The sequence below is a fragment of the Ruditapes philippinarum genome, unplaced genomic scaffold, assembly GCF_026571515.1.
Source record: "Ruditapes philippinarum isolate M1 unplaced genomic scaffold, ASM2657151v2 ctg1392_1_1_1_1, whole genome shotgun sequence".
NCBI lineage: Eukaryota > Metazoa > Mollusca > Bivalvia > Venerida > Veneridae > Ruditapes > Ruditapes philippinarum.
This window is the reverse complement of record NW_026856508.1, coordinates 124,200-240,395: the sequence shown is the minus strand read 5'-3', so window position 1 is coordinate 240,395 and position 116,196 is coordinate 124,200. Positions and strand designations below refer to the sequence as shown.

Sequence of the window (116,196 nt, the reverse complement as noted above, 5' to 3'; positions counted from 1 at the left end):
GTTTATTCTTTGAAGCAAAATGTTTGTCAACAAATGTAGCAATAAAATAAAAAATCCCATGAAATTTACTACTGGTTCTATTTAGGTTTTCCACCTGATTAAGAAATGACGTGTTTCAAAATGACCGGGTCACGACCTTTTGGCTCGATTTTCAAAAAAAAAATTGTTTATTAGTATGTCGATATTGACATAAAATATACCTATGTGAAATGACACATTCTTAAATGCCATCATTATAATGCTTGTTTGATGTTTTTATTCGTTCGATCTCAAATTGTTTACATATATTGTATTACAAGGTATTTATTTATTTTTAAACAGTTTTAAAGCCTATAAACAATTACGTTGTTTAAATGTGGGGGATTTTTTTTATAAACAAAATACAAATACACTAAACAATGCACGAGATTATATTAAATAAACAGAATAAAATGTTTACAAACAATATTTACATTGTTAAGCTGTTTCATGTATAATGCATCGCTAAATGCACCGTTTACACATTAGACAGGAATGTGAAAATAACTCCGGTGCAAAAACAACGCCGAAATATGCCCAAAATGAGTAACAATGCAAGAAAACCGACCAAATTGAAACTATTTACATTGTAAATATATTTAAAGACTTTTAAGACTGTTTCTTTTTTTCATCGATTTCTGCAAACAAAGTGACTCTAAGAAAACGGCAATTTTTGACACAAGGGGCATTATTAATATAACAGTCGTCTATTGGGGAATGCTAGTTGCCAAATATCTGAGCTGAAGTAAATATTGTGGTTTACAATTTTTGTATATGGTTTTTTATATACAAAAATCTAGAAAAGGGGTGATCCCCCAGAAGCAATGTAAAAAAAACAGTGTTATATGAAAATTTCAGACTCAGTTGAATGAATCTGTTTCTAAGAGATAATGTAAAAGAGCGACATCTCCCACGCCCCATAGCAACGGTTTAAGCGGTATATTATCTTCAATACTAATATGATGGACTCAATGATCTCAAAGAACTAGAAATATATAACAACACTGTAGTTTAGTACGGGGCAACATTATACAGCTCCCGCACGCAGTTTTCACCTGCTGTTGTGGAGTATACCAATATGGGGAAGGCGTGATTTTTCGAAAAGCAATGCCAACAAAAAGTTTATATATGAACATTTGCAAACACAGTAATAAGTCTGTTAATGAGAGCCATTGTAAAAACATCTAGTAAGTTATAGATAAAGTCTGTGTTAAGCAGTTCAGTACATGAGCTATCCCTTGCGACGTTGTGCCAAATTAATATAATTTTTGTAGAATACCACTACTAAATGCTTTATATCATATATCTACGATTCATACAGTTTAGTCTCCGGGGAAAGATTTTTATTTCTTTTTATAGTAACAGAAAGGAACCCGGCTACACTAAAGTGTCATTCTGTCAAATAAAGATAGGTAATAGGCATAAATATCTCATCAGTACATAATATGTAACTTCAAATTGAAAACAAACGTGATGAAAGTGTCGGCATGCCAGTTAGCGCTGTAGGAATTGTGCATTTTTTACCCACATAGTTATCTTCAAGGCAACGTTATCATAACAAATATTGCGTGCGCATTATTTTAGAAGTGTTAATGAAAGGCACAACAAGCCTTGGAAATGCTTATTTTTCTTTCCGTAAAATAGGCAATCATTTTGTTTCATAGGATTGTGGTAAATTAAAAACAGATATGTCTAATAAAATGTGTATCGCAAAAAGAAATGGCAGCAAAATGTAAACAATGAGGTATTTTGACTTACATACAAAATACATAATCTCTGTAAATTAACATGTAAATGACCTATGAGCCAAAACGCACAATTCAAAGATCAAAATGTGGTTCAGTTGTATTAAGATAATAGCATTTTGGCTCAATGAGCCTTTAAACATTCAATGGAATTCAATGACTTTTTTGTAAACATTGGCGGGCTATATAACGTGAGAAATCTGAATAAACAACAATTACTTTGATAAAATTCCAAATCAATCATTGGGTGACATTTAAAATACACGTCAAGTTTGCTATTTAAGCTTCGCGCCACATCATCTATAAAATAAATAATACAACAATCAATTAATTAAGCTTTTTGTGATGTGAACAACGCAATAAAGAACTGCGTTTTAAATGTAGAGCTGTGGTAAACCAGTTTCCCCATATACCGTTTATACCGTTGGATGCTTTGCAGACGTGTAGATCTGAAAAGTATAATTGTAGTTTTTCTGACCTGATAAATCATATATCGACCTAAAAACTATACATAATGTATATAGACCTCAACACAGGTCTATAATTGTATAGCAATATTGGCCAGTAGGTTGACTGTATTATGTCAGAACTTTTCTTGTCATATTAATTGTAATGTTTTCTTGTCATATTAATTGTAATGTTTTTTAAGGTTAAGTATGAATAAATCAAATGGGATTACAAGCTTTTTCCTTGATGCGTAAAATAATATTTGATCTACTTTTAATACACACGTATAATGGTTATGAAATGTATTGGCAATCGGCATTTCGGGTATTTATCATTATTATTCCCATGCCATGGTCATTTGCAAGCTTTGTCTTAGATAATATATAAACAGTTGTACATTTATGATGTGCAGGGAAACAATGCGTTAATATAAGAATTTGTAAAGCAAACTGGGTATATATTCTTCGAGTTTGAATAATGAAGAAAAAAATAAAGAATCTTAAGAATAAGTGGGAAACAGTATTTTGATTTGTTTTCTGTTTTTAAAAAGAATTTTCGTTAATAATCTATTTGTGTTTGCTTTCGCTTTTCTTTATAAAATGTGTGCGTAATTGTCTACATTAAAGGTTTTACATTAGTACATTAGCTATATACAACTTTCTTTTCTGGTTACGGGCATTTCATTCTCCACTTTGTGTTTCAATAGAGAGGATACACTTTTTGGGTGTTTCTCTTATGGTAAGTAATGATAATGTACTTTATTATGATTATGAAAGGATCAGGCAGTCTTAGATTTATACGAATGACCTAGTTACTGTAATATCCGATTTCTCAAAAGCATGAGTGTTCTGTCAAAAGTTTTACAGAAGAATATTCATCGATGTTGATTGTCTAACAAATTGAATGAAAGGCTTGCATTAACTATTTTCCCTACTATTTTGTTTACCATGATAGGCAAAGGTCACTTTCCTGAACTTAGAAATCAAATTAAAGGTATAGCTTGAACGACAATGTATCTGAAAAATATACACTGAAAAAATTGAAGCTACTCTGACAAATTAAAACTGTCTTTACTTGTATGGTGTCTTCCGGTATGTACATATTTTATTCGCGATCATGAACGTTATTGGTTGTATCGTCGTTTTAAAATGCCATTTATAACTTGGTAAATTCTTATGTTGAAGATTTTCAGTGGAAAATTAGAGAACACTTTTTTAAGCAATGAAAATTTAATATTTATATTGGGAGGAAATTCACAGATCTCAAATATCCGAGAAATTAAAAAAAGTGTGTTTCCCGATACTGCTTAAGATTATTTTATAATTTGGAGGTGTATACGTTTCAGAAAGATCCTTTAGATTATTATACTAATTTTAGAATTGCCAATGAGATGCCCGGAATTCAATTTACAATTCTAAAATGACCAACGAAAATCCTACTAATATTCAGTTCTTCCCCGTAATTTTTACAGGAATTAAAACCGATCTCTGACGCATTGTGTACACAGGTCTTACTGACCTTTGAGACCGGTGCGTATACAATGATCTCTGACGAACTTTGTCCGGAAAAAAAATATATCTTAAGAGGATAGACTGAAAGCGTCACTTGTTTTTCTTTAAGTCAATTAAGGGGACATACTCTATTTGCTTACTCGTTTTTATGTTACAGTTGTTGCCCTTGCTTATTTGGACTAAAAAGATATAGGTATAAAAGCTTAGGTAGCACTCCACAGTTAATTTCAAGTTCCTGCCGTCAATGTCCTACAAGCAATACGTCTAATAATTCTGATACCAAACTACACAACCTGGAAAAAGAAAACACATTTTGTTGAGAACATATATGACATAAGATTGCAAATCTACAAAGAAATTATCCCATCTGCAATAGGCAGGCAGTCAAAAAATTTGCAATTCATTCCGTTGAAGCCCAAAATCTACAGTGGCCCGAGACCCAAAACAACACATTTCGACCCTCTGGCAAAAAATATCTGCAAATATACAGGCTAAAGGAACACCGTCTCTGCTTTAGCAACTCCCTATACATGCAAAATATCACAAAGAAACTAGTCCTCAATCTTATAGATTTTTTGCTACTGCTAAAAGTTTGTACCCCCCTGTAAAATGACTTCTTTTTACCGTGCATGCTGTATAAAAGCAATGTTTACAAAAAATGGCGGCCTTGACATTCATAATCAACAGCATGTGATTTCTGGCCATGTTTTCGAATTTGCCAGTGATCATATTAGATGTCACAAAAACAAATTTTATGCTGAAAATGCATTTTAAAGACAACCAGTCATTTAAATCCAGAATATTCACTATATCCAAGAAATCCTCCCTGGCCATTCGAAGCTGTGGCTTACATTACTGTGGTGTGCTACCTTAACATGAAAATAACGGAACAATCGTTTTAGCTTTAGGACTGTGTCTTCGTTTTGTCATTGTTATAGTTGTCGTGCAAATCTTTTAATGTCGCCCAAATTTAAAGTTATCAACATGAAATTTGGAATATTTGCTCATTATAACAAGATGCAATTCTAAGGGAAGGGGCATAATTCTCAAAGTTATATTTTTGGAGTTATGTTCCCTTTTAACGAGGAATTATTGTCAAATTGATCATTTACCTTAACAGACGTGCGTGAACACTGCATGCAATGCTCTTTCTTTTAAGTTAAATTGCTCCCTTTTAACTTTATTCATTATGCACAATGATCAGTGGCCCGATGTAAAAAACCTTTGCCGTCAAAAAAATACCGGTTTTTAAAGGTTTTTTTTGATCCCAAAATTTGCAGAAATATAGCCCCCAAAAAGTAGGGTTGTTTTTGTTTTTTGAAATTTAAAAACCCGGTAATTTTGTTACATTTAAACATTTTTCCTCAGTAACAATTTGACTTCACGTGAACTTGATTTAAAATTTTAGGGGGTTTTTCATCGAAAACGAAAGCTACGACCTTTTGGCCTAAAATTAACCATCTGATGTATTTACTTAAATAGGTACAGCGTATACCTGTAGGTATGCGAGTATTGATGTTACGTTAAAGGCCCATTATGCACTACATTTTTATTTCTAAAAAAACATTTTATGTTCGGTGCATTTTTGTAGTTTCCAAAAAGATTATTCATTGGCCAATTACCTGAACCATCATTTTCTTCTTGTGCTGATTGGTAATAAGTACAGTTATAGTTATTTATTATTTTGTATGGAAGTCGAGTACTACTTTATGTGCATTTTGCTTTTTTCATGACACGTTATTTCATATTGAGCCCTACTTTCTTTAGGCAACAATAATCTGTCATGCTCTAAAACCATTATTTTCACGATATGAAATTCATGTTTGCCCTTTCTAAAGAATTAAAAAAATATTTCTGAGGCATATTGTGCTTTTAATTTTCATTGCAAAGATGTTTTGTTATTATTTTGTTTGATCTCATCATTGTGCACATAAAATGAAAAGGTGTAAAGCTGTAAACGTTGGAATTTCTTTAACATTTTCAAAACGATACAATTACGTTACTGTAATATTGTGAAAATCATATAAGGAAAGAGTTTTAAGAACAAAAAAGTGTATATTATTCAACACACAATGAACTTTAGCAAAATTAATAAATAAATTAATTAATTAAATAAAAATAAACAGAATAAAGTGTCTCCATAACTTTCGATAGCTATTTAATTATGTTATGTTTAGCACTGATTTAGCACGTTCACCCAGTTAATCAACAATCATTCGTTTATTTTAGATACTTTGGTATGATTTTATCATATAAGAAATAAACACATGTTTGACAGACTGATGGTTAAAACATGGCTCATCTCCTACCACTATCCCTGCCCTAACTAGGCGGTAATGCCCGGGGGTTGGAATCAGGGGTTTCAGTTGGCATTCGTAACACATTTTGATCAGTACCCCCGGTTTCATTTGTGTTATCTGCTATGTAAAGAAAGGAGCGGCACTTGTTATTGAAGAGCAATGCACCATGATGAAAATCCCGTAGAGATACATTGTTACATAATGAAGACATCGGCCCGGGGTAAAATTTAAATCATAATCTGACACGTGCTGTTTATAAAGTCACGACAACATTGACAAGCATTCAAGAACAAGTTCGCTGTAAACAGTGTGATTTTTTCTCTGTAGCCGTATAACTTTCTGTTGTTTCTGTTGTTGTGTTTTTCTTCTGTTGTTGTTATCTGATTACAATTAACATTGATATAAGAAAATTGCTATATTTTATGGAGTGTACTTAGTCGATAACAATTTTTGAAAGATGACAAGTGATGGAATTATTGGTCCTCCTATTGACGATAGTTGAGAAGGAAAAATGAAAGTAGAAGTACGAAAATGACCAAACAAAATTTGGTTTTCCATCTTCAATGTTAGCATTGTTGTAAGCAAACATCGTTATTTGATGTTTAATTGTTTTATTACGAAAAACTGAAAAACACTAGCACTTTCATTAAGATAGAAGTAACTAACATGATTTTTTGGGGGGATTTCTGAAAATCGTCTTATATATAGATATGACGCAATACCCATCGTAAAAAGTACGTTACCGTGTCGTGAAAATGTTCCAATTCAAACATTGAAGGATTTTTTTCTGTTTTAAGGTATGTAAATAAATGTAGAATTTAGTTTTTGTCACGATTCTCAATAGCTTGTAAATAAGATCTAAACAAAAAGAATGAATTATTTTTTTTATGCTTTTTTTCTCGAGTTGTAAATGAGTTAAACTTATTCTTTAAGTTTTCGGGAAAGGCCAATTTAAAAATTTGTATTATTATTTTCAGTATTGTATTTTACTGTGTTATTTTTGTTTGAAGTGATTTAATAATAAATTATCTATAATCAAAACAGTTAGTTCCACTGTCATGTCACATGTATTCATACATTGTATGTTGTCTTCTTGGGTTAATGAACATTATTTAAATAAGCTATTCAAAGTTTAGAATCTCTTAAAGATTTTGTACACTTTCCTTTTAACTTGCTTGAACCGAAAGTGATCATCCTTTGCTACCACGTGACCAGTAAACCCATGTCAGCCTGCAATTCCGTGCAGTATCACTTTACTCAATACTGAATGGTATATGTTTTTTTGTTTTGTTTTTTTTTACTCTAAAACCCTTACACTTAGAATTGACTGCTCCATATTCAAGCAGGGTGAATTCATTACAGCAATTAAGTAGGTTAATTATTGAGTAAAAGATGCAAGTCATAATAATATACACCTCGCTATCCAACTTTAATATATGCTCATAGTTTGCATTGATTTTAGAAAGTTAGAAGTAAAATTTGAAAATATATTATTGATAAGCCATCTCTGGTCAAATGGCGTTGATCCATTTGATGTTCTAGAAAGATTACAAAGATATCAAAATTAATGTAGGACTTTCTATTAATGCGCAGATATCACTCCAGAAAGTTAGAGAATATATGTAATGGTATGTGTTCAAGGACACACCATATTCATAATTGATCTGCTATGAAATTCAAAATGAAAGGGCACCAGTGTGTGGCCAGACCAGTTAGAACTTCCGTGCAGTCGGATCAGGCTTAATGTTGCTTTCTGACTAACTTCAAATTTTTATATCTCAGAAAAGGAAGCAGGATAATATTCTAGTTACAGCTGCTTAGTAGCGCTTAGAAGTAAAATAATGTGTGAATCACACCACGGTTAAAACATGCGTGAGAAAGGTGTACGACATAAAAGTCAAGCGTCCTGCATTCGCGCAGGTCACTTCCGTATGATGAAATACCTAACTTGACTAAAATGACTTCCTACTGAACGCCTGTTATTTAAATATACTATGCTATGTAGCACGTCTTTTCATAAGACGCACGCGTGTATAGGTCGTGAATTCTAACACGCTTCTCATCATTACTCTATTACTCAGACATGGCAGAAAAGATGCCTTATTATTCAAAATATGCACGGAAACTTACTTCTTCACTCAAGGTTATCGTTCAGCATATTTTTATTAACTCTCTTTCTGTCAGCATGTTAGAATTGAAATGAATATACATTTTTATTTGTTTGGGTCGTCAGACCAAACAAATAATGGTAGCGAAATTTCAGAGTCTAATGTTGTTAATTGCAAATGCCGAAAGTAGTCCACTTTTTTGAAGCGGTGACTTCCCTTTATATGTACACTAACGCCGAAAAATTCAGGGGAGATCACTGCGTAAAGATGGTCAAAGACAGGCACATTAATTTTCAAGCAAAATAATTCCCGAATGGTCGAAGATTTCTAATATTGTTTTATTGTATTTTCTGATCGAAAATAAGTAAATACAAAGCGGACATTCAATCTCTGACACAGAAGTTTACGACGAACCTAACAACAAGTAGTTCTCAGAACAGCTTAATACTAGCGATTTAAAAGAAAGAAATATTTTTATTTTGTTACAAGTATTCAACAAATTACAACGCACTCAAAGTTTGAAAATAGCGTTGGCTTATAGAATTGTCAATAAATGCACAATCACAAATTACGCGGATGAATATGGTTTTATCAATGAAAATACTATTTTTTCGATTACCGAATACTACCCAAACCGAGTAGTGGAATATATAGATTCTACATGTCGGGCTGTTTGGGCGAGAAGATTTTCGCTAAATTATTTACTTCAATTTTAAACAACAGGTTTATCCTGAACAAAATACCTCGAAATTAATAAGGATTACAAACCCGAAATGCAATGTAAGTTCTAAATTTAGAATAACTTGATGTTATTCAGCCATGTTTGTAGAACTTCTCCGTGGTGCAGGGGTAACGCGCTCGCTTAGTGAGTGAGTGAGAGGTCTGGAGTTCAAATCCCAGTCGAGGAAACTTTTTTTTAAAATTCTTTTTTAAGTGTCTTTGTTAAGGAAGTAGCCATGATATGCAAGGATAAAGTAATATTTTGATGCAACTATAGTTATGCAGAATTCAGTATGTATCAAACTTTGGTGCCTTGCAAAATTAATTATAATACATAAAAATAAATTTATACAGGAAAATACATACAGATATACAGTACGATTTAGATTGCAAAGATCAGAAAATACCACAGAACTTGCAGCCCTTTGTTTCTTTATAAATATACATGCTTATAGTAAGCTCCAGGATTATTTATAAAGTCGTTACAAGCCCTAATTTAGAATAATATGGTTTTCTTCGGGCCGTTCACATATAAATTCATCGTGGCTGAAGGGTTTTCGCGCTCGCTTAGGAAGCGAGAGGTCTGGAGTTCAAATCCCAGTAAAGGCAATTCATTTTTTTTTTCAAATTGTTTAAGTCAAATAAACATTGGATTGAATATCAGTGTTGCAATTAGTCTTATAGCCAATTTACTACAATTAAAACGCTGGAAAGCATTGGTGGCACTATACATATAATCTCACAACCTGTACCTTTATTACATTCTGAGGCCCAAACAAATTCAGCGCCTTCTGTGCTTTGATTTAATGTGTTGTGGTACAGAAATGCATGGTTTATAGTCCAAATGCTTTGTTATACTACATTTTGTAATCACTCAGGTCGAAAAACCTACACCTCTGAACTCGAACCGTACATTATTCTATTACAGTGATGTAGTTAAATATGAAAGTTTTACTTTGAAAAAATGAACAAGGAGACTCTGCTATTACCTCGCCCCTATCACACTACTGATCCCTATGTTCACGAAGTGGGTCAATGAATTTTTTTTATCAGAATAGGGGGACTTGCCCAAGCTCCTATAAAGTCCTACTTTTCTGTCTGACTCAGCCATTTGTTTGTCTCAAGAAAGACAACCACTTTTGTCAAAATAAAGATTTTTACAACAGGAGTTGTGCATCCTGTTGTAAAGTTAACTCTGTTTTAACAAACATACCAGTTTCCTACGCTTCCTGTGCCAATTTAATTTTTTTTAAGTGTTATTTTTTATTTGGCCGGAAACAAGTTGGGGGGGGGGGTTACGTCGAACCAACATTGTGAAAGTTAAGAAGATTTTATTAAGATTCGTTTTATCTGTCGGACACTTTCAATTAAGTATAGCGCTTTATCAACTATGATTTAAAGATGCGCCTATTTAACGCTACATCTGTATACATCATATGATATAAACGATTATAATCAATGGCATACTTAGGTATGCACGTGCCAGTCTCTTGATCTCACGCGATATAACTCTCGCGATGTACATGTACATGTATATATTCTATACGTGACACGCCTGGCTGTCATGTGCATTTAAAGGACCATTAATCCTTAGAAGTGCAATAAATTTATAATAGCTTCTCAACGACCGTTAATGTTCGTGTGTTATATTGATGTCCTGTTAAAGTTTAAAAAACAATAAGGCCTTTTTAATAGTTATTAACCTGAAACATTTTTTGCTTCTGGTGTTTTCTTTTTCATACTGATTAAGTATTTTGTGTGGAAGACAAACAACTACATATATAATGTTCGTGAAGTTGGCAGCCTAGCAGTCTAGCAGCCTGAAGTTGGCCTAGCAGCCTGAAGTTGGCAGCCTGGCAGCATAGCAGCCTAGCAGCCTGGCAGCCTAGCAGCCTGGCAGCCTAGCAGACTAAAGAAAACTAAGAATAGTACAAACATGAAATCGTCGGAAATACATTAGTAGCACTTCTTTAGATCATTCCACGCCTTTTTCAATATCGTGATCTTTATTTTTTTAAGATGTTGAACTTCATCTTAACATAATTTTTTCATTCTGACGCTTCGAAATTTGTGAAGTGAGCAGCCTAGCAGGAAAGTACAAACATGAAAACCGTCGGAAATGAATCGGTAGCAAATACTTTGACCATTCCACGTCTTATTTCAGTATCGCGTACTTCATTTTTTTAGTTAAATTTAAATATTGAACTTTTTTTGTTGTTTTTTTGTTGATGACACTTCGAAATTTGTAAAGTTAGCAGCCTAGCAGCCTGGCAGTCTAGCAGCCTAAAGAAAATTAAGGATAATACAAACTTGAAAACCGTTGGAAATTAGTCGGTAGCACATACTTAGACCATTCCACGTCTTTTTTTCAATATCACGATCTTTATTTTTTTTAATATTGAACTTTGTTTTTTTTTTTTTTTTTTTTTTTTTTTTTTTACACTTCGAAATTTGTGAAGTTAGCAGCTTAGCAGCCTAGCAGCCTGGCAGCCTAGCAGCCTAAAGAAAACTAAGGATAATACAAACATGAAAACCGTCGGAAATGAAGCGGAAGCACATATTTAGTCCATTCCACGTCTTATTTCAGTATCGCGATCTTTATTTTTTTTAGATATTGAACTTTGTTTTTTGTTGTTGTTGTTTTTTTTGAAACTTCGAAATTTGTGAAGTTAGCAGCCTAGCAGCCTGGCAGCCTAGCAGCCTAAAGAAAACTCAGGATAATACAAACATGTCGGATATGAATTGGTAGCACCATACTTAGACCATTCCACGTTTTATTTCAGTATCGCGATCTTTATTTTTTTTAATATTGAACTTTGTTTGTTTGTTTGTTTTTGTTTTTGTTTTTTTTGACACTTCGAAATTTGTGAAGTTAGCAGCCTAGCAGCCGGGCAGCCTAGCAGCCTGGCAGCCTAACAGCCTAAGAGCCTAGCAGCAACTATTATCCTTAGTTTTCTTTAGGCTGCTATGTAAGAGCACATTTGTCTCGGAGCACATTTGTCTCACGAAGTGTGACCGATGTGTTCGTAAACATTCATTCATATTTGCGACAAATTGGAAATAAGACAGATGTGTCCGACACACAATAGAAAGGACACTCGAAGCACATGTGTCTCACATTTTTCCATAAAATTCTTAAAAGGTAATAATTATGCCCATCTGTATACCGGCTACCAGCCATTGTTCTGTGTTTTCTGTATTTATAATACCGTTTTTACGTGAATTCCAGTTAGTAAAGAATATCCCTGTTCTGCATGTCACAATGAAAATTTCTACAAGTGCAGCATCCAATACCTAAATATTCAGCAAGTCTATTCTTATCGTTATTAATTGTGATACGTTTGTATTAAATGCTTAAAGTTTTATAAATGATTTATGGCACTAGACATATTTTTAGCAAAACAAGGTAGTATCTACGGTGGCATAAACGGGACATAGAATTTTCTTATTAATTACGTGCGCATACGATAGCTATTACGTGGCTACGCGATACTATTACGTGCGCACGAGATAGCTATTGCATGCGCACGCTGATATGTATTCCGCATTTGGAACCTGACCGGGATCCTCGCATGAATAGTTCGACGCCCCGTGTATGTGTCGAACCTACAGCGGTTAGGGGCTTGTGTTTTTTTTTTGAATCACTCGGCCACGGAGGCCCTTAAATGATCTGTGGAAGAAAATAAGAAGACCATTACACACGTATTTTGTTTTCATCAGAAATATATGTAGAAAAAATAGTCATTTTCCAAGAATTACGGCTTTCAGATCCGGCATTGAAAAAAACACTTACAACATGCTTTCTAAAATAATCCGGGCGATGCCATAATTAAGGAATATCGGGCCACTCAGAATCGGGCGAGACGCGACTTTTCAATGAGACACGAAGGGAGGCGCGATATTGCAACACGAGATCTCGCAATGTCGAAGTATCCCGTACCACGAGATTTTCGGAAATGAATAAATTTTTACTTCTTTAGATAGGGCAAGTATCAATTTATTATTATTCAAATAATGATTTCTGAGGTAGTTAGATTCTTGAAACCCAAAGAAATTCGCGATAAATGTGAAATGATGTGATATAAAAGTAGCAAATTGTAAACATAGTAATTGACTTCAATACAAAATTCTAAATCACTTCAACTGTACAAACTGCAAAAAAGCAGCAGATGAAAAAATGCTTCAGGTAATTAGCCAATGAGAAACTATTTGGAGCTATAAAAGTATACCAAAAATAAAAAGGTTTTGAGGAATACAACTAAAAGCATTTCTCAGGCATAATGGGCCTTTAAGTGATTCTATGTAGACTATAAAGGGAATACTACTTAGCGGTATATGACCTGGAATCAATTTCTTGTCTCACGTCGACGAACGAGATGCGAAGCGAGACGCGAGATTTCGGCGAGATGCGAAACGAGTTACGATATTGTATCATTCAATATCAACCGATTACGGTGTTCTGTTTGGGACATAAGTAACATTTTTGTCTCCCTGAACAGCTATGCACAATGGTACAAAGGTGAAATTGAGATGGTACGATGGTACGATGATTAAAACACGATGACACGATGGTGAAGTCACGAAGATGCCGATGTCACGATAGAGAAAAAAAAATTGCGTTTTCATCATCATGCAATCGCAGTTTCATCATATCGTATCATCGTATTTTTCACCATCGTAACATCATTCGTCTTTCACCATAGTACCATCACGTTTTCCATCACCGAGCCTTCGTTGTTTCACAATCGTACAATCGCTTTTCACCATCGTACCGTTGTGTTTTTCACCATCGCACCATCGCGTTTTTCATCAACGTACCATCGTGCCATCGCGCTGTCACCATTTGTACCATCGTGAACGGGATTTAGCATGTTTTCAGTGTTACGTCTTTAGGTTAAGCCAATCAATTTTTTGAATAAGAGATATTATAATTAATATTTACTTTAGGTTTTCATAAAGAAAGCATAAGCAAAACCTATTTGATGATTACACTTGACATGAGGGTAATACGGCGAACCTCGATTCTAAAAAAGAATTTCTGCCGTGGGGAAATATGTGACAAATAATTCATAAAAATGACATGAGACAAATGTGCTTTCTTATCCCTTTTAAAAACACATGAGACAAATGTGCTTTCTTGTTCCCTTAAAAAACTTGATCGGAGCACATTTTGTCACCACAAAATGAGTTTTTAGGGGTAGATATTTGAGGTCCCATTTGTCTCATGTGGACAAATGCGACCGCATCGGTCTTACGTAAGACAAATGTGCTTCGAGACAAATGTGCTCCTTACACTGCTAGGCTGCCAGGCTGTTAACTTCATAAAGTTCGAAGTTTAAAAAAAAAAAAAAAAAAAAAAAAACAAAGTTCAATATTTAAAAAAATAAAAATCGTGATACTGAAATAAGACGTGCTACCAATTCATATCCGACGGTTCTCATGTTTGTATTATCCTTAGTTTTCTTTAGGCTGCTAGGCTGCTAGGCTGCTAACTTCACAAATTTCGAAGTGTCAAAAAGAAAAAGTTCAATATTAAAAAAAAAATAAAGATCGCTGATATATGAAAAAAAGACGTGGGAATGGTCTAAGTATGTGCTACTGATTCATTTCCGACGGTTTTCATGTTTGTATTATCCTTAGTTTTCTTTAGGCTGCTAGGCTGCCAGGCTGCTAGGCTGCTAACTTCAACAAATTTCGAATTCTCAAAAAAAAAACAAAAAAAAAAAAACAAACAAACAACAAAGTTCAATATTTAACTTTAATTATTTAAAAAAAATGAAGTACGCGATACTGAAATAGGACGTGGAATGGTCTTAGTATTTGATACCGGTTCATTTCCGACGGTATTCATGTTTGTACTATCCTGCTAAGCTGCTCACTTCACAAATTTCGAAGCGTCAGAATGAAAAAATTATCTTAAAATAAAGTTCAACATCTTAAAAAAATAAAGATCACGATATTGAATATGGCGTGGAATGATCTAAAGAAGTGCTACTAATGTATTTCCGACGATTTCATGTTTGTACTATTCTTAGTTTTCTTTAGGCTGCTAGGCTGCCAGGCTGCTAGGCTGCCAACTTCACGAACATGTACTTTGTTAACATTTTGCTTTTTTCACATTCAACGTTACTTTCTTCATGAGATCTACAACATCATACTGCTTTAAAATCGTTTACATTTAAATATGCATCAAACATGCTCTAAAACCATTAATTTAACTTTATAAAAGAAACAAACAATTCATCCGTTTCTTAGTCATATTGGGCCATTAAGGTGTATATGAGCTGGAAAAAGTATATAAAAAATACAAGTTTAAAGAAGCTCGCACCACTACCAGAATGTAATAAAATTATACCGCAGTACTAATATTTCAAAATCTCTCGTAAAAAACATAAAATAGTTGAAAGTAATCGCTTATTAACGTCTCTTATGTCTCTTAGAAAGTTACATTTTTCATTTAATAGTTTGACGTTTTTACTTCGAAATATAACTATTTTATTGTCGCCAATTAAAACGGAGCATTTAATACCACATGATAACAAAATGGACGACAAAATACCTTAAAAAGGAGTGCCTACGGGGCACGCCATACGCCATATTTTTGTCGGTTTACCTTTATATATATAGAATTGAAATACTTTCTTCTTGTAAGAAGCTCGAAACTAGTGTGACGGCTCCTACGGGATAAACAATATATGAGCCGCGTCACGACAAAACCAACATAATGGGTTTGCGACCAGCATGGATCCAGACCAGCCTGTGCATCCGCGCAGACTGATCAGGATCCATGCTGTTCGCTTACAAACCCTATAGCAAGTAGAGAAACTTATAGCGAACAGCATGGATCCTGATCAGACTGCGCGGATGTGCAGGCTGGTCTGGATCCATGCTGGTCGCAAACCTATTATGTTGGTTTTGTCGTGACACGGCTCATATGTAATATATCTCTAAAACGTAAACATTCTCTCTTTTGTTCAGGAATGAATATATAGTACAAAAATGTTTTTCAAATACCGACTGAACAGCGATTTCAAGCATATTTTGGAAATGCTCCTGCTTGTGATACATCCGAATCTTCACATCCAAGTTATTTCATTTTCTAGTACCACATGAAGGTATAGGACACAATCAGGACCCTTAATCCTGAACATACTGGATCCGGAGTCGTATAAGACAAAGAGGTACCAAATAAACTGCTTTCAAATTGATAGTTTTCGTAATTTATGGTATTCGGCCAGTATATCTATTTAGACTTGAAAAGTAATTAGAGCACATCAACTTTCTTCAAAAATCGATTATGGATCCCGGATGCCGTAATTTTTACTAACCACTGTAATAACAATTGAATCAATCCGTCTGTCCGTTCGTTCGTTAATTCATTTATCCTTCCTTCCTTCCTTCCTTCATTCATTCATTCCTTCATTCATTCATTTGATAATATCATTAGTCAATTGAATTTCATGATTGCGCATCAATGCATGGATTGCACGACGTAAATGTTGCTGTAGTTCTTTGATTCAATTCTATTTTGTACATGTATATACTGTATAGGATCTCACACGAGTTGCCATAATTATATGATATAAAATTTAAACTCGATTTCAAAAAAAAAAAATGAGACTTCGGCGACTCGGGTTCTGATATACTTTGGTTGGGGCATACGTCTTATAAATAGCGTGTACACTGTGATTATGTGACAACAGAAACGGGCTTCGATTCTATTGCATCATGTTACTGTTCAAAAGTACACCTAGATAACGTGACTCAACACTAAGCTTCTCTTTAAGAGTATGATTCATAGCACGAGATATCGCGCAAAATTTATTTCTTTAAAACTGTCTCATGCGTGATGCTCTTAGAAAATCGAAACATAATAATGAGGCAGGCAAATTAATTCATTGTTTCCCATGCAACAATTGAACAAGGGCTGAAAAATTGTTATTTCTGTTAGACCTAATACTACCTTGCTGGAGACCGAAAGATTTTGTAGCTTTTGCAACCAGTATAGAACCGGGACAGTCTGCTATTGCATACAGTATCACTCTTACCAGGCCCTATAATGTTGGTAGCTCTTTTTTCATATTGTTACTTATTCAAGTCATCCAAACTTGTGAGTTACTCCCTAAATCCAAAACAGGCCAATTTTTTTTTACACGCAAAGGTCCATTATAAGTGAACAAATGCATATAGCAAAACTGCTTTGGTTCCTATTTAAAAGGTAACAAGTCTTCCAAATTCAGATAAACAATATATTTGTTTTATTTTGGCCTTTTCGGCAATATATATGCATGTTTGTTATGTTACTTAATTCATTCATGGTAAAATGGATATTATTGATGGAGTGTTAATCAAGTAAGTAAGAAAAGTTGTGCATTTTTTTATCGTTATCGCCTTTTCGTCTTGTCGCTAGCGACTACACGACAAAGCGCCAAATGGCGCGTTGTCGCGCTGTCGTCTTGTCTCTAGCAAAACACGCCAAATGGGGCGTTGTGTCGCCCTGTCGCTTGGCTTATAAGCCAAGTCTGACAACGCGCCATTTGGCTCTTTGTCCTGTTGTTGCTAACGCCTCCACGGCGCGTTCCAAATTAGCCTCCATATTTATACCTTCTGCGCTATAAAGTGAAACGAAGCAATTATCTCTTAAATTAAATGGATATAAGTTTAATATTAATGGAAATAATTTATTAATCACTTGCAGTTTACCTATGTTAATCTTTTAATGAATGTGCGTATGATGGTCACGTGGTATTGTATATATAATCTTCCATTAAAAACAACATAAACAATTCAATTACATAATTTACAAAATACAAGTTTTTTTTGTGTACTGTGTACAAGTAACATAATGTAAGGGGGGCAACTCTACAAGAATTTCCAACATAACTTACAGAGTTACCTCTCTTCTCATTCCATATGCATATTACAACTAATGTATGGAACTTCCAAAAGAATTTCTGGTACAATTGCTTTATAGTGAATACCCTAGTAATGTGCTCTTACTTAAAACCATAAAGAAAATTAGACTTATAAGCAACAGATTCTTAACCTATAAAATCATTTTCTGGATAGAATTATTTCGCATCATCGAAAATATAAGACTTATTTAAATCAAAATAAAACATAGTTAAAATTTAAGTAACTGCATATATAATTTCTCTGCCAAAAAAAATAAAAATGAAATAAAAATTGAGGAATCAGTTACTAATCGCGAACAGTAAGTTAGTTTACCCTTTCAAGAGACACGGATGACGTGGTTTAGAACGGTCTCCTAAAATGTAGATTAAAAAAAATACAAACATGTAAAGACAGTTACAATACAATGGTTTAACATATTGTAATTTTAAAACATTTTTTCAAGAGTTTTAATTAACAATTTGTTGACTTAAGATGATTCCGCCAGTTTGATTTTCACTAAGTGGGTCCAAAGTGAAAGTAGGCCAAAATGTATGCAAAGACATAGCTCAAAATGTAAAATGATGAACAATTTGCAATTACACTTCCAAGTCTGTAAATAAAACTAAAAATGATAACAAAAAGAATATTTGATAATAATAATAACGATGATAATAAGTAATTCCATTGCAGTTGTTTTAATAAAATCAGTACACGATCATATTATGACACATATTTTAACCTCCGATGTTTCCATTTTTATCGAATTTATAATAAAAATTTAATAGGAATAAGTTAAAGTTGATGTACATACTATTTAACCTCTTATTAAAAATGTGTATATCACTTTAAAAAGCATGATTCTAACCCGAACCACTTTAGTTAAGATCATCGCCTGATCAACAGTTCCTAAAATTTAAAACTTTCAAGCTTTTAAAAAAAAATAGAACAATATTAATTAAATTTATTTTATTCTATTAAGGCTGCATGCCTCCAGAGCCAAAATAGAAAAAATGAAAAAAAAAAAAAAAAAAAAAGGCAATGATTTCAAAAAAAAAAAAAAGTAAAATAATTCAAGATTAAAGTTATTACTGTAATGATTTACATGTTATGTGCAATTAATGACTGATTTTGCAGTATTTCATGTATTTATCACAATATTTTTTTCTGCAAGACTAACGCATCAAGGGATAGTTTGATTATTTTGTCTCATTTTTGTGCCGCCTCTATGGAGAAGTGGCGACATAGGGATCCTTTCTCCGTCGTCTGTCTGTCTGTCCGTCTGTCACAAACTTTGTCCGGACTACTTTTTAGAAACTACTTGTGCAATTTCTTCCAAACTTTACAGGATTGATAAGTACCAAGTCTAGATGTGAATATCATCGGCGTGATCCTGTTCAATGATTTTGTCAGAGAAATGACCATTTAATGATTTGTATTTTTAACGTTTGTCTTGACTACTCCTTTCATACCACTAATGAAATTTCAATCAAACAGGATTAATTGGTATTTTTGTCTGGACTATTCCTCAGAAACTACTGATGCAATTTCATCAAAACTTATTTGGAATGATCAATACCGTGTCTAGTTGTGCATCTCATCAACATTTTTCTGTTCATTGTTTTTTGTCAGAGGTTTGGTCCTTTCATGATTTTAATTTTGATTTTTGTCCAGACTGTTATACCACTAATGCAATTTCAATAAAACTTTACAGGATTGATCGATTGCTCATGTGCATATTACACAGGTTTTTTTAGGTTTGATTTTTTGTCGAGGTATGGCTATCATGAGGCGATACACGTCATCACAGATGGCCCATGTTCTTAAACATGTTCATCCTTACTTAATTAACTGGGTCTTAAATAACTTAAGCTTTATTACAATTATTTTTTTTTATATAATTTATTTGATTGATTTCTTGTTTATGATTGTACTGAAAAATACACGTTACTTGAATATTAGTATGTATATGATGTTGTACTAAGTGCAAATCAGAGAAATAAAACTAAACTTCTGCTCTGTTCTGTTCCTGAATATCGTGGAAATTTTGAAATCTATGAGTAATATGTCACTGACAAGTCAAGTGAGTTAGTACATACTAATCATGACTAATGCAATATCTTCCTTGTTTGAGTAAAATAATACAAGTTACGTTATGTAACTATTTTTAAATTAAAAATAAAATATTTATTTTAAACGGTTGGATAAACTTTTTATTGAATGTTTCTGGTGAGTTTATCTTTTTTTTTGTCATTGTGATTTTCTTTTTTAGTGATTTGAATTGTATCCATAGCATGACATAACCCTTGTATAAGAGGTATACCTGAGATAATGGTTGCTGATAAGGGAGCTTTATATGACAACAACATGCGTTTATATAGATTCCATAACCCACAGGAGCTATTTTTGTTAAGTGTAATCGAAATGAGCTCCGTCAAAGGAGATGTATACGCTTACAACGTAGCTACCCGGAGAGCTAGATTCGTTAAGTATCAAGTTAAAGAGCTTCCGGGAGCTTGCTTAGATGTTGATTATATAGCTAATGGAGAGCGATATTCTTAAAGTGTTAACAACTTTATATTGCCGAAATGCTCGCTTGAGAGCGATATTCAGTCAATGTCATTGTATGGAGCTCCCGGGAGTTTTATACATCTTTATATGGCAACACGTTTTAATTTTTATTATGCTTATTGATATTGTTTGATTAATTTCTTTCTTTAAAAAAGTTTTTTCTTCTATGCCACTGTATACATATAGATAGAGTCTACGGAGCTATTATTGTAAAGTGTCAATAAAATAAAGCTTCGACGGAAAGTTTTTGTCGACAACGTGCATATAACTTTGCCCTATATTTACCCCGCCCCTCCCCCGAGAGCTAAATGCGTTAGGAATAAACTAATAATGCTCATTGAAACTGAAAATTCATGTGTTACATTATTAATATTAATATATATTTTTATCACTCCTCTTGGGTATAGATTTAGCCATACGTGTAGCTATGTTCGATATATTGTAAGAAACAGAATTCCAAGGAACTCATTGTAGGATACTTTCTTATTATTCTAGAATATCAAATGACTCAAGTTATTTTGTTCACTCATAATTCAAAGTTATTTTTTAACAATTAACACCTTAAAACGCTATCATAATGTTTAATATTTCAACTCTTAAACTCTATTCTTACTCACATCATCTATTCACCTTATAACATTTGATTTTATATCATTATTTTATATTATGATTCTTCTGTCAAATTAATTGATAGCATTTTTATACGAACGTTTGAAAAACGGGTGGTATTATTGCTTTCCCTCTGACAGGCGGGCGCGAGGCGTCCAATTTTGTCCGGAGCATATCTTCTCGCACATAAAACAGGTCTCTAGGTCAAAAGTCAAGGTCACACTTAGAGGTCATTGAAAAACGCTTGTCCGCAAAAAAACTTCTTCATGCATAGAGGGATTTCAATATAACTTGGCACAAATGATCACCGTTGTAAGGCAGTGTCGCGTGCAAAATTTAGGTCCCTGTGGTCAAGGTCAAGGTAACACATAGGGGTCAAAGTTCATATAAATATATGAAAATGTGCATTCGGACCAACAATTTTGCCCTTTTCCATTATAACAATTAAATTTACATGTAATTCATCGTTCGAAATTTAGCCATACAATTTTATGAACTCATCACACGAAACTGAAAAATTAATTAATAAAACAATGGTATTTGTTACAAAGCTTTCTGCTGTTTGATTTACTTCCTGCTGAGTATAAAGTGCAATCATGCTGAATAATCGGATCCGTTGGGTTTTTTATACTTTGTTACTTTTTGTATACCTTTTTTTCAATAGTTAAGGCTGCCTATCTGACGATGTAATGATTATGTGTTTAGCTAATGAATAAGCAAGTGGTTTATTTGAGTCACTATATATTTTTTTCTGTTACAATGGCCTTCTATTTTTTATTTGAACATCTAGAAATTGAAGCTACTTTGTTACACTTTGTAACTGTGGTGAAATGTGTAATATTTCTATTACGTATCGATGTTTCGGAAAAAGTCATCAGATGACTACCTCCCCTGCCATCCCCTTTTTGAATAATTTTCTATTATAGCATTATATTGTTCTCCTACTTACATTTTTAAACCTGCAACCTTACAATGTGGCGTCTTTACCTTGTTAAGCGTTCAATTCTGTAGGGGCGCATTTAACCTCGTTGAAAAGCAGCGCTAACTGTTCTGGGAGGAATATTTGTTGGATTTAAATTTGAATTTATCTCAACTCTATCCGAAATAATCTCGATGCTTAATTAGTCCCCTACCGGTTTAACCGGAGGGGACTTTAGGTTTACCCTCCGTCCGTCTGTCCGTCTGTCTGTCTGTCCGTCTGTCTGTCCGTCTGTCTGTCTGTCTGTCTGTCAGTCTGTCAGTCCGTCAGTCCGTCCGTCCACAAAACTGGATCCCGCGATAACGCAAAAAGTACTGAAAATATTTTTATGAAACTTGATATATGGATCGATGGCAGTATGGAGATTATGCACGTCTTTTTTTTTTCTTCCTATGTTGAAAATTCTGGTTGCTATGGCAACAAATAGTCTGAAAATATGGCAAATTTAACACATAAACTGGATCCAGTGATAACTCAAAAAGTACTGAAAATATTTTTATGAAACTTGAAATATGGGTAGATGGCAGTCTGGAGATTATGCACATCTTTTTCTTTTCTTCCTATGTTGAAAATTCTGGTTGCTATGGCAACAAATAGCCTGAATTTCAAGATTTCTGATTTAAATTTTTCAGCTTTTTCACTATATGTTCTTTATTTCTTAAGGTGTTTACTTCAAACTTTAAATATAAGTTCCTGGTCATCAACCACATCATATGTGACAAGGTTTATAACTCTAGCACAAAAAATATCAATATTACCTCCCTTGAACTTAGATTTTTTATGAAAAAAAATGTTGTCTTTTTTAAATAACTTCTTTATTTCCTAATGTATCTACTTCAAACTTCATATATATGTTTCTTATTATCACTCGACATTTTTGAGAAGGTTAAATACTCTAGCAAGACTATTTCCAGAATTATGTCCCCCTTGAACTTAGATTTTTTTCGAGAAACTGGTATTTTCACTCCAACTTCTTCATTCCTTATAGGATTTACTTTAAAATCCCACATCGTAATAATATGACAAGGTTGTATAAACATAATTTCCTTACTAAGCATGGAAACTTAACACATTACTGTGATATAGACAAACTTATTTTATTATGTTTTGTGGTCGATATTTTCAAATACAGACTTCATCCTCAAATTCATTATAAATGGCAATACACAGGAGTGTATGACAATTAAAGAACTTTTTGAGGGACCGGTAGGGGACTACTGTATTGCCCGCAATACTATCAAATGCTTGTTTTCATATCATTTTCAACAGCTTGTTGTATGTCTTATTGAAACTTTCATTCTGTACCGTATCCGTCACATTTGCCGTTACGCATTTGATGCCCATTCAACGAAGGTCTGCAAATATCGCGGTAGCGTTTGTCGATTACGGTATAAAAATTGGTCTGTCTGCATCTAAACTAGATCTAAAATCTGATTTCCGTTCGTAGTTCGCCATTAACATATCAACATGTTTTAGGTTATTAGATTTTTCTATGCATCAAATAATATTAAATTTCAATATTTGGTCTTGCTTTTAAGATATATTTATAATTATTGACTGTATGATTCAGTGAAATTAATTGTCGAAAGTTTCACTGCGTGTATTGTACAATTTAAAATAACATTTCCTTAAAACTATACGGAAAGTAACTACAAACTATCAGATAATGAAGTTTTCGGTTGGCTATATACATGGTGAAAATTCAATGAAAATAGATTTCATGTCCGTTTGTTTAATTAGATAGTCATTAATAGTTATATGGGGGAGTCGAGGTGTTCCGATTTAAAATGGAAACGCAGACTTGTCCCATGCGTACTTTCAAAAAGTGGGATTGGCACCACAAGATTTCTTCTTTAAAAAGAGGCATGTTCAAATGGCGGGAAAGTTAGGTTTTCGGTCCAACAAATCGGGAATTTCCGTCAGTCTCCGGATATGCTCTGATTCGGAATACTCGACAGTGTTCCGTGGTTAAAGGAGCAGCTAAATTTCTGCGCACGATTCACTCGGTCATTTGTACATGTAGCCATAGTGTTTACTGTTATTATTTTCCGAAACATGAAAAAACTTTACTTTCCCCTTCATTCAGAAAGTAAATATCACTTCATACAATTTAAATGGGCCACTGTTCGTAGTGGTAATATGTTTCATTTTACATAATGACAAAATGATGTCTTTCATATTTGGAAGGAATATAACTTGCATGGCCTTCTTCCTTTAGATTGAGTTAGGGGTCAATTTGTCAAGTTTTCGAAAAATAGATTTCTACACATTTGCTAATACAGCCATTATTTATTAACTAATGTGTTGTTTTTTATTTGGAAGGAACATATCTTGAATGGTCCAATGTTGGGAGTCACAATGTCAAGGTCACCTGTGCTTACAATAGATTTTGTACACTTTTTCTTATAAAGCCTTTATTTATTATCATTATTTAGTTACAAATGTGTCATAATAATTATTTGGAGTGTCCTTTAAGTTTTGATGGACTTTAGCCTCACTGGGTTCAAGGTCAAGGTCTTGCATTTATATATATTTGAGAATGTTTTACCGTTTTCAACATGATGAAATAATCAATGGCATGTAAGCTTATATTTTTCGCAACAACAAAAGGTTAAGTTATAGTTTTACGCAAAAACAAAAGGCCAAGTTATATAACTGTGTTTTCAATAGTTTAGCATATTTTCCATCCATTACTGAGTGAACGGGTAAACCTTTTCTAAGTAATTCACTATTTGGGCATTTGTGTATACCAAGCACGTCCTTGTTTTCAGGTTTAACCTTATTTCCCCTTTAACTTCATATTTGTATCTTAGTTGTGCTTTGGCACATTGTTATATTTAGGTCTCAAACTGACTACAGTCAGTTATATATAAATGGCCACTTAAAAATGTTAAATCTAGTGTTTTAACAAACTATACTGGCTGCTTTAGAAATACGATTCGCAGCCTTTCTTGTTGTATACACATTTTTTCCTGCAGCAGTTAAAAATAATGACTTTCTGGCACTGATTGTTGCATGCTCGTAGTATTCCAGCATAATATACATAGCTTCTAGTAAAAGTTAAAAAGATAATACAGAATGGAAAATTTGGCAAATATTGGCGCACTTTCATTTATAATGATCCTACATGTAAAGATAAGACCGTTCTATAGATTAAATAATAATGTTGTTGATAAGCACAATAAAGCTCAGTTAAGTTGTGTTTGGGTTAGGGTTGACACAGGATACTGTCAAAAAATAAGAATTACAGTTAAATATGTGCCCCTATATAATAGGATAGCCATTTTGTTGTCGTTTAATGTTTTGTTCGTAACATACGATGAAATGTGTATTGGTCAGTGAAAAGACGTTGCAGTCCTTTTGTTAATTATATAGGAAGAACATTTTTAACTTTAGTTCTTATTTATCGACAGAGTATCAACCTCCTGTGGGATTTACAAAAAGCTAATATTGGTTTAGCAATTTTGGTAATTTAACTCCACATCCCACCCAAGGCGGATTTTTATGTGAGACGGACTTTGTTTTAAGTAGCCTCGTATTAGAATCAATTACATTGTAGCTTTCTTTTCTACAAATAATTAGTTTAAGTATTATATACACACATGAAAAACACGAAATTCACGTGAAATCAATGAGCGTTTTTGTTTATAAAAATAATTCCTTCATTAAGGCAGAAAATATTTTCAATAGTTTCATGAGTTTGTTACTGTGTTTCTATGTCAGTAAAAATTATAATTTTAAAGTATGATAAAATGTAACGGAGGGAAATATCAATCTGAAGTTAAACAAGTAAGTAAACAATATATTTAAAGTAAGTTGGTCTTTATTGGAAGGTGTGCAACCATGTATGGTGTCATCTGACTGAGTGAGAGACATGTTATGTTTTTATTACACTTTTAATGTTTGATGTAATTTTCACTGCTATGCATTATTATTTCTAAAACCATTCATAATCATGTTTTTATCATGGAAGAGAACTAGAACTTCACGTTTTCTTAAGTTATATAGACTTCTCGCCCTTAGTGAAAATTGAAGAAAAATATTGATCGGTGATTTTCCAGGATGGTATATTGATAAAACACTATGTGACGTCACATTAGGCTTTAAAGTATATAACACTATGTGACGTCACATTAGGCTTTAAAGTATATAACACTATGTGACGTCACATTAGGCTATAAAGTATATAACACTATGTGACGTCACATTAGGCTATAAAGTATATAACACTATGTGACGTCACATTAGGCTATAAAGTAAAAGTTTACGATATGTATAATAAATTATATCAGATCATATCATTATTTGCTCCAACAGCGTCAGTTAATTGCACTTGTTATGTATATGTATGACTAGTATTTGCATTTCCGCCGTTACTTTAAAATTGTATGTGGTCAACATACGGGATGTCAGTGGTCAAATAATTAAGGTCTTTTGCTTCAAACCACCTGCCTCTCACTGCTGTTGGCGCAAGCCGCGCCATCGACTTAGGATTCTTGATGTGAGAAAGCTATCCAGCTTGCTTACGGAACGTCGGTGGTTCTTGTAAGGTGTCCGTTTGTGTCTTAAGGGGCACCTGGAGTTTTGTTTTGGTATATTTGTTCTCTGTATTGCAATTGATCTATGCTTAAGAACAGGTATTGATCATTTGAACTGTTGGATTATCAACAAATATTATCGATATCTATTGGTAACTTGATTACAGATCTATTTTCAGAACAAGATCTAATTAACAAATTTGTAATTGTGTTTTGAAATTGAACAAAATAGTTCAAGAGAACATAGAACGATACGTTCCTTTATCATGACAGTTTATTACTTTTATATTATTTTCCCCGTGTGTGCATTACCAACTGAAGCTTCTTCAATCAGGTTCTATAAAAGACTTGATCAACAAATTCAATGACGTCAGTTTCACAGCCTTACAATTCTATTTAGTTGAAGTTTGCCAAAATATTTCTTCTTAAAATACATTTATTACTTTAAAGCATGCAGATTATGTTTGTTCATAATTTTAATAACTCTCAATAGTTAAGGGCCTATAATTACCACTAAAGATACAAGTGTCATAAGTAGTCCAGAGTGGATTATATTTAATTTCCTTTTCCTATAAAATACGATATACATGTATGTCAGGTTTTAACTCGACTTTTCGAGGAACAGGGAGAGCTTTTATACTGGTCCAGGCGTCGGCGTCAGCCTTATGTGAAGTTTTTGCCATAGGAACTCGAGAACGGGACCGCAGATTGCGGCGCATATTTTCGATCGTGTAACGGTTTTTAAAAACGTTTCTGCTACATCTAAATATCTTTAAGTATTATCCGAGCATATGGTCTCAAACAATATATTATCACTTGAACCCAATCTGTTACTTTTAAAACAGGTCAATTTTTACGGTATTATAAAAAAGACAAGGAGTGACATCCGCCATTTGCCGCAACGTTCGGCATGAGTTTTCCCCCTTTGGCTATACTTGATTACTCTTTTTTCAGAAGTTTGTTCACGTTATCGTTGTCAACTATCATGTATCGCAACGGTTTAATGTTTACACTAGTGTTTGACATGTATAGTCGGCATTATAACGGGCGTATTCGTGTTATGATTTGTTTACATGGAGAAAACAGACACTTTAGTACTATGGTCTAATAGCTTTTGCCTAACTGAAAAAAGGAATATTAAAACATGATCCATAGATATATATATTCAAGGCACTAATCTGGTATTCCTTATTAGGAAACCAATGTTTTGAGTGACATAAAGAGAGTACTAGAAAAATTAAAACAAAAATCAAGCATATCAAGGGGGGTAACTTACGCCGAACGTTGCGGCAAATGGCGGATGTCACTCCTTTTCTTTTTCAATATACCGTAAATTTGACAGATTTTTAAATTAGTAGATTATATTAAATTGAGATAAGATAATTAAAGACCATCCGCTCGTATAATATAAAAAGATATTCAAAGGTCGGACAAACAATATGTAAAGCTGGTACGGATTCGGATTTATGCGCCGCAATATGCGGTCCTGTTCTAGAGTTCCTATGGTTTTTGCGTGCAAGTTGGTATCTCCAAAACTATTGAAGGGAATGGACACTTATTGGAAATGTCACTGTCCGAGGCCCATAATTCTAACACGGTGTTGACAGAATTATAGCCCTTTGATACTTAGTCAATTCTAAATTATCCATGCATATAAGATCTTGTTTTACTTTAAAACACATAGAACAATCGAAAACGCTGTCCTCTTTACAGCTCTTGTTTTAATTGTAGCCGGAAAGTGTCTTTGTTTCAAGGACTATATAATTATACATGTATTGAATTTACACATATAATTTAAAGTGAATGTAAGGTGGTCGTTCAAATGCTTAAAACTTTTCCTGTTTTATTATATGATTTATAAAACGCGTTATATCAAGTAGTAGTGATATACACAGCTTTATACTGCCCTCACACATACCTCGCGACCTTACTGCGTCCATACTGCGACCTTGCTACGACCCAGGACGCAGCACAGTCGCCATGGACGCAGCAGGGACGCAGCGAGGTCGTAGCGAGGAACCCAAGGACGCACAAGGTCGCAGACCGTCGGCGACTATTTTGAACATGCACAAAACAGTCGCAGAAACTCTGCGTTCTTGCTGAGTCCTGGTTAGGTCGCCGTGGGATCGCAGTGGAGTCGCCATAGTCGCAGCAGCATCGTAGTAAGGACGCAATAAGAACGCATTAGACGTAGTACACTCGTACTAAGGACGCCGTAAGGTCAGACTCAGAATGAAAATTACTGGTAAAAAGTATTGTTTTTATAGACGTAGCAAGAACGTAGTAGGGTCGTCGTACAGTCGCAGGACAGTCGCCGGACAAACGCAATAGTCGTCGTAGAGTCGCCGTAAGGACGCAGAGAACATAGCACAGTCGCAGCTGGGTCGCCGATGATCGCCGTGGGGTCGCCTTGGGGACGCAATACAGTCGCAGTGGAAACGCCATGGACGTAGAAGGGTCGTATTGAGGACATAGAGAAAACGTACTGAACACAAGACTGCAGAGTCCCGGACCGTCTGCGAGAGAAATTTGAAAGAAAACCAACGATTTTCGAAAGAAAAATGCTATTTTACTAGTTTTCAGGTCGCAGTAAGGTCGTGGTTTATGTGTGAGGGCACTATTATATGATTTAAATTCTTGAAAAGCATTGTGATTATTTCGTTTGAAAGATAAAAGCTACACTTGAAATATTAAATGGTAAAACTATAATTGACTTAAACATTTACCATTTATCATAATTATATATCTAGTAGTTTTTGAGTAACTTATTGATAAATGCGCATTCTTCCTTTTAAAAATAGGCTAAAATAGAATATTGGCAGCTCTTTTAAAGAGAAAAAATGTATATAATTACGGAACATCATTTAATAACAATTATGTTCTTAATGTCAAACCTTCTACTCATATATTTGTTGACTGTCCGTTCGTCCGTATTTCCGTCTGAGCACATGAAATGATATGAAAAGGGGTTAGGGTTTATAAATGCAGAAACACATTACGAAGAACATTCATTATGGGGTCAAATGTATTATTGGATTATTAATGCTTTATTTTGAAAAAATAACAAGACGAATATCAACATACGCTTCATAAGATTGCTATTAAGTTCTTTTGTTATGCATGTCCATACAGAAAATATTGTTGTATACGTGCGCCTTTTTTTGGAAAAAAAAAGACAGAAAATTAGCAGACATGAAACATTAAAACAATCAACTAGGGATTGAGGTTATTGATAATTTTGCACATATGAGAACATTTTGCGTCGTGGTCCTTTAAAATATTACTCTATGTACTGCTCCTTTTGACACATTAAGGAATCTGAGCACTAAGTGTGTATTTGAAACTAGGGTTTAGACTCTATAATGTATCATTCGCACCAGAGTTACGTCCCTTGATTGCCATAGAGAATGCAAAATTGAGATATCTTCTTAGATAAATCATGCAAAGGTACCAAAATATACAGAAATGAGTAACATGATAAGATGTCGTACCCCGTGGTTCATTTTTAGTTGAAGTGATATCAGAGTGTCATCAGAGTTTTGGGCCTTTAATCAGTTAAGATATTGAACAAAAATAAGAACAATTATAAGATCATATCATGAGAAGTTATACAACTTCTAAATGTTTTTTTTTTGTTCTAGATTAAAAGTGTACGTGTGGAGAAGAGGGGTGGGTAAGGAGGGGCGGGGTTTTGGTAAAGTTTGCGTCGAGCACTGGGGATTTATGTATACACGGTAAATCATTCGAACTTAATAATAATAAAGGAAGATAAAACTGTAACTCTTGGGGAATATTTTCCTAGTTGATAGCCAGTAATATAAGCTTAAACATAACTTTTTTAATAAGATTATTACTGCATTTCTTCCTCGTTATAAAATGTAAGTTTTGGTTATCTTTGATGTATATTTTCACCTGCAGCAAAACACTGATTCATGATGAAGAAATGTAGAGGTTTTGATAAAAACTTTCACTTTCACGAATTATATATACTTCAGTGAATTATTTATAGGATTATATGTAACAAAGTCTCGTAAGTGTATTTTTCTTAATGTATTTTATTTTGAAATATGAAAGTTTTCCCAGTTACCAATTCACATTTTCACATTACAACGACAAGCTATATGAAATTTTAGTTTATGTTTCATCACTGTTGATATAAACCTCACCTTGTTCCTTTTGAGTTTCTGGAATATTTGATTTTTTTTCCTTAGTGATAAAGAAATGTAAATATCCGTTGTTTTCTATTTGTTTTCTATTCGATTTTACGTGCTTATCAAGCAGGAAAAAATAATATCTTTCGTAGCTATATGTTAAGTTCAAACATGTATTATATCAGAGAAATATATTACTCACATGTTCAGGGGTGTAGACGTTCGTGTCTATATATATGTTCGCGTATTAATGTGGTCACTGCTCTTGGTAACTATGACTTTGGAACATTTCAAGGTGATGGAAAGAGTACGAGGTGAAATTGATAAGTCATCAGACTCACGTGTAGTGGTTTAACTTTTGCAACTTTTAAAAAAGGTTCTATTTACAACCTATATATGGTTTGAAGCCCTCCACTGCAGGAGTGACGTCATAATCTGACCGAAAGTGGGTACCGGAAATGGCCTTTATCAATTTTATAAATAGATCAAAGTATGTGGGAGAGAGATCAGGCGATGATAACAGATTGTCTATCATTTCAAAGCCGCGGCCAAGGCAATATCAGATTTATAAACATTGGGCACTGTCGTTTGTTTTACCGTGGCATCTAATTTTAATATTTCTCTCTTTATTACCTAAGATGTATTACATGTATATATGTTAATAAAAATTTGCCCATTAGCAGATAATTTTCCAACAGGATGCCATCAGCATACAAGAAAACCGAGACATGACATTAGCATTCAAAGTAATTGAACATTGTTTGCCTTTTCCGACGGGGTTGAACCAGAGTGCTTTCATTGTTTAGACTATTGTTTGGTTATTATGGTGAAGTGATTGACCCATGCCACATCCATATAGAAAGTTACCAGGATTTATCTCTCTGAAAGGTTCGGTATGCTTCTGATTAACTTTCAGAAGGTTTGGGTTCCAAACAGGCTAAGAGTTTTCTTTTTTTCTTCTTTTTTTGTACTCTTTTTGTGAATTCCAACTGCATTTTGTCTATGTATATATTTATCTGATACTCGCCTTATAACACTTTCATGACGTCAAGGGCAAATTCAATGGCTACAAAGTAGCCGCAACATCTAGGGAACAAACTGTCCAATCACCCCTCAATAAAACTGCTCAATTGGCTTTCATTAGGCAACACATGTAATCACTGATCGCTGTTGAATTATGATGGAATAAGTAAAATTGCCCGCCGAGTACTGTTCGTACTTTGTTAAATCACTAAAAAAAATTGTATTTCCTCATAACAGTTAAAACTGTACTAACTACATGTATAAGAATGAAAAATATAGCATTTTCTACAATTTAAGACATATTCTAACACGACCCGCATTTATCCCTATTGAACATAGAAGAACCGAAAGTATGTGTTATTTAAGAAATAATATATCCCAAACAGTGATCTTATCGCTTAATAAAATCACTGTTTGGAGTTCGGATGCGACGAATTATATCATCGTGATATAATTCGTCGCATCCGAACTCCAAACAGTACTTTTATTAAGCGATAAAATCACTGTTTGGGATATATTATTTCTTAAATAGTGTTTTTTTACTGTCCGTGACCGCATTGTAATCTGTTGTATAAAACGACGTGTGCTCAGGGAGTGGTTATTTTTAAAGATCTATCGTATCTATTAGAAGGGCCAGTTCAATGTGTTATCTACCGTATCTATTAGAAGGGTTATTCAAGTACAAACACATACGAATGGTGTTGGTATGACCTTTAATAAAAGTTGCATAACATTGATTTTACAGAGCTATTTTTTGGTAATTAATAAGATACTCAAAAGCTTAATCATCCCTTTATATTGATTTTAAGTAATGATCAGTATGCAATGGTATTTTTCAATGAAATAACATGTACATGTATAACAACTTGATAACAGCAATTATAAGTTTAAAAGAACACAATTTGTACAATGTATTTAAATTACATTATGAGTAATGAAAAATAAATTGCACATTCTCAAATAGGCGGCAAAAGCATAAAATAAAACAAAGATAATGATTAACATAACCACATGAAAACTGATAATACAAATTAAGATAAAAGAGCATGAACCAATTAAATTTTGTTGTCATATTATTCTTAATTTATATAAGCCAAGTGTGATACTACATGCACAAATAATCATGTTTGCATACAAAACCCACGTATCTAAATTGAATAAGAAATAACATGTTAGAATATTGAACAAACAAAATACGAACTGACGGATATTCCATATTCCATAAACCCAATCCATTAAATAGTCGGAAATAGTCTGATCGAAACACAATTGATACGACCAACGTCATCAAATGTCAATATATATGACGTGGTCTAGTCTAGAGGAAAACTAAACGGATTTTACTCAATACAAGATTGGGGCAGTTTTTGACATTTTTCGTTTATAATCATATATAAATCGATGTGAATAGATGAATTAGAGACCGCTATTCCATTGGTACGCGATCCGTAACCCGCCTCCGTAATCCGTGTCCGGTGCATGTCTGTGAGTATTATTCCATACGTTACGTTATTTTCTATATACTTAAGAAATAATATATCCCAAACTGTGATTTTATCGCTCAATAACATCACTGTTTGGAGTTCGGATGCGAGGAATTATATCACGAGGGCGTAGCCCGAGTGATATAATGATGCGCATCCGAACGACAAACAGTGATGTTATCCAGCGATAAAATCACCAATTTGGATATATTATTTCGATTCTAACACGACATAAACAAAAAAATGCTGCCGTACCTGCTATTAAGCAAAATTGCGCCTGATTTGTTTCCGTACTTATTGTCAGCGCGTCGGATTTTATAGTGGTTACGTCACATGTATAATGATTACGTCACATGTCTAAATATAGAACGTCAAACAGTGACTCTATTGCATAATAACACACACTTTCGGTTCTTCTATGTTCAATAGGGAAAAATGCGGGTCGTGTTAGAATTTTAATTATAGTATAGCGAACAGAGGATAATTATTTGTAGAATATGATATAATTTCATTCTAATACTAAAACCAGTTGTAACAATAAAGAATTAGGTTAAAAGAAAAAGGAAAAACATTGAATACAATATTTTGGTGAGCTTTTTAGTATTTTCTTTCGAAATCGATAAAGTATTTAATTTCGTTCGAGATATTTTGTCGTGACGAGACCTGTCCGTGATTGTCCGCGTTGGTAAAATCGCTCATACTGCGAAACGTCGCGGATGCCGTCGCGGAAGCGGAAAGGAATATATTTGAAACGTATTCTTTGATAAGCGAATCGGTAGCGGACGTGGATGACGGACGCGGACCACTGATCACGTATAAATGGAATAGCAGCCTTTAGACGTTTTAAAATACATTCCGTAAGATGAAAAGGCGAGATTTTAGCAATTTCAGCATTTAACCATTCAAGGTGTCTTGTCCGGTATGCACCATATACGGTAATTAGTCTGGTGCTCCAATCCTTGTTTTTTTTAGTCTCACGTCAGTCTGACGTAGGATCCATTTGATAAGGTTTCTCGAGTAACAGGCTTCTGCGATTGTATGTTTCCATATCAAGCCAAAGTTGATATCGCAATGTGTGTATGTTCGTTGAAGAAAAGCAGGTTATATAGATTTAATTCGGGTATGCTTCTTTAATTATTATTGCCCCATGTAGATGTTTTCATTGTTTTGTTAAGGGTATGTCACAATATGTTACTTTATTCGTGGGAGTGTATGAGAGAAAGACGTACATATACGTTTTATAGGAAAATACTTTATGAGAGATAGACGCACTATACGTTTTATAGGAAAACACTATATTCGTGGGAGTGTATGAGAGAAAGACGCACATATACGTTTGATAGGAAAATACTTTATGGGAGATAGAAGCACTATCTGTTTTATTGGAAAACACTTTATAAAAGATAGACGCAATATACGTTTGACAGGAAAACACTTTATTCGTGGGAGTGTATGAGAGATAGTCGCACTATACGTTTTATAGGAAAATACTTTAATCGTGGTTGTGTATGAGAGATAGACGCACTATACGTTTTGTAGGAAAATACTTTAATCGTGGATGTGTATGATAGATAGACGCACTATACGTTTTATAGGAAAATACTTTAATCGTGGTTGTGTATGAGAGATAGACGCACTATACGTTTTATAGGAAAACACTTTAATCGTGGATGTGTATGATAGATAGACGCACTATACGTTTTACAGGAAAATACTTTAATCGTGGTTGTGTATGAGAGATAGACGCACTATACGTTTTATAGGAAAACACTTTATTCGTGGATTTATGAGAGATAGACGCACTATACGTTTTATAGGGAAATACTTTTTTCGTGGGAGTGTATGAGAAATGGACGCACTATACGTTTTATAGGAAAATACTTTATTCGTGGATGTGTATGATAGATAGACGCAATATACGTTTTATAGGAAAACACTTTATTCGTGGGAGTGTATGAGAGATAGACGCACTATACGTTTTATAGGAAAACACTTTAATCGTGGATGCGTATGATAGATAGACGCAATATACGTTTTATAGGAAAACACTTTATTCGTGGAGAGTATGAGAGATGGGCGCACTATACGTTTTATAGGAAAATACTTTAATCGTGGATGCGTATGAGAGATAGACGCACAATACGTTTTATAGGAAAACACTATTCGTGGGGGTGTATGAGAGATGGGCGCACTATACGTTTTATAGGAAAATACTTTAATCGTGGATGCGTATGAGAGATAGACGCACAATACGTTTTATAGGAAAACACTTTATTCGTGGGGGTGTATGAGAGATAGACGCACTATACGTTTTATAGGAAAACACTTTATTCGTGGGAGTGTATGAGAGATAGACACACTATATGTTTTATAGGAAAATACTTTATTCGTGGGGGTGTATGATAGATAGACGCACTATACGTTTTATAGGAAAACACTTTATTCGTGGGAGTGTATGAGAGATAGACACACTATATGTTTTATAGGAAAATACTTTATTCGTGGGGGTGTATGATAGATAGACGCACTATACGTTTTATAGGAAAACACTTTATTCGTGGGAGTGTATGAGAGATAGACACACAATACCCGATATTTTTTTAATCGTTTACCCAGTCTTTTCGTCTTGTTGTCATTATTTTTCCGCGAGCTGAGGGTGGTAATAAGTGAAAGAACAAGATATTTAATTGTTAGTTATGAAACGCCGTAGGTACAAAGAAGGAAATTAATCAGTAAAGAAATAAGGAAATTACAAGAAATTTGGTATTGCCAACTTAAATCTCATAATGTAATATGCATCCAATTTGTGATAACAATGTAAAAAAATATTTTCCCTTTTCACGTATTTTTAATGCGCAGATAGACAGATATAGCTCGGACATAAATAAAATGAATTTAATAGTTAAAACATCAAGGGCGATAAATCTTAACAATTTAAATCAAAAGCAGCTCGCAACGGTTATCTCCCTTTTAGTTCTTTCCTTGATTGTTAAGCATATGTAGTGTTCAATCACGTATTATACCAGAGAAGTATATTACTCACGTGTTCATTCGCGTTTGCATCTATGTGCGTGTATTAAGGTGGTCACTGGTCCTGGTATGACAAGGTCCAATCAATGAGTGGCCAGGCTCACATGTAACGATTTAACTTCTGCCGTTATTTTTGACGACGTCTTCCACTGCATGGATGGCGTCATTATCAGACCGAAAGTGGGTACCGGAAATTGGCTGTATCAATTTTGTTAATAGATGAAAGTCTGTTTGAGCGCAGGCAATGATGGCGGATGTTGTATTATTTGAATTATTTCAAATCCACAACCAAGCCGATGACAGATTTGTGGGCAGGGTCATTGTCCTCATTGAACAACATATCTTTAATATGTTTTTCGCAGTATCTGAGTTTAACATTTTGCTCTTTACTGCCTAAGACGTGATGCATTATGCATGTTTTTGTCATCCCATAAGCGGATACTTTAACAACAAAATACTATCATCATATAAGAAAAAGAGACATAACCTTTTAAACTAAGTCTTCTGTGGCGGGGTTGACCCAGGGTGCTTCAGTTGTTAAGGCTATTGTTAGGTGACTATTGTGAAATGATAGATACCCGTTACATCCAATGTCGCAAACCTCAGGCAAATGAAATTCTTTCCATCGATTATTGACGATTAGTACGTGTATTATCTTTACAATGCGTGATTTTTTGCTTTGAAGTGAAGAAGAGGAAGGGGAAAATACAATGTACTTTTGCTAAGTCATTACTTGTGAAAAGACATTTTGTTTTCTATCATTGCCAGAAACCAATTTAACACAATAAATCAACGGAACATCCTCGGTTATTATCTATAATAACCTCGGATTGAAAGTAGTTCTACCGAGAGTGTAATCATGATAATATAAAACGAATGTTATGACATTTGACATCTAAAGAAAAAATAAGTTTGTTTCGGTACAATTATGATTGAAAATATGTCTGAAAACCATTTTAATTTATGTACAATTTTAAAGAAATGCGACTTAAAGTCAACAGGTTGGCATTTGTACTTTCGGTTTCTACAACCATACTGTAAAAATAAGTTTATAAATAATATATTGTTTACTATTATATCTAATAATTTACTTATTTAGGTGGACTTCTAATTGATATATTGGATTTAAAAAAAATTGTCAACAACTGTCAGCATTAAATTACTGTTTGTTTACATGTTTAGTTTCTTCGCGTAGGTTAGACCAAAATACCGTATTCATACTATTTTTTCCGAAGACTAACGGAAAGGGCCGAAAAGATGCGATTGACAATACTATCTTTTTATATTGCGCAATATTGTAGAAACATTTCATTCGATCTAAATAAACTGCTTCTTCCACACATTATGAAATGAAATATTTTATTTTACAGTTGAATTTATTTGTTTATCTGTGGATATTATATTTCCTGGTGATATTTGGTAAGCAAACATATGACATTGTACTATAATTCCATTATTTACCCATCCAGTGTCTGCTCTTATTGATTTTTATTATTTCTCCATTTCTGTTTTTGATTACATTTAACTTTGTTTTGATTTTAAACTAGACAATTATAATCGGATCAAACGTTGATATCAAACGCTGATATATTGTGGAATTCTTCCTCTCACGAGTGTGATGGTTTTCAAAATGAATGCTTATATCTCTGTAACGTTTAAAATTATTATCTAAATGGGGGGGGGGGGGGAATGCTAATTAAGAACCAACATTTGAACTAATGTATGAATGACGTCACGTAAGCAGAGCAGTAGGGAATAGCGTGTGAGCAACGCTACTATGGCACCAATTGACATTTTAAACTTTACTTGAAAAACAAAATCAGACATAAAAGGTAAAAGGCAATTTGTGTATAAATGTCAAACTAGATTAAGAAACGGTGATGACAGAATATCGTATAATAACGCTCCAGAAGACCAAAAGTAGCATGGTCAAATTATCGTAGATTGCGTTTATACAACAATCTTTGAAAAAGAACCAGTGACATATTTGTTTTTAAATCATAATTTTAAATATGAAATTCTTAAAGTAATAGCAAAGGAACATAACGTGTATCTCCAGATAGGTAACACTGCTGTTGAAATCGGAAGAAATTGAATAGCGGGTAAACATGAAGTTAATTTGACGCTGTCAAAGTCATGACGATGTATATAATTATATTGTATGTAAATACTGTTAGAATACAAACGTAAGTCACAGTTCAATAATTTTGGATAAATGTGTTCAAAAGATATGTATAATTATATTTTGCTGACAAAATTTGTAAAACGTATGTATTGTTATACAATAAAAAATGAAGAAGTATAATTGAGCCGTGTCATGACAAAACCAACATAATGGGTTTGCGACCAGCATGGATCCTGATCAGACTGCATATCCGCGCAGTGTGATCAGGATCCATGCTGTTCGCTATCAGTTTCTCTACTTGTAATAGGGTTTGTAAGCGAACAGCATGGATCCTGATCAGACTGCGCGGATGCGCAGGCTGGTCTGGATCCATGCTGGTCGCAAACCCATTATGTTGGTTTTGTCACGACACGGCTCATATGAACTTCCAAGACATCCCTTGTAGTTTGACAAATGTCTTAGGTATACAGAATATGAAAAAGTATAGTTTAAAATGTGTTAAATGTACATATCTATTTGACGAAACACAAAAGTCACCTTCAAAACGGTAATTATGTTGTCTTTTTCACGAATGATCTTAAAAAATAAACATATTCCAGATAAAAAATGTATTGTTGGTTAAAGTATAATGTCGTAACAGCCGTATCCGCTAATAAATTTCTTAAAATTTAATTTAGAATAGTTTTGGTTCGTAGCGTTACTTTTACGTTAATTCTACATTCCTGCGTTACTAGATATGCACGGTAGATAAGAAATGTAAATATTATGAGCTATTCTATTGGACAATAAGGACATACTGTTTGGTTATAACAATATCATATCCGCAATTAATAATTTAAGCTCGATGATTGGCAAATTGTTTTACTGACGCAACCGGATGTTAACTTGTAGCATCCGCTTATAACCGGAACACGATAAACAAAACAAAACGTACTTCTGTTCTAACAATACAAACATACAAACGATAAACATAGATAAACTGCCAAATTATTGTCATTAAAGATATGTATATACGCGTTAATTATATTTTATTAGATATTTTCGTCATTTGACTCTTTAGCATATCATAATTATATGAAAGAAAGGACTAATGGAATTTTTTTCAGCTAAAAATTTTTCATTTTAAAACACAACAAATTGCTTTACAACCTTAAAATCGTGAACCAGAAAGACAAAAAATACTCAGAATGGATCGTTTGTAATTACGATGACTTGGATGGGCGATTATTATCGAGAATAAACGAGTTAAAATGGCGGGGGCGTGGAGCGAAAACACGCTAATTAGCGGGGGGGGGGGGGGGGCGCGGGGCGAAAAGTCGAGATTTTTTGTAATTAGGCGGGGTCGCGACTCTCGACTTCTCGCCCTGCACCCCCACTTATTAAGTTGTTTTCGCTCCGCGCCCCTGCCGTTTTATACATTTAATATTAGAGTGAGGCTTGGGGCACCACACTGTATACCGTACTCCGGTACATAGTGGACAAGACGCTTGAATGTTTAAATGCTAAAATCTCGCCTTTTCACCTTACGGATTGAACTTTAAAAGGTCTACTTCATCTTTTTACACCGATTTATGTATGATAGTGAAAGAAAATGTAATAATCGGCGAAAAAAAACCCGATATTTTGTCTATTTTGTGATCATGAATTCTGCAAGCGTCTAGAGATACTGCTCGTTTGACTATTGTTTTAGAAAATAATTTTATACATACATGTATATAAAATTTCACTCAAGTGTGGTAACAACCCTTATTACAAAATACAGGATATTTAATTATAAACAAAGGCAGTGTGTACTCTATAGAGTACTTATACATGTACATACATGTATATTTTGAATAACGGATGTATTTAAATTTGTCATCCGTTCAAAAATAAAGTGTATTTTGGTAATATTGTGATTGAAAAATATGTCTGACATTCGGAATCACTTTTAAGAAAACATTAGGACATATAATTATAATCGGCAATGTCATTTGTATTAACGGTTTTATATTAAAATTTTATATAATATAAAAGATACGTTTTGCTTAAATATAACTTTTAAATGAGCCGCGTCATGACAAAACCAACATAATGGGTTTGCGACCAGCATGGATACAGACCAGCCTGCGCATCCGCTCAGGCTGATCAAGATCAATGCTGTTCGCTATCAGTTTCTCTACTTGTAATTGAGTCGGTAAGCGAACAGCATGGGTCCTGACCAGACTGCGCGGATGCGCAGGCTGGTCTGGATCCATGCTGGTCGCAAACCCATTATGTTGGTTTTGTCATGACGCGGCTCAAATTGCTTAGTTATACGATATCCTTAGAAAGACGGTTGCTTCGGTGTCACGTGCCTTTTCGCAGAAAAATATATTTTTTTTTCGAAAAAGAGGCCATTTTTTCTATCATCTGTGACCTGTTTTTGACCCTGGTTACTTTGTCTAACATTCATTGAATTGAATGAAGAAAAAAATGGCACCAAATTTAAACAAAATTCCACAGGCGTTAGTACCGCAGTCGGTTGTCAGAGCAACATTTGCACTTTGGCGAAATTCGTGTGCCGCGTGATTTTAAATGGCTTCTCAGACAACTTTCAATGACCCTGGTCACGAGACATTCTTTAGTACGATACATGTGTGTCTAACTGCTAGTATCAGACCCCTGTTATGAAAGTTCAGCTGAGATCTACGGAAGCTCAAAATTGCCAACTTGTCTATAGGTTTTATAACGTTACAGGCGTCGAAAGGATATATAGAGAGAAATAAAGTAGAAACACGAAAACATGACCGCAGATAACCCAAAAGCGTGTTTTCAAGTGTGTGCAATAATAGCATTTATAGTATAACATCTATAACAAATTAAATATTAATGCTGTACATCAAAGACGCCGCCAAATGATATGAACAGTCAATCAGCATTGAAAATCGTTCTCTATTTCAGTTGAATATCTGAAGCACAAATAAATTTTTCTCCATGTTCTTGGTATGTGCTTATTGTTTAATAATTAAGTTGCATATTTTTGTGAAAAAGTAGAACCTTATGCATAAATTCACAAAGTAATGCCATGTCTGAAATTCTGAAATGTTTGTCTGTTGCGAACAAGATTGAAAACGTCTGGTCGAGGCAAAATTAATTGGATAACAAGTAAAATTGAAATGATTTGTATACTTAAAATAAATTAAAGACAATATGTGCCGAGAATATGTCCATATAAATATTGGTACGAATTGCATAATGTTCGCATGATTTTGAGGACGAACTGTTCTGCAGTGATCTCCCCTTACTGCCCGCGCAGGGTTTGGCGTACTTTCTTAACGGTTGAGGGAGAACCGCCTCTCTGATAGTGGGCGTGTTTTAGGCTTTGTAACTTGAAATTTTAATTATTCGACAAGTGATATTGATTCAAAGTTGTCCTGGTTCCCTTCCGCCCAGTCAACGAAGACTAAATGCTAGCATACGAAGCATCATATTAAATTTGGCGACAATTTAAGGCGGGGCCGAACTTCATCAGAGGCGACGCAAATAAAGTGAGTGACACTGTCTCGGTGGTAACTCTCTCAACTGTGAAGTTTTAGAACGATCGACTATAGGACTGGCTCTTTGGCATGTTACTTATTATGTAGATGAAATAAGATAATGATAAAAAAGAATATGATATTCAAACATGGCACTGTCACTTCAGTTATACGTTTATTCTAATCCCTTAAAGCTCTGTGACATGTTGTACATCAGAAAAACTATTTTTATTAGTAAATTTGAAAACAGTGTGATTTTGTAAAAAAAAAGTACACAAAGCAGGTCTAAAATTTTCCCCATTGCTGTATGGACAAATGCATATATATAATAAATGACAAATTGTATTTCCTGTAAAGGCCTTATGCTATAATAGCAAATATTTTGAATGTGATCGTCATGACATTTTTGTACAACTTAAATCATAACTTAAGGCATACGAAACATTAAAAAAGATCATTAAATCGTTGTATTATATTTTATATTAAGCAGTAGTTTGTGTCCTTCCTCTTATAAATGTCTGGCAAACTTTATGACAATTAGCATACATGTTAGTTAGAGGGTATAGTTTTATATGCTAGCTTTAATTCTTATAATGTTCATATGTTCATTACGGGTATCCAACCTTGAAATTGTATATTTGTCAACCTGACAAGATCTGGATATTTTAGGAATCGGCCACATTTGACAGTAAGCTGTGCCCACAGTTTGTTAAATAACAAGAACCACCGCCGGGGAACGCAAATAAAATTAAGACAAACAAGTAAACGGTTTAAACAAATCTTCAATTAGAAAAAAAAAGATTTTCCGTTCTTTGTTTGTTAGCCACACTTGCTGTTTTGTCCAAATTTGAGTCATATCCATTAATAAATAACAAAGTTAAGAGCATATTAGCTCAATTCAATCATCTGATCTTGACAATGTCATTAAGTGGTCAAGGTCATATCAAAATTATTCAACATGTTCATTCGGTCACAAGTGTTTTTTTGTCACAAATCCAAACATAAATACATTGCAATACAAATCATGACAACGTAGAAAAATTTCAATAATGTGACATTGACAGTCACATGTCAAGGTTGCTTTAGCCTTTTAGAAGGGCTTGTCCAGATTATATTTTCCATCAATGGAATATAATCCATTGACGGTCATTACAAAGTTACAGCAAATCATACTAAAAGTCAGTGAAAATTCATTAATTTGACCTTCAAGGTCATGGTCATACCCGGGTCAATGTCAATATGAGTTTATAAAGTTAATCCATAAAAGAAAATAAGTCATAGCAAGTTACAGGAAAAACGAGAGAATTTCATTTTTTTTTTCAATATGTTTAAATTGTTTGTTAGCAAGTCTTGTTTTGTCTTTATATAAATTAAATGTGTACATGATAAGCATAATTATAAAATGAAATTTTAACAAAGGCTCAATAATTTTACCCTGACGGTCAAGGTCAAGCTCACAGTCAATATTATTTCAATTTTTTAGAAGGTCTTGTCCGAAAGGTTGTTTTGTTCAAGTATGAAGGTACTCTATATATGAATGGCCAAGTTACAATTATAGCAAAAATCATGATAATTTTATAATGCAATCTTCAAAATTGATGTCATCAATGAGTAAAGGTCCATTTAAGTTTGATATACGTGAAGGACTTATCCTAAATAATGTTGTGCCTAAATATGAAGTCAATTCGTTCATTAATAACAATGTTAAAGCTATAGTTACAGCAAGAAAAATAGAATGAAAATTTCAATAAATTGGCCGTAGAGTCAAGATCATTTATAAGTGAAGGTCAGGGTATGCTTTGAAGATTTGTGTGTTCAAGTTTAAAGACAGTCCATTCAAATTAACAAAATAATAAAGTTACAGTCACTATTATAAATAGTAAAAATTAAGCAAAATTTAGACATATTGACCTAGAAGATCAATGTAATTTATGAATGAAAGTCAAATAATAGTCTGATAATCTAATACAACAACGACTTAAAAAGTTATGCTCAATGATAAAGTTTGCGGAAGGCGACGGGAACGCCGCCATGACTGTAACAACACTACTTTTTGTCCCCCGCCTTTTCGAAGAAAAAAGGGGGATATAGAAATAGGCTCCGTCCGTCCGTCCGTCACACTTTCGTGTCCGGTCCATAACTTTGTCATGTATGAAAGGAATTTGAAATAACTTTGCACAAATGTTTGTTATAATAAGACGATGTGTCATGGGCAACAACCAGACCCATACCTCCAGCATCAAGGTCGCACTTGCTCATTTAAGGTCCACATTGTCTATTTGAGGGTATATGTCGTGTCCGGTCCATAACTTTTTTATCTATGAAGGGATTTTGTAAATACGTGCCATAATTGTTCACAACGATGTGGCATGCGCAAAAACCAGTCACCTACCTTCAAGGTCAAGGTCACACTTGGAGGTCAAATATTAACATAGTCTGTTACAGGGTATATTTCGTGCCCGGTCCATAACTTTGTCATTTATGAAAGGAATTTGAAATAGCTTGGCACAAATGTTTGTTATAATAAGACGATGTGTCATGCGCAACAACCAGACCCATGCCTCCAGGTTCAAGGTCGCACTTGCTCATTCAAGGTCAACATTGTGTATTTGAGGGTATATGTCGTGTCCTGTCCATAACTTTCTTATCTATGAAGGGATTTTGTAAATACTTGCCATAATTGTTTACAATAATAAGACGAGGTGTCATGCGCAAAAACCAGTCACCTAACTTCAAGGTCAAGGTCACACTTGGAGGTCAAATAATAACATAGTCTATTACAGGGTATATTTCGTGTCCGGTCCATAACTTTGTCATTTATGAAAGGAATTTGAAATAATTTGGCACAAATTTTTGTTATAATAAGACAATGTGTCATGCGCAACAATCAGACCCCTACCTCCAGCATCAAGGTCGCACTTGCTCATTCAAGGTCAACATTGTCTATTTGAGGGTATATGTCGTCTCCGGTCCATAACCTTCTTATTTATGAAGGGATTTTGTAAATACTTGCCATAATTGTTCACAATAATCAGACGATGTGTCATGCGCAAATACCGGTCACCTACCTCCAAAGTAAAGTTCACACTTGGAGGTCAAATACTTACATAGTCTGTTCCTGGGTATATTTTGTGTCCGATCCATAACTTTTTCATAGATCAAAGGATTTTGAAAATACTTCGCACAAATGGTCACTATAAAGAGGATGTGTCATGCGCAACACCTGCATCCCAGTCAAGGTCACACTTAGAGGTCAAAAATTAACATAGTCTGTTATAGGGTATATTTTGTGTTCGATCTAGAACTTCTTCATAGTTCAAGGGATTTTGAAATAACTTTGCACAAATAGTCACAATAATAAGACGATATGTCAAGTACAACACCTGCACCCCTACCTCCAATGTCAAGGTCACACATAGAGGTCAAAGGTTAACAGAGTCTGTTATTTGGTATATTTTGTGTCCAGTCCATTACTTCTTCATAGATTAAGGGATTTTGAAAATACTTGGCACAAAAAGTCTCAATAATAAGACAGTATATCATGCACATGTATCCCTACCTCCAAGGTCAAGGTCACACTTAGAGGTCAAAGCTTAACATGATAGATTTTTAAATTCCGTGTTTCATTTTATTTTTTTTAGCAAATTTATTGTTGCATTTTCAGATCTAGCATTGATCATTATTTTGGACTGAATGTCTTGAGATCCATACCTCAATCTTTTGAAATAGCACAATTTTATGCTTCATATATAACTTCCCGAGGCGGGGGACGTTGGTAACTCTGTTACAAATTCTTGTTCCTTCGAAAACAAAGTCGAGCTAAAAAGAAAGTGTCATCCGCCATATATTCTGCAATGGGTCCCTCGACCCATGCAGTTGAAAGCCATTGGAAATAATACTCCTGTTTCCTTGATCAAATGTTTATCTCATGTTGTCTTTCGGAAAATACACTTTTGTGACACATTTCAAGGTGTATTCCCTTATTGTCACTTATACGCCCTTTTGTGCTGTTAAAATCGTTTTTTTTTTCTGTTTATTTCCGTCTATTACTGAAAGAACTTTGTAATTCACTTAATGTTGCCCCGCCTTTGTGTTGCTTTTGTATAAAATTGTTCCTTCCGGTTAATAATGCGATGTCTGAAAAATACAATATAAATAATGATAGTAACTTTTCAAGCTGTCATGTCACGAAATCTATATTTATAAAAGTTCTATTCAGTTGGAAGTCTATTTTGGAAGTGTTTTACGTCATTTTTGAAGTCTCGTGACCCCCAAGATACATATAAAACATAGATAAATATACAACGAGACCAATGTAAAGCCATTTTCGAGTCTTTTTAATCCGGTAACATACTTTTATGTTAAAGACAATTATTTTCCTTAACATTGACATAATACGCATAATATCATGATATTTTAGCGGTGAATACGATAACTTAATGTTACACTAAAACAATTAAGCTGGTGTATTTGTATTATCGTCATACAGTTCATTTTAAAGAATATTTCCTTGATTATATCTCCTGTTAAGTTTTGATAAAACAAAAAACTTGTTAAATTAGAAACTTTAAGGAAATAATTGCCAATCTTGATTTATAGTAGAGACACGTGGTTATGTAGTAAATTTTATTTTTAATAATTTAAAACAGTGTACACTTTAGAGTTCGTGCAATTTCTTTTACATTCTATACATGTACTTGGTGTTACTTTCATTACTATAGATAAAGACAGTAGTACAATTAGATAACACTTTATCGCTTAGATATCTAGTTATAGCACAGAGCTATGTCGTACCGTATATGTTCCGGACCGTATATGTCACGGACCGTATATGTCGGCCGATTGTATTTGCCATTTACGTTTCTGCAATTTGGTAGTAAATGCCTGACCGTATATGTCACACATTTTACATAGTAAACTAACAGTATCATCGTCGTCTTAACATTTCTTCATCAACGTTATTGATACATCAGCAGCAGCAGCAGCCGCAGCATCATCAACAACAAGAACAACAACATCATTATTATTATCATCATTATCAATGATACATCGTCATTGTTTATCAGCGATTCCCTATGTAAAAAGTCTTATTCAAAATATCCCTAAAAGTTACCACAATGAGGGGCTGTTTTCAAAATGTGCCTAAATTGTTTTAAAAGTATATTGGCTTATCTTGCAAAAGATAAAATACTTTAACAGTGTAGTTTTTTTATTTTATTTAACTTGGAAAATATCTGGTATCGTATTTGCTATTATTTTTTTCTTTCCATAATGGGTCTGAGAGATAAATAAATAATTTTAAGAAGAAAGAGAAAAAAGTTGCCCCTTCTGGAATTTGAACCCACGCCCCTCAGTTTCAGTGTCATGAAACTTTACGTTAACTTTTCGTGAATATTAGTCAGCATATGAAGTTTTGTACATTAGGTTTCGCTAGTCGATTTCCCGCATTTATGCCAGAGTTATTGCCCTTTTCTAAGTCAAAAATAGCAAAATTTCAAACTGTCATGCATGCTGTTGAAAAAAAAAACAATTAGAGCTAGGGTCATGAATTTTTATATCAATGTTTGTAAGCAAACGGTTTTGTGCAAAACGGGCGTGTTTGAGTGAAAAAAAAACACCTGTGACGTATACGTTTGTATTTTCTTTTCTTATGCGCATTTTAGTAAGTGACAAATACGTGTTGGTGAGCATAGAAAAACTCAATGGCACATGTGCCATATGCCATATATGACCGAGTTATATTTGACATAAATTCACGGCATAAATAGGTACGTGTGATGTTAAATGCTTCAACATACGAAATTCATTACATTTGCCATGTCTTGATTTAAGTTGGTATAGAATGGACACTCAGGAGTGATATTATACAAATGTAAGAGTATAGACTTTACTCATAATTAAAATTCATTTTTGCAAGAAAGCAACTTTTTTCTACAACCTGATGTGCTTTCGGTATCATATCTGGGATAATAATCCTCAATATGAAGCGTGAGGGTTGGTAGGTTAACAAGACTTAAAACTGGTTTAAACTCCCCAGTGGTTTAACTACCACTGACCGTTCCACGGCGGTACTCCTCTGTGTTCCTTCACGTGTTTCTCATGTCTGTATTGTTACTTGTTCTGTATGTTTACATGTTTTATGATGTCTATCTTGTTGGATTGTCGTTGACGGTAGGTATTTCCTAAACCCCCCCTCCCCTCTCTTCGCCCTAGTCACCCTTACAACCCTTATCCCTTGAATTCCCTTATGGAAAAACAGTTGGATTTGAAAGTTTTTTTGACGTAATAATCTGGCGTCAGGTAGACGTCAGACTCTGACCATTATCTAACCATTTTCTGACCAACGTCTGACCATTTTTCGACCGAAATCTAACCATTATCTAACCAGTTTCTGATCATTTTTTTCAACCTCAATGTGACCATTTTCCGTCCTAAATCTAACCAGTTTTTGACCATTTTCCGACCTCAATATGACCATCATTCCATCTAAATCTTTACCCTTTTCTGCCCTAAATCTGACCATTTTCTGATCTCAATCTGGTCATTTCCCTTATTCTTCTTGTTTTACCTTGTTATAGATATTTTCTGGCAAATCCTGATTTGATCAAATTTGTTGTAACTCATTCTATTTAGTAAATTTCACTCCCATGAAATGTATAACAAACAACTATTAAAAGCAAAAATATGTTTTTTTGGGTTTTTTATTTAAAATAAAAGTTTCAATTTAAATCTGATTCATACAGTTTTAGTAAACTCTGCAAGGCTAAATAATTTTCATAAATTTAACAAAATAAAACATAAAATAAGTTTATAACAAAGCAAAAAGTATTACAAAAACAGTGTCATAAACGAAACTAAGAAAACATATAAAATATTAAAGAACAAAACAATGCATGTACATATCTATCAAAGTTTGCCTTATCAAACAAAATATTAAAAATGAAAATCTAATTAAATTTTCAAGAAAATATAAAAAGATTCGGATGATAACGTTTCAATCAAATAATGACAGATGTTCAGTAATTTAACTATATTTCTACAGCATTACTAAAACATTTGGTGCTATTTGGAATATTTTGACCTCCTTTTTGATAATTGTCACTACCGTATAAATTATTTCACTTTAAATATCCATGAGAATTAGAACGAATTTGGAGGTGTGATGCTTTTGGGTGTATGACCTTCTCTCACCACTCCTCGTCTGATCGGAAGATATGTTAATGTCAAATGGCGTTTGTGATACCAGTTTCACTGAAAAAAAAAGAAATTTATGAAAAATGGAATACTAACAAGCAAAAACGTTTTTCATGATAATCTGCCCGTTAGAAAGTTTGAAAGTTATCTTAATTCAATGAACAGCTTTGCTAGTTTTTTGGAAGTGAGCTTTAACAAAAAATAAAAAAAAAATGTTTGTTTGTTTGTTTCATTTTAGGAAACTATCCGCCTATATGACTGAAATACTGTTGGATAAAGGCGTAAAATGAAACAAACAAACAAACAAACAAACAAAAAATAAAAGTAAACATAAATATTGAAAATTTAAAGGCCGCTTTAAACTCAAGTTTAGTATGGATGAAAGTGTGTAATAGAATTTACAAAAGTCTTACTTTCCCGTGTTTCTTTTTGCATTATCACGTGTTTCTGTCCCTCCGACCTTTGAGAGCATGTCCAACACTTGAACTACCTGAAAAGAAAATGTTATTCTAACTTATGTAGCCTATATTCTACTTTTGAAATAGAACAGTTACAGTCTTAAATTTTTCATAGTTTCAAATCAAAGATTGTTAAGAAATTTTGATAATAAATGTTTGTTTTTGTGCTATATTTTGTTAAAAAGTTTTTGTTCTGCTTTGATTGTTTTGATTACATTTTTCCTACTAATGATTAAATGAGACGTCATTCTATATTACAAAATTAAATTAGATAATCAATCAATTCGCTCTTTCATTTATTTCCCGTCAATTTATTAGAATGATATTAAAATCTGGTGTAAAACACATTAAGGTAAGATTTATTCTGATAAAAAATTGGGCGGAATTGGAAAATACCGAAATGTCTGGGACCGAAACGTCTATGGTTATTTGGGACCGTCCGAAATGCTCGAAATCGTAGAAATTCATTCTCAATTCTCAGATTTTAACTGACAAAAACATCACAGTTTAACAAGAATATGAAAATTAAGCATTCTCTTTGGTAGTCCTGAAAGGCTTATTATAAACATTTCACGAGCAGAGTTAAAACGTGCCAAATTTGAAATGATTTATTATCAGACATTATTGCGAAATTGTGTGACAATTTTTGCTTCAACTGTTCAAATAATGATTATGAATTTAAGAATGCTTGCAATCATGCAATTATTTATCAAATACAAAGTAGAAATAAATTCAAATACATATGTAAATTGAACTGACCTTTTTTTTGAAAATCAATCTAGAATATTCACTTTATCAATGCATCTCGATTTCTGACCGCAAACGCCTACGAATTTGAATTTTCCATCCACGTGGCTATAGATTCAAATTATAACTATGTTTTCTTTTCTTTTTCTGTCACTATGATTGAATGTTAAAGCACTATTAAAAACTCGTGATTTTGATACATATAATGTACCACAAATGATAATATTACTCGTAAACAGATATGTGGCTATAAATAGATTTCTAACGTTAATCCGACGTTATTTTAATGAGAACTCACATGATATTGCACAATAAATCGAAATGGTACATGTATAACCATATAAAGTAGCCATTCTCATTTTAGTAAGTTAAAATCTTCAGATCGTGTGAGGCATTTCGTTTCAGTGTCGGATATGTGATCGGTAAGTTAACGTCGTTTTTGAAACAGATCATTTAGCTTCAATCTCAAAATGATATAGTCTGTTTTAAAACGGACCTAATTCATGAGTTGGTTAGCTAGATGTTGTTTTTTCCCCTAACCGTATGCTTACTTCGTGATTATTTTATTTGATCGCCATCAATTATAAGTTCATAAAGCTACATCTTATGTAGTATTTTTCATTTAATTCAATAACTCATAAAAAAGGTAATGTTTTACTGTTTTTTTAATATATTTATGGTTGAATCTGAAAAATAAGAATAACATTTTTTTAATATTTTTGTTAATCAACACATGAATACAGTACGTCAGCACAATGAAAAATGTTCCGGAACAAAATATCATTTTTTTTTAGCTCACCTTGGCAATTTGTGCTTAAATGTTGGCTTTCCATCGTTAGTCATACGTTGTTATCCAAAGCAAAACAAAATCTCCATCTGGATCCAATTAAGTCCCATCCCGGGATCACTTAATTGGTATAAACGTTTATACAATGTAGTAAAGTATCTTTAAAAACTCCTCAGAAACAACAATGCCCATAACTTATAGTTATTTATTATATAAGGCATCACCTTATTGTCATCTTCAAAAGTAAATAATATACATGAATAAATCATGGCCCTAGGGTCAAAGTTGGCTCCACCCTAGCGGTCACTTAGTTCACGGAAAATACATTTCAGTCTTCTTTGGTAAAACACCAATGCCCAGAGCTTAAATGTTTTACTTGTAGCATTGCCAAGTGGACCACTTCAAAAGTGTCGTAAATCATAACACTAGGGTCAAAATTTATCCCACTTCGGGATCATTTAATTTATATAGACATGTATAAAAAATATATCTTAAAAACTTTCCCCAGAAACTACTATGCTAAGAGCTTAGATGTTTAACGTGTAACATCACCTTATGATCCTCTAGGTCAAAATCGGCCCTGCCTTTGGTGTCACTCAGTTTTTGTTCTAATGAAACACAATGTCGAGTGCTTATATATTTTGCATGTAGCATTGCCTTGTGGACTTCTAAAAATAATATGTTTAATGTCCATAAAATTAAAAATGGCTACGCTCAGGGGCTCTTAATGTACATGACCTGTTTTTTTTATAATTCTTCTTGATTGAAAGTACAACGCCCAGAGTTTAAATATTTTGCATGAAGCATAAACAACCTTATATTCTCCTCGACAAAAGTTAAATAAAACATGTCCATGGGTCAGAACTTGACCCTGCTCACAGGGTCAACTAATTTATTTAGACTTTCATAGTAAACACATTTAATTAGGTAGTAGTATTTTTGTGTCAAGAGCTTAGATATTTGTCATGAAGCATTTCGTTGCAGGCATCTTTAAATACTTTGGAAATTATACAGCTTTGGTAAAAAGTAACCAGCCAAATGTGACCTCAGTACTGATTTTATCATTGAAAATAAGACGTTCGACCTTTTCTTGCAATGCCATTTATGTCAGGTGAGCGATCCAGGACCATCTTGGCCCTCTTGTAATAGGATATAACCATTAAGCCAAGAATTTTGCGCACCTGCCAGTCGCTCAAGGGACACATTTCTTTTATGCAAGTATCTTGGAATAATTCCTTTTCAAAATTCAACATTAATTTTGTAAACTGCGGGCAACAGACATATATAGCTGTAAACACTTTAACATGTCTTATTTCTTTCCATTTTGCGGTTTGTTGGGGTGGGGATGGGGGTTGGGGTGTGTTTGATTGGGTGGTGGTACAGATCATAGCCAGTGTAATATAAACCACAATGTCAAATGAATATATATGTTAACTACCATAAAAGAAATGAAGTTACTCACTGTGCCCTTGCCCGTCATACCATTTTGCAACAATTTCAAATATAGAACACTGTCCCCTACTTTATTACCTATTTTTAATTAGCTTTTTCTAGTTTTACATATTACGTATAATGACACTGGCTAATAAATATAATCATGCATAATAAAAAATGTTGAGAGTGGATTGCACATACCGAATGTTGCAAAAATAGTCTGACAAAAGTCCAAAATTAATCGCAAAATTAAATAACAAACACTTCACACTGCAATAGTTTTGAATGAGATAGAGGAGATCGTATGAAATACATATTTTTTTCTGATTTGAAATAATAATAATAAAACATTTCCTTGAAGCTCACATCACGTCAATTTTTGCATATGTTACCAATATTTTGACGTGCGTTTTAAGCAACTTCTCCTGAAGCATAATTTATGGTAAAAATTGTTTCCAGAATATGGCCCTTGATAATAACAAAAATAATAATAATATTAATGATGATAATGATGATGATGATAATGATGATAATGATGATGATGATGATACATTTCCCTAAGTTCAGAGATAAAGACCGAGATTTTTACGTTCATCCGCCACTCCAGATAATAATTTCCCTTATCAAGCATTATATAAGACGCTAATTAGTTTTTTGGTTAGTAGGTCAAAGGTCTAGGCCACAGTATCTGTGAATGCAAAACGCGTTTTTGCTTAATTACTTAGGGGTGGGACTAGCAGTATGGGCTCAGAGTATTCAATTTCATAGGATGATTTCCCTTATAAAATAAATGACCCCTTCAAATCAGATCATCGTTTTCGCTCTGTTACTTTTCGCATGGGGATTCGACAGAATTATGGCCCTTATTTTATTAATGAATTTTACATTATCCAGGCTATTATTTTCTGCCAGCCTATATTTAGTTCGAATGGTCAATGTCATAGTTGAAACTACTACATACATGTATATGATATACGATCGATCTGTGCATTCGTTTTGTTAACTATTACATCGATTTTTAGATTATATATGTGGTGATCAAAGTGATATAAATATTCATAATCATATGAATGATCTTTCATTACATTGGGGCATCTGTTGTTGCATTGTGTTTTAAATTACAGTTTGAATGGTCATCCTAGTGTCTGTGTGTGTCATACTATATAGAGTATTCCATTTTATATAAAACGCATTAATAAGCGCATACTCAAAAATATCCATTTAGTATGTACGTAAACATTTGAACACATGATCATACGAAAAGAAAAAAATAATTATGCACGCAAAAAAATGTTCGTTTATTTTTGTTTTTTTGTTTTTATCAGAACAGAACAGAACAGAACAAATATTTTATTATTTTCAGACTTGAGCATATGCTCCTCATCTTAACAGAATACAGTATATATCAAGGTATCACATAAACATTACAAAAGCTTGAATATTCTTATATAAATATATATACACATCAGTACATAATTATTTATCATGAGAGTGATATAATATAATGGTTATTTATACAAAGTCGGATTACAATTAAATTATTTTCTTAAGATATCGAACAATTGTTATCCCGGCAAGAGAAATGCACTTGGCTACTAAGTATTTATAGAGCAATATTATATTGAAACAAAGGCAATAAACTATAGTACTTCTTTGGAATATAATACTATTACAGACTCAAATAATTTATACAATGAGACTATGTTAACAAATTACTCCTTATTTTCAATGCACAATTCAGATAGCAAGCTAGATTGTTCAAAGTGTGTACATTCTTTGATTTAAACAACTGAGTGAGTTTAAACACACTAGGACGTTCGTAAAAATAATTGTCTATATATCGTTTTCTTACACTTTTATACTTTGTACATGTTAAAATAAAATGATATTCATCATCAATGTCATTTGATCCACATACTTCGCAAACTCTCTCGCTCCGTTCTATCCTATTCTGTCCGTATCTACCGGACTCAATACGTAGTTTATGTGAAGAGAGTCTAAACTTTGTTAAAACTTGTCTACACTTTTTTGATTTAACAACACTCAGGTAATCCTCATACACAAAGTCTTGTTTAACATTCTTATACACAAATAAAACACTATTGTTAGTCAAACTACTATTCCAGTCTTGCACAAAAGTATCTATTAAACGCTGCCTAAAACATGTAATGAAACAGTTAATGTCAACATTTTGTGGTGATTCCCAAATATAGCCGAATCCATAGCTATATAATAATTTCTTAACGTTATGAGCCCAGTTTACCTTTTCATCTTCCAGCATCAAATCATAAATTTTTCTAATTACGCAATTTTTCGTATTCAAAATTTTAAGCCAGAATTTAATAATTCTGATATAGCGATTAATATATAAAGGAAAACGTGCAAGTTCACCGTATACACCAACATTACTAGTGGACAATTTAACATTTAGAATATGTTTGCAAAATTTAAGATGTATTCTCTCCATTTCTTGACATTTTGTATAACCCCATACTTCAGCAGAATAATTTAAAATAGAAACACAAAAAGCGTCAAAAAGGCTGCACATAGTTTTTGGTGTAAAATCAAAGTCTTTAGTATTTGATATTAAGGTATTCATTGCTTTAAGCGATTTTCCAACTAGCATTTGTACATTCGAATCAAAACGACCGTTAGAATTAAAGACCGTGCCTAAGTAATTAAAGTCATCCACTATCTCCAGACGATTTCCGTCATAAGTCCATTGTTCGCTATTTTTCAGTCTTCCCCTCCGTCGAAATACCATCACTTTTGTTTTGTCAATGTTCACTTTTAATCCCCATCGATCACAGTATGTGTGAAGGTCATTTAAACTTTGTTGAAGACCTTCTATCGAGTTAGACATTAAAACCATATCGTCGGCGTAGAGAAAGAGAATTAACGTAATATCTCCGAAATCAAGACCACTGCCTGGACGAGAGCTTAAGTATAATTCTAAGTCTTCTACAAACATTGACCAGAATAATGGAGAACATATTTCTCCTTGCTTTAGACCTACTAGTATTTCCATGAATTCGGAGAATTTATTTAAGTGTTTAACACGGCACCTCACTTGATCGTACATTGATCTCACGATTCTTAACATTTTACCGTTAACACCTAATTTATATATTTTAAGCCACAGTGCATTTCTATATACGCTGTCGAAGCATTTTTCATATCAATGAATGTTGCATAAAAACGTTTTCCACAATTTAAACTATTTTCAATTAATCCGTGAAGACAAAATATTGCGTCTGTTGTAGAGAAACCTTTTTTAAATCCAAATTGCGAATCGGTGATGATGTCATTTGCCGCACACCAATCTGTTAGTCTAGTATTTATTACAGACGTAAAAATCTTTGATAACACGCTTACTAACGTAATTCCCCTGTAATTATCCAAAACGTTTTCGTCATCTTTTTTGAACAATGGAATGATAATCCCCTCCATCCAAGTTGACGGAAAATGACCACTCGAAAATATTAGATTAAACAAGTCTGTCAAATGTGATGAAATAATATCCCCAGCCTCAATGAAGTATTCATTAATCAAATCATCACTTGAGCCCGCCTTCGCGCGCTTAAGATGCTTAATTGCATGCTGTACCTCAGCAATAGTTATAATAGTATCAAGCTCCTCAAATATGGGGTCATCTGGCGACAACTCCTGCCGACAAAACTCTTCACTTTCACTGTCACATGTAATATTGATTTCGTCTATTAAATTCTTGAAATAGGCACTGAAGTCATTTGCTGATAAATCACTACCTTTTGAAATTTTCTTTTTTGAAAAGAATTTCCAAACTCCCGTGGGTTTTTCGTTTTCAAATTCTCAATGTCATTCATTTTAACAGACTTAAATTGCAATCTTTTTGTTTTAATCCATTTTTTGTACACCCGTTTTCTTGACATAAGGGATAATCTATTTTCATCGGTCGGATATTGATTAAAACACTTTAAAGCCTCTAAATAATCATGTTTTTTATCATAACAAGATTGGTCAAACCACTCCGATTTTTTAACCACAGATTTCCTTTTGAATTTGTGCGTTCCTGAATAAAAGTCTCTTGATCGTATTTTTTCCAGGAATAACGGTTTTGCGACCTCGTTAATAAGACCTACAAACTCGCAGACTACTCTGTTCACAGTTGAAGCATTGTGATTTACTACAGTGTCAAATATTGAATTAAATTGTGGTAACTTCGATATAAGCCCTCTCCTGTACTCATCATGTTTGTCCGGATTCCATCTTATCTTATCATTGAAAGATTCCTCAATATAAGATTTAACGCAGGTATTCGCCGCAACACGAAACTGAATGATCTTATGATCACAAAACATGTTAAAGTCAGACAATTCAAATGTTTTAATGGAAACAAAATCACACTGTTTACACAAGAGGTAGTCTATGACCGAATTACCGTTATATCCACAATACGTATAGGAGTCTGTATTCGGGAAACGGCCATTACAAATACGAAGCTCAGTTGATTTACAAATGTCTAATAGGTTATTGCCTTAAGCGTTACTATGATTATCCATTGATGTTCGTGATAGAGGTACGTCTGGCACATAATCTCTACCATCGATAATTGAATTCATTCTATCATAACGGATGAAATCTGGCTTTACTGCTACACGGCTATTCATGTCCCCAGCAACAAAAACAGTTCCTTGAGACTGAAAATGAATGATATCGCTTTCAAGAGTTTCAAAGAGATTTACATTTACAATGTTGTAGGCTGGGGAATCCTGACCCCAGAGATAAACTGCACAAACATATATATCTTCAATAGTGTTGAAATATTCTCTCTCCAATTTCACCCATATAATAGTATCATAGTGATTACGGACAATAGATATTCCAGGAGAGATACAATCTTTACAATAGAGAACTATACCGCCACTAGACCTGCGCGCGTTTCTATGTTGAAATTTGCGGTAACAGTTGAACGACTTATATCCGGTCAATTCAATAGAACTGTCAATGTTAGTCCATGATTCGAGAAGAAAAATTATATCGTATTTTGAGATCAAACGACAAAAGTCATCGTCCTCCATTTTTTGGCTAGACAAACCGTTACAATTCCAAACAGCAATTGACACATCACCCTCGTGTATATCCTACGCGACAGTGCCATATGGACCGTTCATATAAATACTACCATCGACGATCAGTTTATTGTATTTTATGTAAGCTTCCTTATGATCAGCTCTTGCTTTTTTCATGATTGGTATGAGTCGTTTTCTCTGCGCCACAATGTCTGGTGGAAACTGATCGTGCATAAATAGACCTGTTGCTTTTGTGTCGACCTTATCCTTGAAAGACTTTACATGATTTTTTGACTGTACATCCTTAAATGTAACTACTATGTTTCTTGGTTTACCAGGACGACGAGCACCAAAACGGTGAGCCCTTTCAATTTGTATGCTTTTAGCTTCCTCAGAATGTATTTTCAAGCTGTCTGTGAAATATGTTTGCAAGCATTCAGCAGTTTGAATAATTGTTTCGTCGGCCACTTCCGGAATCCCTCCAATGATAAGGTTGTTTGCCATAGATTTTGTCTGAAGATCAGATACAGACTCTTTCAATTTTAGATTTTCTTCCATTAATTTCGAAACACGTTCCTGGGTTGTTGCTATTGAAAATTCTTGAGAGTCTACGGTTTCTTCTACTCTGTTCAGCTTGTCAGTGTTTTTAGCAACCCTAGCGTCTAAATCAGCCCAGAGTTTGTTTAATTTAGAGTCCATTTCCGACACTTTCTTTTCCACAACATCTATCTTTTGTAAATGTGAACTCATTTCACTAAATTTAGCGTTTATGAAAGACATAAGCTCCTCATTAGTCACGTGTTGACCGCGTCCTTGTGTTGAAGCTGGTGTTGCCGCAGAAGGGTTGATTACAGACTGCACATTACAGGGAGTGAAATTATTCATATTATGTCCTGGCGATTGAAATTGACCCATATTAGACAACTGAACATATTGCGTGGGGCTCGTGAACCCTGTTCCGTTATTTCCGTTATTCATCTGCATGTGTGCCATTGTTATATTCTTAGTGGGTGTAGATGTATTGTTATACTGTCCGGTAAATATTTGATCAGAGTTCAGTAATGAAAGGTACGAACCGTTACCGTCCTGTACGTTATGATCCCACTCTTTTGGTTTGTTGACGTTTCCCGCTGTTTTTAAATCCTTTGTTCCCCTTTCAATTTTAGGTGTTTCACCTTTACTACTGTTTTTTCGCTTTCTTTCCTTTTTATTTCCCATAACATAATATAATCCGAAGATACATCACTTTATGAAACTTCTGATATAAAATTTATTTCTTAAATCCTTCCTTAACTTAGATTAAATCCAAATATTTTGACAAGATTTACAAACACATCTTTCCTATATTTACGTGACCTTTATCTCGACTATTCGAAGAATATGAGAGCTATTGTAGTCGCCCCGGCGTCGGCGTCGGCGTCAGCGTCCGCGTCGGCGTCGGTGTCGGCGTCGGCGTCGGCGTCAGCGTCGGCGTCGGCGTCTGCGTTGGTTAAAGTTTTTTGTAAAGTCAAATATCTCATTTATTACTTGAGATATTCAATTGAAACTTACAATACTTATTTATAGTAACAAGGTACATCAGATTGACAAGTTGGATAACTCTGCCTACAATATTGACAGAATTATGCCCCGTTTTAACTTAGAAATTTTGGTTAAAGTTTTTTTGTAAAGTCAAATATCTCAATTATTGCTTGAGATAATCAATTGAAACTTACAATACTTATTTATAGTAACAAGGTACATCAGATTGACAAGTTGGATAACTCTGCCTACAATATTGACAGAATTATTTGCCCCTTTGGAACTTAGAAATTTTGGTTAAAGTTTTTTTGGAAAGTCAAATATCTCAATTATTGCTTGAGATATTCAATTGAAATTTAAAATACATTTTTATAGTAACAATGTACATCAGTTTGCAAAATTGCTTAACTCTGCCTGCAATATTTGGGAATTATTTACCCCTTTGAAACTTAAAAATTTTGGTTAAAGGTTAAAGGTCTTCAAAGATATTTACTTGAAACTTTACACATGCACTAAGGGTCATAATAGGAGGGTCGTAATTGTATGTCACTGACCAAGTTCCATAACTCTATCTTGCATTAAGCCTGATTCATATCCCCTTTTCTACTTAGTCTCTTAGTTAATGTTTACATGCAAGTTTTACATATCTCAATAACTATTAAAGATATTTATTTAAAACTTCACATATGCTTTTATGGTCATAATTGTAGGTCACTGACAAAGATACATAATTCTATCTTGCATTTAGGCTGATATTTCTCCCCTTTTTCAACTTAGAAATTCATGGTAAAGTTTTGCTTGTAAAGTTTTGCTGGTAAGCTGTTATCTCAATAACTACTGAAGGGCTTGTGCCTTTTTTGGGACAATTTTATGCATTCATAATAATAAAGCAGTGATTTACTTGATAAAACATCTTAATAACAAGCCTTTGTACCTTTTCTGTCAAATTTATGTATTCATAGGTAATTAGTATCATTATACTCAATAAAACACCCTTCTGACATTACCTTCTGAATAGTCAAGTCAATACTGTCAAGTCAATACTGTATAATTAGACTCTCTCTAAGGCCTATAACATGAATTTATAAAAAAATTTAGCCCTTTTGTGAACTTTAAAAATTTAACATTATCAAGGCTCTTTTACTATCAAGCGCTTAGAATAGTCGAGCGTGCTGTCCTACCGACAGCTCTTGTTTTTTAGTATCATTATTATTGTTGTTTTTGTTTTGTCTATAGTTTTTTCCCTTAAAATACGTACATGTACGTTACTTTTATGGGAATCAAAACAAAGCGTATTATAGTTAATATCTTAGGAAAGGTTTATTAACTTCTCTCAAACGACTGATTGATTTTTCATTATTAATAAACAACAGCTAGAAGTTTGTGTAAATTTCTTCCTCGGAAACGTTTATAACAACAAAATTACATGAAAATTTTAGCCTCGGTTAAATTGAGTCTGCACAAAGAGGGATGATTAAAATGTGCAACATCGCCCTCGCCCCTAGCACCAGATTGAGCGGTACTCAATTTTCAAAATTTGAAGAAAAAAAAATTATTGAAAGGTCCATTATGTGAAGCAAACAAGCTATAGTATCTTCCTTATCAAAATGTTTTCCCATTAATAATTGTTGTGAAACAATAAAATAATGACATTCAGCTAATAATCTATAAAAGCAAAATTATTGTTTCTACTTAAAATATATTAAATATGCACAAAAATGTTACCCTACCCCACCCATTTTTAACACTTGTTTGACCGTTTTCCTATCAAATTAAAAAAAATATCTGAAAATTACCAAATTGTGGGGCTGTTTCAATGCTTCCTTAATTTTTCCCAAAAGTATATTGGTTCACCTTGTAAAATATGAAATACTTTTACCATGCATTTTTATTTAGACTTTGAAAATATCAGGTCCATATTTTTATTCGATTAAGCATAAATACCCATAATTAATTATGTAATTAAAGATAAACACTTTTTTCTTTCTAAAAGGGATATGAAAGATACATGTAAAGATATAACTATGTTAAAAGAAAAAAAAAGAAAATGGTTGATAAATATATAAAGCCCGCCTATAATATGCGCGGTGTTCCGTATGTACTACAAGCTACGCCTCTGTAACGACCCAATTCAGAGCCCCGCGAATATATTAACCAATTGATATTGAGATCTCATAAGAGGTGGTTTTTGTTTATTTACTTTTGGAGGGATTTGAAGGTATTTATTCTATTATGTTAATATATATAGGGAATTCTGTAAAGTTACTATAAATAACGGAACATAAATAGGTTGTGGCAGATAGTTGTAAATAACTTTATGACGCATCGTTTTGCATTTGTTTTCATGATTATGTCAAGGTTAAAGTATAGACAATATGCGATAACAAAAACTTGTATTAATCAATTTTATTAATGGATGCAAATGTTTATTTGTTTACAAAACAGTACGCTTAAGAGGTTAGCTGCAAATTGATTTTGTTTTTGTTGTTGTCAAAATGGTTATTTGCTGAACTATTTGTGTATTTAGGTTCTTGGCGAGCCAAGATATTATTCATATAATATGCAAGCCATATTATTCATTGCGAGCTGGAACACGTATTTCTAGACGATAGATAATCTACTACTTTAACATATTAATTATGTAGTTAGCCTACACTATAGTAGTGTAGTACAGTAAATGTTAAAGCTTGACCTACATATTTTCTTTTTATGTGTGGGCATAGCAAATAGCAATTCGCTGACCCAATTCACTACTGTAATAATACTATCTATAGACCGGAAGTTTAGTGTACGTGTCTAAACATAGAACAGGGTGACAAGTGGGGAATAGTTAATTAATCGAAACTGAATACAGTACTGAATATTAACCGAAACTAACTGTTATTTCAAAGCTGAAACACATAATTTATCTGATTTTTTAAAATGTTTCATGATAGGCCTAATCCATTTTTGTTTTCGTTAATTTTCGTTATTTTTATAATTTTATTTTTATTATAAGATCTAATTTTTTTTTGAAATGGTTTAACATTTTGTCTAAAAAAACCGAAAACGAATTGAATAAAACATAAAAATTTGAGCTCTTTAAAATTATATATTATTTTGGACACAACAAATACGCTAAGTAGGCTATTTTAGTCATTTTATAACATACAATTTATTTCATTTACGTTTCTGAAATGTACGTAGATCTAATTTAATTTATCTTTTAAGTAAATTTACTTTTTTTTAAAAATTTATACAACTCAAATCGTTTGTTTGTGTGTTTGCGTGTTGTTTTTGTTTTGTGTGCGTACGTGCGTGTGTGCGTGCGTGTGTGTGTGTTTTTTTTTATTATTTTATTTCTTTCTTTTTTGGGGGGAGGGGCTGAGGTGGGGGTTGTTTTTGTTTTTCGATTTATAACAGTGTATTAATTAAAACAGACCTGATCAATGTTTTTCGTGTTTACCCACATTCCATGTTATCATTCTGTCATAGATAAATATCTTAAAACTTTTAAAATGTTTAAAAAGACAAAAAAAAACATGAACAACAAAAATAAACCAACAAAAAACAAATATATATTAACCTTGATATTCATTCATTTGCAAAGAAAATATCCATGATATCACAAAGCTCTCGTCGCATTCAGTGTACATAGGCCAATCTTAATTATTTCACTGTCTTGCGCAATTAGCACATGTACAAATAAATGATATGGCGGCGAATGTTTGCCAAAACTATGGTCGTGTTTTCGTGAAGAATGGCCGTGGCCGAGTGGTTAAGGTCGTTGACTTCAAACCACTTGCCCCTCTGACACCGCTGTGGGTTCGAATCCCGACAGGGACTTTTGATTCTTTCATAAGCTATCCAGCTTGCTTATGGTGAAGAAGCTATCCAGCTAGCTTATGGAACGTCGGTGGTTCTACTCAGGTGCCCGTTCGTGCCTGAAAAAAATGCACGGAGGGGCACTTGAGGTCTTCTTCCTCCAGTAAAGCTGGAACTTCGCCAAATGACTTATTCTGTGTCGATGTGACGTAAAACCAAGGTAAAAAAATGCTGTTTTCCTTGAAGGAATTTTGGTAGACCTATTCAGTTAACTTGTTAATGAAGAAAGCTGGCAGTGTGGACTTACTGATACGAACTAGTTTGATCGGGTCTTTCTATTTGGAAGATTTTCACTTGACTAACACAGCCATTCTCCCATAACTGAAGCTATTTAATAACTCATGGTTCCACTTGTAGAAGTGTAGCTTAAACATTTGTGACATTTATTGAATTACTCTGCCATTTACTTAAATTTTGCAGTGTAAGTACTCCACGATTTTCATTTGTTTAAAATGAAACGCAATCGTAACCGCAAAAATTCGCTGTCGCTTGTCCAATTAAAATTTGAGATTGATGATAAAAAAAACTTTTTTGAACTGGCATGGCTATATTTTTGAATCAGATTGCTTTATATAGGCTTATAGAACTGCTGATAAAATTCTAAGAAATTGCTTTAAAATATTATTTCTGTAGTCCAAATGATACATTACATGTACAGAATAAATAGATAATATAATAACCCAGATTATGTGCACTTTGTTGGAAATGACTGAAGTTTTTCAGCCTGAGTCTAAGCTCTCACAGTGCCAGTATCACAGTATATAAACAAGTCTTACATCATGAAATAATTTTAATATTTCAGGTAAAAGAATGAACAAAGTCGTCAGCAATTGTATAAAGAGGGATTACGAATTTCATCAACTAAAGCGTAACTAAAAAAATGCAAAACTGTGCCGAAGAAATCACCATATGTATGAACTGGCCGTTAAAAACTTTTTATTTTATCTTGTAAATGTTATTTGGCTTCGACCAAATGTGCTGCCTTCCCATTTTTCCTATTAAAGAGTATGGTCACAAGTCCATTTCTTTAAATTCTTCAAAGGTTTTGTTACCTTCACGTAATGACAATAGTTTGCATACTAAATCAAGAAAACGATTAGTTTTACTACCCAGATTCCGTGATATGAATGACCGTAACCACTACCCTCAGCAAGTGTCAGACGATCAAGCCAGCTCTGACAGGAGCGAGTTCGCATTCTCAAGTGGTGCATCACTTCCGGCAAATGATAACTCTGCCTCAAGATATGTTTTTGGTGGACGTGAACATACGTCACATCGACTTAACGGATACGGTGAAAACAGGCTGAATACAAATGTCAGTCAAGCTCAACAAAGCAGACAGGGAAATGAAGTTCAGTCATCAACAATAAGAAATAACATTTCAAACAACCCTGTCATTACGAGGCCTCCCAGGCACCCCGACTATGTCGATAGAAGCGAAAGACTTCGATCTTATGCTAGGTGGAGGCATAGAAAACCTGATCCACAAACATTGACCAATGCTGGATTCTTCTATACAAGTAAGTGAACTGTCATGAAGCAAATATCAGGATTTTTAATGTTTTAGACACCCGTGCAGGGCACTTGCATATAAAAAAGAGTCTTTCAACATGTATGTTTACCTTGTTTTTTTTTTTATATAAAGCATAACATAGTGTATACAAAGCAAACATAATGACAACAAAAATTCAAATTTTAGATGATGCAGATCTAGTAAGATGTTATCAATGTGGAATAGGGTTGAAGGACTTCTGCGAGGAAGATAACCCGTTACACGAGCACGTGAAACATTCCGGTGACTGCCCGTATTTACTAGAGTATCTGGGAGCGAGCCAGTTAGCTGCTATAAGAGTAAGTATACAACAATGAAGGAATTGATGTCCACTTTCTCTAGATTTTGAGTACAAAATGTATGATGGATGACATTCTGTGAAATATTATTAGCTCGACTATTCGATAAGAATAAGTAGAGCTATTGCAGTCACCCGAGCGTCGGCGTCGGCGTCGGCGTAACCACTTATGTTAAAGTTTTTGTAATAGTTCAAATATTTTCAAAGTCCATTGACATATGGCTTTGAAACTTTGCACACTTGTTCACCATCATGACCCCAACCTGTAGACAGGAGGAGGTAACTCTATCAAGCATTTTGACAGAATTATGCCCCTTTTTTGACTTAGAATTTACGTTAAAGTTTTTGTAATAGTTCAAATATTTTCAAAGTCCATTGACATATGGCTTTGAAACTTTGCACACTTGTTCACCATCATGACCCCAACCTGTAGACAGGAGGAGGTAACTCTATCAAGTATTTTGACAGAATTATGCCCCTTTTTCGACTTAGAATTTACGTTAAAGTTTTTGTAATAGTTCAAATATTTTCAAAAGTCCATTGACATATGGCTTTGAAACTTTGCACACTTGTTCACCATCATGACCCCAACCTGTAGACAGGAGGAGGTAACTCTATCAAGCATTTTGACAGAATTATGCCCCTTTTTCGACTTAGAATTTACGTTAAAGTTTTTGTAATAGTTCAAATATTTTCAAAGTCCATAGACATATGGCTTTGAAACTTTGCACACTTGTTCAACATCATGACCCAACCTGTAGACAGCAGGAGGTAACTCTATTAAGCATTTTGACAGAATTATGCCCCTTTTTCGACTTAGAATTTACGTTAAAGTTTTCGTAATAGTTCAAATATTTTCAAAGTCCATTGACATATGGCTTTGAAACTTTGCACACTTGTTCAACATCATGACCCCAACCTGTAAACAGGAGGAGGTAACTCTATCAAGCATTTTGACAGAATTATGCCCCTTTTTCGTCTTAGAATTTACGTTAAAGTTTTTGTAATAGTTCAAATATTTTCAAAGTCCATTGACATATGGCTTTGAAACTTTGCACACTTGTTCACCATCATGACCCCAACCTGTAAACAGGAGGAGGTAACTGTATCAGGCATTTTTTTTACTATCAAGCACTAAGAATAGTCGAGCATGCTGTCCTACCGACAGCTCTTGTTTTTATTAGTATACTAGTAGAGACTTATAAAAAAGTAATATACATTGTACAGGTAGCTGCAAGATACTATTATACCAGCTTTTCAAATTATGAAATGTTTCTTTAAATGTGAGACATATGTTAATAAATATCTGTGAAACACTGCACTTTCATTTAGACATGTGGAAAAAGTGCACTTTCATTTAAACATGGGTAACCAGATACTTCACTTATATAGCTCTGTGGTAAAACATTGGACTTTCATTTAGACATGTGAAATACTGCACTTTCATTTAGACATGGGTATCCAGATACTTCACTTATATAGCTCTGTGGTGAAACATTGGACTTTCATTTATACATGTGAAATAATGCACTTTCATTTAGACATGGGTAACCAGATACTTCACTTATGTAGTTCTGTGGTGAAACATTAGACTTTCATTTAGACATGTGAAATACTGCACTTTCATTTAGACATGGGTAACCAGATACTTCACTTATGTAGCTCTGTGGTGAAACATTGGACTTTCATTTGCACATGTGAAATACTGCACTTTCATTTAGACATGGGTATCCAGATACTTCACTTATATAGCTCTGTGGTGAAACATTAGACTTTCATTTAGACATGTGAAATACAGCACTTTCATTTAGACATGGGAACCAGATACTTCACTTGTATAACCCTGTGGTGAAACATTAGACTTTCATTTACACATGTGAAATACTGCACTTTCATTTAGACATGGGTAACCAGATACTTCACTTATGTAGTTCTGTGGTGAAACATTAGACTTTCATTTACACATGTGGAATACTGCACTTTCATTTAGACATGGGTAACCAGATACTTCACTTATGTAGCTCTGTGGTGGAACATTGGACTTTCATTTACACAATAGTCATGTGAAATACTGCACTTTCATTTAGACATGGGTAACCAGATACTTCTCTTATGTAGCTCTGTGGTGAAACCTTGGATTTTCATTTAGACATGCCTGCATTGAATAAAATAATGTATTGAGGTGGTGACTTGTTAATTTTTATGAAAATACCATGAAATTTCACTTTCACTGAAACAGTACTTTCAATGAATTGCATAATGCATAAGTTAGTACATTATTGTGAATTCAAATTAACATATTATAGACAAATTAAAAATGTTAATTTAGCAAATACATTTTGTGTACCATATTTCAAGCAAGTGCAGTGTTTTAAGGATCATTATGGCCAGCCTGTATAGCTCAATAGCTTAGAGCATGAGATTTGTAATCTCGACATTTTGGGTTCGATTCCCAGACTGGCCGACTAAATTTTGGTTACTGATGGATGAGACTTTAAATCAAAGTCCCTTGTATGAGGCTTAAACACTTGGCATGCTAAAGAACCCTGAAAGAACGCTAAAGAGCACTAAAGATTCTGGCATTATGTCAATCTTTCTGTATCTTGCACTATCCTCCAAAATATGAAATGACTAATAATCTTCTGGAGGATTTGCCCATATGGGCAAATGGTGGTGATTATAAATAAACTCAAATATACAAATAAGGATCATTGTTGTCTCTAATATTATAGATTAACACCAACAATATCAAAACACCAACAATATCAATTAAATGGAAGAAATGACTTGAATTTTTAAAGCAGCACACCTCCAGATGAGCAAATAAATATTTCAAGGAAATCAGTAATGAGAAAAATGTACTAAAATGTTAAGAAAGGTAAAAACATTCAAGATCCAAGTTATATTTTACATGTTACGTGCGGTTGATCACCATATTTCTACTGCGTTACTAATGCAGTAAGGGCTGTTTTTGCATTATGTTCACCACTTTTCTTGGATTGTAAGTGCCGATTGCTATATATATAAATTACTTTATTTGTTCACCTCTCAAATACACTTCTAAAATTTTCATGAAAATTAACATGAATCTGGAGGCCTGTTGCCTTAAAATAAATAGTGAAACATCTGTATTTAACTCAATTTTGTGAAGCTACCTTGAATAAGTTTGATTGACTTACATATAGACAAAATTAACTGAAAATGTTACCTAGATATTACACTTCCAGACACATGTTCCTCTATATTTCCAGAGACAGCTACAATCCCAGGACCCAGAATTCAACAGAAGAATACAATGGAGTGGTAATATGTTATAATTAAGCTCATTTAAATTAAAATTCATAGATACAATGTCATGCAAAGACATGATACTAAAAGTTAAGTTGGTTGAAGTTTATATGGAAATTAGATTGAAGCTTTTCATCTTAGTAAGAGTAAATCCTGTTTGAAATGTTGAATTGTTCTTAGACATAATATACATGGAGTAGTATTTTGATGGTTCTTCCTAACTATGTGCTTGTATCTAAGTTAACAAAAAAGTGACAAGTTTGTCCTTTACCAATTATATTAACACTGCTGATGTGAACAAATCAGCCGAAAGTTCTTGTTTTCAGAAAAATATGATTATTTAAAAGTAATCTGAAAGCAAATTAAAGTTTCTCATTTACTGTTGAATTTTTTCTACTACATTACATGTATAAAAAAGGTTATTATATGAGATACTTGTATAATCTGTGAAGAAATAAGTCTACTTAATTCTTAGGCAAGTATTTACAAAGTTTCTACACAAATAGCTAGGGGTTTAAATTATTGCTTTATATTATTAAACAACTACAGTCAAACCTGTGGTAGTTCTATCATGACCACATTGGAAAAAGAACTATAATAAGGAATTTTGACAATTTTTTGTTTTGTTTTTGTTTTGGGTTTTATGTCACATCGACACAGTATAGGTCATATTGCGATGTTCCAGCTTTACTGGTGGAGGAAGACCTCAGGTGCCCTTCCGTGCATTATTTCAGGCACGAACGGGTACCTGAGTAGAACCACCGACGTTCCGTAAGCTAGCTGGATAGCTTCCTCACATGAAAGAATCCAATGTCCCTGTCGGGATTCGAACCCACAGTGGTGAGGGGCAAGTGGTTTGAAGTCAACGACCTTAACCACTCGGCCACGAACGCCCCATGAATTTTGACAATTATTGGGACTATTTTATATTTTGCATTTGAATAATCATTGTTTGCTTTTCATTTTGAACAACTGTGATAAAAGACTACATTTTTCTATTCACAAAGTTTTTCTTTTAATTAGAAGTATTTGTTTTCATAAATTTATAGAGAGACACAGATATGATCCAGCAAACGCTGTGTACCGTCACCCTGAATTCCAGACGTTTGAGGCACGCCTGGGGTCTTTCACTAATTGGCCACCACATATGATACAGACCCCTCATCAATTAGCAGAGGCTGGACTTTATCACACAGGTGAAATATCTAAACTAAACATTCTTGTAAATTTGTCATCAGAACGCTCTTACAGGACTGAATAAACATGATAAAACAAGCATCTTTACAAAGTTAATAAATTGTGGTTTATTGAAAGCTGCATTCAGCTATTATTTTCTGTTGGAAAAACAATTCTGTGTTGTTTCAAACTAAGTTTTTTCTGTAATTTTTTCTTCAAAACAGCTCCCCGAGATCTATTTATAACATGTCAGTGATAACTGAGATGTTTGTTTCTAAAAATAAAATATTGGGAACTGAATCGTCTGATGTATTATATAAAGAGGTCACTTGTTTATTTTTCAGATTATTGTTTTTAACTTTAATTGATGTTTATTTAAAACATCATTTAATTCCAAACATCATTATGAATTCAAAGGTAATTTTAAAATAGACTTTGTAGTTAGTACTTAAATATATGGTACATCACTTAGTTAAATATATTATTTTTCCTGTAATAGGACATGAAGACCGAGTACGTTGTTTCGCCTGTGATGGCGGACTACAACACTGGGATCCAGAAGATGATCCATGGACCGAACACTGTCGATGGTTTCCAGCTTGTCCCTTTGCCAGAACCCAGAAAGGCGATGATTTCATCGCAGCCATTCAGGCAGCCATCGCCATGGAAAATCAGGTATTTTATGAGAAGAAAACTAATTGTAAATTTACAAATGTACTTTAATGTAAAACAGGTTAATATTAACTTTAAATAAGTAATCTTTATCACTAATTTCAATTTAAGCCTTAACCTGATGGACCTGGAAGTGATTAGTTCTTGCCACCCCTGTAGAACCAGGCCAGTCTGCAAATCTGTGTAGTTTAAGTGACTATGCTTTATACTGTTGATTAAGGTCAATTAATTACAGTCAGATATCAAAATCCCTTAAACTTTAAGTCCAAATTCCAAGCAGGCCAAGTCCATTAATAAGAAATTCAGCAAATTTAGGATGAACTATATTATGAGGTTATATAAAGGTTATTTAAAAGGTGTATACTTGCATTATTTTGTAAGTTAATTGAATTATCATTTTATTAATTCATTTATTTATTTATTCATTTTTTATTTTTTTAAGAAGTTTACTATGCAAATCAAATCTTTACAAATTAGTGACGCATGTATATAGTGCAGAAAATGTCCCTGGCTTTGGTCAATTTGTTACATTTGACATATATAAAGAATTATCAAGTATGTTAAGAAGAAAATTAATGCATGCTATAATTATCATCTGTTCTGAAACTTACAGCAAAAATGCTTACATATTTGGTATGTAGCATTTATTTAGTAGGTATTCATGAAAGTTACATAAATCATAGATATTGAGAAAAAGCCTGGAAAAGGGTGTGTCTGAATAGTTAACGCATCAGACTAGTAATTGAGGATTGCTGGCCGTGTGGGTTCAAACCCCGTGGGAGGCAAGCTGTTGTGAGCAAGAAACTTTACAACTGGGTGGTTCAAGGAATGGATTTGAAAGTGTTTCAATAAGCTATAGCTTTCAACACAATCAAACTTAAACTAAAGTTCTACCATTTGTAACTGTTATTATTTTTCTCTGTTTTCTGAGTAAAGTGCATGATCTTTGAACATTGAATATTGAATATTTGACAGTGAACATTTAACAGTGAACATTAATAACATTGTATTTATCCTCCAGCTTAGCTCTGTAGTATCCAATTAATAAATCTATGGGAGGCTGGATTGATCCTCAGTTGAGGCAAAATTTTCTTGCACATTAATTGTAATTGTTATTTGAGCCGTGCCACGACAAAACCAACATAATGGGTTTGTGACCAGCATGGATCCAGACCAGCCTGCACATCCGCGCAGTCTGATCAGGATCCATGCTGTTCTCTTACCAACCCTATTACAAGTAGAGAAACTGATAGCGAACAGCATGGATCCTGATCAGACTGCGCGGATGCGCAGGTTGGTCTGGATCCATGCTGGTCGCAAACGCACTTTGTTGGTTTTGTCATGACATGGCTCATTTGTCTCTCACTGCTGATTCTGAAATCATGTGAGACTATAAGTTGATCACTTGCAGAGATACTTGTAATAACAGGTTATTTCTCCAGTATAGTCAGTTAGGTGGATCAACTGCCAGGATATGATAATACATGCATAATATATCTTAAAATTGGCCTAAAAAACAATGCAAAAAACACAAATACAATTGTATTCCAACGTTCATATATTTACAGATGAATGATAAGTTTCTATTTTTAATACATGGACATACATATACTTAACTACATTTGTATCTTCAGTAAAGCTTTGATATTTACAATAATAATTTTATCATAATTAAATAGGAGAATATTACTGGAAATGGTATTTCGGCTACTCTAGAGCGAATGGAAATACGAGATCCGGAATTACAAGCTGCAATAAATGAACTTAAAGATGCTTGTAAAGAAATGGGATACCCAACTGAAGAAATCGATGAAGCTATCAAGGAATTACGGGAGAGAGGTAACTCTATTTTTTATAAATAGTAGGTACAGCACAACTGCTACAAAACGACCCTCTGTATAGTAATTACCTCTGTAGAGCAATTACTTCTTTACAACAACAGTTTCATTTATTCTGAAAGTGAGACATGACAATATATATTTAACCTCTCTTGAGCAACACCTCACACTCAGCAACAACTTAAAAAATTATTCCAAGGGTTGTTACTCTGTAGAGGTTAAACAGTATTATATACATACATTTATTTTACATGCTTAACCCTAATATTTGATACTTGTAATATAAACCATCTTTTGGACGTTCTAATTGTTAGTTGAATGGATTACAATGTATATAGGCTAGCTTCCTAGAATAGTCTTGAAGGTGTTGGGGTGTCTTTATAAAGTTTATATAGACTTGGCAGCTTAGGAGTTTACAGTAAGTTCTTGTGTTAACAAGCTATATACCTAACCACCTACATGACCTAGCTACTTTTGAGTATTTTGTTTTTCATTTTTGTCTTCCTGATACTTCTATACTTGTCTACTTTGATAAATTACTTTATCTTCTTTGAAACAAAATGAAACCCCTGCAATATCTTGTCTAACTACAAGCACCTTCAGGCTTGTCTGACACTAGACTGTTGTAAGTGGCTTTTCATTAAAGGGACTCCACAGAAGTTTTTTTACATGATAGCACTGGTGATAATTTTCAAAGATTTATGTTCCATTTGATGTAGTTCTAGATCAAAAACTTGTGTTTAAAATTTCCGATTATTTGCTCACCATGTTTTTCTAAAATAATTATTTCAATTGTGAAAAATGACTCAATATTGAAAAGCATGAAACGCTGTTCAATAAAATCATTAAGAATAGTTCAAAACTCTATGTGATTTTTAGTTTATCTCTGAATATTTCTTCTTAATTATCCTTTTCATATCTTTAAATGCCCAAGTTGTGGCATTATGTAAGAAATTAAAATTGTAATGTTTTTAGGCTTTTAGGTGTCAATGGAGTTTCTTTAATGATGTCATCTCTCAAAGTGTTAATGTAAAAATAAGCACAGGTTAAATCCAAATGTTATAGAGTGGTTAACACATCAGACTAGTAATCTAAGGATTGCTGGGACCATTCTGTCCTTCAGCAAGAAATTTTACACTCATTGCTAAGTACTGATTAGTTCAAGGAAAGAATTCAAGAGTGTTTCAAATAGCTTATAGCTTCCTACACCATCAAACTAAAATAGATTCATATAAACTACATATTATAGATTGAACAAGGCAGTTATAGATTAAAGCACTGAACAAGATAATTAATGAAGGCGATAGGTAATATTTGTAGTCACTGCACTGTCAGTATGGTTTAGCTTGACTGTTTCATGAAAAATGGGACTGTCTTGTTTATTCGAATGTGCTAAAGTGTTGTATGTGCAAATATTACCTTTTGGCAATCACTAAAATTAAAGAGTTATATGTGCAAGTCTTACCATTTGGCAATCAGTAAAATATAAGTTTTGTATGTGTAAGTATTACATTTTGGCGATCAACTAAAATTCAAGTGTTATATGTGCAAGTATTACCTTTTGGCAATCACTAAAATTATTCCATTGAAAAGTGACAGTCATGAACATAGATGCTATTGTTATTCCAGGAACAAGAAAACCTACAGTTGAGGAGATAATTGATGTAATTGAAGTAATTAAAAGAAGGAAAACTCAAAATGAAGTTTTACAGGCTGTAGCAAATGGTAAATTATGAGTTATTTATATCATAATTATCATTTATTTTTCTGTTTAAATCTATGGTTTTGTTCATTACATTAATTTTGTCTTCAGAAATATTAAGAATTCTTTACTAGTTTTAATTAAAAGATGTAGGCATATAGAATTAAGAATATTGGTTAAAGATATTAATAATATCTAAATAAAATTATCATTTTGATTGAAAATGTAAGAACATTAACTGAAGAAAGTATAGATGTAAGGATATTAAAGGCTCAATAAGTCTAAAAAACTTTTCATCTTTCAAAAGGTTTTTAAAAGCTTTTTGTACTCTTATAGTTTCCAGAGAGATGCACAAAATTTAGCAATCTTTTGCTTCTTTTGCATTTTTGCAGTCATTTCATATATTAGTATAATGATTTAGTTCTTTTTAGAACAATAGTGATTCTATTGGACACAGCTGCAAAACCTTTATCAGACTTGGCTAGCCCCTCATCCAATATACAGTACGCTCAGCGCGGCTTTTTCAAAACCCGCGTGACCCCGCGGATGAGGTTTACCGCGGACGAAAATTTGCTCAGATATTGTCCGCGTGACCCCGCGGACAGAAAATTTTCACCACCGCGGACATAAATCGGCGACTGAAACCGTTTCCCCCGCGGAACGCAGTGGTAAATTGCGGAGGAACGCGGCGGTCAAACACCGGTCAACGCGGTGGAAACCTTAAATTTTAAAAATTAATTACTGTATTTAAACATCAGTATACGTACGTACTGTAACATGTACTGTACATATAACTATATGTAAAATTTGTTTATTTGTTTTCTTTTTTGTTGTAATAAAAGTAAATGTACAAATGCAGTGTATTTCTTGTTCTTCTTCTTGTTATTGTGTTGGGTAATGTATAATATGTATTCGACATCAAGATAAATCATTGTCGTCGCAACTTCATGGTAGTGAGAAACTTGAAGTCAAATAATGAAAAATTCGGCATATGACATTTATGAAAAAGATCCTAAAACAATTTATATGCCAGCTTTTGTTTCTTATTTAAAAACTTTGAAAACGTAACCCTCAACAACTTATTCAGGCAATATTCCAGAACGTCTCTTTCAATTGTCAGATGCGTTTTACTGTTTCTGTTTATTTGCATGTTGATCATAAAGTCTTATATTTTATTTGGAACATTAAAAGAAAGCTTTTATTTCACCAAAATATACATTAAATGATATTCTTGATTTATCTAATTACAGGTGTGAGCGTAATGTATATGTTTTGAAGTTTGTATCAACTGTTGAAGTTTATTTTCATTTTTGTTTTAGTAGTTTGTTTGTTTGTTCTTTTTTTATTATTTTATAGATTTTTTTGCAGAATTTTGTTAAACTTGACGTTATACTTTTTGTTATTTTATTATGAACAGTATGCATGTACATACATGTATATAAGGCAAACTTGTAAGCACATGGCACAAGTCTACCCGTTTTTAAAGAATATAATTGCATACAAATAAAATCTTATAGATGGTTTAAATATCTTTTTCTTTCATTTCTAATATATGTACATGTATTTTATTTATGTCTTGTCTTGTATTCACACTCATCGACCTCTTACAGGACATGTACTGTAGCGTCAGTCATCATTGAGAAATCAGCACAAATGTCCTTTTTTTACTAAGTATCATATTAAAGGCTCCCATATAGTTTAACAGCAATAATACTTTGAGAACCACAAGGAATGAAAAAGTAAAGATGACAGTGATAAATGACGATTTCAGTTGTAAAAATATTGGTATGTGGACGAATAGTTTTGTGGACGTTTATAACAAAAATATTAAAAACAACAACAAAAACAGGTACAGCTATAACTATTTTTATTTAAAATACCGTTCAAATAATTTAACGTATAATAACATTTAAGGAGACGATTGTGGTCAATTTTCAAGTCATTGTGTAAAAAAGATGACGTTAAAAAATAATAAAACGTCTATTATTTTTGGAGGTTAATTTATACTGACCAACTGACCATGGCGTTCCCCCGCGGGAAACGGGTGACTGATTTTATCGATGAATGAAGAAGGGTCGTCAGAATTTTGTCCGCGGTGGAAACAACTGAACACCGGGGATCGCGGGGAATTAGGCTTCTCATCGCGGACGAGCCCCCGCGTTTGTCCGCGATAAAAAAAAAACCGTCCGCGGTGGTATCGCGGAAAAAGCAAAACCCGCGGTGAGCGTACTGTAGGTTTGACAGCTGTGTACTTGTCTAATACAATTCAGTATTGTACTCAACAATATATAATAACCTCTTACTTTTTACTGAAAAAATGTTATAAAATTGACACAAAATACAGATTAGTTGTGATAAAAATTTACATTATACTTACAGAGACACCTGCCGAAGAAAATCAGCGTCTAAAGAAGATCATACTTTGTATGGAATGTGGTCAGAACGAGACAAATTGTCTCTTCCTACCATGTACTCACCATCGTTTATGCATGGAGTGTGCAGCACCGCTGTCGAAATGTATAGTATGTGATAAAAATATCCGTCAGAAGATTCGAACCTTCATGGCGTAAAGATACCAATTAAGATGATATCAGAGTTTCTGTAACTTAGATTGGGCCGACATATAATATAATCGTCTACTAATACATGTACATCATTGCTTCTTCAGCACACTGGTTTATGAGCACATTTTTCATGGATGATTGATTCTCGTAAACATTTTCTACAGTTCCAAAGTGATTTATCTGATCAAAGAGGAATTATTTACACCTGTGTTTGTTTTAATCTCTTCAAAAATGAAGACTCTTCGATGAAAACAATTCTACATAAATCTTTTCATCTTCAAGACGGAGTGTTGAAGAATGATGAGCTGTCCTGAATTATATTGATGAGGAGCAGACATTTTCTATCTCAGTATGTGCGGTGTACTTGGTGTTACAAGTAGCTATATTTAGAAACATTTTTTTCAGAGCAAGTTGTCAACTGCACTATTATGTTTGACTTTTTAACAGTATGCTCATCTAGATAACATTCATGAATTGCTTGAAAAGTTCAGTATGGTTTTTTATGTCATTTTTCAACCAATCAAAAAGTGTTACTTTCAATTTTGAAATTCCCCATGGTAACAGAATAACTTTTGATCTTATAGGCATTTTATAATGTTGTAATAAGAGAGGTGCTTACCGCATGATGAAAATATCGCTGTATGTAAAATAATTTGTTAAAAAAGGCAGCAAAAATGTAAATGAAGTGGTATTTTTACTTTTAACTTCAATGCTGTACAAAAAACTTTGATAATTCTAAATTGAATTGTAGTTACATATTTTGATAATGAAAATGTATGTTATTGAATTAGGTCTATATGAGTATACATGTATAAGGTAAATGTAGAGCTGTCCTGTACACCTTATTGTTGGTGTCCAGATTTCAGATCAAAGTTTTTTTCACTATAATTATGATATTATGTACAAGAAAGTCTTTCTTGCTTATTAATGAAACCATTTACTTCAAACATGAACTTGTGGTATTTTATTGTCACCTTCATTCATATGACTAGGTTTAATAACCATTGTGCCTATATTTCAAGAGTTATCTTTCCTTTTAACTTTAATGTAAATTTGTATTATCCATCTTTAGTATTGAAGGGAATTACTTTTAAAAAAATAAATATTTTTTTTCATTATTAACATTGAATGTCTCAATATTCATTATTCTGGCATTTCAAGAGTTTCTTCCCCTTTTACTTTGAATTTCATGTAAAGTGTTGCATGCTATATTTTTTATCTCTGAAATTTCCTACTTCAAACTTTAGTCATTCTTTATTATCTATCAACTAAAATTTGACAAGCTTCTGTATTTCTTGCCTCTATATTTCAAGAATTATCTCCCATTTTGACCTTTAATTTTCTGATACATGCACGCACATGTTTGTGTTTTATGTTTGTGTTTTCTTTCTTTAAAACTTGAATAAATTTCTTCAAACTTGAAATTATTTAATTATACCATTATTTAAAGAAAAATCATCCTGTTGAACTTAATTTTCTTGTTTACAACCCATGAAGCCCTCTCTTTTTGAATGTACAAACTTTAATTGAAGACAAAATTGTTCCTGATCAATGACATAACATATGACAAGATTAACTCTGGCATCTTTATTGAAAGAAATATCCCCCTTTTTTAATTCAAAATTAGAATGAGTTAATTGCATGTGACAATGTTCAAAACATTGAATATGTTTTTTAAACCTGATTCCTGGCACTTAGAAATTTAAGACCTACCTGATTCTAATTAAGTAATCTATATTAAGATATTTATGTTTCACACATCACTGATTTTTTTTCTTGGTGATGCCTTATTGTATTATCCAGTATTCAAATAGTCGGGTGTGCTGTCTGTCTGTCTGTCTGTCTTTGTGATAGATATTAAAGGATATAAAGTTATAACTTGGGACGTGTATTATGAAAATACCAAAAATTATTAATTATACTGGAATGTTTATATTTTATTTAGATATTATAGTGTTTTACAATCAGATATCTCTGTTACTTTTTATTGAATGTTAAAATGAATCCTGCAGTGTTGATTTTTTTACATTAAATATCAATATTATTTTAGAAATGATACAAAATATTCAACTTCTATCAGTGATTTTTCTCGCTTAATTGGGAAGAGGCCTTAGCCTCTTGATTTTGGGAAAAATTATTGCTAAAATTGCTGATTTGGGAAGAAAAAAGCAGGTTTAAGTCCAGATTTTTGGGAAAACTGCAAGATTTTAAAGAAATTTTCTATTGGGAAGAAGCTTTTTTTCGGAGTCTGATTTATAAGTAGGAAAGTCACTGTCAATTTAAGTACTATTAATTACTATTTCGCTTATGTGCCTTTTCGTTTATCAGAAATTCTCAAACATTACTATATTGTATTTATATATGACTTATCAAATTGAAGATACAAACATATTTTCTACTACTACTAATTACATTATAACAGACAGCTTGAATTTAGCTTTATACCCTTTAGAAATAAAAGGAATATCTGTTATGACTAAAATATGGGGAATGATAGGGTTTCTGTAAAATCTGTAAAACTGAGTTATAAAAAGGATTTTATTGTCTAAAAAAATGAACTTGTTATATGTGTGGTGAACTGAAACAGAAGCTGACACATGCAAGTTAATTTGTGGGCAAATAATTAAAAATTAAAACGTTTTTTTCTGAAAAGAAAAGACATAAGTGGGCCATAATTTGGGCGCCTCCCCGTGGTTTGGCCCGGATGTAATTTGACACATAGAAATTAAGTACATAGAAATATGTGTACATCTATTTGTTTATATTTTCCATACGTATACATGTAATGTACACTTACTAAAATTTGTTGTACACTTATTTTTTAAATAATGTACATTTACTGAAATATGTGTACACTTTTTTTTCTTATATAATCTGCACTTAATAAGTGTCAATATACAACAAAAAGCTCATATGAGTATATGTGTTAAATAACGTAACATACATTTTCATTGTCTGATATATCACTTTTTCTGCATGTGAAACTGTTTGGTTATTTTATACTTAACATTATTTCTTCACTGAAATGTTCATAGATTATTTACTATAATACATGTATAGATTCAAAACCTACATGTATTTGTTACGTAGTCTCCGGTTGCACATTGGAAATCCATATGTTTGTTATTTCGTATGTTCTTTATAAAATAAAGGGACTGGTAAATATGATGACAAAAAATCTGATACTGTTGCATGTACAAACATGTTATTTTCATACTTCCATGTTGAACTTTAAGAATGTCACCTATGATTAGACATATATGGAATATTTAAAACACATATAATAATCGTTTTGTGATAAAATAATAATTTAATTACATTTGTACTATTGTAGTATTAAGTTTAGCGATTTTTTGGCGCAATTGCCACTTACATCGGAAATTTACAAACATTGTTCTTTCATTTAAGGTGCTTCTGTTTGATTTTTGTTAATATATGAAATAATAAGTGGTCGAATACAGTTTGCTAGTATACTCTAAAGATATAAGGGTCTATATACCAGTTATGATAAATGTAAGTAAATTAAAGAAACGCCTATATAGAGGATATTGAATTGGTGTAAGTTTAATACTGAATTTATTGAACGAGTTGATTGAAATTGTTATATGCGAGCCTCTGGGAGGCATAATATTATTTTATTAACGAGTTCAATTAATTCAGTAATGAACTTACACGAGTTTTATATTCTATTTATCATGTACCAAAATTGAAGACCGTTTGAAATGAAAAGAACCATTTTTCATTGATGCGCCTATAGTGGAACGCTTGCGCCTTAACGCTCTATTTATATAACGCAAATGACGTCACGTCAAAAATATATGCACGGCCCTGCAATACCATATTTACGGAGTCACAAAAAACGGCATGGGTATGTGATAAACATGTATATTTAATGGGAAACACATTCTCATCAAGGGACTGTTGTTGTAGCAAGGCTTTTGATTGGTTGGAATGACATGAAGAACATTTTTGAAAAAAATATAAATGTTCAGGCGTAATGTGAATGCTATGTCTATATTTCGTTGTCGAAGTATGCAGTGCTTTAAATCTTGATAATGCGCTTAACGTCATACCAGTGTGCTCTAAATCAACAAAATTGTGTAAATTTAGCTTTATCATCTGGAAAGAATGCTATTCTACAGCGTGCTCTGTATCATAAAGTATGCTCTTAATCATGCATGAATGTGAACTTCAAAGTGCTCTTTGAATTTCCGTGTGCAAAGTGAGTTTAAAAGTTATGGATTGTGCAAAATAAGCTCTTCAACTGCTGTGCGAACGGACAGAGTACTGCAAGTACGAATATGATGACGGCAAAAAGCGGGACAATGTAATATTTCTGTGATTTCTCTACATTACTAAATAGAAATTCTTCTTTTATACATTGATTAATGGAAGCATTGGTGATATATGGAAGCATATGTGGAATAAGTCAAAATGGTAAAAGGCACTATAGGAAGCATTTTCTTTATTCATCTTGGCATATACAAGACTGTTGCATGATCAGAATCACACTTTAAGAGTGACCAACAGAGAATATAACTATGGTTTTTAAACAGGGAAGGATATGTATATAAAATAATCAGCAGGTAAGTTAAGCAAGAAATAGTTTGATTTGTTGTAACTGTCGTTATTTTGTTAAATGGGCTTTTTTTTGCTATATGTATTTCTTAATTAAGCAAGATTTAAGACATTGAGCTTTGATTGTAAGGAGTGCATATGCCGTGCCTTAATGACACTAAGTATCACTTACGTTTGTTTAAGGGCTCAAGCGATAGTAAAATGCATATGGCGATATCTGCAAAAGGCAGTTTCGTGGCTCTTGCGATATTTAAGTACACTTAATGACATTTAAGTACACTTAATGCGCTTCATTGCTCATGCTACATTTAAGTTCACTAAATTCACTTTAATTGCTCTTGTCACATTCAAATACTATTGATGCACATTCATGGCTCTTTCGATGTTCAAATACATTGATGCGCTGTCATGGCTCATGCTACATTAAAGTACAATGAATCTGCTTTCGTTCATGGCTCTTGCGACATTCAAGACATTCAAGTACGCTGGATGCGCTTTCATGGCTCATACACATGCACACTAAATGCTCTAAAATATTGTCTGCGACATTTAAGGACACTACTTTTTATGCCACCGCAGCATCTGCGATGCGGTGGCATATAGCGATTTACCTGTGTGTGTGTGTGTTTGTTTGTGTGTGTGTGTGTTATAAAGATTATATAGTGAACTTAAAAAATTCTTGTGAAAAACCAGTAGTCCAATTTCAACCAAACTTGGCAGGATTGATCCTTGGATGAAGGGCTTCCAAAGTTGTTCAAAGAATTTCATTCCATGCAGAAATCTGGTTGCCATGGCAACCAAAAGGAATTATAAGAACAAATTTAAAAAATCTTCTTGTAAAGACCCAAAAGGCCTAGAGCTTAGATATTTTGCATAAGGCATTGTCTGGTAGACCTCTACCAAGATTGTTCAAATTATAGCCCTAGGGTCAAAATCGGCCCCGCCCCGGGGTCATTGATTTTCACTATATGTACATATAGTAAAAACTTAAAATACCTTATTGTAAAGACCCAAATAGCCTAGAGCTTAGATATTTTGCATAAGGCATTGTCTGGTAGACCTCTACAAACATTGTTCAAATTATAGCCTGGGGTCAAAATCGGCCCCGCCCCGGGTCATTGTTATATAGATTATATAGTGAACGTAAAAAATCTTCTTGTGAAAAACCAATAGTCCAATTTCAACCAAACTTGGCAGGATTGATCCTTGGGTGAAGGGCTTCCAAAGTTGTTCAAAGAATTTCATTCCATGCAGAAATCTGGTTGCCATGGCAACCAAAAGGAATTATAAGATTATAAGAATAAATTTAAAAAATCTTCTTGTAAAGACCCAAAAGGCCTAGAGCTTAGATATTTTGCATAAGGCATTGTCTGGTAGACCTCTACCAAGATTGTTCAAATTATAGCCCTGGGGTCAAAATCGGCCCTGCCCCGGGGTCATTGATTTTCACTATATGTACATATAGTAAAAACTTAAAATACCTTATTGTAAAGACCCAAATAGCCTAGAGTTTAGATATTTTGCATTAGGCATTGCCTGGTAGACCTCTACCAAGATTGTTCAAATTATAGCCCTAGGGTCAAAATCGGCCCCGCCCCGGGGGTCATTGATTTTCACTATATGTACATATAGTAAAAACTTTAAATACCTACTTGTAAAGACCCAAAAGGCCTAGAGCATAAGGCATTGTGTTGTAGACCTCTACCCAGATTGTTCAAATTATAGCCCTGGGGTCAAAATCGGCCCCTGCCCCGGGGGTCATTGGTTTTCGTTACATGTATATAGTAAAAACTTTAAAAAAAATTTCTTCTAGCAATTGACAAATGCTAGAGGTTAGATATTTTGCATGAAACATTGTGTAGTGAACCTCTAGCAAGATTGTTCAAATTATAGCCCTGGGGTCAAAATTGCCCCCGCCCCGGGGGTCATTGATTTTCAATATATACATATAGTAAAAAATAAAAAAATCTTATTGTCTGTAGGTACAAGGTACAAGGCTTCAAAAACTTAAAATACCTTCTTGTAAATGCCCAAAAGGCCTAGAGCTTAGGTATCAATGCGGTGGCATAGCATTTTTCTCAAATGCAATCTTGTTTTGATTGCAATGCGATAAAATTTAAGGGCCTTTTGAAGCATCGTAGAATATCTAGCACACATTTCAATAAAAGCATTTTAGTGCGTCACATATGTTAAAATGGAGTTTTGCGATACTTAAGAAAAATGCGCGCTTTAAAAGCATGCAGGCTGCTTATGTTAATATTTACTAGTATATGATAAATCACATACCTGTTTAACATTAGAGAACATACTAGGTATGATGACAACATGTCAATGACGCGTTGCCTTTGTAAGGTAGCAGCATGTGTTTCTTCAACCAGGGGCTACACTCGGAATATCATGGATCAGCAATAAAAGACACAAGGATAAGAAGAGATGACATGTGTATACAAATCCTCCATTTCCATCAATAATACTGAAGCGTTTTAAATATTTACACTTTTTTTAAACGGCATGTTTAGCTGTTTATCCGTGCTTTTTTTATTATGTGAAAAGGCGTCTCGAGAACATGGTACATTGTGTTTTATCTCACTTTCCAGGAAAAAAAGGGTGGAAGGACGTCTTGATGTTTAGACATTTGTTGATCAGCTCGAGGAATGTGCATTGAAACATTTTATTGCAAAATCCACGGGTTTTAACTTTGTCTTATGTTATTAAAACGTTCCATAACTTTTTTCGTATGCCTCTTTTATGTTTTTCAAATGTACATTAACTTATATATATTTAGACTTGTAAAAGAACTGTGATGAAAATGTCGTCTGCGTCGTATAATTGCTCAATTCATTTTTTTCTTTTCATTTCTACTTCATATTATAATTATATTTATATAAGCTGTGTTAATTATTTCAGGTAATAAAAAGAACAAAAATTTAACAATAATATCAAAATACATGTACCAACAAGTTATTATATATACAGTATAATGAGGAACTAATGTGTTTTTTTTTCATCTAAAAATGTATCCAAACTAGAGGTCTTCATTTCATAACATAAACCATTCTTACCAATTATGTAACTAGAACAGATATAATTTTATTTTAGAATATATCTTTTATATTGTTTATTAATTTGTTTATGATTATGTATGCAAGAATCAACAGTATTATATTCTGTTTGATAGTTGCATCGTAATCAAGAAATGATAATTATGAAAGAATTGCCATATTTGACACGGGTTATGATTAGACCTTTAATATCGTTGTATTATATTGACATCTACACTCCGCGTCATATTTTGTTATCATTACATTAAACCCATGAAAATCGTAAAAAAATTGGGCATTTAACAGTTTAAGTTCTAGCTAAATGAGCTCTTTTCAATGGTTTATTTCTATATTTGATGCAATATATCAGATTAAAGTGATACAAGTCAACTGAAATAAGTATAGGGCGAACCCTTTTTTCCACTTTTTGTTATACATGTAACTTATTTTTATTTTTGGTTTATTATTCTATGTTTTCTTCGTGTTTTATAATATAACATTTGATTTCCAACTGACCTAATTGTCTGATTTTTTAATCATCTTACTAGGTACTGTCGTTACGTTAACTTTCTCCTTTTCTTGTGTTTGTTTGATGCTCTTTTCTGTAGATATTGCTTTTGAATGCTCTATAACCCGCTCTAAATTGTTGGCATTATATTTTGAGTATAATTGATATGTTATATGTATGTATATTTATTTCTACATGCAAACATTTCCGGTACATTATAATGTATAATGCTATTGTAACACCTGTATTTCCCTCAGTCATGTCCATATCCAGGTGTACACCCGGTTGTGCCGGAAGCATATACTGCCCCAATTGTCTCCCCTTCAAGCCAATTTTCCACTCAGGCAAATGTATTCCCTTTAAATCCGCCACCAGTGTCTTTTCTTGGGCCAAGTCATTTAAATGCCCCTGGAGTTATTACCTCAAGCAGTGCATCACAAAATACTCCAAACTACTTAAACATACAGACACCGTGCAATAATTCCTTTGTGACACTTTTAGATGATAATACATGTAGTCCAAAGCACCGAATTTCACCACATACTGTAAGTAATACTAGCCAGTCCGATACGTCAGAAACTACCCCAGTGTATTTAAATCTCGATACACAATCCGTTACATCAGGCACAGACACTTTAACATTAAATAACGGGCCTGTAGTTCACATCCCTTATTCGCAAGCGAGTGTAAACACCAGTGACACAAATACAAGTCATGTTATGGGAAATCCAGTTTTAACTGAGAGAGGTCGTACACGTATTTCTCGTGCAAATTCACGGTCGGATAGGCGCTTACATTCCGCTAGCCCGTACAGGAGATGCGCCAATGCTACACAGACTAGTGATCGGTTTTCCAGTGTGGCTAAAAATAACCAGGAACACGTGAAATCTACAACTGGGTCAACCCAGATGTCTAAAAATAGCACTGTGATAAACACAGGTGAAAATCAAGGACATTAGGACAAACAGGAGAAGGTCTCGCTACGGTGTGCGCTTTTAAATGTACAAGGCCTTGTTTCAAAAAGAACAAATAAACTATTATCACAAGAGATAAAGAAAGTGTTTAATGAAAATGATATCATTTTATTTACAGAATCGTGGACAAATTCTTTTTCAGAACTGCATGTGTCTGGTTTTGAACATTATGTTTTAAATAGAACTGAGACTAAGAAAAATAGTAAGCGATCATCAGGTGGCATTATTATATATGTTCGAAATAAATTTGTCTCGAATGAAACACTTGTTTTTCAAAGTAACGACGATATTATATGTGTAAAAATTAAGGGTTCTCAGTTATCATTAACGCACGATTTGTTTGTATGTTTATGCTATGTAATACCAGATGATAGTAGCAGACAATCGATGATAGATTCAAATGTTTTTGACAGATTGTTAGATTATATTGCAAGTCTTTATTCCACCTTAGTAAATGATTTTGAACTATTGATTTGTGGAGACATGAATGCACGCACGTCTGATAATCCAGATTATGTAACAGACGATAATTTTAAATACATGACTATGTTACCAGATGATTATGTGATTGATACCGTTATGGAACGCCATTCACAAGATAAAGGCCACACGAATAATACTTGACTTTTGTAAACAGACAGGTCTGCGCATTTTAATGGTCGTGTCGGCAGTGATAAGGGAATGGGGAGATATGCTTTTGTTGGCCATAGAGGCTCTAGTTTAGTTGATTATGTTATTGGTACGCAAAATCTTTACAAATTTGTTAAACTTTTTGATGTTTCAGAACCGAATATTTTATGGACCACTGTTTAATCAATTTTGTACTTGAATTTGATAATCCTATTAATGTAGATATAAGCGATAGCCATGATCATGTTAGTTATAAATATTTATGGTCAGGTAATTTAAAATCAGTTTATACAGATGAATTGTTGTCAGAAAGATCTAGACAGAAATTTAATTGTTTAAACGTGCAAATAAATTCTGCTGTGGATATGCATGATATAAATGAATGTGTAGATAGTTTTTCAAATATCTTGGACGAAGTTGCGTCCCCTTTGTTTAAGAGAAATATCGGTGTTAATAATAAAGATAATGCAGTATATTCGGATCAGCCTTGGTTCACTGAAGATTGTCATGAAAAGAGAATTATTTTTAATAGAATGTTGAATAGATTTAGATTAAATAAAAGCGAAGAAAATAGAATTAGTTTAGTTAATGCCAGGTCACAATATAAAACATGTATTAGGAAATGTAGATATGATTTTGACAAAGCTGAGTCTTTGAAACTTACACAAGCTAAATTTAATAATGCAAAACTCTATTGGAATATGTTAAAAGGGACTGCTGGTGTTAAGCAGTCAAATGTACAATTAGACACTTTTGCTCAATATTTTAAGTCTGTGAATAACCCAGACGATCCATTTTATACACCGGATGAAGATGTTATATATTTTATTGAAAGATATGAAAGAGAGGAATTTAACGTTTTGTTTGATGAATTAAATGTACAAATAAGTGATTTGGAGATAACAAAAGCTATTAAACAGTTAAAATCTGGTAAAAGCGGTGGCCCGGATGCCTTTTTAAATGAATTTTTTATACATGGTAGACAAATGCTAATGCCTTCATTACTTATATTATTTTTCAGACTGGATATTTTCCTGAAAGTTTGTCAGAAGGTTTCGTTATTCCTTTACACAAAAAAGGTACATTGTAGTTTAAATGATGTCAATAATTTCAGAGGTATCACTTTGTTAAACGTTCTTGGAAAATTGTTTACCCGAATATTAAATAATAGACTGTCAAACTGGGAAGAAGAATACAGTGTTTATATTCGAGGCCCAAGCAGGTTTTAGATCGCATATGGGTACTGTAGATAATATTTTTGTGCTACATGGTTTACTAAGTCACATGATTAATAATGGGAGACAACTTTACTGTGCGTTTATCGATTTTACTAAAGGTTTTGATTACATTGTTAGAGATAACCTGTGGTTTAAGATGATTAAGCTTGGCATACGTGGTCACATTTTAAATATCATACGTTCAATGTATTCGTTAGTAAAAGCAAGAGTAAAGTTTTGTAATGAACTAAGTGATGAGTATGTATGTTCACTAGGCGTTCGTCAGGGAGAGTGTTTATCTCCCTTTCTTTTTTCCATGTTTTTAAATGATTTAGAAGACAGTTTTATCAATAGTGATGTACCTGGAATAGATGTTAATATGTTTAAAGTATTTTTAATTTTATATGCTGATGATATTGTAGTGCTTGCTTATACCAAAGATGAGTTACAAACAAGTCTAAATATTATTTCAGCCTACTGCGATAGGTGGAAACTAAATGTAAACCCTACTAAAACTAAGGTAATGATCTTTAGAAGAGGTGGAAGAGTACCTGAAAATTGCAATTTCATGTATAAAGGTTCTATTATTGAAATTGTCAGTAAGTTTACATATTTAGGTATAGTTTTCACGACCGGAGGGTCTTTTGCAGAAGCACAAAAAACTATTGCAGGTCAAGCGATGAAAGCTATTTTCCAGATGAATAAATATCTGTATAGATTTATTAATATTACTGTTGTGCATAGACTTGAGTTATTTGATAAACTGATTAGTCCTATTTTGAATTATGGTAGCGAAGTTTGGGGTTTTGTTACAGGTAACAATATAGAAAGAGTGCATATGCAATTTTGCAAAAGTATTTTAGGTGTGAAAAAAAGCACTCAAAACGATTTTGTTTATGGTGAGCTTGGTAGAGTTTCCTTTCAAGTACTTCGACATTATAATGTTTTGAAATATTGGATAAAAATTATTCATACAAAAAGTAACAAATATGTATATAAAGTGTATAATCTATTGAAAACTGATTTCGAAAACCATCCTAATAAAGCAAATTGGTGCTCCTTAGTTAAGTCTCTTTTGTGTTCTTTAGGGTTCCATGACGCCTGGCTTATGCAAAGTGTTGGAAATATTGATATGTTTTTATTTGTGGTAAAACAAAGATTAAGAGATCATTTTGTTCAAAACTGGTCAAGTCGTTTACAGGATTCCAGTAGAGCACTATTTTACAGACAAATATCATGTTTTAAATTGCAACCATACCTCAGTTTAGTTAATGTTAAAAAATATTATTGCGAACTAGCACGTCTGAGGGTGTCCTCACATAGATTACATATTGAAACTGGTAGATGGACGAAACCAAATAGTACACCTATAAATGAAAGAATCTGTTATGCATGTGGTATTTTAGAAGATGAATTTCATTTTATATTAGAATGTAATGTATATGCTGAATTGAGACAACGTTTTATCCCGTCCTATTATTGGAGACGCCCGAATATGCAAAAATTATTGGAATTGTTAAATACAGATAAAGAAAAATTAACTCGAAAACTTGCAAATTTTGTATCTAGAGCTTTTCAGATTAGGAGAGAAATTATATATAGCTCGTAAGCAGGGTTAAATAGTTATATAGATTTATAGTTATTTATAGTTAGTATACAGATATTGTGTATGTTTCTTGATATGTGTATGTTTCTTGATATGTGTATGTTTCTTGATTTGTGTATGTTTTCTTGATATGTAAAACAGGTAAAATTGATAAAGTATTAATGTATTCAAGATACACTAAAGTGATATAAATTACATAAGTTGACTTTGTGTTTTTAATATTGACAAGGTCAACTTTATCATACAAGTTAGGTACTGTATCTTACTTGTACCTGGATTGATATCAAATGTGTACACAAACTTTTATTTCGTGTGAATGTAAAAGTAATATGTTGATCTTGTGTTTCGTTTCGACAAGATCAAGATATTATTATTGACAAGAATCCCTCACTTATTTTTGATGAAATATCTTTTGAGAGTTAAGTATATAGTATAGGTGCAGTTGCGTGTATTCATAGTAGTTATTTTTTCATGTAATGGGGTGAGTTTGTTATACTATATATTGCATGTTATTATCAAATGCTTATATAATTTAGACTAAATGTGCTTATAGAATAGAGTTTCGATTTTCATTTTGTGCAATGTGAAATTTCACATGGGTATATGTTACATTTTCCTCGAAATTAACATTTTATGCGGTACAGTATGATATAATTTTCGATTGAAATAACCGTAGATATCTTGTTATAAAATATCTGAAAAAATTCTCATAGTAAAATTAAAGTTATACCCAAGTGGAATTTGGTAAGAATATCTGATGTCATACTAATTAGGAAGACATTTAATTATTTGTAAACCTTCTCCGCTGTTTAAATTGTTTTGTACATTTATGCTATATACTGTCTTGCCATATTAAAATGCATTGTATATCCTCATGGGCTATTTAGCCTTATGGAATATTGAAAATAAACTTATCAAACTTATCAAACTTATCAAACTTATTTCAATCCCAATAAATTAATAGTGAGATTAAAAACAATAAGTGTTGGAGGATCTCACTAAATACCGTATTCCGGTATATACCGGACAAGGCGCTTCAATGATTAAATGCTAAAAATCTCGCCTTTTCATCCGCACTTTAAGACGTCAAATTCATCTATTCAAATAAATTGTTTTACATACAACATTCATGAATGAAAAAAAATATAATTATCGGCGAAAAAGAATTATATTAGTCTATTTTGTGATCATGATATCTGCAAGCGCCTGGGGGAAATGCTCCAACACTGTAGTAAGTTAAATCGAAAAGAACTCCGCTGGGTGTTTTAACATGACATGACCTTAAGTATTTTTTTGAGATTTTGTTACCGTTTTATGTAGTTCTCTATCAATAATTAGGATCATTTGCTAATTTCGTTTTTCCTGAATAGTCGTTTTTTCGTGCAAAATGACCTAAAATTGACACAGCGTTTCAAAAGGGGCTAATAATCTAGCTAAATTTTCAATATAATTCTGCGTTTATTTCTTTATTGTCTTTTTAATATTTTTCCAGTTGATCTGAGTAAGATTATTAAAATTTATGTTCTTAGAATTTTGGACCTTCAGGGAGTTCTTTTAACATTGTTAAACAAAGACACGGTGTTGCTCTCCTGCATTTCAATGTTTGCTATAAAGGCTAAAACTTGTTTTAGTAAGTAATTATTCTGTGTACTTTTTCGAACATTAAAACTTTTTGAACAGTTTACAGTTGAATGTTTAAGGTGACACACTGAAAATAGGATCAAACAATACATAATGTCATGTACCCCATTTTCGTGTGTAAAACATTTCAAATTGTGAAAATGTGTAATCATGTATTGTTATGTTATTATACATTTTTGAGTACAATATGGAGTTCATTTGGAAGTGTGCACAGCTGTCAAACCTTTATTGGACGATGCACCCTGCATAGTCCAATATAGATTTTATAGTACGAGATCAATGCAGTCAGTATTGTATTCAACAATGTATAATGACTTCTTTATTTCACATCACCAATTTTAATATTTTGACAGAATTTTGCAAATTGGAGTACAATAAAGATATAATGTGAACTCGGAAAAATATGGACTCGTAAAATGAAAATTAAGCGGATTTTTATTTTCGGATTCGTGAAATGAAAACGAGGCTAAATTTGATGAATTTAAATCTCTAGGAACATGGTGTGATGCAAATGCTGGTTGTTTATTGGTAAATTTTTCAAAGGTGTTAAATTAATGTCGTTATTAACTAATGTCATGTAAAAATACATGTATAGACTAGATTTATATAGTCAAATAATACATATTAACTCTAGTAAGATTTAGTGCTATTATATACATGTACAGTTGTACACTTTTTTAAATGATATTACTTTTGTGCATTTAAAAAAAACATAGGGCATATTTATTACACTTTGGAGTTTGGACATTTGTACATTGTATATCATTTCAGTCATTTTAAACCAATCAACACATCATGGACATTCGACAGACTTGATGGCATTGAGTTATCATGGTACTGTACATACATGTAGTTCAGATGCATATTATAAATATCATCGCGAATGCCTCATACCTGGGTGAATAATTACTAACATCTGAACTCTATGCTTTGCAATATTATACGACTATTCATACATTTTCAGCTAGACTATTCGCAGAATTATAAATCCCTGTGGTTAAGTTTTTGCGTGTAAGCTGGTATCTCCATAACTACTGAAGGGAATGGATTTAAATTTAACACACTTGCTCTCTGTGATTATATAACATGATTGGCACAAGTTCCATAACTCTGATTTGTTTTTTGCATAATTATGACCCTTGTTTCGGCTTAGAAATTCTTGGTTAAGTTTTTGCTTGTAAGCTGGTATCTCCATAACTACTGAAGGGTTTGTGCTTCTTTTGGAACAATTTTATGCATTCATAATAATAAAGCAGTGATTCACTCGATAAAACATCTTAATAACAAGACTGAACTTGACCTTGACTCATAAATGATCTTGACCTTTAAGGTTAAATGTTTGAATTTTTCTTGCTTTTTGCTATAATTGACTATAACTTTGTTATTTATAAACGAATTGTCTTCATACCTTGACACAACAATGTTTGAGACAAGACTATCATATAGATCAAATTGATTCTGACCTTCATCCATCAGTTACCTTGACCTTGAAGGTCAAATTATTGGATTTTGCGTGATATTATGCTGTAATGTTTTATTTGCCAATGGACTGTTTTCATTCTTAAGCACACCTACCTTAAGGACAATGTTTTAAAGAAGATCTACGTAAATTTCAACTTGACTGGTAATAGACCTTGACCTTTTTATTTATTGATTTGAACTGACGTGATGATTTAAATTAATTTTGCTATGATTTGACCTTTAAATGACATTGACTATCAATGTCAAATATGAAATTTGAATTATATTTTTGTACAGAAAACCTATGTTTTCTAAACCTATGTTTTCTATGAGTTCGCTTTACTACATTATTCTTCCTTCTATGCGTTTGATTATAGAGCTAAGAACAAATCGTGGCCCCGCTTGGTGGTGCCTCTTGTTACTATCATATTCTGGGCGCATACATTTTTATTCAGGGTTAATTAGTAATTGGTAACGGTTTTAGATTTGCTGTGGTGGTTTTTACTAGTTTGGGATGCCGTTTTTTACAACGCATGTTTTCATATATTCTTGTTTTGTTTTTGTTCGGTAAATTATATCGATTGTAATTCTTTTACACAATATATTTATCGAAAGATGTCAAAAAACATCGCTTTATTTTAAACAGAATTCACTGCCTTTTTTACTGTAGAATTGTTAAGTTGCATATGAAATGCGATATTTTTATGTTATGGTAAAGACCAGTTTAGTGCGCTTTAATTATGGTATATTGAACAATTATCTCTGTCCACTGCTCTTTTAAATGTTTAATCAATAGAAGCATATTATGGTATTACTGGTACAAAAGTCTATGTACTGTCCGCTTAAAAATAACTAGGGAGTTATACATACATTTATAATACAATATTGTACGAACATTATCACAATCGGTTATTTCGAGCCAGATAAGTGGCGAAATAATGACAAAAGATTTAGTTAACAAATAGTCAAACTTGATTTTAACAAAACATTGCACCGTTTTCGGCTTCCACGCTTTAATCCCGTTTATCATGAAAAATATCTGGACTGGGGAACGCTATAAATATTCATTTTGTTTTGTATAGATATATAGCGGGGAAAATATTAGTGGTATGTACCGTAATATCAGAACAGAAAAAATTAAATACTTATAGTGAATTGGTCTATAATGGAACGTTTGTAATATTATAAATAATAACCTTGCTATTTTTGATAGTATTTAGTGTCAGACATATATATACAATGTAAATAGATATTAAAATGTTTAAGAACAAAATATTATTGTTCCTCATATTATACATGTTTATGCACAATCACGTAGAAATTTGTCAACATTTGTTAAAGTAAACTATTTAAGAATATCCAAATGATACTATTCAATTGTTTTTATGAATATTTGAAATAATTATGAAAAAAGTGCCAATAGTAGATAAATCCTCTTTAAAGTGTTTAAAGAGAGTCATTTGATAATTTTGTTATGATCACTTATTTTTTCTAGTGTTTTTTTTTTTGTTTGTTTGTTTGTTTGTTTGTTTGTTTGGTGTTGTTTTTTTTTTGTATTTTTTTTCTTACAATATGGTACTGTTATGCATGTTGATTAACATATACAAAACATGCAAGAAACGCATCTCTCGAAATCTTTTGAAATATTGGAAATTAATTTGTTACAACAATTTAATGTTTAAGTGCAAAACATCAAACTTATGATTATATATTTTGTACACCCCATATATACAAATGTACACACACTTAGCATATTTATGATATTTAATGTATGACCTACATATAATTAGATATATAGACATATGACATGGTATATGGCCCAGTATAGACGTTTATATGCTTATATAACCGTATCCGCATGGCGAGAGTTACATAACAAACGGTCATTTATACAACGTTATATAACATGTCAAATGTCTGTATACCAAACTGATAATACTGCACAAAATGCTTTCAACATACAAAAAAGGGAAAGATTCCATAATTTTGCAACGTCCGTTTATAAAAGTAATATAAACGTTGCGATTATCCAATGAAAATCAAACGTAACATAAGGGCAGTATTTTATTAAGATACACGAAATGTGTCAAACTATTCTATACATTACTGAACACGATGATGAAAGATTATATTGTTATATTTATTTTGTATTTCTTTCTTTTCATGCAGTTTTCAATAAATATTGTTCACCAAACAGTGTTCTTGACTTTGATTTTGTTAACATCAAACGTTTATCCAGTTTCCGTTTTGTAGTTTGATCTCAATTGAGGAAACTGTATTTGATAAATATAAAATGTAAGGCTCTTGGCTTACGATATAAGACACTAGACTACGCCATTCACTTCAAGGTCAGTGAACACAAAATGTTCGTGCTAAATGATGACAAAACTCAATGAACCGTTTAACTATAAACTGCTTAACAGTTTAACTATTATCTAAAGTTGGCATATAGTGAGGTATCCCTAGAACTGTACTTTAGGAACTGATTGTGTACAAAAAGATCGAATTGTCAAAATATAACTCCACCATAAAACTCTTCGTATTTAGTAACTGAAGAAATAATGATAGAAAGAAAAATATTATATTCTTAAATGTTTGGCAAATATCATTGCTTAATATGTATTTCACTTCTACAAAAAAAGATATTGGTCAAATATAGCACATCAGACGGGTCAATTCTGTGACATTGATTTGTACAGATTTTTATTTCCGTATCTCAAGCTGAAACAATTCTGGACTAACTTCCAGGAAAAGACAAAGGAGGAAAATTTATAAGAAATTAATAACAATAAGCGAATGATGTATGTTTTATTACCAATAAACATTTTAATGTGTTCTAAAGGAATAAACCTGTAAACCAAAATCAACACTCATGTTCATTTAACCAAAATAAATGCCAGTAAGAAATTTGTTCGAGCTGGAGATTTCTGTTATACCCATAAACGGTAAAATTTAGTTGTTACCGTAATCTTATGGTCAATTCTGAAAAAAATTGTAAGAAAGAGTGTCTATGTTATTTAACACACATGAATATTGTACGTAAATAGAATAAAAAGTACCGGAACAAAATATTATGCAGCTATTTTAAGTAGGCAGAACAGAACAGAATTTATTGATTTAGGCCACCAGCCCATAACATGTACAACTGTAACATTGAAAAGATACAAAGTTATGTGGATACACTCATAAATACATAATAACAATTCAAACAAAGTACATAGTTGAAGATGAAATATAGACGTAATGTATCTAAATCAAAACTGCATAATCATCTTTTTTTTTTCGAATTGTTGCATGATAAACATAATTGGCAAGACTTTTTATAACATTTTCATTTTTACACGATAATAATATATTCAATTTGTGCTCTGTTGCACAAGTATAATATTTCTTAGCAATATAGTTTGCTCTTAAATCTGCATATACAGGACAGACTAGTAGAAAGTGAAATTCATTTTCAAATAATCCTAAGGAACATACTTTACAATTCCAATCATTCGAGTTAATCTTGCTATATGACTTTTTAATCACTTCTAAATGTGAAAGCCCTGAACGTAATTGAGCGTAGCAATGTCTGAATTTCCTGATATTTAAAATAGGTATATAAGTTTCTTAGTCATAATTGTTTTAATACGATTATACAATGAGAGACAATCACTAGAATCTAACTTGCTATACCATCCTTGCAAATAATTATCTTTAAGTCTTTGACAAAACAAATGGAGAAACAATCTTTCATTTTGAACTCCTTGGTTCAACAAAACGCCCAAACCCATTACTACATAAAAGATGTTCAATTTCATTTGCCCAATTAAAATATTTTGCACATGTTGTACTTGAAAGCATTCTATAACAATTTTTTACATATCTGTCATTAGGTAATTTCAATAATTTGAACCAGTACTTTATACAACGCATGGCAGATTCTACATAAATTGGATAACGACCACAATCGCCTAATACTACATTATTGCTAGATGTTCTATTTACGCATAAAAATCGTTTAGATGCTAAACGATGAATAAGCTCACAATTATCACAGGGTTTAAAACCCCATAATTCGGATCCATACAGAAGGATTGGTAAAATTTTGGAATCAAATAATTTAAAAAATACATTTGAAGGTAATTGTCCATAATCATACAAAAAGAAGAAAGTAAAGAAAATAATACTCGTTAAGTATGTTTATCACCGTTAAGCAATTGTTTCATATATGCGCCATATACACGTACTTCAATATTTCTTCCAAACTAGCATTTTAGACCGTAAGATGTATTCTTTTAAAAAATTCAAACAATTTATACACTTTAAGGGATATTGTAAGCGATTCGTGAGTCAGTCAAAACAATATCTGTCCCATTTATAGATATGAGGTAACGACTTTCAATCTGTGATTTTACCAACACGAATCAGTGTTACAATTATGAAACAAAAACATTTTTACATAATACACAGCTCAAGATATAATATTTTACGTACATTTACCAAACATATCGTAACTTTTAAAAGATGTAAGTTATAACTATTGCAAAATATCTGCATTGAACGTAAATAATGTACCATAAAATGCAAAAGTTCGAAGTTCTTATCATTATACCTACAAAAACAGCGATTTTAACGAAAATAAGGGAAAAAATAGATTTTTACAAAAATGCATATCTTTTATGAATCAAGCATGTCAAATAAGGACAGTGAATATGACAGTTATGAATATATTTATCCTGACGACATGAAGGAGAACACATAGTCTTCAATTTATAGAAGACATTCAACTTTTTTTCTATAAATACAAGATTTATTTTAATCGAGTAGTATGAAAATAAATATTTCATGAGTGGCGGTAACCGCGAGTGAAATATGATAATTTTCATAACACAAGCTGGAAATAAATCCTGTATTTATAGAAAAACCTTGAATGTCCTGTTTATTATATACATTTTTATATATTATACAGACTTTAAAAGACTTTCCCTCAAAGTTTGTGTTTTGGTTGAATTTAGAAGAAAGTAGTCCGGCAAGACACCAGTGAAAATACAGAAAGTATATTTCACTGTGCAGTGAAAAATGAATCTTTACAGTGAAAATACGGAAAATAAAATACGCATTTTAATTCATCAATATTTCGCAATATGTCATTTATAAGTATATAATGAACATACTTTTGACTAATTTTAAAAACACAAAATTTGGCTTTGATACTAATCCATTTATACAGAATCACAAGCATGTAATCGTTAATGGTCTCTCGATAGTATCACATAGTTGCATTTTACAATCAAATAGGATAATCCCCAATTTTAAGAGCATCCCTAGTTATTATATTGTTCGACAACTGATGACAATTAGCTCTAAATGAATGTTTAGAATATCTATCGTCATTAATTTTAATATAACAAATGAGTGAAATTCTTACTAAAAAGCTATATACATATTAAATCAAAAGAACATGAAAATACTGAACAACCGAACAAAACCGAACTAGCTAATAAGTATGTATTTTATCACATACTGTACCCGTTCCGCTTTTGTGTTCTGTAAATATTTAAAACAATACCACAGACACTTGGGGTTTGGAGCTCAATACGCCTTTAAAATCCAAATAAAATGCATATTTGTCAATCCCAGCACATGTACTGATCATATATATATATAAAAAGAGACTTAATATAAGCCGTTTTGAAATGTGAATTTTTTTCAAAACGGCTTATATTAAGTTTTTTGATATATATGATCAGTACATGTGCTGGGATTGACAAATATGCATTTTATTTGGATTTTAAAGGCGTATTGAGCTCCAAACCCCAAGTGTCTGTGAACAATACTGAATGTAGGGAATATTTCACTTATGTGTTATTCTGGTGTGTTGTATTGCTCGATTTTATTATGTGAAGAGACCGTGGAGCAGTTTACCACATAAACTACGACCCAGGAGGATCGCATACTCTAATTTTATTCAACTCGTTCAATAAATTCAATTATGAACTTACACGAATTTAATATTCTATTTATCACATACCCAAAATGAAGACAGTTTGAAGTGAAAAAGTTCCATTTATCATTGACGCGCCTATATATAGTTTAACGCTAACATTTATCGTCTCGGGACGCTCTAGGATGACCCGACTTGAGTGTACGGTCGCCCATATGGGCTTTCCGGCGGCGACCTTAAATAAACGCATATAAAAAAAAAAAAATTTATCGTCTCTTAACGCTATGTTTGTATAACACAAATGACGTCACGCCACATATATGCTCGGTCGTGCAATAACATTTTACGGATTCGCAATTTAAGCGGCACAGGTGTGTGATAAAATCATGTAATTAAACGATATTACATTTTTTCATAGTGTAATAACACTTTGACTTGACGTCATTTATGTTATATACAAACAACGTTATAAAGCGCGCTACTGTTGGCGTGACACAATAGGCGCGTCAACGAAAAATGACTTTTTTTATCTTTGTTTTATTTTGAATTTGTGATAAATATAATATCATATTCGTGAAGATTCAATACCAAATTTATTGAACTTGTTCAATAAATTCAGTATTAAACCTACTCATACAATATTTTCTATTTATGATATCAACGAAAATAGAATAGCACATTCATGAATATTTTCCATTATCATATGGTAAAATGTGTAACATAAATTTGAATGAAACAAAATGATTTTTTCCCTTCGATAAAATGCACACCTAGTTAGTGTACGTAATGTTTTTTGTTCAACATTCGTGAAACTGTACAGAATGTTCAACAAGAACAAGGTGACGTCATTATTTGAAGACGTCATGAATGAGAGCGCATGTCGTTACGCGGAAGACACATGTAAAAAGTTATTGAAAACCCCTTTAAAATATACTATTAGTTAAGAGTTATAGTTAAGAGTCATAAGTTAAGTTACTCTTAACTTATAGTATATTTTTAAAGGGGGTCATATTTTACATTTTTTTTTGTTTCTTGACACATTTAAGATGAACGAAGGTTTTTTTTTCCAATCTGATGGTCATATTTTTTCTTCCCAGGTCCGATACTCGTGCTTGTGCTTTATCACATATCCTTGCCGCTTTTGCGACTCCGTAAATTTAAAAATGTGGTTCTTCGGACTGTACTGGGTATGAGATGAATAGAATAGTATAGATCTATTCGTGTAGCTTCATTACTAGATTTATTGAACCAGGTTCAATAATTTCAGTATTGAATTAGATCTACAAGACAATCAATACCTTCTATTTATTAAAAAATGGGCAACAATATTTCACCTTCACGCATTAAAATAATTATAACAAATCTACATAAACTCTATGGCGTAAGGTATAACAGCGTGCTGGTCGTGTCACGTAAAAATGACGCCAGTAAGCGTCAATATCTTTTCACAAAGAAAACGTTTCAAGCCAATGGCGTTATTGTTTTTTACTCTGCCTGATTGCCTCATGACAACTATACGCCTTATCCTTTTATTCTTGTTTATTTCGTACACCAAAGCACACAATCCTAAGAGCAGAACAGTTGAAATAAAATTCGGTCAAAGGCATGATTGTTGCAAAGGTTTTGCATCCTTACACATGTATGATCATGAACTATACTTAAAAATCTTAAAAAGTCAAATACATTAAAACACGAAATTATCTCCCCCCCCCCCAACCACGAGTGTTTTAGCGTTAATGACGTGAATGTCCTTTGAATAAGGTCATAAATATCGGAGACAGCCTTTCACTAACAAGCTGTTCTGAATTTCTTCATTTTTTTTTGTTTACAAAGAAAGACATGTGGTGAATAAGTTTTATAATATATATGTCGCATTGCACTGAATGTTCGTGTAACTGATTTTAGGACTTTTACCTCCTTTGTTACTGACCAATATCTTAAATTTAGCTAGATATTGGCCCCACTTTACCCTCCTAAATTCACATTGTTTTGTTTCTTTAATCACATAAAACACGAATCACTTCCCTCAGGTCCGGATTGTCAATACCTGTAATACAAACAGCATGTTATACATACTACCTTTATCACTAGACAACTCTTTTACACCGTCAATCAAGGTTTTGTACATGCGAGTTATATAAAGTAATTCCAGTGACCATTTCGACTTCAAATAGTATGAAATGATAAAGCAAAATCGTATAACCTTAGCGAATGACAATTACAATTACTGATCAGAATTAATATAAATCATCACAACCATCACAATAGTTTAGTGGGGCCTCCGTGGCCGAGTGGTTAAGGTCGCTGACTTGAGATCACAGGTTCCTCACCGCTGATCCTCACTCGGGTCGAAATCTTTCATGTGATGAAGCCATCCAGCTGGCTTACGGAAGGTGGATGGTTCTACCCAGGTGCCCGCTCGAGCCTGAAATAATGCCCGAAGGTCTTCCTCCACCAATAAAGAAAAAATCTCGGCGGGACGCTCTAGGATGGCCCGACTTGAGTGTACGGTCGCCCATATGTGTTTTCCCGCGGCGACCTTAAATAAACGCATTAAAAAAAAAACAAAAAAAAAAAAAAAAAAAAAAACAATAGTTTAATCTCAGGACGTTCGCCCCCTACTTTAAAATAGATCACTGGCCCTTTGGACCCCCCAGCCTCCCACAGTGGAAATATTAAGACGGGCATTCTATTTGTCAAACGTCAAATGATTATTTTTTTAACTTGGGACTGAGTTCATTGGGGGCAAATGTCCCAGATTAATAAATTTCCTAAATACCCAAGCTGTTAAGATGACGACGTGCATAATTGAAATTAGCATCACTGAAACCCATCTTGAGGAGTTCTTCCCTAGTTTCTTCTAAATGTCCTACACGATTTTGATCCTTCTCGTGTGTTGCATACTCCTGTGATTTATATATAACTTTGCAATGGCATCGATGAACTTATAATTGAAGTTGTAATATATACATGCAGTTGGTTGTTAAAAAAAATGAAATCACTTTTTAAACAATCGTACATGCAATATTACACAAATCTATTTTCATATTATCATAAAAGTGAATCTTCCAGCAGGACGAACAGTATTTGAAATAATGTGTTTGCGCTCAGACTCTTAATCCTTTAAAAATTATTCATTAGTTTATTAATTGAGTCTCGTGCATTCTATGACATGATATACGCGCATGACAATGGTAACAATACATATTTGCTTGGCAACTAAATATAACCAAAAGCAACACATAAATACCGCATTGGCAGTCGATTGTATCCATGCAATAAAGTTATCTCCTTTTTGCGTCTTTACATGCATGCACAGGGGATAAAATCGAGCATGCTCGCCCCATACGTCGTCATTGGCGTCCCACTTACACATTTTCCCGCCGCAATGGAAGCATCGGACTAAGTCGTGAAGACCTTAAAACAATTTTTTTTTGAGAAATAAAAAAAGCGTAGATAGGAAAAATTATGAGAGAAAGCGATTATTTCCTTGACACATCAATTAATATAGAAACTATGTCAGCATAAAAGGCTACATTAGAAATATTTTATTTACTAAGTTGTATCGGTATTAGGTGTCCACGCGATACATGTATTACGTGTTGATCCGTTTTAAACGGTAACTTATGCATGACCGAGCCTATAGACGATGGTTGCATTTCAATTTTCTACCATTTATAAATGTTATAATATACTAGTATAACGAATTTATTGAACAATAAAATTCCCATATTTAAAGAAAATGAAAATTACTTTTTTTATATAAAAATTAAAAGCAGTCGTATATAAAGTTTATATAAATTTCAATGTGACAAACATGCACTAATTATAAAGGAAACTTGTTTCGTTTGATCTACTTATTAGCTCAGTGTGCATATTATGCAAAATATAAGAACAAAAGGGTTACATTGTATATAAATTTATGAACCATACACAATTTATAAATCATACAAAGTCACAATGACGAATAGCACACAATAAAAGGACAGCTAGATGTGCATTAAAAAAGAGAAGCAGAAAAATACGTTTTGTGAATATTATTCATTGTTCAAAGTAACAGTATTGGTACAAAAATAAAATTTTATTATTTTATTACAAAATATTAGTGTAGAAATAAGTCTTCAAGTTATGAGAAATTCAAAAAGAAAATTCAGTGCTATGTATGGTGACTGATTTGGTACGCTTAATGTGCGTTGCGTTGGCGCTAACGACAACACGACAAAACTCCAAACGGCGCGTTGTTTCGCTGTCGTCTTGTCGTCCTGTCTAGCGCGGCACGCCAAAAAGCGCGTTGTCATGCGTCGTGTTGCACATGCTCGCCCATATGGTCTCTTTCCGGTGACGAGGGTAAACAAACGCAAACACAAAAGTCGTGTTGTCGCGATGTCACATTGTCGCTTGGTTTAAATTGAAGGATTGGCTTATAAGCCAAGCGACAAGGCGTCATCGTGACAACGCGTAGTTTGGCGTGCCGCGCTAGAGACAGGACGAAAGCGCAACAACGCGCCGTTTGTCGCGTTGACGCTTACGACAGGACGACAAGACGAAAGTCTGACAACGCGCCGTTTGGCGCTTTGTCGTGTTGCCGCTAGCGCCAACTAGACGCACAAAAGCGTACCAAATCAGCCACCACAGCTAGGTTTTTTTTTGAAGTGGTCATGAATATACAATGTAATTATAAACAGTGCTCTTGGGAGTTATTAATCACATAACAGTGTCGATTTTGCTATTCTGTAAAAATAGTATTTTGACGTGACGTGATTTGCGTTATGCAAACATAGTGTAAAGACACGCTAAATGTTAGCGTTACACTATAGGCGTGTCAGTGAAAAAGATTATTTTAAAGTTAAAGACGCGCTAAATGTTAGCGTAACACAAAAGCGCATGAAAATGATTATTTTGCACTTTAAACAGTCTTTGTTTTGGGTATGTGATGAAAAGAATACTATATTTGTGTAGGTTCGTCACTGAATATATTGAATTCCTTGAATAAAATAATATTTTGCTCACCAGAGGCTTGCATAATATAATTTATTCAACTCGTTCAATAAATTCAGTATTGAGCATACGCTCATTTTATATCCCTTATTTGGGGTGTTTTGTCACTTACCCGTATAAAAAAGACCAGCTTCAGCCATTTCTTCTTTGGTCTGTCGGATCTGTTTCGGCCAGTGTTTGAATGAAGACAGTCTTGCCTCGTATGTTTTGTAATTCAAATAGTAGGGTGGATTGCCTTTTTCCTGTTTACCTGTTAAAACATAAGTTCTGATTTACCTGTCAATCAACTTTATTTGGTAGGTCAAAAAAGCATTTTCGGCGATATGTCTTCTTTATCAACAATTAATGATACTTGTAAATGATATAGATTTAATTAATGCATTGTATTTAGATATAAAGTGTCATATGCACTAGGTAACTTTACTATGTTTTATCTTAAAAATTCTCTGTTGTCAAAATAGTTCGCGACATGAGTTTTTCTGTCTTATATAAATGAAAAGAATTACTCACGTCCTTGGCGGTCATGCGTGTGCTCCTAAAACATAAAAAATTATGTAGTTTAGTTTGTTTTTTAAATTTAGAATTAAAATACTTTCATTTTGATTTATCTTCTATCAAAACCATGATATATGCTAAGCTCTTTGAGATTTATTCACATTTTTACCGACGGTCATGAAAATATATAACATTTGAGGGACACAGCTTTTGAAAATTGAAAACACGACGTCATTATGAGGCCATAAATGTGGGTTACTAATATTTAAAATACCTTAATGTTAAGATTAGTCGCTACATGATCTTATGACAGATGAGTTGCGTAAATAATGCTTAAAAAATCAGATTTGTACTAATTAAATTAACTTACTCCTGAACCAGATGTGTTTGAGGCATTTTTTATGTTTCGATAGTTGGACGTGTTTAAAGGTGATGGACTTTGTCTTAGGTATGTATCATTTGTCCCCAATACAGAAGATGGTATCAGTGATTTAGTCTGTCGTTTCGGTTTTGCAGACGCACATACGGCTGACTGTTGTCGACCAATTTCTGCTTCGACATCCGTTGCAGTGTGTTGTTGCATATACATATGATTACCATCGCTATCCGAAAACTGAGTTAAATTTTTCTCCGAATTCTCATCTCTTTTCTTCATGGGTTTACCTGTTGCATAATTTGCAAATTTCTTCTCCATTTTAAACGACTAAATATACACTATTTAAAATAATTGAAGAAATCACATTATTTAAAACGTTTAAAATCTGTTTGAAATATTGAACAACAAACACCACATAATTATACTTTGATAAACAATACATTCAGTGTATCACATCAGCTTTTGTTTTGTTTTTAAACTACAAAGTATTGACGTCGGCGAATATGAGCACCCCTGTCTATTGTCCTGCTGTTTAACATCGGATGTGTAGCATCTGTTCTACTTGTATATTGATGGCAAGCATTAGCCTCAAATATGTTTGTTGGAACGAAATGTTGCGCTGCTTTTAAATAGCGGTGACAAAAGGAAACAATATAGGTAATAACAAGCTGTTTTGATTGCGAAACTAACGTTATGTGTTTAGAATTACACTTTGATTTTGAAGGCACCATAGATCCCATGGTAAAAATGACGTTTGGAATACATTGCATGTAATAGTTTTGGTCCTTGCTGTATTCTACGTAGTGTCTATCTGGAACATATGATGAACATTGCATTATTCATATTCTTAAAGTTATACTATGCTTATTTTTGAGTAAAATATTTTAATTACATGAATTTATTTATAATAATAAATCTATGAAATTATTACTGAATAATTATGTCTAATTTGAAAAAAAAGAATAAAGAAACTACACATGAGAAGCAATGTTCCCAATCACGGGACAAGTAAAGTTGGCACTTTCTTTTAAAAAAAAAACTGTCAGTTTTCTTTAATGACACCATAATTATATTCCTATTGTGCGTAGGAATTTAAACATGGCATATCTACTTTAGTTGGAGGCAAACGTGTTTATTTTATATATACAAACATACTGTGTAGCAATTATCAATACTAGTATTTTCTAATATCAAATTTTAATAGTGTATCTTTTAAAATACCGGCACAAACTTGCACGCATATACATCTTCGTGCATATGAATTAGTATAAATGACAAAGTTTTTGCTGTTTGTTTTTATGCCAGGTATTAACCCTGAACACTTTTAACATTAAAAGTTTTTAAAATTTACACACAAATAAATACGACGCACCGCAATATTAGAAGAAAATAATCAGCTAGTAACTGAATAAAAATACAACTCTGAAATATTTTACATACAACATTGACTGATTATGACATTTTGAAAATGAATAATGTGTTGCTTGAGCTGGGTGTTATGATTTGAACAAATAGATGGAAGTCAATAAAAATCACCAAATAATTGGGGTTTCTAAGAATAAGATTTTGAAAGCCTTTCTTACATGTATATGTAAAATCTAGTGTAACCCCGGGGAAGGGCAAACTTTGATCTCAGGGTCAATGAATCTTGAGTTGCAAGCAACACGCACTGTGCATCTTGAAAAAAGTATTCATTTTCAAATAACACAATGCAATCAAACAAAACTGGCATTTAAATAAACTGTCAATTAGCGTAATGATCAGCACTTATAGCTATAAACATGTATATATACACATGTACATGTATTAAGGGGAAAGTTTCACTCTGATTTGTCACATTTCGGATCATCTAATTAAACAAAATCAAAGTAAGGGCAAAGCATTAACACACGTTTAAAACTACATTTTATATATTTCTAAAAAAAGGTTTTAAATACGTTTTTAATCAGACAAAACAAACCTTTTTGTGAATTCCAATGTTCTTATTTTTGACACGGACGGTCGGGAGATTTAATACTCCTTCTTTCGATTTCAGTTATTTCGTTTAATTTACTAGTTTGATGATGTCGTTAACTAACTCCAAATTTAGAAAGAAATAGCACCTTTAACAACTTCATCTCTCCACTTATGTTTAGCTTAAAGCGTTCAATTAGTAGAAATGTTGCAAATCTGCTGCAAATACAATTTTTCACGTGACATGTTTATAGATATTTTGAATCTTCTCTCATTGACATTAAAGATTAAATAAATTAATGATGTTTAATTTTACCCGAATACGAAGTCGTATCTGTAAAAAATAAATTCCTTTAAAATCGATCTAAAAAGATCATCCATTATCAAAAATGACGTCACCATTTCGTGCTATTTTAATGGAATCCCAGGTTTCGAATCATACAAGTTTCACACAAATACAATTTAGATCTAGTGTCAGTTTCAAATTAAGCATTAAACCGTAAAATTTTCACATTTTTATGCATTTTAAGTCAATTTTAACATGTAAAGAATGACACAAAACAAAAGAAGTTTAAAACGAAATAACCTGAACAAGGAAGTGTAACTAAGAGGGAGATAGTCAAGACAGCCGGGTCGTTCTGATCGATAATAGAATATATAAATAGATTTTAAATTACGTAGGCGGATCGATCCAGAGGCTGGTATGGGGTGTCATTATCTCTTACTTACAAAAGAATAAAGCAATATGATTTTCCTATGAATTGTCCTTCTTCACTTCACAGTTTATATTAACAAGTAAATGCTTCATGTTAATTTGTAGAAACAATTGTAACCTTTAGAGTATTTAAATATGTTATAAAGTCATTAACATTGTTTACCTCTAAATTTATATCTACAGTCTTACATGGTTTTTGTTAAACAATGTCTCAACAGTAGAAAATGGCTACACGACCATTCTCAATAAAATAAAGCATTTGAGGTTGGAAAATATTAAAAAATTTGATGTTGTCATTTTGTCATTTTTTATCGCTGAAGTAAAAGTTTAGGGTATTTTGCAAGTTTGCCAGAAATATTTTCAACAAGAAACTATAAAATAACAGGATGGCATTTATTTCGGTAATGACACTGCATTTCCTCGGTAACGTAGATTTCAGATCTAATAATGTAACATATTGGCTGCATATAGATAACAAATGTCTGTAAAATATATCAAAATCTGTAAATTCTCTATCTAGACGGACTTTCAACCCAGAAAAATTCAAGGAAGTTGGGTTCCTTGCTAATTTTCAGTTAATTTATTCAAAGTTAAATATTCGTAGAAAGCAAAAAGAGTCAATTTTGGAAAAGATTATTTATGTCTTCATTCAAAGGATATATATCATTTATAATATATGAGAGGACGAATGCATACACAAATGTTGTATTTAGGAACCTTTTCCTTCAAAAATTCAACTTTCCGATTTCTTCATATTTGGAAAATTTATTGCTAAGCAGTTCTATATTTATCCCCATATAGCATGTCACGTATGTTTCATTTTATTCAAATACAAGTAAAGGTTAAGAAAACAATTTTATTTTTTGTAAAATAATTTATATTTTTGGATATTATTTTAACATTATTATATATAGAATGAAATATGGCCAATAAGCTCTTTGCAGAAACAAATTAGTTGTTGTTGAGAACTTCAACAGTTTGTTGTATATTTTTAACATTTCTGCTAGTACATCAACATAATTATTATGAAAACATCTTTACTTTGCAAAAACACTTTTGTATTTTCTCACATCTAATACAAAGTAACCATGCTAATCCAAACTTTATCTTTAATATTCAAAAATTGTTGAATTGTAAGTTGGAGTAACGTATGTTTCACACTGGCCTATTTATGAACTTTATCACAGAATTGAAACTTACATGTAAAATCGACTTTTTTTTTATTTAGCAATCAAATGTACATCATTCTATTGTCATAAAAATGCGATTTTATGATTTAATATTTGCATGTGTTAACAATATAAAGTCTGTTTGATAAAAGTAACGTTTGTCTCACTATGGTTACTTAAACATGTTAAAACTCGACCAAAGTTAACAAAATTTACTTACTAATGTCATATTGAAGTTAATGTTGCTGTTATTTGTGCTTTCTGACTTCAATTTCCCTTTGGATAAAATTATTTTAAAAAGTTGGTAACGTATGTTTCTGTAACGTATGTTTCATTTTTACATTGAAAGTGGGTTGAAAAATGACACAAGAGCATATAACCCGCCACAATTTGTGGTTAATATATCAGAGTTACACACATGTTAATTTTCTTTCTTGTTTGGAGTCTTCCTTGAATGGATCAGCTCTTAAACAATGGTAAAGTATGTTTCTTTTAAAAATGCTGTTGAAAAGATTTGAATAAAAATTGAAAATTTCCGAAAACAGAATGATATTTCAGAGGCTGCAAGCTTATTTGTGATTATAATTATATATATATGCTGTATCATTAAGCATGCATCGATTCATTTATGTAATTTCTGTTTCGCTTCCAATTGTTTTAAGTTTGTCACTTTTTATTTATATGCATTTGGCAACATTTGATCATCCATTATATCAATGAGGTTTTATCAGTCAAATATAATTTTTACTAAATTAAATAATCAAAGTGCATATACACGCAGCAATGACAAATTGCACATGTTTCGTTTATTCTGGAACTTATTTTTCTGAAACACAATTTCAAAGTTGAAAATTCTAGGTGGCGACAGTAACGTATGTTACATTTTAGGGCATAATTGGTACTTGTAAAAGAAAAATACCAGATAAAAATGTAAAACTGAGAGAGTCCTTTTTAGACAAAGTGGCAGCCATCTTTCTAACGACATTTTGACCTCATGAAAAACCTTCGTATAGGAGCTACCCAGTAGAACATCAAATGCTGTGTTTTAATTATAATGTGAAAATGTGAAATGGTAATTAGGAAAACTTTCATATTTCAAAATAATGTACATTAAGAAAGTACACTTACGAGAATTTGTTACATATAATCCTTTAAATAATTCACTGAAGTATATGTAGATATCTCTCTGTCATGTTAAAGTTTTTATTAAAACCTCTACATTTCTTCATCATGAATCAGTGTTTTGCTGCAGTTGAAATATACATCAAAGTTAACTAAAACTTACATTTTATAAAGAGGAGGAAATACAGTAATCATCTTTAAAAAAGTTACATGTAAGCTTATACTGGCTATCATGAACTAGGAAAATATTCCCGAATCAAACAAAAAATGGCATTTAAATAAACTGCCATCTAACGTAATGATTAGCACATAACTATATGCATGTAAATACACATGTATATGTATTAAGGGGTTAAGGGGAAAGTTTCACTCTGATTTGTCTTATTACTGATCATCTAATTAAACAAAGCAATGTAGGAGCACATTTGTCTAGCATTGACACGCGCTTAAAACTACATTTTATAGATTAAAAAAAAGGGGGTTTTAAATTTGTTTTAGTCAGACAAATCAACAAAACAAACCTTTATTGTGAATTTCAATGTTCTTATTTTTGATCACAGTAATTAATGTGGTTAAAATGTTGTGTATTCCATCATGCTCTATAGTAAATTGTATCTACAACCATTTACAACAGCAGTGTTTGTGTTTGTTTATACCCCGGTCACATATTCACGGAATACGCCCACGGAAGAGCCACGGATTAATTCCGGCATCGTCCGTAGCTACCCGTACTGGTCTGTAGCTCTCCGTAATGTAACCGTAATCAATCGTAGTAGTCCTTGTATATCCGAAGCGATCCTTGACAATTTTTGAACATGCACAAAAATTTGCTACGGAAAAATCAACCGTAGCGTATCCCTACTAGTCCGTATTAAACCGTACTGATACGTACTGGTCGTACTAGTCCGTACTGATTCGTAGCCCTCAACCTGCTAAGGATTTCCACGGTTTGGTACGGAGAACTACGTATTTGTACGGTTACCCTACGTATAAGGTACGGTTTTTTTATACGGATTAATACGGCATTGTCACGGAAAGCTACGATCGTAATACGTTGTACTACGGAGAGGCAGGGATTAGCACGGTCCATACGGTTTATCGCGTTGCAACACGAAACGGTACGGAATGTTACGGTCCACCACTGTTTAGTACGGATAAACACGGATTTATATTTCATACGTGGGATAAATTAATAGTATCATGTGCTTTTTCAAGGGTATAAATACTACCGTCTTGTTAAAATAGACATATTTGCGTGAACATTCAATAAATGATAATTGCCATTTACTGGCTGCAAATTTATATTGAAATAGCTCAGAATGCATGAATGCGGAGGCAGTGGTCGAGCTGTTTGATGACATGCATAGAGGTTAAAATGTTTTAATATCGTACTACAATTCATAAGTAATAGAATAGCATTTAATGTTACATATTTTTCAAACATTAATTTAGATCGTGAAATTGGAGTTGCTGTATATGCTGTATCATTAAGCATGCATCGATTCATTTATGTAATTTCTGTTTCGCTTCCAATTGTTTTAGGTTTGTCACTTTTTATTTATATGCATTTGGCAACATTTGATCATCCATTATATCAATGAGGTTTTATCAGTCAAATATAATTTTTACTAAATTAAATAATCAAAGTGCATATACACGCAGCAATGACAAATTGCACATGTTTCGTTTATTCTGGAACTTATTTTTCTGAAACACAATTTCAAAGTTGAAAATTCTAGGTGGCGACAGTAACGTATGTTACATTTTAGGGCATAATTGGTATTTGTAAAAGAAAAATACCAGATAAAAATGTAAAACTGAGAGAGTCCTTTTTAGACAAAGTGGCAGCCATCTTTCTAACGACATTTTGACCTCATGAAAAACCTTCGTATAGGAGCTACCCAGTAGAACATCAAATGCTGTGTTTTAATTATAATGTGAAAATGTGAAATGGTAATTAGGAAAACTTTCATATTTCAAAATAATGTACATTAAGAAAGTACACTTACGAGAATTTGTTACATATAATCCTTTAAATAATTCACTGAAGTATATGTAGATATCTCTCTGTCATGTTAAAGTTTTTATTAAAACCTCTACATTTCTTCATCATGAATCAGTGTTTTGCTGCAGTTGAAATATACATCAAAGTTAACTAAAACTTACATTTTATAAAGAGGAGGAAATACAGTAACCATCTTTAAAAAAGTTACATGTAAGCTTATACTGGCTATCATGAACTAGGAAAATATTCCCGAATCAAACAAAAAATGGCATTTAAATAAACTGCCATCTAACGTAATGATTAGCACATAACTATATGCATGTAAATACACATGTATATGTATTAAGGGGTTAAGGGGAAAGTTTCACTCTGATTTGTCTTATTATTGATCATCTAATTAAACAAAGCAATGTAGGAGCACATTTGTCTAGCATTGACACGCGCTTAAAACTACATTTTATAGATTTAAAAAAAAGGGGGTTTTAAATTTGTTTTAGTCAGACAAATCAACAAAACAAACCTTTATTGTGAATTTCAATGTTCTTATTTTTGATCACAGTAATTAATGTGGTTAAAATGTTGTGTATTCCATCATGCTCTATAGTAAATTGTTTCTACAACCATTTACAACAGCAGTGTTTGTGTTTGTTTATACCCCGGTCACATATTCACGGAATACGCCCACGGAAGAGCCACGGATTAATTCCGGCATCGTCCGTAGCTACCCGTACTGGTCTGTAGCTCTCCGTAATGTAACCGTAATCAATCGTAGTAGTCCTTGTATATCCGAAGCGATCCTTGACAATTTTTGAACATGCACAAAAATTTGCTACGGAAAAATCAACCGTAGCGTATCCCTACTAGTCCGTATTAAACCGTACTGATACGTACTGGTCGTACTAGTCCGTACTGATTCGTAGGCCTCAACCTGCTAAGGATTTCCACGGTTTGGTACGGAGAACTACGTATTTGTACGGTTACCCTACGTATAAGCTACGGTTTTAATACGGATTAATACGGCATTGTCACGGAAAGCTACGATCGTAATACGTTGTACTACGGAGAGGCAGGGATTAGCACGGTTGCAACACGAAACGGTACGGAATGGTACGGTCCACCACTGTTTAGTACGGATAAACACGGATTTATATTTCATACGTGGGATAAATTAATAGTATCATGTGCTTTTTCAAGGGTATAAATACTACCGTCTTGTTAAAATAGACATATTTGCGTGAACATTCAATAAATGATAATTGCCATTTACTGGCTGCAAATTTATATTGAAATAGCTCAGAATGCATGAATGCGGAGGCAGTGGTCGAGCTGTTTGATGACATGCATAGAGGTTAAAATGTTTTAATATCGTACTACAATTCATAAGTAATAGAATAGCATTTAATGTTACATATTTTTCAAACATTAATTTAGATCGTGAAATTGGAGTTGCTGTATATGCTGTATCATTAACACGGGGGAGGAAGTGTTACACGAAGGATGGAGTTCTTATGATAACTTTTTTGGAGTTCTTATGATAACTGTCACGGAGTTCCTGGAAAACGTTACGGATTTCTGTGGAAAACTTTTCTATATACTTGGAGAACTCGCGTAAAAAATGGTTATTTTTAACTTTAAATGGGGAGTTTGAGGTGCTAAATTTAACTTTGATAATTAAGCTTGCCCTACATATTGTATTTTGTTTCAAAAAAAATATTTAGTCCATATTTTGTCGCCTTTTTAAAAAAAAATCTGGTAGTTTTGAGAAAAATTACCAAATTACTTGCTCATTCGTACATATTGACCTTTTCATTTGTGATCTTCTTCGTTGCTATACTTAATTACCTAATTATTAGGGAGAGTTGCAAACATAAAGCCAATGCTAATAAATTTATACCCGATTTTTCAAATGTTACGGAGTTCTTGCGATAACTCAAAATATGTCCTGGAGTTCTTATGATAACTTTTGTTACTGCCAGTGTGTTTTTGTGCTTAATCACGGCACGTTTAAGCGTATTTTATTAGTAAATAAGTGTGTAAATCATTATGAAGCATAGTATGCTTTTCATTTGCACAAAAATTTGGTTATATAACGTTGGTTTTGATCGTGTCCTTCAGTTCAAGAGATATTTTTCTTACCTCCGTTTCTTGTGTTTTTTGTGTTTGTTTTGGTCTTTTTGTGTGTGTGTGTTTTTTTTAAATTTTATTGGAATGACTGTAAGCATACTTGATGTAGAGCATTTACTTACAGGATAAAAATACGCTTTAAATTTAATACTCAAGCATGATTTCGTCATATATACATTATTCCTGGCAGTTTTAGAGAACATTACGTAACTATGCTATCGGTGTGCATGTAAATGGTTTTCAGCAAAATAGGAGGTAGTATGCACTACCTTTATCTAAATTTAATGAGGTGGGTGTCGTTTTTATGTATTCAACGGGTATTTCAATTTCTAAAAGGTATCAGTTTTTGTCATAGAAACGTATAAAGTTCTATGACAATGGTATGACGATAGAAAGTAAGTCTGCAATAAGATATGAGTCACCGTAAGGTTCATGCCGTTTATCGACCTTGTTCCTTTCTCTATTAAATCCAATGTAGCATCACGTGACGTACAGCAATCTCCATATTTCGGAAAATTACTGCATAAATTTTTCTTATCAAAGTTGGAGTCCTAGTTGAGGAAATTTTGCAACAACTTTTGCTGTAATTGATTACAAAAATATATTGTCGAACTTCTTTCGCTCGAACCCGTAGGGCACGTGCAAATGTGTCGAAGAGATCGGTAGTAATCGGTTGATTTTTTATGCACAAAAAGACCATACATTTCGGGTGCATGGGTGTGAAGGGTATCCCGGTTATATACGATACATGGTATATTATGATACAATTTACTTAGCCGCTTCTTGAGGGAAGCCCAACTACTTATAATATTGTCTGCTTTAGAAGGTGGTTGCTTAAAACATGTAACTGAGAAAAAAGTGTAAGTTTTAAACAATTTTTTTGGCAGTTTAAGCCATGTTACTGCTGATTCAGGTTTTCCTGAAGATTTCTGTTTCTTTGTTTGTTTCATTTTACGCCTTTTCCCAACAGTATTTCAGTCATATGGGCGGGTAGTTTCCTAACCATCGTTCCTGGAGAGTTACACCAGTACTAGACTACCTTCCTCCGTGCTAAACTACCAAAGCATTTCCCGGGGATCGAACCCACGCCAGAGGTAACTGGATTAGAAGTCATCGACTCAAACCCCTCGACCACGGAGGCGGTCGTTCCTGAAGATAGCTTAGCACCTGTTTATCCTATATAGGCTGTACACCAAAGCAGTTTCATGTCTTCTCCAGATATATTGAATGATCGTGTTTTAATTTTGCCACATGGCCTCAATGTTGCATTTGCGGAAACATATGACATAAACTTTTGTTGACGAACAGTATACACAGAAACATTTAGTGCATTCGTTGGGTTTTATAATGACAATATGATTTCGCACAAATTTAATTAGGAACTAAAACACGATCAAAACCAACGTTATATAACCAAATTTTTGTGCAAATGATAAGCGTACTATTCTTCATAATGATTTATACACTTATTGACTTATAAAATACGCTTAAACGTGCCGTAATTAAGCACAAGAAACACACTGGCAGTAACAAAAGTTATCATAAGAACTCCAGGACATATTTTGAGTTATCACAAGAACTCCGTAACATTTGAAAAATCGGGTATACATTTATTAGCCCGGGCTTTATGTTTGCAACTCTCCACTATAATTAGGTGATTATGTATAGCAACGAAGAAGATCACAAATGAAAAGGTCAATTTGTACGAATGAGCAAGTAATTTGGAAATTTTTCTCAAAACTACCAGATTTGTTTTAAACGGCGACGAAATATGGACTAAAAGATTTTTTCTGAAACATAATACAATATCTAGGGCAAGCTTAATTATCAAAGTTTAATTTAGCACCTCAAACTCCCCATGTTAAGTTAAAAATAACCATTTTTTACGCGAGTTCTCCAAGTATATAGAAAAGTTTTCCAAAGAAATCCGTAACGTTTTCCAGGAACTCCGTGACAGTTATCATAAGAACTCTAAACAAGTTATCATAAGAACTCCATCCTTCGTGTAACACTTCCTCCCCCGTGATTAAGCATGCATCGATTCATTTATGTAATTTCTGTTTCGCTTCCAATTGTTTTAGGTTTGTCACTTTTTATTTATATGCATTTGGCAACATTTGATCATCCATTATATCAATGAGGTTTTATCAGTCAAATATAATTTTTACTAAATTAAATAATCAAAGTGCATATACACGCAGCAATGACAAATTGCACATGTTTCGTTTATTCTGGAACTTATTTTTCTGAAACACAATTTCAAAGTTGAAAATTCTAGGTGGCGACAGTAACGTATGTTACATTTTAGGGCATAATTGGTACTTGTAAAAGAAAAATACCAGATAAAAATGTAAAACTGAGAGAGTCCTTTTTAGACAAAGTGGCAGCCATCTTTCTAACGACATTTTGACCTCATGAAAAACCTTCGTATAGGAGCTACCCAGTAGAACATCAAATGCTGTGTTTTAATTATAATGTGAAAATGTGAAATGGTAATTAGGAAAACTTTCATATTTCAAAATAATGTACATTAAGAAAGTACACTTACGAGAATTTGTTACATATAATCCTTTAAATAATTCACTGAAGTATATGTAGATATCTCTCTGTCATGTTAAAGTTTTTATTAAAACCTCTACATTTCTTCATCATGAATCAGTGTTTTGCTGCAGTTGAAATATACATCAAAGTTAACTAAAACTTACATTTTATAAAGAGGAGGAAATACAGTAATCATCTTTAAAAAAGTTACATGTAAGCTTATACTGGCTATCATGAACTAGGAAAATATTCCCGAATCAAACAAAAAATGGCATTTAAATAAACTGCCATCTAACGTAATGATTAGCACATAACTATATGCATGTAAATACACATGTATATGTATTAAGGGGTTAAGGGGAAAGTTTCACTCTGATTTGTCTTATTATTGATCATCTAATTAAACAAAGCAATGTAGGAGCACATTTGTCTAGCATTGACACGCGCTTAAAACTACATTTTATAGATTTAAAAAAAAGAGGTTTTTAAATTTGTTTTAGTCAGACAAATCAACAAAACAAACCTTTATTGTGAATTTCAATGTTCTTATTTTTGATCACAGTAATTAATGTGGTTAAAATGTTGTGTATTCCATCATGCTCTATAGTAAATTGTATCTACAACCATTTACAACAGCAGTGTTTGTGTTTGTTTATACCCCGGTCACATATTCACGGAATACGCCCACGGAACAGCCACGGATTAATTCCGGCATCGTCCGTAGCTACCCGTACTGGTCTGTAGCTCTCCGTAATGTAACCGTAATCAATCGTAGTAGTCCTTGTATATCCGAAGCGATCCTTGACAATTTTTGAACATGCACAAAAATTTGCTACGGAAAAATCAACCGTAGCGTATCCCTACTAGTCCGTATTAAACCGTACTGATACGTACTGGTCGTACTAGTCCGTACTGATTCGTAGGCCTCAACCTGCTAAGGATTTCCACGGTTTGGTACGGAGAACTACGTATTTGTACGGTTACCCTACGTATAAGCTACGGTTTTAATACGGATTAATACGGCATTGTCACGGAAAGCTACGATCGTAATACGTTGTACTACGGAGAGGCAGGGATTAGCACGGTCCATACGGTTTATCGCGTTGCAACACGAAACGGTACGGAATGGTACGGTCCACCACTGTTTAGTACGGATAAACACGGATTTATATTTCATACGTGGGATAAATTAATAGTATCATGTGCTTTTTCAAGGGTA

General features: G+C 33.0%; 2 protein-coding genes across 4 annotated transcripts; one reads left to right on the top strand and one right to left on the bottom strand.

The window, feature by feature from the left end:
• The first annotated feature begins 6,768 nt into the window (after window positions 1-6,768).
• Window positions 6,769-79,137, top strand: LOC132746817 (baculoviral IAP repeat-containing protein 7-B-like). 3 transcript variants are annotated; one of them, XM_060736077.1, is made up of 9 exons: window positions 6,769-6,818; window positions 63,607-64,324; window positions 64,504-64,655; window positions 67,906-67,957; window positions 68,992-69,138; window positions 69,618-69,793; window positions 71,470-71,629; window positions 73,258-73,353; window positions 75,710-79,137. In XM_060736077.1, the coding sequence occupies exons 2-9, from the start codon at window positions 63,757-63,759 to the stop codon at window positions 75,898-75,900; spliced, it is 1,542 nt and encodes a 513-aa protein (XP_060592060.1). In that variant the 5' UTR covers window positions 6,769-6,818; window positions 63,607-63,756; the 3' UTR covers window positions 75,901-79,137. The 3 variants fall into 3 exon arrangements, with proteins under 3 accessions (XP_060592060.1, XP_060592062.1, XP_060592061.1); XM_060736079.1 differs by lacking the exon at window positions 6,769-6,818 and adding an exon at window positions 37,441-37,545; XM_060736078.1 differs by lacking the exon at window positions 6,769-6,818 and adding an exon at window positions 61,066-61,158.
• An 18,609-nt stretch (window positions 79,138-97,746) lies between these two features.
• LOC132746816 (E3 ubiquitin-protein ligase XIAP-like) lies at window positions 97,747-105,831 on the bottom strand. Its single transcript, XM_060736076.1, has 7 exons — window positions 105,309-105,831; window positions 103,343-104,159; window positions 102,988-103,012; window positions 102,590-102,727; window positions 100,730-100,896; window positions 100,259-100,385; window positions 97,747-99,526 (listed from the first exon to the last, which is right to left on the bottom strand). The coding sequence occupies exons 2-7, from the start codon at window positions 103,664-103,666 to the stop codon at window positions 99,477-99,479; spliced, it is 831 nt and encodes a 276-aa protein (XP_060592059.1). The 5' UTR covers window positions 103,667-104,159; window positions 105,309-105,831; the 3' UTR covers window positions 97,747-99,476.
• Window positions 105,832-116,196: the final 10,365 nt, after the last annotated feature.

What these genes read in the sequence shown, in the direction of transcription:
- LOC132746816 (XM_060736076.1), bottom strand. Translation starts at nt 103,666, where the DNA reads ATGGAGAAGAAATTTGCAAATTATGCAACAGGTAAACCCATGAAGAAA. An exon ending in TACAATCGACTGCCAATGCG is followed by an intron (nt 100,386 to 100,729) that starts GTATTTATGTGT and finishes TATAAATCACAG; the next exon opens with GAGTATGCAACACACGAGAA. An exon ending in TCGTCATCTTAACAGCTTGG is followed by an intron (nt 99,527 to 100,258) that starts GTATTTAGGAAA and finishes TTTGTATTACAG; the next exon opens with GTATTGACAATCCGGACCTG.
- LOC132746817 (XM_060736077.1), top strand. Translation starts at nt 63,757, where the DNA reads ATGTTATTTGGCTTCGACCAAATGTGCTGCCTTCCCATTTTTCCTATT. An exon ending in CAGAAGAATACAATGGAGTG is followed by an intron (nt 67,958 to 68,991) that starts GTAATATGTTAT and finishes ATAAATTTATAG; the next exon opens with AGAGACACAGATATGATCCA. An exon ending in GGCTGGACTTTATCACACAG is followed by an intron (nt 69,139 to 69,617) that starts GTGAAATATCTA and finishes TTCCTGTAATAG; the next exon opens with GACATGAAGACCGAGTACGT.